This window comes from Electrophorus electricus, chromosome 2 (genome assembly GCF_013358815.1).
Source record: "Electrophorus electricus isolate fEleEle1 chromosome 2, fEleEle1.pri, whole genome shotgun sequence".
NCBI lineage: Eukaryota > Metazoa > Chordata > Actinopteri > Gymnotiformes > Gymnotidae > Electrophorus > Electrophorus electricus.
This window is the reverse complement of record NC_049536.1, coordinates 1,306,321-1,450,499: the sequence shown is the minus strand read 5'-3', so window position 1 is coordinate 1,450,499 and position 144,179 is coordinate 1,306,321. Positions and strand designations below refer to the sequence as shown.

General features: G+C 41.4%; 2 long non-coding RNA genes, 1 pseudogene and 1 gene segment (V, D, J or C); 1 reads left to right on the top strand and 3 right to left on the bottom strand.

Moving 5' to 3' along the window:
- Positions 1-32,183: 32,183 nt before the first annotated feature.
- LOC118240941 lies at positions 32,184-86,090 on the bottom strand (annotated as a pseudogene).
- A 43,123-nt stretch (positions 86,091-129,213) lies between these two features.
- On the bottom strand, positions 129,214-131,620 carry LOC118240937. The gene is made up of 4 exons (XR_004775719.1): positions 131,369-131,620; positions 130,980-131,006; positions 130,604-130,679; positions 129,214-129,357 (listed from the first exon to the last, which is right to left on the bottom strand). It is a non-coding gene; the product is annotated as an uncharacterized LOC118240937 (long non-coding RNA).
- Positions 130,801-131,164, top strand: LOC118240939. Its single transcript, XR_004775721.1, has 3 exons — positions 130,801-130,858; positions 130,942-131,031; positions 131,133-131,164. It is a non-coding gene; the product is annotated as an uncharacterized LOC118240939 (long non-coding RNA).
- A 4,665-nt stretch (positions 131,621-136,285) lies between the features above and the next one.
- LOC118240940 lies at positions 136,286-139,245 on the bottom strand. The segment is given in 3 exon segments: positions 136,286-136,605; positions 137,155-137,228; positions 139,208-139,245. Coding segments are annotated over 3 exon segments (432 nt in total).
- Positions 139,246-144,179: the final 4,934 nt, after the last annotated feature.

The window sequence follows — 144,179 nt, the reverse complement described above, 5'->3', positions numbered from 1 at the left end:
CCAGAGTTTGTATCACATAATCCGTCTCACTGATTTTATCCATGATAACATATGGTCCTGAAAATCTTGTTTAGAATGACATGAGGCAACAAAACCAACACCTCATCACCTGGCTAAAACGAACAGACTGTAGCAATTTTATCGTATCTCCTCTTCATTTTTGATTGCACTGCAGCTAACTCCTTTTAACAAGTTAACAAGCAGATTCTAACGATTCTTTAAAATGACTCACATAATTTAGCAATCCTAAATGCGGCTCATCGCTTTATAGCCATCAATCCTTCAAAAGTTTCACAGGTTCTCTAACCGTATGTCCAAACACTAATTGAGCAGGACTGAAACCAAGAGACTCCTGAACAGTCTGTCCAAGCGCAAATAAAACTAAAGGAATTCCAAAGCTCCTTGGGTCTCAGAGTGGTAAGTACTCGATACCCTATAGACAACTGTTCATAGACAACTGTTGTAAAACTTGGGCAAATATTTTGGATAGAAAATTGGATCCTTGGTCGGTCTGAATGTACTGTGGTAAACCAAAAATAGAACAAAAGTTAAATTATGGACTTAACTTTTATGTTGCGTAATGGAATAGCCTCTGGAAACCTTGTAATGGCACACATTCCTGAAAGAAGCCGATGTCCCGTTTTTGTTTTGAGCAGTGGGCCTACGCAGTCTAAAAGAAGTGTATCAAAAGGAACACCCACCACAGGTATAGGCCGAAACAGGGCAGGCGGCATCTTTTGCTTTGGTTTGCCAGTTAGCTGACAGGTGTGACAAGACCGACAATAGTCCCTCACGTCAGACTAACACTGGCCAAAAGAAATGCTGTAAGATGCTGTAAGGACGAAGAAGGGCACAACATAAAAAGAAACACGGAGACACACTCTGTACGGGGTTTTCAGTCAGTGATGTTTGTTTTTTTTATTTTATATGAAAACAAAAACACATTCTCTCTCTCTCTCTCTCTCGCTCGCTCTCTCTCTCTCTCTCTCTCTCTCTATATATATATATATATATATATATATATATATATATATATATATATATATAGTGTTTCTTCAGGGTGGGCTTTACAACAAAACAACAAACAAAAAATCTACTAAAGTGAATTCAATCACTAACCCCCCTAAAACAAAAGAAAATAAAATACAAATCACTCTTACCTCAACTCCTTAATCACAAAAACAGAAATACAACAACAAAGCAAAAAGAGCACAGCATCCATCCCTACAACTCCAAACAATAAGAAAAGAACAACACTTAATGTTTCTGAAAATCAAATATCTGTATATGACTGTATATGACAGATAGAAGGTTAATTATCCCTTTAACCAATCAGGTTGTCCGTTGTTTTGACCGTGTTATTTCTACAGCTCACTGGTTATTAGTGTGCCCTCATGCGGGTAACCTGAAAAACAAATTTTAACACCACAGCACGAGGAAACAACTCAGAAAATCACAAGGACATAACAAGGAGTTACAGAAAAAAAGATATTAGCCTTGGAAGTTTTAGAATATTTCAGCATGAGATTGTGAGGTCATCCACATGTTAAACACTAAAGGTCTGACCATGTGGTGTGGAGGTGGGGGTCAAACACAACCTGTGTTAGTTCATGTCTATGATGAGATAAGATAAGAAAAGACTTTATTATCATTGTACTTGTACAACAAAACTTAGCTCACAGAGGGACCAGCAGCAATAACAATAATAAATAATATAAGAGATATAGAATGGAAATAGAAATATTAGCAGTGCTACATATGTATACATCAGACTTAGATGTGCAAACAATGAAGTGTAAACAGGAAGTGTGAACAGTGAAGTGAGTGTAGGAAAATGGACTGTGTTGTTATGGGGCATAAACATGTTCTCTTTCCTAAGAATGAGGCCTTTTGTTTTTCTTATTTAGTTCATTTAATCAGGGTAATGATACACTCACCACCACAAGAGGAATGAATGTTAGGTGGTGTTGGTGTAGCTGCAGGAAGAGTGAGCCACCAACCTGGACAGCAGGGGGCGACATAGTCCACCTCAGCAGGACTTTCACCAGATGTTCTGCTCTGTTCAGATAAGCTCACTCAGGCACAAGAAACTGTCTGATAACATTAATAAAGATGTTTATCTCTTATAAAAGAGCAGACAATGTCCAAAATGAAGCTTTATTTCAGTGGAAGTAACAGAAATGCCAGGACACAGAACAGAATACAGACAGAGCTGCTGCATTCTGCTCTCCTGCACTGGTCAGAACTCCCTCCTTCACCTCTGAGCCGCCCAGTCCATCTGACCACTCACACTGAGTTTAGTGCCTCATCTACAAGTCAACCATAGTGATACATTCTGATGAAGCTGTCATCCAAAAACCTCTTTCACATTATAGTGACCACACACACACACACATGCACACACACACACACACACACACACACACACACACACACACACACACACACACATGCACAACCCTAAGATTCATATTTCAGAAATGGATCAGTTTTTAAATCTTTAATTACTTTTCCCATCTTTACCCAAAATAAAATTTACATTGTATGGAATTTAGCTGACATTTTTATCTAAAGCAGCTTACAATTTTGAATGAATACAATTTGAGCAACTGAGGATTAAGGGCCTTGTGTAGTCTGTCTAACGTGAGTGTGGACTGTGATGATGGTGTGTAGTCTGTCTAACATGAGTGTATGGACTGTGGTGATGGTGTGTAGTCTGTTTAACGTAAGTGTGGACTGTGATGGTGGTGTGTAGTCTGTCTAACATGAGTGTGTGAACTGTGTTCTTGTAAGGACCCAGGTTGCCATGGCAATGAAGGACTCCATTCTGTGTGATTACAGCCACATTGTGATGTTACCACCACGTTGGCCCTGGACATTCAAAATATCTCTGTGGCCAGTGATGCCTCTCCCTCTTCTTACTTTTGTCAGGTCCATACAACATTGTGCAGAACTACTACAAACGTACATGTAAAAAAGTTGTGTGCAGCAAACGATACTGAAGTGCAGACATCACATGAACACATTACATACCTCCATATATTTATGTCACATAAAGACAGATAAACTCACCTGTTGCATTTTATAGTGCTTATGCCTCAAGGGTGAGTTCACAATTAATCATCCACGTGATCATCCCAATTAATCATCCCAAGTACATTTGACACCTGTGTTTGATCAGTTGGATCACAGGTGGGAGGTTTTGAAAGGCAAAGAAATGACATCATGTTAGGTTTCTCTGTCTAATGTAGAGAAGTGTGTTTAGTAGGAGTGACGTCATGTTAGATTTCTGTATCTAATGTAGAGACTGTGTTTAGTAGAAGTGATGTCATGTTATATTCTGTGTCTAATGAAGAGAAGTGTGTTGAGTAGACATGTCATGTTAAATTTCTGTGTATAATATAGAGAAGTGTGTTGAGTAGAAGTGGTGTACGTGTGTAGTGATTTGAGGCTGAAAATGTGCTTATAGATGTTCAGATCTGGACTGAGGTTTTGCTTCTTGAGTGTCAGATCTCACTAAATTTGAGTTATTTTTAATTATAGTGTGTAATGAATCATGAAAAACTAATATAGAGACACCACAGAGAGTATTTGGTAGACATTAATTAATACAGAGAGGTCACACACAGTATTTGGTAGATGTGTATTAATACAGAGAGGCCACAGAGAGTATTTGGTAGAAGTGTATTAATACAGAGAGGCCACAGAGAGTATTTGGTAGACGTGTATTAATACAGGGAGGTCACTTTGCATGTGCAGCACCTGCTTCAGTGCTCTGGGAGTGTTTATAGTCTTGTGAGTTTAACACTTCATGACTGAGAGCTGCCTGTCCCAGCAACTTCTGCCACAACAATGATGACTTTGATCCCCATCTTCATCTGCACACTGCTCCTCTGGACTCAAGGTAACTCACTGCTTTACCTCTTTGGTGAACTATCCATGTGACACAGGTCTACTACTCTTATTTAAAATTCAATATTCACAATGTTAATACTACTAAATAAAAGCATATGTACAGTTAATTGTTAACTTTTTTGTGTTTTGTATTCATTCTTTAGGATCCAGAGGTCAGGTAACAGTGACTCAGGATTCAGTGAAATCTGCTCTTCCAGGAGACACAGTCACCATCAACTGTAGAACAAACCCTGCGGTGTATACTAATAATAATCTCGCCTGGTACCTGCAGAAACCTGGAGAAGCTCCTAAACTCCTGATCTACTATGCTACTAGCTTACAGTCAGGAATTCCAGCTCGTTTCAGTGGTAGTGGATCTGGATCTGACTTCACTCTGACCATCAGAGGAGTCCAGACTGAAGATGCAGGAGATTATTACTGTCAGAGTAGACACAACATTGGTGGTAACTGGCCGTTCACACAGTGTTAGAGAGTCGTACAAAAACCTCCCTCAGTCAGACTGCACATAGACTGCACTGCTGCAGCTGGGACCTACTGCAGGTGTTGAGGGGGAGGATGTGATACAGCGCAAGACAAGTTTATTTATGTAGCACTTTATACACAATGATAATTTAAAATGCTTCACAAAAGATTATTACATAACAACTTTATTACATCCTTAGATCTATCGTGTTAGGAAGGCTTATGTAAAAAAAAAAAAAAAACTACACAGATAAATAAAATTACTGATGTAAGGGGAAAATATAATACAATGATAAAGTGGTTATTAATTACAACAAACTTCAAATGGAAGGTGCCAAGAAGAAAGCTCTAAATACACTAGGATTTACCAAATGTAGGTAAAAAATTAAAAAACAGAAAACTGACCACTTTAAAAGACATAAAAGTGAATTCCAGTGCTAAAATTAAAAGTGAAAAGTTAAATGTGAAGGATGTTAAAAATCTCTCTAGGCGTGACTAGTTCACTGCTTGCTGATGATCTCAGAGGCTTGTTGGCTTTATACTGCACAAATAGATCACAGATGTATTTCTTTAATGCACCAATCAGTACAATGACACACTCTGTGGAGGACAGGAACCATACCACACTCACTCACTACTGAATACACACATCTGTAAAGAACTATAAAGCCAAAATGCACACAGCACTGCAGGTCCACTTCTGTGTTCCTGCCAGGACATGCCCATGGCACCAGAGCACCCCTTGTGGTGATAAATAAAAATGTCAGATATCAAATCAAAAAGGCAATAAAGGTCTGACCCAACCAGTGTCCTTCCTGTTACATCCCAGCCATTTCACACTAAGAGAGAACTTTCCTACTCCCGTTAACAAAATATTCTGGCAAAATAAATGGACATGAGGCCGTTATCAGTGAAGTCACAGAACCTCTCCTTTAGTGACGTCACAGAGTATAACTGTGGGAACTGTGGGTCATCCCATCAGAATGAAGAAGATTCCAGAATACCAGATGATCTTCCAGACTGAATTATCTTCTGTTTATTTTGAAGGTACATAGATGTGTGCGTGATGTGTATCAGTTTGGTTGAATATTTATTTTGTGTTCTACATGTAGTCATAAGAATACAAATTGCATAATCAGATCATACACAGAAAACAGGCATATTGGCTCCCTGCATTTTATTCAGTTTTTGACAGGCTAAGAAATCTTTACTCACACTATCCCTGAGCTCCTGTCTGTTAAATAGTGTAATACATCTGAAGATATCTTCTGGGATAATAATACAAAATAATAATCAAACATCACTACCACTACAACAGACAACATTCAACTCCCTCAAAACAAGAAGGCTATGTCTCATGGTTTTACTGAGTCTTAAGGCAAGATTTTTGTGCTTAAAGTGCATTTTCAGATAAGATTTGAATATTCCATATATAATATGGGGTCCGTGTGCTGGATTAAGGCTGGTCTGCAGCGTTTTCAGTATGGGGTTATGTGCTGGATTAAAATTGGCCCAAGGATGTATGGGCCATCTTACTATAGTGTAAGTTAGTAGGGAGATGTGTGTTCCTCCCTAATGCTTGAGCAGAGCCTACATTACCACCTTGTGAAAGCAGCTGTTCTTTGAGCATATGAACCAGTGCAGGAAGCAAACAGACAGAATTTTAGATGCTAAAAGAATAACCCCAGGCAGACAATTGTGGAATTTTTCAGAGAAATGTTTTATTAGAGAAGTGGTGTGCTGCTTAACTACCACATTTGACCAAATTAAAGAGCTCATACAGGTTGAAGAATTCAAGAATTGTCTTCCTGATAACATTGTAATGTATTTAAATAAACAAAAAAAGTGTAATCTATCTGCTGCTTCGATGCTTGCAGATGAATTAGTGCTGACTTACAGAAATGTTTTCAATGCACCTGTTTCCCGTAGTGAAGCTCCCAGTCGTTCAACTCGCTCAAGTACTCCTGTGAGCTTCCCGAAATCGGATGCCCCCTTTTGTCTGTTTCTGTGGAAACACGAAAGTGCTTCTACTGCCATGGGCATGGACACATTATAGCTAATTGTCCTGCGCTTAAGCGCAAGAATGCCTTAATAAAAATGGTAAATGCAGTAAGTACTGTATCTACAGATAAGCCTACACTTCTTCCCATAGATGCTGTGTTTCAGCCTTTTCTTTCTGAGCGATCTGGTTCTCTTTGCGAAGCAGATGAAGACAAACAGCCCATCACAGGTTTACGCGATACGGCTGCTGCTGTGTCTCTTATCTTGGATACTGTGTTGTCTTTTTCAAATCAGTATTATTGTGGTAGTGACAGGTTAGTGGAGTACTCAAGTTTCAAGTTTCAAGTTTGGTTTATTTGTCACATACATAGCCATACACAGTATAACTTGCAGTGAAATGGTTGAGAGTGCTCTGTCCAAACTGAGGAAAAAAAGAAAAATAGGGATAAACAGGGAAAAACGGGTGCATACTCCGGCTCCCACTGTAAGACATTTTCCTAAGAACTGACAGAATCACAGGCATGGTTAGAGTAGCTGTTAGTTCAGCTTTTCCAGTGAATTGGGTCTCCTTTATATTAGGAAATGACATTGCTAATGGAATTGTATTCCCCTAACCTGAAGTAGTTCGAAACTACTTCAGGTTAGGGGAATACAATTCCACTAGCAATGCCCTGTTGAAGATAGTCTTGTTGCCATTAAACAGGCAGTATTTCCTGCTTGTGTATTAAAGTGTGCTCAAGAACACAAATTGTGGAATACTCTGTCGTTGGCTGACACATTTATGAGTGATCCCTCTGTCCTTAAGCCTGCTCTTTCAACATCCGACAATGTGTGTGCTGCTATTGATAAGCCTGTTCTGTCTAGCTCCATTTCAACAGAGCCTATAGATTGAGCTGTGTTGATGTCTGCATAAAGGACAGACCAATCCCTTACAAACTGCTTTGAGTTGGCTGAAGGAAAAACATGTACCCTCACTCAGCAACAGCGCTACTCCATTCAAGATGGTGTATTAATGAAGATCTGGTCTCTGTCTACTGTAAGTGAAGGGTGGGAGGCTGTCCACCAAATAGTCCTCCTGACACCATTTAGGTCTCATGTTTTGTATTTGGATTATGAACATCCACTTTCTGGACATGTAGGAGTTAGGAAAACTGTTCAGTGCATTTTGTCATATTTCTTTTGGCCCTCTGTAAATGGCAACATAGCCCATTACTGTCGTTCTTGTCACACTTGTCAAATGGTTGGAAAACTTAACCAAGTGATCCCTTCTGTTCTGCTTTGCCCCATACCAGTTGTTGGTGAGCCTTTTCGAGTGATTGTTAGTAGATTATGTTGGGCCCTTGCCCAAGACCTGCTCTGGAAATAGTGATCTTCTTACGCTTAATTGTGCTGCTACAAGGTTCCCTGAGGCCATTCCCCTGCGTTCCCTTAAATCTAAGGCTATAGTAAAAGTGTTAATTACATTCTGCACCACATTTGGTTTACCTAAATGCATACAGACAGATCATGGTTCTAATTTCATGTCGACCCTGTTTGCACAAGTAGTTGGTGAGAGGTTGTGCGCCATCCATGTTTTAGCTAGCAAAAGCCTATGTTCAGCCAAAGCAGCTAAGAAAACTTGCTTTGATCAGAAAACTGTATCACGTTCTTTTGAAGTAGGAGATTGTGTGCTTGCCTTTTTGCCCATTTCAGGTATACGATTTTCTGGCCCGTATGTTGTGCAATCCAAGATTTCTCCCAATAATTATGTATTAGCTACCCCAGACCGTCGACACAAATCACGTCTATGTCCTATGAACCTGTTAAAGCCATATGTAGACCACCAGCACTCACCTAACTCAGATCACTTTGCTACCGTACAAACTCATTCTCCTGTGTCTGTTCCAGTAGCTACCACCACAGTCACTAGTGAGTATTCACCCAAGCAGGATGACCTGCATCTCAGCTGGAATTGCTTACCTTGTGCCCATCTCCCCAATACCCTCACATTGCAAGCTCTTCTGCAAGTTGTCTGGCCTTCCCCTCTTTGTTTTCTGCTGTCCCCACTCGCACTTTCCTGCTACAACAATATATATATATATAATGTAGGATGCCATCCACCTTTCAGTGGCTAATGACTTTGGTACTGGGTGATGTGCCTAACTGTGAAGCTTAGTTGGATGATGTGGTAGTCTATACTTACATCTGGGCTCATCATGTGCAGGCACTAAAGACTGTTTTTAAGAAAATGCAAGAAGCTTCTCAGGTTCTAAATTTGGAAAAGTGTGAGTTTGTTAAAGGTGAGATCACCGATCTTGTAAAAGTTGTTGGACGTGGTACAGTGCACCCTCTGAATGCCAAAGTGCAAGCCATATGTTCATTTCCTCCTCCCCTAACGAAAAGGCAACTTAGATGCCACCAGGACTGGCGCTGGTTCGGTCCTCCTACAAGAGGATTTCAGTGGAAGAGATCACCCTCTTTGTTATTTCTCGCATAAGTTTAACAAGGACCAGGTAGTGTACAGCACAATAGGGAGAGAGTCCCTTGCACTTCTGTTTGCTCTACAACATTTAGAAGTGAACCTCAGTAGCAGTATTGATCCTGTCCCTGTTTATACTGATCAGCACATGGCTATGTGTGTGTGTGTGTGTGTGTGTGTGTGTGTGTGTGTGTGTGTGTGTGTGTGTGTGTGTGTGTGTGTGTGTGTCATTAATTCCTATGCAACTCTGAAATGTTGGAAATAATCCTTTATAGAATTTCAAAACCCTCTCCATAAAAACCATGTTACAGATGTGTAATAAGGTCTGTTAAATTACATTTGGGGATAAGTTTTATTTGTTTGTGTGTGTGTGTGTGTGTGTGTGTGTGTGTGTGTCATTAATTCCTGTGCAGCTGCAGCCTTCGGTGGCGGCAGATCCGGATGCGCAGCTACAGGAACAGATCTGGTAACAGGACGGACGGGCAGCTTCTCTCATGCCGGGAACAGTCTCAGGACAGGTGGCGTCGCTCAGGCTGGGCGGCATCTCATGCCGGGAACAGGACCAGGATCAGTCTGCGTGGCATCTCTAGTAGCAGATGAGGGGCAGTGAAAATGAAACTAAGGAGCAGAACCAGGGAGTGCAGGAAAACAGATGACAGGGAAACCATGACAACAGGGACGCCAGGAGGGTGGCCATTCATGACAGTCATATACAAATATTTGATTGTCAGAAATATTGAGTACTGTTCTTTTCTTATTTTTTGGAGTTGTAGGTGGATGCTGTGTTTTGGTTTTTTAGTTTTTTGCTTTGTTCAAGTTCAAGTTTGGTTTATTTGTCACGTACATAGTCATACATGGTATAACTCACAGTGAAATGGTTGAGAGTGCTCTGTCCAAAATGAGGAAAAAAAAACACAGGGGTGCATAAGGAAATATATATACATCTATATATATACAAAAAATATATATATAACAATGTATGTACAATATATGTATATGTATATATACACAATGTACAATGTATATATGGATATATAGATGTGTGTATGTACACAATGTGCAATTCTAACTTACAAATTTACAGTCACATGGTGGTGGTGGTCCCCACAGTTTATCAGTTTCCCTGATTCAGGGCCCGAATGGACTGTGGGAAGAAGCTCCTCTTCAGTCTCTCTCTAATGGTCTTCAGGGAGCGAAAGCGCTTCCCTGACCTCAACAGAGAGAAGAGCCTATTGTTGGGATGGGTGGGGTCCACAATCCTCCTGGCCTTGGTCTGGCACCGCTTGTAGTAGCTGGTCTGCAGGTCAGGATGTTCTGTATGAGTGATGCGCTCTGCTGAATGCACCACCCTTTGGAGTGCTTGTCTGTCCGGCTTGGTGCTGTTCCCAAACCAGACTGTGATGTTCCCCTTGAGGATGCTCTCGATAGTGCAGGTGTAGAAATTCCGCAGTACCTTGGATGGCAGTCTGAAGTCTCTTAGGCATCTGAGGTGGTAAAAATGCTGATGAGCCTTCTTTGCTAGGGAGTTGGTGTGGCAGGACCAGGACCAGGACCAGGACAGGTCCTGCGAGATGTGAACTCCAAGGTACCTGAAACTATCTACTCTCTCCCCCGTGGTTCCATTGATCCTCACAGGTTGGTAGTGCCGCTCCTGCTTCTTGCTGCAGTCCACAATCAGCTTCTTTGTCTTGCTGATGTTTAGCAGGAGATTATTTTCCTGGCACCAGTTTTCCAGGTGTTTAATGTATGCAGTCTTAGATTCTCGAACTTAGTAGTAAGTAGGGAGGGAATGATAGTGTTAAATGTGGAACTGTAGTCGACAAACAGCATTTTAACATAATTACCCCTCCCTTTATCCAGGTGTGTCAGTGTGGTGTGGAGCAGATGTGCAATTGCATCCTCAGTGGAGCGGTTGCGGCAGTATGCAAACTGCAGTGGGTCCATGGAGGCTGGTAGTGAAGAGGTGATGAAGTCTCTGATTAGCATTTCATAGCACTTCATCACGATTGATGTGAGGGCAACAGGGCGGTAGTCATTGAGGGTTGAGGTTTCTTTGTGACGGGGACGATGGTGGATCGCTTGAAGCTGGATGGGACGGTACTGAGCGTCAGGGAGAGATTGAACATGTGGGTGAATACTGGGGCTAGCTGGTCTGCGCAGGCTTTGAGGACTCTCCCACAGATACCATCTGGTCCCGCCGCCTTCCTGGTATTCACTCTTTTGAACACTCTCCTCACATCACTCTCCATGATGATGAGGGGGCGCTGTTCTATGGTGGGCTCTGTGCATGTGCCATTGGCTGTGCCGATAGCACCATTCACGTTGTTAGCATTAGCGCTGTTAGCATTAGCACTGCTAGATGTAGCCTCGAAGCAAAGAATGTGTTTAGCTCATTCGCCAGAGACTCATCCCCACTTATCAGTCTTGAGGGTGGGCTCCTGTAGTCCGTGATCATCCGTAATCCCTGCCACAGGGATCTAGAGCCACTCTGCTGGAACTGTGTCTCTAGTTTCCTCCCGTAGCGCTGCTTTGCCTCCCTCACTGCCCTGCGCACTCCGTATCTCACAGACTTGTACATGTCCATGTTCCCGCTTATGATCCCTGCGTTGTAGGCAGCAGCGCAAGAGTTCAGAGCCTTGCAAATGGTTTTGTTCAAGCAGGGCTTCTGGATGGGAAACTTCTTGATGGTGGCTCTTGGAATCGTGTAGTCCACCAGTTTCCTAATAAACCCCACTACTGCCTCCGTAAACTCGCTGACATCATCACTGCTGTGCCAGAACATGTCCTAGTCTGCGTCATCCAGAGCGTCTTGCAGAGAGGCCATTGATTGGTTTGTCCAGCACGCGACCTCTCTCTGAACTGGAGCTTCCTGTTTCAGCCTTTGTTTATATTTTGGTAGGAAGAAGATGGCGGCATGGTCCGACTTGCCAAACGGTGGATGAGCTAGTGCCTTGTAGCTGTCCTTGTACCGGGTGTAGCAGTGGTCGAGTGTTCTATTTCCCCTGGTGGGGAAGGGCACGTGCTGGTAAAGGTTGGGCACTGCATGCTTGAGGTTAGCACTGTTGAAATCCCCCACCACGATAAGTACAGCATCCCAGTGTTGTGCCTGAAACTGTATGAGAGCCTCATGAAGTTCATACAGTGCAATGTCCGATTTGGCCTCAGGTGGAATGTACACAGTGTTGATGATGACCAAAGTGAACTCCCAAGGAAGGTAGAAAGGATGAAACTTTTAGTTGAGCACCTCCAGGTTGGGTGAGCAGGAGCAGGCGAGAGTAACAACATTGGCATTGTTGCACCAGCTGTTGTTTACCATCACACACACTCCACCGCCTCTTGACTTTCCTGAATCTGCCATCCTGTCCATGCGGTGAACCAAAAAGAACTCAGCCGGCTGGATGGTGTGGTTTGGTACCGCTGGGTTCAGCCACGACTCGGTGAAGCAGAGGAGATTGCAGTCCTGAATGTCCCTCTGGAACTTTATCCTGGCCCAGATGTCATCGAGCTTGTTGTCCAGAGACTGGACATTGGCTAGCAGGATGCTAGGTAAGGGAGCTCAGTGTGCCTGAGCCCTCAGCCTGTTCCTGACACTGGCTTGCTTCCCTCGAGGCCTTTTCTTCGTGATTTGTATTTTATTTTATTTTACTTTTGTTTTAGGGAATTTAATGATTGAATTTCCTTTAGTAGACTTTTTGTTTGTTGTGTTGCCATAAAGCCCACGCTGAAGAAATACTCCTATTAAGACAGTTTATGTTGTCTATATATTTTTGGATATGTTTTGTTCCTGTATGTAACAAGAAAACAAAGAATACATCACTGAAAACACTGTACAGAATGTGTCTCTATGTTTCTTTTTTATGTTGCACCCTTTTATGCTCTTGAAAAGGCTTGGGAAAACCCACCCTGAAGCCCATCCAGGGTTGGTAATAGGGTCATAAAATAAATTGGGGGCTCTTCTGCTTGTTTTGGTCTCTGCGTGTTTCTGCTTGGCTGGTTTTTTTTTTTGGTGTGGGGGGTTTTTGCAGTTTCAGTTTTTACCATATTTGATTTAGACGCGTTTACCACTGCACCTTCATTGGAGGAGTTTGACATTTGCTGCAAGGCAGATTTGCTACTCGTTGCTGATTTTTTTCAGTATTCAAGAAAACCATTTTGCTACAAAGGTTGACATCAAGGCTGATCTGCATAGACAGTTGGTGGAAAAATGGGTGTTGCCTGAAAGTGCTTGTGCTGTCTTTAGGAGTGTGGGCAGTGCTGAGGAAGGTCTTTCAGCTGAGGAGGAAGCAGAAGAGGAGGACATGTTGGTGCCCGCCAGTGACGCATATATTAATCCGTTGACTCCTGTTTCCAACCCTGGCTTGATGATATGCTTGAAGGAGCTTGAACGGAGTTTTAACGCAAGCAGGTTCGTGTCCTGGAAGTCCAGGCTGAAAGAGATAAGGCTGCGGCATTTGGAGCTGGAGGTAAGGTTTGCAGAGAGACCCATGCCTGTACCTTGTTTGTCCACATCCAGTTGGTCAGGTGAGTGACTTCTATGTTAGTCCACAGATTAGCCTTGTACCTGTTTCAGGAGTCATAAGTTGATTCCTATTTTGACGCTTTCTAGCCTGTAGCTACCACCTTGAAATGGCCTAGAAGACTATGGAATTATCTGCTCCAGTGCACACTAGTTGCTAAGTCTCAGGAGGTTTTCTCTGCATTGCCTGATGATATAAGCCTAGATTATGATGTGGTCATGGCATCTGGAAGTGTCTCACCAGAATTTCAGAAACAGCCAACAAGACGTATGTTGAGTTTGCACGGGACATTAGTGGCTTGCTCTATAAATGGTGCAAAGTGAGTAAAGTCACTTCCTTCAAACAGCTTAGAAAACTTGTACTTACACTCCCTTACACTCTATAAATTTACACTCTATAAGCTTGCAGTCGGAACTTGTTATGGGAACAGTTGTTGTTGGGATCTGTTATATGTTGCCTATTTTGGGGGTTTCCTTTATAATGGGAATTGATTGTGCAGGGAAAAGTGTTCTTTATGTCCCTAAAGTAACAAGGCATCCAGATGGTAATACTGTTGTACAGACTATGGAGGATAAAGAGTTACTATCTATTTTTCCTGCATGTGTAGTTACCCATGCTCAGAGTCATAAATTTGAGGATGTTGTGGACATGCATGAGTCAAATTGGTTCCATACAGAGCCTAGAGATGTATCCGTTAAGCCTGATGAGCTTGATGTTGAGCAGTGTACTGAGTCGAGTAGGCCTTGTAAATCACTTGAGGTGTTTGCAAACATGGATTTCTGTGCCACTAAAGAATAGCTTACTCATGCTCAGCTTAAAGATCCTTCACTGCAACATTGCAGAGAGAGCATGGATAGAGTGCACAATGTCGATTCTACAGTACCCACATATCTGTGGGATGATGGCATATTGAGGTGGATTCCGTCTTCATACTGAGAAAAGAAGAAGTGTAATTGGATTGTTCAAATAGTTGTGTCAGGAGTACCGATCCCAGGTTTTAGCTTTAGCACATAATCACTTGCTAGCAGGTTATTTGGGGGTGAACAAAACATACAAACATATCTTGCAGCATTTCTTTGGGCCAGCATTAAAGTCTGACATAAAAGACTCTTGTAACACCTGTCAGTTCACTGAGCAAACCAATTCTAAAGATACCGCCTCCCCCGCATCAACCTATACCTGTGGTGGGTTTTCCTATTGATACACTTATTCTAGACTGTGTAGGACCATTGCCCAAAACCAAAACAGAACATCAATATGTTCTGACAGTGTTGTGTGCCATTACAAGGTTTCCAGAGGCTATTCCATTATGCACCATAAAAGTGAAGTCCCTAATTAAAGCTTTAATAAACTTTTGTTCTATTTTTTGTTTACCACAGTACATTCAGACAGACCACGGATCCAATATTTTATCCAAAATATTTGCCCAAGTTTTACAACAGTTGTCTATCAAGCATAGGGTATCGAGTACTTACCACTCTGAGACCAAAGGAGCTTTGGAGCAATTTCATCAGACCCTAAAATCAATGTTACGAAAAGACTGTCTACAGATGGGATGAGATTGGGAGGAAGGGATTCCTTTAGTTTTTGTCATGGTATGGCCCCTCCTTGCAAATGTCTCCCCATGTGTGTTTAAGTGTGTGTGTATGTTCATCTGTGTTGCCACACCCCCCGTGTGTCACACCTGTTTGTAATTGTTTTTCATTTACGTGTGTATATAAACCCCTATGGTTCTGTTGTCTGGTGTCGGTGTTTGATGTTATACTAACTTAATTGCTACGTATTCTTTGTTCTCTGTGGTTTTCTTCAACGTAACTCATCCCTGCATCCTGCTTAGTCTCCTGATGTTACAGAAACACCGTCCGACGAAGGATGCCTGGGAAAGGGAAAAAGAGGAAGGGTAAGAAGGGACATAAATGCCCTCCCACAACCCTCACAGGGAAGCCCTCCTTATTCTTGGGCACACTCCTGACTCCCACAGCAGGGGAGAGTGGCACTGGGGGAGTTGGTGAGTGTGGTCTGGGTCGGGACTCGGTGAAGTCGTACGGGACCCACAGACCTGGGCTACTGGGACTGGTACAATGATGTCCAGTACTCAGAGTTGGACTCTGTAGAGTCCTACTACCCTGTGGAGTGACCCTCCATCATCCTAGCCTCACTTCACACTACCACAACAGGGGAGGAGGCCACTGGACGATTTTGAGGAGGCCCTGAATATGGTCCAGGGTCGAACTTTCCAGATTCCGCTGGGTCCTACAACCCCTACATGGACTATTCTGAGGGCTATGCTGAGTATGGAGAGAGAGGGTACAGCGACGTCACTATGCAGTCTGACTTTTAGTCCGATTATGTGGAGGATCCATCGATGGAGGTAGAGGAAGTCCTCCATGGAGATTCTCTTGCAGACAGTAATGTTCACTGGACGTTCACGGGAACGACAAGCCTCCAGCACGTATGATACTGCACAACGCTCCGCCCAGGAGGTTTCACCAAGGCGCAATCTAGCTAGTCCTAGAGGTGACCTCCTCCTCCGAGGAAACTCCCTCTACTAGGGCATACAGTCCCGGGACGCGTGCACCTCTACCTAAGCCTCATAGAGGAAAGAGGGAGGCCACACTAGTGCCCACCCCAGAGACAGGCAAAATATCTGCTGAAATGAGTACGCGGAAGTCACCGCCCCCCAAATCAGCGAGGGGCGATTCCCCACAGCTGGGTAGGACTCCAGCCCCACTGATGACTGGGGGACAAGCTGGGGCTCCTGCCAGCTTACCTGGACTCTAATAGTCCTTTATGTAGTTTTGTACTCATCCCTGTCACTGTGTCCGTCCCCATCACATTGTCTGTCCCAGTCACTTTGTTCCCCTTTGTGTCTGTGCCTGTGCCTGTCAGTGTGTTGTCATCCTGGTCCCTGTCCTACTCCCCTCAGTGCTGCTTACGCCGGCCCGTGTTGGGTTGCTCAGATCTATGGCTTCGCCATTTGGCGTTGGATTTGGGGCTGTAGCTGGATAGGCTGGCGCTCCATTGAGGAGGTTGCTTATTTGTGGTTCGAGAGACAGTTGAAGACAGTTGAATTAATGTTTGGACATATGGTTAGAGGATATGAAAGATAGTACAATTGAACAGATAGATCACGGTACAATTGAAAATTAAGAAATTATGTGATAGAACTGCTACATTCCGTTCATTTCAGTCAGGTGACGATTTCTTGGTTTTTTTGCCTCATGTAGGGTCTTTATTACCAATGAGATTTTCAGGGCCATAAATTATCATGAATAAGATCAGTGAGATGGATTATGTGATAGAAACTCCAGACTGAAAACATAAAACTCATGTTTGCAATATGAATAGGCTTAAGCAGTATATTCCACGGTCATGTTTAAAACCTGATGTTGTGCCTTCTGCTGTGGCTACGTTGGTACCTGTAAAGGATGAGGATGATGTGTTAGTTCCTTCTGTGCCAGTGATGGCTGTGTGCTTGCAACTCCACTATGTTACAGGATTTATCGCATCTACAGCCAAAAGAGTGTTCTGATGTTAAGTTTTTAACCCCCTTTATGCACCAACGCCCCCTAGTGGGCCAGCCGGCGGGCCCAAACTGGCATACTCAAATAAATTACTTGATAACATTGAATATTCTTAAAGTACAGTACATTTATCAACATAACATTTCTTAGGCCTAATACAAGTACGTGCTTCAGATAATTCTGCTTTTGTTACGCAGGATGATTGTTTTCAAAATAATGTTATGGCTTTCAGCCATATGCCTATTTTGGTCCTAGATTTTAACCTCTTGAAAAGGTTAGGTAATAGGGTCGTAACAAACACATAAATAAAAATGAGTTTATTGCTATCTTATATGGTTTGAATTGTAAAATCAAATTGAGGAAGAACATTTTGTGAGAGGAACTTCATAGATATATATGATATTCATAGATATTATATTCATGATTGAGATAAAATTATTATAATTGCATGGGGCACTAGTATCAGAGAGACGTGTGGCGTGGGGCACTGATATCAGGTAGACGTGTGGAATGGGGCAATAGTATCATGGAGACATGTAGTGTACTAATATCAGGGCTGCTGGTCTGATGCTAAGCTTTCACGTGAGCTGATGTAACCACAGTGAAGGAGCCACAGAAGTGCTGAATGTTGAACAAAACACAGTGTGTGCAGTACACAGTACACAGTCCAGAGGACTTGGTTTGTAAACACACCATCTGGGGGCTGAAAGAGACCCTTCCTTATGCTTCAGGCCTTCCTGATATATCACTGGCTGAAAATGTCCTTGATGGCAGGATAATGTGACCCAGTAATGTGCTGTGTCTGCTTAACCTGTCTCTACAACCATGGACCATGCTAGTGTTGTTGATAACGAGTTTGCGCGGGAGATTAATGGCTTGTTCGATAAATGGTGCAAATTGAGTAAAGTAACTTCATTCAAACAGCTTAGAGAACTTGTACTTTGAAAGAATTTTAAGAGTGTTTTGCTGGAAAAACTTGTCTTGCATTTAAGTTGCCAATGTTGGGCCCCTGAGCAAGGCCCTTAAGCCTCAGTTGCTCAAGTTATACTCAGTCATAATTGTAAGTTGCTTTGGATAAAAGCATTAGCTAAATGCTGTAAATGTAAATGAGCAAAAACTTGTATGTCTCTCTGATGCTGCAGATGAGTGAGTGTTAACTCAAAATAAAATCCAAATAAAATAAATATAACAATAGGTACAGTTGCTCACATTAATGCTGTTGACCTGCAGGTGAAGAGCATGAGACAGTAGTTACGTCCTGTGTGCCACCACCACCTTGTAACATGTAACAATACGTAAATATGTTCAATTGTAAGATGGAACTGTACATCATTGTGTACATACATATATACATATCCATATATACATTGTACATTGTGTACAAGATTATCACAACATTTACCTTTACATTAATATATTAAAGTGGCGACAGTCACATTAATGCTGTTGACCTGCAGGTGAAGAGCATGAGACAGTAGTTACGTCCTGTGTCCCACTGTATCATATGTATGTGTGTGTGGAGCTCTGTTCTCTCCAGTTCCAGTTACCCCAGACCCAGTCCAGAGTTCCTCTACAGATCTTCATACTCACTGTCCAGTCCTAAAACAAGGCCCTGCCCAGAGGAGGGATATAAGGAAGTGTTTTGGAGGAAGAAGAAAGAGAAAGATAATATTTTGGACACCTGTTTGTGTCTTGTGACAGTTTTGATATTTGATTCAATGCTTGGCCTCTTTCCCCCTTACTCTGATTCTGAGCTTGTTTGATCCCTCAAACTTGGCCACTGTTGTAAATTTGTATATATTAACTATCGATCTTTATATTTTATGTATCTATTTATATATATAAATGATAGATTTGTACATAACATATCTATTTGTATCTATTTGTATCTATATTGTATGTATCTGTATATTTCTGTATCTATTTGTATGTTGTATGTATATATTTGTATATTGTATGTATCTATTTGTATATATTATATATCTATTTGTGTGCTCTGGTAAGTAGGGAGTGACTGCTCTTGTGTTTGGGTCCTGGGTTAGTTTGTCTGTGTTTTCACTAAGGGAGGTATTGTAGTCTTATGTGTTTATTTTGTCCTGTGCAGGTTTAGTCAGCATCTTTGTTTTCTAGTGTGGGTTTGTTTGTTGTTTTGTCCTGTGTACCTCCTGCTGTAACACCAGTCTTACACTTTGAACTGTGTGTATTAGATGTTGGATATTTGTTTGTATAATACACTGGCAGACCTTAAACTACGATGGTCTTCTCTGAGGTTTCTTTAACTTACATTCTTAACACAAAACTCTTGTTACAGCCTTAAGCCTAGACGAGGTCATAATGTTGAAGTAGTGAAATTTACATTTACAGCATTTAGGTGAAGCTTTTTATCCAAAACAATATATAATTATAACTGTACACAACTAGAGCAATTGGTCAGAAGCATTAATTTATATGATTGCTTATTCATTAATTTCTTTATTTGCTAAATACATTTTTATTCATTATCTAAATTTAATTTAGTTGAGAACATAATTTTGATCCAATCTTCATACTGTATTATTGGTAATTATTTCCTTTTCCTGTGTACCTAATGTTCAGATATAAAATGAAGAACTGAAACTAGTCTCTAGTAATGTCAATACCAGTCAGAGTGAAAGAGAGCGAGAGCAGTGGGATGAAACAGTTTTGCATTTACAACCCTGAGAAACCTGCTCCTTCCCAGAATAGAACAACACTTTTGGCAGATGTTCAACTTTCATTAACCCAACTTATTCAAGCACAACACACCCCAGAACAACACACTCCAGTACAAATAATCTTACAGTGCAGATAATGAATATTAAAATGATACAAGAACAGTTCAAAATGAAGCTTATTTGCAATGATAACAAAACCCAAGAATCAAAACCAGCTGAGTGTTGAATTAAGAAAAAAAGAGCATTCTTCAGACTGTAAAATCCATTGTACAGGGCTGTACACTGGTCAGAACACTCTCCTTCACATCTTAGATATCCAGTGTACAACTCACCAGGGCCCCTTGTGGAACGTATGTAGACAGCAGGCAAAACAGAGATTTGTACAGAGAAGCGATTTAGAGCACTACACCACACACACGTTTGGAAATACATAAAATATACTAGATACTTCTAATTTATCATTCTCTCTTAATCTGTTCTTCAATTCCAGTTACCCAATAATCAGCACACTGTACCATAGTTTTCTGACACTGTTGATAGTAAACATCTATATATTGCATTATATTATAAAGTTCATAGTTATCAAGTATGGTTGGTTCTGTTAAATATGGTTATGGTATTCAGTGGAGTCATTACTTCAGACAGAGAGGCCACAGAGAGTATTTGGTAGATGTGTATTAATACAAAGAGGCCACAGAGAGTGTTTGGTAGACGTGTGTTAATGTAGAGAGGTCACAGAGAGTATTTGGTAGATGTGTATTATACAGAGAGGTCACAGAGAGTATTTGGTAAAGGTGTATTAATACAGAGAGGTCACTTTGCATGTGCAGCACCTGCTTCAGTGCTCTGGGAGTGTTTATAGTCCTGTGAGTTTAACACTTCATGACTGAGAGCTGCCTGCCCCAGCAACTTCACCCACAGCAACCATGACTTTGATCCCCATCTTCATCTGCACACTGGTCCTCTGGACTCAAGGTAACTCACTGCTTTACCTCTGTGGTGAACTATCCATGTGACACAGGCCTACTACTCTTATTTAAAATGCAATATTAACTGATTTAGAGTAACTAAACAAAAGTATCTGTACAGATAAACTTTGCCTTTTTATGATTTTATTTATTTCTTCCCCAGGATCCAGAGGTCAGGTAACAGTGACTCAGGATTCAGTGAAATCTGCTCTTCCAGGAGACACAGTCACCATCAGCTGTAGAACAAACCCTGCAGTGTATTATGACAGCAGCTATGGTCATCGTTTAGCCTGGTACCTGCAGAAACCTGGAGAAGCTCCTAAACTCCTGATCTACAGGGCTACTAACTTACAGTCAGGAACTCCAGCTCGTTTCAGTGGTAGTGGATCTGGATCTGACTTCACTCTGACCATCAGAGGAGTCCAGACTGAAGATGCAGGAGATTATTACTGTCAGAGTGAACACAACATTGGTGGTAACTGGCCGTTCACACAGTGTTAGAGAGTCATACAAAAACCTCCCTCAGTCAGACTGCACAGAGACTGCACTGCTGCAGCTGGGACCTACTGCAGGTGCTGAGGGGGAGGATGTGATACAAAGCAACACAAGTTTATTTATCTAGCACTTTATACACAATGGTAATTTAAAATACTTCACAAAACATAACAAGCTTGTTACATAACAAGCTTATAACATAACAGGACAGGAACCACGCCACACTCTCTCACTACTCACTACTGAACACACACATCTGTAAAGAACCATAAAGCCAAAATGCACACAGCACTGCAGATCCACTTCTGTGTTCCTGCCAGGACATGCTCATGTCAGCAGAGCTCCCCTTGAGGTGATAAATAAAAATGTCAGATATCAAATCAAAAAGGCAATAAAGGTCTGACCCAACCAGTGTCCTTCCTGTTACATCCCATCCATTTCACAGTAAGAGAGAACTTTCCTACTCCCGTTAACAAAATATTCTGGCAAAATAAATGGATATGAGGCCTTTATCAGTGAAGTCACAGAACCTCTCCTTTAGTGACATTATGGAGCATGTTACGGAGATGTCACGATGTCACGATGTCACGGAGATGTCACGATGTCACGGAGATGTCACGATGTCACGGAGTATAACTGTGGGAACTGTGGGTCATCCCATCAGCATTAACAAAATTCCAGAATACCAGATGATCTTCCAGACTGAGTTATCTTCTGTTTATTTTGATGGTACATAGATGTGTGTGTGTGTGTGTGTGTGTGTGTGTGTGTGTGTGTGTGTGTGTGTGTGTGTGTGTGTGTGTGTGTGTGTGATGTGTATCAGTTTGGTTGAATATTTATTTTGTGTTTTATGTGTAGTTCTAAGAAAACAAATTGCATAATCAGATCATACACAGACAACAGGCATATTGGCTCCCTGCATTTTATTCAGTCTTTGACATGCTGAGAAATCTCTACTCACACTGTCCCTGAACTGCTGTTTGTTAAATAGTGTAATACTTCTGAAGCATTCTTCAGGATTAAAATAAAAAAAATAATATCCAAACAGTACCACCACCAATAATCACCACCACTAGTCTGCCAAACAGCAGACTTCATGAACTGCTTCAAAACAAGAAGGCTATGTCTCAATGTTATATGTTTCATGATTTTACTGAGGCTTAATGTAGCAAAGGAGTAGATTTACATTATTTATACAGCACAAGGAGTAGATCTACATTATTAATGTAGCAGAAAGTGTAGATTTACATTATTATTGCAGGAAAAGGAGTAGATCTGCATTATTAATACAGCAGAAGGAGTAGATCTACATTATTACTACAGCAGGAGTAGATGTAGATTATTAATGTAGCAGAAGGAGTAGAGCTACATTATTTATGCAGAGGGAGGAGTAGATCTACATTATTAATGTAGCAGAAGGATTAGATATACAGAGGGAGTAGATATACATTATTAAAACATCAGAAGGAGCAGATATATATTATTAATACAGCAGAAGATGTAGGTCTACATTAGTTATTCAGTAGAAGGAGTAGATCTATTGTAAGGGTTGGCACCAGGCCGAGGCCCCCTCCGGCCACCAGAGGGAGGCCTTGAGTCAACCAGCTACTAATCAGGGTTGATGCCCAACAGCTGGGCTAGATATATAAAAGCCCAGTGACCCAGTTATTCAGTGCTGGGTCTCTGCTAAAGTTTTGCATGCAGCTCCTAGCTGGTAAATCTTGGAATTGAAGTCTGTGAGCTGTTGTGCTATGCCTCTTTTCTGCTCTGGGTGGATGTCTGTGTTGTTACACGCCCCTTCCCTTCTCCAGTTTTTCCCTCTGGAGTCTGTCTCTCTCTCCCAAGGCTCCCCTTGGCCATTACAGTTCTTCCCTGTTTTCTGGTTTTGTTTGGGAAATTTTAGTTTGGTTTTCCCCAGTGCATTGGGGCTGCCATTCTTCCCATGGCGTCCTTTGTTCTCCCTTTTTCCACACTTGGTGTGGTGTTTAGTTTTTCCTCTTGTTTTACCTGATCCAAGATCTGTTCTGCACACGGCCCCACCATGGTTGCTCATCCAGTAAGCTGTTGGCGTCATCACCCATCTGACCTGGGTTGGAGCCCACATTACAGATACATTATTAACGTAACAGTGTGACAATGGCAACACAGAGCAAGAGATGAGTTTGCTAGAAAGCACTCTTTATTTTCCATGAGTGAAGGCACGAACGTCTAGCAACATAAATTTAACAAAGGGTAAATGCTTGTCATAGTTTCTCTTTGTAGGTTCCTCAATAGGTAATCTATCAGTGTTTAGCACCATCCTTGCCAACCTGCAGGTTGAAATAGTTGACAAGTGCACGTGGTAAGTAGGCTGGTGATTGGGAGCGGGGTAGGTGTTTACCGTGGTTCTCACAGCAAGTGGGCGTGGTCCCCCTGTGGCGGGCCGGCCCTCCGTGACAAGCAGAAGGAGTAGATCTACATTATTAATACAGCAGAAGGAATATATCTACATTAATACAGCAGAAAATTTATTATTAATTAGTTATGTCTGTCTTGCACAGTACTATAGAAAAGTATTAGGCCAAAATACTGTTTGTCAATACAAGAACAATAAACAGGCCTGTTTATTTGAACTTCTCCTGATGTAACGGCCCGAGCACCACAGGGCATTGAGCAGAATGCACAGACTCCCTTGACTTTGTGAAACATTTAATAACATAAAACATAAAGGACACTCGTTACACTCACACAACACTATTGGACAAGAATACACAAACAGTATAAACAACAACATAAATTGATACAAATGCTGGGTTATACTAACAGTAGCTAAACACACATTGATAATAACATTCTACACCGACAATAACAGTGAGCAACAATGAGGCACACACTGACAGGGGTTTAAATAACATTAACCCCATGGAGGTGCGTGCCATCATGGAGGGCGTGGCAACAAATGTAAATTCCACTGCACACGACGGGCTGTACCACGTAACTCGTGGGGAGCATTCCATGACACCCAAGCTGCTTCTTCAGACTCTGATTTCAGATTTCGATCTCATATAACCTGTTCTGATGAGGATCAGACTGGTCTGTACATGCTGTAAGGAAACAGATCTGGGCATTATTCTTAATGTTTTAGTGATTCACTGAAGTCATTGCTGTGCTGAAAGATGTTCATGAGTCAGAAGGGCACAGTTGGAGGTGGTGCAGGAAGAAACGCCCACCAGGAAACACCATCTTTCTGTACCGCCAACAAAACACCATGTACCCGTACCTCCATCAAACACACCATTTACCCGTACCCCCATCAAACAGCATCTGCATTAATGTATTGTAGTAGTGTTGATTTATGTGTTATATTGTGATGTACATATAAATAAACACTTACTGCCATTTTAAATATTTCATAATTTATTGGGTGTCTTTGGTGCCTACAGTGTGTAAACAGACTTTTACAAAGTACTATACAGAAATTAGTTGATTTACTGTTCCATGTTTTATATTCCATTCCAAGTTATTCCAGTCTGCACAAGCTGAACAAGCTGCTGTATATATTTAAAGTCAACCTAAAATAGTCATTGTATCTAGTTATGCCTAGCAAATGCTGACATCCTTTAATGTGAGTATTTACAAACCTGCATTTTGCTAAATTTTGGAAGGAGATCATGTATTTATAGTTGTGATTGCTAGTGTCTTAGTGCTTAAAAGGTGCAGCTTGGTTTAAAGTGAGCTTGGAGGGAGGTGATGCTGGGACGCTGATGAAGGGAGGTGCCTACCTGATGACCCCTGTGAGGTGCCTACCTGATGACTGTTAAGAGCTCAATTAGTGTTTGCTATGGGGTGCAGGACCTAAAAACTGATCTTTTACTTGAAATAGCACATGCTGAGACACCCCGTTACCTCTGAAAGTGTAGTTTTCATTCTACAGTCATTTGCATTCTAGGTGTCACACCGGTTACCTGCAATGCCGTTCCTAGATGGCAGAGGCTAGCCTTCACAAGATCTAACATCTAGTTATTAACACATTCCTTTCACCTGTCCACATGTGTATAAACACTTTTTGGTTTTGTATGTTGTGCGACGATGCCCTCCACCACCAGCTGCCTCCATCAGGTAGTGGAAGTGTCTACATGGCTGTTTGTTTACATTTTGTTCTTGTTAGGTGGTGATCAAAATCAGACGCTTGCAGAACTGAAATAGTAGGTGTTTTTATTCTTAATCCAAGAGTAGAAGAATGTAATGGGAGAATCCAAATCATAAAGAATCAACAGTCCGAGTCAAAAAACCAGAAGAGCGAACACAAACAATCCGGGCAGAATATCCAAAAAAGGGGGCAGGTAAAAATACAGTATCAGAAAAACAAAGTCAAGGTACGATACATAATATTCCAATGAAGAAATAATGCTCAGTATGCTTTCAGAAAACTTACGGAAATACTTTGCAGTGAGTGGTAATTCTAAACAGTATTATATACACTGATACTAATGACGTACAGGTGAGTTCAATACTCCGGTGATGCTGATCTGATTAAGTGTCTCTGATTGGTGGAGTTGTTGATAGGGAGAAGAACGGTTTACTGGGTGTTGTAGTCTGCGAGGGGATCTGGTGTTATTACAGTACCCTCCCTCAAAGAGTCCGGAACGACCAAGGCACAAGGACAGCCATGTCGATCTCTTGCAGGCACTGTGGAGTCTGACCTATTACGAGTCCCCACTGCAAGAACGCGACAGGGATGCCTGCAAGGATGAGGAGCAAGTCTTTCAGTGTTTCTAGAGTGAAAGTCTGCTAGTAGACTGGGATCCAATATATTATCACGAGGAACCCAGCACTGTTCCTCAGGACCAAACCCTTCCCAGTCCACCAAGTATTGTATTGAACCTCCCCTCCTCCTGGAATCCAGAATGCGGCATACTGTGTATATCAGAGTGCCATCATAGTCTATGGGTTGTGGAGGGGTATTGTCCGGGGAGACCTCATCCAAAGGACCTAAAACAACAGGCTTGAGGAGAGAGACATGCAAGGACCTTGAAACACAGAAATGTGCAGGTAAGTTTAATTGATTGGTCCCCATTTTAAATTAAACCATTTTCGGATCTTGAAGAGACCTATATACTTGGACGATACATAATTTGGAAGTTAAATCTGGAAAAGAACAAGGACCAACGGTCTTGTCGGGGGTTCGGTTGTCTTGGCGTACACATATTATAGATTCCTATGATATGTGACACTAAGAAAGTCACTCCCCCATAACTTACTACATACCACAGAAATGTGGTGGTGGTTGTGTGAAATTCACATTTCTCCCCTTTCACATACAGTCCATTATCCAGGAGAATATTCAGTACAGATCTAACATGTTGAATGTGTGCCTGAAGATCGGGTGAGTAAATAAGGATATCATCTATATATGCGATAACATACCTCCCTATGACTGCTCAAAGAACACCGTTAATGAAAGCCTGGAACAAAGATGGTGCGACGCTGAGACTGAATGACATCACCTTGTATTTATAGTGTCCCTTGGTGGTGATGAAGGCAGTCTTCCACTCATCTCCCTTCTTGCTCCTTATAAGGTTATAAGCACTATGAAGGTCTAATTTCATGAAGAATTTTGCCTCTTGTAGCTTTTCCAGGGCGACAGGGATGAGCGGTAACAGGTAAGCCTACTTTTTGGATATCTGGATTAGATTGTGGTAATCGATGCATGGACGAAGACCAACGTCCTTCTTCTTTACAAAAAAGAAGCCTGACGCCAGAGGGGAAGTGGAGGTCTGGATGAACCCTTGTTTCAGTGCCTCTTCTATTTACTGATCCATAGCTCTCCTCTTGACTTCTTGAGGGAGGAGGGTATTTCCATGCCTTGGGCAAGGTGGCACCCTCCAGGTGTTCTATAGCACAATCACAGGAATGGTGAGGGGGTAACTGGGTTGCTTTCTGTTTGCTAAATACACTGGCTAAATCCTGGTATTCTTTAGGAAGGAAAAAATGTTGGTCGTTAGCAGGACTCTCTATAGTTGTGGAACAGAGTGTAAGTGTGGGTAAGGACAAACAGGTCTTCTGACAATAATCCGACCTCTGTGTTATCTCCCTCTGAGGCCAGGCTATACTTGGGTCCTGCTGCTCCAGCCAAGGAAGGCCTAGAATAACTGAGAAGGAGGATGCTGGTACCAAGAACTAGATGAGTTTTGAGTGGAGTGCACTGGCGGTGAGGTTTATCAGTGTGATACGGAGAGATATGGTCCCAGCTCCTATGGATGATCTGTCCAAAACAACCAATCTAAGGGGCTTGGGTAATGGTTCGACCAGGATGTGTTACTCCTGTATCACATGAGCGTGAAGGAAGTTACCCTCTTCCCCATAATCAACTAGGGCCGTGAAAAAGATGAAATTCAGGACTGCAATCTCCTCTGCTTCACCGAGTCGTGGCTGAACCCAGCGGTATCAAACCACGCTATCCAGCCGGCCGAGTTCTTCTCGGTTCACTGCATGGACAGGACGGCAGATTCGGGGAAGTCGAGAGGCGGCGGAGTGTGTGTGATGGTAAACAACAGCTGGTGTAACAATGCCAATGTTGTTACTCTCACCCGCTCCTGCTCACCCAACCTGGAGCTGCTCGCCCTCAAGCTTCGTCCTTTCTACCTTCCCCGGAAGTTCACTTCGGTCATCATCAACACCGTGTACATCCCACCTCAGGCTAACACGGACACTGCACTGTGTGAACTTCATGAGGCTCTCACACAGTTTCAGACACAGCACCGGGACGCTGCACTTATTGTGGTTGGGGATTTCAACAGCGCTAACCTCAAGTGTGCAGTGCCCAACCTTTACCAGCACGTAACCTTCTCCACCAGGGGAAATAGGACACTAGACCACTGCTACACCCCATACAAGGCACAAGCTCATCCACCGTTTGGTAAGTCGGACCACGCCGCCATCTTTCTCCTACCAAAATATAAACAAAGGCTGAAATGGGAAGCTCCAGTTCAGAGGGAGGTCGCGCGCTGGACAGACCAATTGGTGGACGCTCTGCAGGATGCTCTGGATGACGCGGACTGGGACATGTTCTGGCGCAGCACTGATGATGTCAGCGAGTTTACGGAGGCAGTAGTGGGGTTTATTGGGAAACTGGTGGACGACAGGATTCCAAGAATCACCATCAAGAAGTTTCCCATCCAGAAGCCCTGCTTGAACAAAACCATTTGCGAGGCTCTGAACTCTTGCGCTGCTGCCTACAACGCAGGGATCATCAGCGGGAACATGGACGAGTACAAGTCTGCAGCATACGGAGTGCGCAGGGCGGTGAGTGAGGCGAAGCGGCGCTACGGGAAGAAACTAGAGACACAGTTCCAGCAGAGTGGCTCTACATCCCTGTGGCAGGAACTACGGACGATCACGGACTACAGGAGCCCACCCTCCAGACTGATGAGTGCGGGTGAGTCTCTGGCGAACGAGCTGAATACATTCTTTGCTCGCTTCGAGGCTACATCTAGCAGCCCTAATGCTAACAGCACTAATGCTAACAACGCCAATGCTAACGGCGCTAGTGCTAACAGCGCTAGTGCTAACAGCGCTAGTCCAAATGGCACTATCGGCGCAGCCAATGGCACATGCGCGGGGCCCAACATAGAACAGCGCCCTCTGATCATCCAGAGAGTGACGTGAGGAGAGTGTTTAAAAGGGTGAATACCAGGAAGGCGATGTGTTGCCAGGGAGAAGAACGAGTTGCTTGGTGTTGAAGTCTGCGAGGGGATCTGGCATTATGACAATTCTTTCATTACACATGCTTGTCTGTTTAGGTTTTGTGCCATGCCCAACTCTGCTGGTGTGCATCCTGCCCTGTTGTCAACACCACTTCTGTGTTACATCTTTATGTTGTTATGTCTTTATGTTGCCTTATAAACCCTTTCTGTTTGATGGTCATTGATGTTACATTGACTTCTTCTGTTATTGTTAGTGCACATTTATGGTTGGTTTTGTTTTGATTGTTTCGTTCAGTACTTCAGCTGGAGATTCACATTTGCTTAAGCTTTTTTTCCTGCATGATCTTCACCTCTGACATTTTGATTGTGAAATGTTCCTGTTCCTCGTGTTCTGAGCATCCTACATCTATTCTGAATATAAATATTTTCCTTTAGCTGTAATTATGAGCTTGTTAATGAAGAGAGGCTTGGCAATATAGCAGTTTTTGCACAAATATGCAAATTCAAGATCAAGTGATCCAGATGAAATAATCAGAAAGGTATAGCCTAGAACAGTTTCTAAGGTGTGTGTGTGTGTGTGTGTGTGTGTGTGTGTGTGTGTGTGTGTGTGTGTATGTGTGAGTGTGTGTGTGTGTGTGGATTGTCACACTGGGGCAAAGGCAGTATTAGAGGCATTTCCTCAGAGATCAGCCACTTTGCATGTGCAGCACCTGCTTCAGTGCTCTGGGAGTGTTTATAGTCCTGTGAGTTTAACACTTCATGACTGAGAGCTGCCTGCCCCAGCAACTTCACCCACAGCAACCATGACTTTGATCCCCATCTTCATCTGCACACTGGCCCTCTGGACTCAAGGTAAAAGATCATTTTATGCTTTGCTTTTGAGGTGAATAACCTAAAAACAGATGTCTTGTTTAATAAAATATTCTAAACCTTCTATTAACAGATATAAGCAACATAAGAAATGGAAAATAAAATATGATTTAATTTGGATTTACTTTGTTTTGTTTTGTTTTTCCCCCCAGAATCCATGTGTCAGGTGACTGTGACTCAGACTCCTGCAGTGAAATCTGCTCTTCCAGGAGACACAGTCACCATCAGCTGTAGAACAAACCCTGCAGTGTATGGTAATAACTATCTACACTGGTACCTGCAGAAACCTGGAGAAGCTCCTAAACTCCTGATCTACAGGGCTACTAACTTACAGTCAGGAACTCCAGCTCGTTTCAGTGGTAGTGGATCTGGATCTGACTTCACTCTGACCATCAGAGGAGTCCAGACTGAAGATGCAGGAGATTATTACTGTCAGAGTGAACACAACATTGGTGGTAACTGGCTGTTCACACAGTGTTAGAGAGTCGTACAAAAACCTCCCTCAGTCAGACTGCACAGAGACTGCACTGCTGCAGCTGGGACCTACTGCAGGTGCTGAGGGGGAGGATGTGATACAGCACAATGACACTCTGTGCAGGAGAGATGCCCCATCACACTCACTCACTACTGAACAACACACATCTATAGAAAATCATTCTTCTAGGAACCACAACACACTCACTCAAGTCAACAAAAAAATCTATAATGAATCACAAAGAGACAATACAGACAACACTGTTGCACTTCTGTTAGAGGAGAGTTTTGTAGATATATATGTCCTTCTTCTCCTGCTGTCTATGAGTTAGAAATGGAAGTTGTGAACATTAGTATGATCCATCAAGAAGAAACCCACCATTAAACACAATGCTAATGTTGCTGTTGACACTGACAGTGATAACAGCTCAGACTGAGCTGCATCACCAGAAACCTGGAGAAGCTCCTAAACTTCTCCTGTCTCTCTTTTCTTTGAGAAGATGATCTCTCTGTTTCTGCTGGAGCAGGTGAAGACAAAACACTACACTTATAACAATATTAACAACACATGGAATTTATCTAGTGCTTATCAAGACCCCACAGAGGCACATTTACACACACCCAGTGCATGGAGCATCAGAAACCAGTCACACCACTGCAGTACTGAGACCTTTGGTCTCTTGGGGCAGTTGTTCTTATAATAGAGCAGGTAGTTATTAGAGAAGAGAAATCTCTACTAGTAGTATGACTGCTAAATCAGTATCAGTCATCTTCAGGAGATTCTGTCCTATTTAGAGGTGAAGTAAGCACACACTAAAGCACTAATCACGATGTCTGTGCCTTCCTCTGATTATTCTCAGCCATTGTGAAACATTTCTACCAACACATACTTTTCATGTCCATTCTAAATCTTTATTAACAAGTAAAAGTGAAAAATTTAAGCTCTTTAGGGGGTAAAGTTAAATAACCTCACTATACTTGCTTAAATAAACTTATTATACAATAAGATGAAATAATGACACCAAATGAAACAATGACTTTTTGAAAAACTGACTGAAATCTTTCAGTAAAATTCTCTCTCTCACACACAAGCGCATGGCCCGCTCTATGCCCTCAGCTGCCCCCACAACACACACACACACACACACACACACACACACACACTGAGTTGGGCTGTGTATAAGGTGAGTGGGGTGTATGTATGTTAAACCTGTACAGGCAATGCAGATTTCTGACACCCAGAACAGAGCAGCACTGTGTCCAGGTTTCCACTGTCTTAGAGCAGCAAACCTTTAGCTCAGTAACACACACACATGCACTCACACACACAGAGTCAGGGTGGATATCAGCTGAATGGGGTGTATGTATGTTAAACCTGTACAGGGTAACTTAGAGCAACACATATTTAGTTCAGTAACACTGTGTGATAAACCAGGCTGTGTCATAATAGCACTGTGTGACTCAATTAATAAAAAAAAAAATGTACCAAATATTAAGCAGTTCTTTGTTATTACACTTAATACATTAGGTCAAAGCTTTATTTTAAACAGACAAGTGCTAAAGGGGGTTAGTGTCAGGCAGAAATATTTTAATGAGAGTATTTTATTGAAAAACAGCCCAGCTTGCGCTACAAAGTGATATAAAGCATTATGGGATTAGTTTCAGGCAGAAATAAATTAAAAATTATAATATTGTGATATACTGAAATGGCCAAAGATGGTTTGTCCTCCAGCCCCTGATGTTCCAAAAATACACCGACTTACTCATGTTACAGTTTGTAGTGAATAAAACGTGGAAATATCTTACTTTTTGCTTCCATAATATCTGGCTTCCTGCTTCCTTCTTTATTATGATTGATGAAATGGCAGCTTTATCAAAGTTTAATCCTATACCTCATCACACATTAGTGTTTCTACTGTATAGAAATGTAGACTTGAAAGATATTTATTGTTATGAGTAATGTTGTGGGAAATGTTCTAATTAAGAGACTATAATATTTATTCAACATTTTTTATTTCATTTTGAACAATAAACAGGAACATTTGAGTAATAAACAGAGTAATCTAAAAGACAGCACATTAATGAGTGAGAGGAGAACACTTCAGTACACATGTGGGAGTTTCACGCCTCAGCACACTGCTCTCTACTCAGTGTCTGTGTGACAGGAGACTGGGAGTCCTTGGTGGCCTCACAGGTCACTGTCTTCTTCAGCCACTCCTCCTTCTGGAGGGTCAGGGTGCTGCTCCAGCTGTAGAGGCCGTCCTTCTGCAGAAGCCCGGAGCTCTGGCTCACCCCCGAGCTCCAGCTGCTACCAGCCACCTTCCAGCTCAGCTTCCAGTCTGAGGGGAAGCCCTTGTTGGCCAGACGAGTGTGACCTTCTCCTGCTGCAGCTGTACACTGGAGGGGGGCAGGACCGTGAGGGTGGGCGGGGCGTCACCTAGGAGACACAACACGGTCTACAGCTCAGACACGCAGGAACCGTTGTGTTGTGAAAATCAGTTGTGTTTCACTTCCTCTTTTATTATTTATATTATTCTATTTTATTTTATTCATTTATTCTTTTTTTTGTGGAACTGAAGTCAAAAATGTATTACATCAGCAAGCTTTATTTTCCATGTGATTATTAAATATTTGTTTAGAGATTTATTTCAGAGATTCCTCTTTCTACCACTAAAGGGAACACGTGCATCATAGTTTGAGAACCAGTGCTCTATACATTCACATGTATTGATTAGAATTTTTAAGTTATATTTTATCTTATCACTGAGAAATGTTACTACACACTTCAAGAGGTTGGGTTATGAGTTATGCTCCAGTATTCTTTGGTTTATTACTGCAGAATTTATCTGCAGTTGCAGTAAACCATCTCACAAAAAGGACTGTATACAGGTGTATGCACAATGAAGGATGACAACAGTCTTCACCCTTCACCAAAGACAGTGGTCACACCCATCCCACTCAAAATACACTACAGTTAACAGTTTTAATAAAGGTTTAATTGAGGACAAACCTGGAGAGACCTGTAGCTCATCTTAGTGCAGGTAGTGTTAGATTCTCTCTTGGTTGGATTTGATTAGCCTGACTAATGATTTAAATGTACTGAAAAGCTACTAAAAGTCTTTATGTTTTTATATATCCGCTGTTCCTGGGAAAAGTATGATGAGGTTTCTTTGACCCTTTAAGAGGGAATTTAATTTACTGAAAAGTGTAGGACATCAGTAAAAATCAAATTCACATTCACAAATCCAAAGACATAACATGGATTGAGATTGGTGGGGGACAATTAGGTGTGTAAGGTCATAGTCAAGGTCAAAGTAAATGACAGTGTTAGGTGGACAGTTAGGTGTGTAAGGTCAGAGTCAGTCTCAGAGTTAATGACAGTATTAGGTGGACAGATTGTATCAGGCAGACATGTGGCAAGGGGCACTAATATCATGGAGACGTGGCATGGGGCACTAGTATCAGGGAGACGTGTGGCATGGGGCACTAGTATCAGGGAGACGTGTGGCATGGGGCACTAGTATCAGGGAGACGTGTGGCATGGGGCACTAGTATCAGGGAGACGTGGCATGGGGCACTGGTATCAGGGAGACGTGTGGCATGGGGCACTAGTATCAGGGAGACGTGGCATGGGGCACTGGTATCAGGGAGACGTGTGGCATGGGGCACTGGTATCAGGGAGACGTGTGGCATGGGGCACTAGTATCAGGGAGACGTGTGGCATGGGGCACTGGTATCAGGGAGACGTGTGGCATGGGGCACTAGTATCAGGGAGACGTGTGGCATGGGGCACTGGTATCAGGGAGATGTGTGGCATGGGGCACTAGTATCAGGGAGACATGTAGAACAGACCGACTGCCATGCCCTCAATGCATGTAGGCTTGGATACTGTCAGGCAGCCCAAACCTAGACAGGAGCAACTGAGGGTTAAGGGCCTTGCTCAGGAGCTCAACAGCAGCAACTCGGCAGTGGCAGGGCTTGAACCAGCAACCTCCCAACCACAAGCCAAATACCCTAAGCACCAAGCAACCAGAATTAAAACATTAAGTACACATGCTATTGCTGAACTGTTGATCTGATCACTTTTCAGTTGAGTTGCAGACATTTCATCACCAAACATTTACATTTGCATTTATGGCATTTAGTAGATGCTCTTATCCAGAGTGACTTACAAAGTGCTTTGTCATTCACTCATAGATTATATCCAAGTACAGCATAGTAGATTAGAATTAAACATACCAATGAACTAGAATACTGTAGAATACAGGGATGAACACTGATACCTAGAAGTGCAAAATACATAAGGTCTATCTTAATGATAAGTGCTATAAACAATAACTGCTAGAGTTTGTTAAAAACCATAAACAGTGCCCTACAATAAGAGTTAAACTAGTCAGTCAATAAGGCAGCAATGTCAGTTGTCCTTTAAATATTCTGCAAATAGATGGGTCTTCAGTCTGCATTTGAAGACTGCAAGGGACTCTGCTGTCCAGACAGCAAGCGAGAGTTCATTTCACCATCTTGGAGCCAGGACAGAAAATAGTCTTAATGCTTGTCATCCATAAAACCTGAAGCAAGGTATTTCAAGCCGAGCCATACTTGAGGTTCGAAGTACTCGAGGTACGGATGGGGCTTTGACCATTGACCTCATGTATGAAGGGGCTGGTCCATTTTTGGCTTTGTAGGCAAGCATCAAGGTTTTAAATCTGATGTGTGCAGCTACAGGGAGCCAATGAAGGGAGCGCAGCAGTGGAGTAACATGTTTGAACTTCGGAAGATTGAAGACCAGTCGTGCTGCTGGATTCTGGACAAGTTGTAGAAGTTTGATGGCTCTTAGAAGAAGACCAGCAAGTAGTGAGTTGCAGTAGTCTAGCTTTGAGATCACAAGAGACTGCACAAGCACAAGGGTAGCTTCCTGCGAAAGAAAGGATTTAATCCTTCGTATGTTACAAAGGAGGAATCTGCAAGACCAGGTTAGATTAGAAAAACATGAGTTGAGAAGAACAACTGGTTGTCCAAAGTTACGCCCAGGCTACAGGCAGCTTCGGAGGGTGATACCAGGGAGTTCTCTACAGAAACAGTGAGGTCATGGTAAGGGTTGGGAGTACCTGGGCTGATCAGAAGCTTGGTTTTACATGGGTTAAGCTTCAAGTGGTGGGCTGTCATCCATGATGCAATGCCAGTCAAGCATGCCAAGATACGTCTGGAGACCTGCGTGTCAGAGGGTGGAAAAGAAAGCAATAATTGAGTGTAATCGGCACAGCAGTGGTAGGAGAAACCATGAGAAGATATTACATCACCAAGAGAATGAGTATACAAAGAGAAGAGAAGGGGGTCCAATACTGAGCCCTGTGGAACACCAGTGGAGAGTCTACACGGTTTGGATGTGGATCCTCTCCATGTCACCTGATAGGACTGTTCCTCCAGATAGGACTGAAACCATCTCCAAGCAGAGCCAGTCACACCAAGCCTGGAAAGAACAGAGAGAAGAATGTTGTGGTTCATTGTGTCAAAGGCTGCTGAAAGGTCTAGAAGAATCAAACAGATGACTGTTTGGCAGCTTTAGCAGCATGAAGTTTCTCAGTCACCGCTATGAGGGCCATTTCTGTAGAATGTGCCAGTTTGTAGCCAGACTGATTGGGATCATGCAGCTGGTTTTGGGTGAGGAAAAGAAACAATTGATTATAAACTGCTTGTTTGAGGGCTTTTGAGAGGAAAGAGAGAAGTGATACCAGTCTGTATTTGGAGCTGTCAAGTGTGGCCTTCTTGAGGATTGGTATCACCCTATGTGACATCATTCTGAAAGAATGTGCAGCCAGTTATCCACAGCAGTTTTTCATAGAGATCTGGCTTTTGATTGTTTGATTGATTGATTTGGTTAGTTGTTTGTTTATACAGGTTTTCTCTTTCTCTCTCTTTCTCTCTCTCTCTCTCTCTCTCTCTCTCTCTCTCTATCTCTCTCGCTCCACCAGTTGTTTATACATTTGAGAAGAAAATGTGACTGACCCAGGCAAACTGACCCTGCCCTGCTTGACCACAGGCTTCTACCCTAAATATGTGATGATGAGTGTGAAGAAGTACCGCACCTCCCTGCATGAAGAGCTGATAACATCCTCAGTAGTCAGACCCAATGATGAAGACACCTACCAGCTGAGGAAGAGTGTGGACATCCTGGAAAATGATGAAGCAGATTATGACTGTTATGTGACTCACTGCAGTCTCACAGCACCAGTAATTAAAAAATGGGGTAAATATATTTGTCACACTGAAAACTGTATTCATGAGTTTGAGAAGATGTTGGATTGTTAAAGTATTTCACTTTTGCAAACTGCATAAATCATATCAGACATACTGAGCTCCAGTGAGAAATACTGATGATGAGATGAGACAATACATTACATTCAGAACATTTCACTTGCATCACTGTTCATGAAATGTTGTTGTATTATAATAAGATCATATATTACTTTACTAACTACAGATGGAAAACACAATGACTCCACAATGAAAAACACTCTGATCAGAGCTGTGATGTGTGGAGTTGTGATTATGGCAGTTGTGGCCACTATTGTGATTGTCCATAAAAAGAAAAGGATGATTGGTGAGTGGCTATAAACTGCTTCTGCTGAAGGTAAAATTGCTCACGTCTCTAAGATGCTGCTGACACTGCTGCTGTGTCCAGTTAATCATAAAACCCTGTGAGGTTAAATGTGTGGGTGTCTGCTCTCCTGTTTTGTATGAGAGCTCCAGTGTACAAGTTACAGTAATTCATGACTAAGGTTTTAATTCTCTTGAGATAAGGTAAAGTGTGTAATGTAACATGGGGAGGCTTGGCAGGATGCAGAAGAGGAGCCATGAGACATACGACGAGTTTTATTTTTGAGACATGGAAGGCAACAAAGCACTAAAGCTATTGTGGGATCAAACACTGACAATGCTAACGTTTACACAAAGGACTTATATACACTCACATTAACAGCACAACAAGGATCAGGTGTGGAACATGGGGGCATGGCCAAACGGAGGAACACACACACGGGTAGATGTTTGGGGGGAGGGGCTGTACCGTGACAGAGCCCCTCCCCAACGGTGCGACTCCCGGCGAGCCAGCCTATCAGGCTATGGCCCCTAAACCAACGCCGACTGAGCTAACCAACATGGGCCAGTGCGAGCAGGACAGCGGGGGTGAAGGACAGGGACCAGAATAATAACAGACACAGAGACGCTCACACTGATGGGCACAGGCACAGACACAAAGGGAGACAAAGCGATGGATACATTAAATGTGACTGGGACTGACACAGTGACTGGGACAGGTACGCGCTCATAATTAAACAACAGGTTATGAATAAGTCCAGGAAGCTGGCAGGAGCGCCTGCTTGTCTCCCATTCATCGGCTGGCTCAGAGTCTGATTCTGCTGTGGGTGTTCGCGCTTCGCTGAGTTGGGTGGCGGTGGCTTTTCTGGCTTTGGGGTACATGCCTTAGGAAGCGCACCAGTGGTTTTGCCTGTCTCTGGGGTGGGCACTGGTGATGCCTCCTTTTTGCCTCCTTGAGGCTTGTGCGCAGGCACACGAGCCCTGGGGCTGTGTTGCCCAGGTGAAGGAGTGTCCTCAGATGATGATGGCACCATCTCTTTTTGAGTCACGCGGGGCAGCTTGCTGATACTAGTGTGATGTGCCTTGGGAGCTGGAGGCTCTTTGCTCTCTGAATCTGCTGACCATGTGTCCATCACAGACAGGGAATCCTCTACCTCCATTATGGAATTCTCCAAACAGTCGACCTCTGAGTCTAACACATGGGTAAATTTTGGGCGGAGGGGCCATACCGTGACATGTAATGGTACTTATGGGAGTGATGTGTAGATCCATTAGTTTGTTCCTTTAATTAATAAAAATATATCCTCGTATATTTTTACTGTGCAACTGCAGGGGCTCAACACCTAACTGACCAAGTTATTGTATAAAATAAATTTATTTATATAATAAATAAGTTGCATTATTTATATAGTAAAAAAGTTTATTTATGTAATCAACTAATCTAGCTTAAAGGACATTTAGACATTTAGAAAATGTTCAGTGGCTGTAACTTTGGACTTTTGGGGCTGAATCTCACTCTTTTCTGGTTAATTGTATAGTTTGAAAAGGACAAATTTTCCTCTGTTTTTTTTCCCCCATCCTTATTTTAATTCTTAACAAACTTAACAAATTCTCCCCCACATTCTGTGGCTACTCTTTCTGACTAGTAATGTTTTTCAACATTTAAAACATTTTGGACTTTTATTTTGAATAAATGTTGTGCACTGTAGCTTACCTGTGGTCACACATGTCTGGCAATGTATCTCATGAGTAACAATCTGAGCACAGTTTCATATAGAAGATATTTAATTCAAGTCTGGGTATTTTCTCCCATATGTGGAAACATTCGTGGGTCCTAAGAGAAACCCTCTCCCTTCACAGTCAAGAATGAACAAGATTGAATGAAGACCCCTTAATTTAATCAGGGAGAACATTCAGTAAATACAAAACAATAAATAACTATATACAGGAAAAAAACATTTAATTTTAATTTGTGTGAGTACATAAGTAAATCTTTAATTATATAAAGTAGTAATTTTCTAGAACAAGTGTCAAACTGCGTGACAAAATGCTTAGTGATTGTATTGCCTGAGTTTTGCTCCGTTGTGTGTATTGTGGGTTTTGTGCATGTTCCTCTAGTATCTCTGGCTGCTGTTGTTCACTTGCACTTGTACTCCTGCTCACATCTCTGCATGGTCTCACATCCCCTACATATCTGACCTTTAACACCCTCACTGCCCTGCCTGTGCGCTTATGTCCTCTGACGCTGGTCGTCTCTCCATTCCTAAATTCAGACTGGTCTCTGCAGTGGGCAGATCTTTCAGTGTCTTGTCCCGGAAACTAATGATTACCGTAATCACTCCGTCTCTGCGCTGCACTTTACTGGAGGAAAGTGATAAAATGCTGAGAAAAAAAGATTAAACTTTTTTAAAGGAGTAAACAGTTGCTAAAACCTTTTCCCCCTCAATTTCTGATTGTGTTTCTGATTGATCCTGTAGTTTTTTTGATTTGTTGACTGTCCTATGGTGTACATTTTATACTTGGATTATGTAAAGTGACTTTGAGTATAAGGAAGGTGTTATGTAAATTAAATGTTACTATTATTTTTATTTTCTGGCTTCTAATAATGTCTTTAAACATTTTTTAATAACATGAACCAAAGTGAATATCTGATATGAAATGGGAAGATTATTACAGTTTTGATTTTGAAAGAGTTTGTCTGTTTCTGGACATTTGTCTTCAACTTCATCAGGTTGCACAATATAATAAATAAATAAAGATATAACATAAGAGATCTACATACAAATCCGACATAAAATCACATAGGATCTCATATCAGATCCAAATATAAATACAGTCAGAATAGTTGTCATGCTCCCTTGCCTGAACTCCAACTCCCAGCATTCATCTGTTGTCAGCTCTCCTGTCACTCAGTCTGGTTCTGCCAGTCATCACACCCTCATCAAACCTGCATTCCCGGATTACTGATTATTCTCACCTGTTTCTAATTAGTTCTGTCTAATTATACTCATCTGTTTCCCTTTGTTCTTTGTGAAGCATTGCCATGACATGTATGTGTGTACTGAATGTTAGCTCTGCTTGTCTTTCCAGTTTATAGCTTGTTCTGTTTTTGGAATTATCGTATCAGCTTTGTCCCTATCTGCTGGTTTGCTCTATAAGACTGCTAACTGGTACTGTGAACTCAGGACTGATTATCGATTTGTTCTATTGTTGACTCCTCGAGTTTTGGATAACTATATTGTGGCTACAGACCTCTGACTGTTACATTACCAAACCTGAATTGTGCTTTTAAATAAAAACAACTCTACATTTGCAAACGTCTGTCTCAGACGTTTGCTACATTTTCCTCAGAAAAAGTCCTTAAGGGATAAGCAAATTCTTAGAAATATTTTTTTGTGACTCATGGTACTCTAGAACACTCCAGAAAGGAGCAGATCAAATTCAACACACAGGATCAGTAGGGTCCCCTATGATTTGCTGGGCTTTCTTCCTACTAGACAAATATATATCTCACATTGCTCTTTTTGTTGTTTACATATAATTTTCCCAGCCATATTCACAATCCTTGGTCTGTGCAAAAAGGCTTGAGGGAAGAGGCATGAAATGCTCAGGAAACTCAAACCACATAGAGGTTGACCAAACAGGTGACCTCAATGATCCGTTCCCAGAGAGTGGAAGGGCCAACATCCCTAGGAAACACTCATACAGGATAAGCCTGTGATGTGGGGAGTGATGTGGGTAATTCTGAGCATATTTTGTGCTGTGTAGGGAGGTGCTCCATGTCTCTGGATGTTCTTGACATTACATATGTAGTAACTTTCCTAATTTCTGGTTCACCCGCTCCACTTGGGCACGCTGGAGTATTAGGCTGTGGCTGATAACTAGAGTTCATGCTCACCATCATGTTGAGGTGTCCAGGAGTTCTTGCTAGATCTGCTATATAAATTGTACCTCTTGGTCCAAGATGATGTCCTCTGGCAGTCCAAACTGGTGAAAGAGCTGCAGGAAGACAACAGTGCATTGGTAATTGATGCTGGCGCAAACAGTGCAGGAGGCCATGTGGTTGATTACATCTCAATGGAGAGCCACCAATACTGAGCTGTAAGCCGCTGGCCTGGGCAGTGTCGGTGAGATCTGGCCCGTGTGATGGCCTGGTCCAGATCCCACCTGATGGCTTGCAGGAAGGAGGCAGGATGGCCTCCCTGCTGGTGGGTCCAGCCTCCAGGTCAAAGTGCATGAACAGGGCATCCGCCTTGGTGTTTTTGTATCCTGGCTGATAAGTGATGGAATAGATGAAGCGAGAAAAGAAGACAGAGCACCTGGCCTGGTGAAAGTTGAGATATTTGGCGATTTGGAACTATTGGAGGTTTTTATGGTCAGTCAAAGGGGTGTTGAGCACTCTCTAACCAACGCCTCCACTCCTTGAATGCTAGCTTTATGGCCAGCAGCTCTCTGTCTCCCACTCTCTTGGTCCTCTCCACAGGGATCAGTTTCTTAGAATAGTAGACCAACGGCTTAAATGGCTTAAGTTTGGGGTGTTTCCAGAACACTGAGACAGCACCACTGAGACTCCAACATCAAAACGACAAAGGGCCTATCAGGGTCAGGATGATGGAGGACCGAGACAGTTGCCAAAGGCCTCTTCTGCCACTGGACTCCACTCCAGCTAGTTGTTTCCTCCATGGAGTTGGTTTGTAAGAGAATGGGCCTTAGTGCTAAATCCCCTAATTAAACACCGGTGGAAGTTGGCAAATCGCAGTAAGTGCTGTAGATCACTTTAGCTGCCTGTATCCATACACTGGTTGCATTTATGAGGTAGCTTATGGAGATGACCTCACACAGATGGAACTCTCCTTTGCCCAGAGTACCTGGCAAATTTCGCAAACATCTTGGTCTAGGGAAAAGGAATATACCAGTATGTTGTCAAGGTAAACAACGATGGATATACCCAGATCTCATTAATCTTCTGAAGTCTCAGGGCATTTTCTCTGTTTTTGCATACTTTCTTAAATTTACTTTAAAGGTTCTTACTTGTGATACCCATATGTTTCATGTGAAAATGTTCAGACAAATCTCAGCTCTATTCCTAATGAGGTACCATTTGACCTAGAGCACTATATAAAGAAATATCAACTGTTTTGATGTTGGAAATAAAATCAAACTGTGACCCAAACTTTTTGGGCCACAAATGTAGTGAAATATATGAATAAAGTAGTATAGAAATGTGTAATAAATGTTTAAAATGATATTTTGTACAATCATTTATTGAGTAAAAGTGTGGTCTGTCACATTACTTTCACCAAATCTTAGCAGGACTGACATAAAATATGACTGAACAATGACGTTAAATTAGATATCAAGCCTTACAGAATATCAAAATATAAAGCTTCATGTGTACAAGTGAAAAATGAACATTATAACTATAACCAAAATATGCCAAAAAACAGAAAAGTCTCATCTGCACAGTACAGTATTCAGCATAGCCAAAACATGTCAGTCCATCCATATACTAAACTACCTTTCACACTAAAACGTCTACAATGTAAACCTTTGCTATTTGACATTTAAGTTTCTCAAACAAAAGTCATGACTATTGTATTACAAATCAATTTCACGAATTATGCAAAAAAGCAGCAATGAGGATATTTCACCAGGAGGGCATTAGGAAATCTGTGGTCCCTTCAAGCCTTCAGCCTGCTGTCCTTCTATACGTAGAAGACACTGAGGTGGAGGTGGAGGGGTAAATGTACTCCTGCTCTAAGGCCTGCTGAATATACTGCTCCATCACTCGGTTTTCCTACTGAGATAAAGGGTAAACCTTACACTGAGGGCAGGTTTTATCCAGTAGTTTGACGGAGCAGTCGGTTTTTCTGTGTGGAGGAAGCTGTGTGGCCTTTACTGGGCTGAATACCTCAGTGAGGTCTTGATAGGGAGCTGGGATGGAGATGTCAGACTCAGTGCTGGACTCTTGATGGAGGTGAACTGGGAGGGCAGGACCACTGAGGTGAGGCAGTGATGTGGCAATGGGGTGAACATTCAAGAATGTTGTTGCTCTGCCAGTAAATGAGGGGGTGGTGAGTGTGTAACCAGGGTAGTCCTCAACTGATGGGATGAGAGGTGTGTAGTGAGTAGTGTAGTGTAGTGTGTGTAGTGTAGTGTAGTGTAGTGTGTAGTGTAGTGTAGTGTAGTGTAGTGTGTAGTGTAGTGTAGTGTAATGTAGTGTGTAGTGTAGTGTGTAGTGTAGTGTAGTGTAGTGCGGTCCTGGGCAGGAGTAGGTGTGTCCCTCCTGCTGGACAACCAGCCTACCGTGACAAGAGGGGGAATCGATAACTAATAAAGAAACGTGTTCTGTATGGAGGGCGCTGGTCTATGATATGATAAGATCAGAAAAGACTTTATTATCATTGTACTTGTACAAGAAAACAGGTAGCTCACAGCATCAATAAAAATAATAAAATAATATAATAGGAATAGAATGGCAATTTAAAAATAAACATTTGCAGGGCTTCATATGTATACAGCAGACATGGAAAGTGCAAAAATGATGTGTGAACAAGAAGTGTAAACAGTGAGGTGAGTGTAGGAATATGGAGGGTGTTGTTAAACATGTTCTCTTTACTAAGAATAAGGTTTTTCTTATTTAGTTCATTTAATCAGGCTAATGATACACTCACCAGCACAAGAGGAATGAATGTTAGGTGGTGTTAGTGTAGCTGCAGGGAGAGTGAGCCACCAACCTGGACAGCAGGGGGCGACATAGTCCACCTCAGCAGGACTAGAGAGAGAGAGAGAGAGAGAGAGAGAGAGAGAGAGAGAGAGAGAGAGAGAGATCGAGCGAGTGAGAGAGAGAGAGAGAGAGAGAGTGTGAGGCCAGGGGGTGTGAGAGAGAGAGAGAGAGAGAGAGAGAGAGAGACAGTGGGGTGTAACTCAGATTTGCATTACCAGGGCTGAGTGATTCTCTTTCTCCCAGAATAGAGCCACAATTTCACCAGATGTTCTGGTCTGTTCAGATAAGCTCACTCAGGCACAAGAAACTGTCTGGTAACATTAATAAAGATGTTTGTCTCTTACAAAAGAGCAGACAATGTCCAAAATGAAGCTTTATTTCAGTGGAAGTAACAGAAATGCCAGGACACAAACAGAGCTGCTGCATTCTGTTCTCCTGCACTGGTCAGAACTCCCTCCTGCACCTCTGAGACGTCCACAGTCCAGCTTACCACTCACCGAGTTTAGTGCCTCATCCACAAGTCAACCATAGAGATACATTCTAATGAAGCTGTCATTCAAAAACCGCTTTGACTTTATAGTGACCACACACACACACACACACACACACACACACAACTAAGCTTCATATTTTATCTTTAATCTTTAATTATTTTTCCCATCTCCACCTAAACTAATATTTAATGAATGTTAATAATCTAGTATGTTTTGTATTGTCAAAAAGGTGCAGAATACCTCAGTTGATTTGCAAAATAATTTATCCAATAACATGACAATGACAATGTGTTTCATCTGCTCTGCATCCACTTGGTCTCCTGCTGTGATGATGGTGTGTAGTCTGTCTAACGTGAGTGTGGACTCTGAAGATGGTGTGTATTCTGTCTAATGTGTGTGTTTAGACTGTGATGTTGTAAGGACCCAAGTTGCCATGGCGATGGAGGACTCCATTCTGTGTGATCACAGCTACATTGTGATGTTACCACCACGTTGGCCCTGGACATTCAAAAATATTTCTATGGCCAGTGATGTTTCTCCCACTTCTTACATTTGTCAGGTTAAGTCCAGATAACAATGCGTTGACCTGATAGAAACGTACATGTAAAAAGGTTGCGTGCAGCAAGCAATACTGAGGAGAACACATCACATGAATACATTACATACTTTGGTATATTTATGCTGCAGGTCTTTTACTTAAAGACAGATAAAGTCACCAGTTGCATTTTATAGTGCTTAGACCTGATTGGTGAGTTCACAATTAATCACTCAAGTAATCATCCCAGTTAATCATCCCAAGTACATTTGACAGCTGTGTTTGATCAGTTGGTTCACAGGTGGGAGGTTTTGAAATGAAGTCATGTTAGATTTATATGTCTAATGTAGAGAAGTGTGTTGAATAGAAGGTGTGTGTGTGTGTGTGTGTGTGTGTGTGTGTGTGTGTGTGTGTGTGTGTGTGGTTTACAAAACCACCGTGCATACTGACGCAACGTTACATGTGTGGATAGTTGTGAAGAAAATTTAAAGTCTACTTACGTCCAACTGATAGTTTTGTTCCACCACCGAAAGTCCACCACAGAGCTACAATCTCGTTTACTGTCTGTACAAAAACCTCCTGATCTAAACATGCCGCTCTCGCCACTATTTACCGCGTAATATGTAGCTTCGATATTAATGCTTTGGAAAACTCATAAAGGACTTACCCAAAAGCTTTTTAGATTTTTAAAATAATAAAATAAAATACACACATATATTTTATTATTAGATAAATTACGTCGTAATAGCTGTTGCCCCGTAAACCACATTAAATGCAACCGCAACAAGTTTTTAAGTCTGCATTATTATCAAACATCAAACATGTCGATTATGATTTCAGAAAATACCAACTTTTGTATAAGCAGTGAAAGTTACTTACGTCCAATTGAGAGTTTTGTGCCGCCACCAAAAGTGTACCACAGTGATATGAAGTCGTTCAGTGGTCGTACAAAAACCTCCTGCACTAAAGAAGCCGCTCTCCCTCTTTGCGTTTTAGAAAGCCTTTTTCAAAACAATAGTGAACTGCTACAATTTTTACTTTTTAAAATATGCAAGAAAATATCTAGGCATTAAAAATAAATTAACTAATTTTCTTGCAGCTCATATTTTTCCGTTTGCTCGTTTTTCGAATGTTAAAATTAATCTTAATTGGTATTATCGAAATAACTGTACATTAAAAAGTTTATGGAAAATTAATATAAAATAACCTTTTGATACAATTTTTTTTGGACGTATCAATATAACTTTACAGAATCAATGATCAATGCTGAGAAAAGTAGGAGGACTAATGAAAGCATTCTATCTGAACATTGTAAATGTACTGTGAATTTCTGCTAAACAACCGAATAATGATCCAATAAAATCTTTGTATATTTAATACCTTGTTTTTGTTTGGCAGCATCTTCAGTACAATCAAATATGAAACCAGACAAAAAATCAACAAAACAGTCACAGAGAGTGACACTGTAAACAAAAAAAATTAAGATGCATTGAATAATGTGAGACTGCCCTCCACTGGTTCTTGACAAAACACTACAACGATCTGAACGTCCAGACTGCCTGAGTCATTGTATTAAGAACTTGATCAGGAAAAGTAGCATACATTGAAAATACTCAATTTTGCTCTAATATAAGTAAATGAAAATATAATTAAGAAGCTTAAAACTGAATTTAAGAAAATATGCAAAAACAGAGGCAATGCCCTGAGATTTCAGTGGGTTAAACATATTATCCAAGTATACAAGCTGATCCAGGATCAATGTATCTGGTTGTAAATGCAGTCCCGTTACCTCACAGAAAACCAGTGAAGTCCCCGGGAAACAGGAGTGTTTTTACTGTCACGAAAGAGCGCACTTGATAGCTGCATGTCCAGCTTTGATGCATAAAAATATACGAAATGTAAATGTGGTCAATGTGTTTTTGTTTATTGTTTAATTGTTGTCATTTAATTAATCATTTAATCATTTCTGTCACTGACCCTACTTAGACTGGGTCGTAACATCTGTTTCAGCAACACAGAACTCCATGTGCTTCAGAACCCTGGACAGCTCCCACAACAGAGCTGATGAGACCCAGGTGAAGCTCATCACAGAGACACTCCTGAACTCACCCAATCCACTGATCTCCAATCAGCCCAGAGCCAGATGAAGAGCCAGCTGTACTGAGGGAGGAACTGCAGTTGTCTCACACATTGCTCATCTTCTTCTCAGAGGCAGAGAGCCAGTGATCTCCAAATGTGCAGAGAACTGAATGAAGAGCCACATTTACAAAACACATCAGACTCTTACCCACACCTGGCCAAATATATAGAGTTTTCCTGATATATTCTTCTGTGTTTACTGTTTGTCCTACAATGTATTGAACAGAAATAGCAAAGGTCACATTGCACTACAGAAACCAATAGAAAGAAACAATAAATACTGTTACGACCCCGTCTAGGCTGGGAGGGTTTTGAGTATTACTACAGTAGAAATGAGTAATGGAATGAATAACCAGACAAAGATGACAGCAAACATCTAGTGTATTTAAATGTTTTTGGTGTTTAAAGACAAGAAACTGGTGCAATCGCATCAGGAGTGACCAAGGCCAACACAACAAACAAAACCACACTAGAAACAAAACGACGACCGACTAAGCTAACAAAAAGAAACTGACACTGACTACACTGTTAGAACAAAGATAAAGCCACACCCAAACACAATGGCAGCCCTCCCTGCCACCAGTGTGTAACTATGGACAGGACAAGACATACATACAAGATACAAGAAACTATATTATCCAGCAATCAACCAAAGGGGCAAAACCAACCGTAAATCAAGGAGAAAATCCAAAGTCATACACAAACACAAGCTCAAAAATGTAGCGACAAGTCAAAACCAACAACACCAAACTCTTCTCCCATGAGCCCTCAAGCCAAGCCCTTTGTCTCTTCCTCGTCCTTTTATTTTGATCCTCTGCTCACTGGAAAACCGGGTGTGGATCAGGATGGGTGTGGATCAGGATGGGTGTGGATCAGGATGGGGGACACCAGAGAGGAAGAGGCAAAACCTGGAACACAGAAGGCAGATATACAGGCGGACATAACAATACCTTATTACAAGAGCCTGCTGATCATGTAATTAAAACAGAGGTAAACTTCCCTCCTTGCACTGTTTGGCTTATCATTCATGTTGGTCTCATTTTGTAATAAACTGTAGTTGGATCTTCACAGTGACTCTGGGCCAACATTGTTACAGGGATGTAACCTGCTATGGGTAGAGAAGATCTCACCATGGAAGAGCAGATGAGTAGCAGCCTGTGTAGAGTACAGACGCTTGTTGTCTACTATGCACAGTCTTATACAATGGAAAAAGTCATTCATCTAAGTTGAATAAGTAGTGTTTGGTACATCGAACTGACATACTGTGAATCTCAAACACTGTTTACTCCTCTTTCAAATACAAATCGCATATAAGCAAAACAAGGTCGTAAAATGAGCCAATTCCAAAATCTTAGAATATTGCACAACAGTCTTGACTCATGAATATTTATGCTCCTAAAATTTGCATACACCAGCCCACATTCTAGCCCAGGTGACATTACCATCGACCTGCACAGTCAAAGCTTCAGCAGTTCTGCAGGTGTTGTGAAGAACAAAACAATGACAACAGACCAACAATGAAAATGGCAGATTACATACAAAAATGTACCATTCCAGGCTCTGATGATGATGTCACACCCTTCTCAAGGAACCACACTGTTAATGGGCTTTGTTGTTTTCATATTTAACAGGATTCCAGACAACTTTCATTCAAATTTGTTCGTTTACTCTGCAGATTTTACTCCAGAGAATTTTCCAAGCATTTAAGTATTATATTTACATTTTTGTCATTTAAAAACATAAATGTGTGAGTGATTTACAAAAGTGCCAGTACAATATGGAGCAGCGTCACTCGGTGTATGACACTGAAGAGAGAGGCAGTTCCAGTTTTTTTGGCATCATGATCTCAACCACAACCTGTAAGCAGCCAGCCCTGCTGTGTGATTCTTTTACACATTTTGTTGCTTTAAGTCAGATCATCTTAAATAGACAGTTTCATAGTGAGCTGACAACGTTAATTTACTTCATGTTGTTGTCGAGATCAAAAGCGAGTAGCTAATATTAGTAATGTTAAAATAGTAAAAAATAGCAGTTAAATAGTAATGTCCATCTATCTTATTTACACAGAAGTTCAATTTATTTTCCTGCCATTTAAAGCTGTCATTTAAATCCACAATAGAAGATGATTCTTTGTCAATTCCTGTCAGGTAAATTTTAATTCATATTTCATCAACAAGACAACTCAGAAGATAACTAATTTGGTTGTTAAAAATATCAACTCTGTAGCTAACTACAGCCAATCAGAGCAGAGCTCTTTAAAATATTCATGAGCCCATCAGTAAAGGGAAAACAGAATGTCTCATTCTTGTGCCACAGTGTGAGAGGGGGCACTTAGAGCTGTAATGTTCATCCTGGGAGGGAGGACTCAAGGTAACTCACTGCTTTACCTCTGTGGTGAACTATCACTGTGACACAGATCTACTATTCTTATTTAAAAAACTATTCACAGGGTTAGTACTACTATATAATAGCATATGTACAGTTAATTGTTAACTTTTTTGTGTTTTGTATTCATTTTTTTAGGATCCAGAGGTCAGGTAACAGTGACTCAGGATTCAGTGAAATCTGCTCTTCCAGGAGACACAGTCACCATCAGCTGTAGAACAAGCCCTGCAGTGTATTATCACAGCAGCTATGGTCATATTTTAGCCTGGTACCTGCAGAAACCTGGAGAAGTTCCTAAACGCCTGATCTACAGGGCTACTAGCTTACAGTCAGGAACTCCAGCTCGTTTCAGTGGTAGTGGATCTGGATCTGACTTCACTCTGACCATCAGAGGAGTCCAGACTGAAGATGCAGGAGATTATTACTGTCAGAGTTTACACAGCATTGGTGGTAACTGGCTGTTCACACAGTGTTAGAGAGTCGTACAAAAACCTCCCTCAGTCAGACTGCACAGAGACTGCACTGCTGCAGCTGGGACCTACTGCAGGTGTAGAGGGGGAGGATGTGATACAGCACAATAACACACTCTGTGGAGGAGAGGAACCACAACACACTGACTCACTACTGAACACACTGACTCAGTACTGAACACACTTAACTCTGAAGAATCATAAAGCCATAATATTCACAGTTTTCCAGGTACCATTATCAGCACATTACTTGTAGCTAAGATGCTTTGTTAATAATAATTGAAGAATTATCCATTTGTAGAATATTTAAATGACCATTGATTCTGAACCTGTTGGGTAACTGAAACTCTAACACGTATAGCTTGATATTGTTTGTTATTGTTTGTTTCACATTTCTAGGTATCAGCACTGATACCTGTATTCTACCGCATTCTAGTTCATTGGTATATTGGACTCTACTGTACTGTACTAGGATGTGCTCTATGAGTAAATTACAAAGCACTTTTGTAAGTTGCTCTGGATAAGAGCGTCTGCCAACTGTCAGACATGTAAATGTAAATGTCTGTGTGTGTGTCTGTGTATGTGTGTGTGTGTGCGCGCACACATGTGAGTGCTAGAGTACTGAAAACACTGAACAACATAAAACACATAACCTCAAGGACTGAAGAATACTGGTATAGCGGATCCCATTTTACACTGCCTGTCACTACACAGTCTGGCCACAGGAGGGAGAGAAATCAGCACATCTGCTCTCCTCATCCTAGAAACACACACTAATTGTTATTCTCCAGTAGCTCTCTCAAAGCCAACAAAAAAGTCCCACTAGCAGCACCCCCAGCCATCTGAGCACTGTGGTCCAGTCCAAGAGCTCCACTAGCAGCACCCCTGACTGCCTGAGCACTGTGGTACATTCCTAGAGCTGTGCAGTAGAGCTTCCTTCCCTCTGTCCACTGTGCTGGAACAACCTGAGAGCTGACAGAAACAATGACAACTCTAGCAGATGCATGAGACCATGATGCTTACACCAAAGTCAGTTTGATCCTGAACTGTGTGTGAAGCACCTGGTTATAGAACTCTCTCACATGTGTGTGTGTGTGTGTGTGTGTGTGTGTGTGTGTGTGTGCAAATCACCTTGTTGAAGAACTCTTAAATAGCATGTGTATGTGTGTGTATCACCTGGTTAAACAGCTCTACTAGCATGTGTGTGTGTGTGTGTGTGTGTGTGTGTGTATCACCTGGTTAAAGAGCTCGCACAAACATGTATGTGTGTGTTTCAGCAGTGTGTGTGCTTTAAAACCTGATTAAAGAGCTCTCACTAGCATATACATCTGTAAAGCACATTTATGGCATGTACTTACAGAAAGGTGTTGGTTGTAATATCTACATTACTTGTAAAAGCCTCAAAGCAAAACTAAAAAAGTAACTGTCAGACAACAAACATGTCTGAATTGGATGTGTTTGGGGGAAGTGGCAGATATGGAAAATTATGCAAATTTAGTGTGTAGTGTAGTGTAGTGTGTAGTGTAGTGTAGTGTAGTGTGTAGTGTAGTGTAGTGTGTAGTGTATTGTGTAGTGTAGTGTAGTGTAGTGTAGTGTAGCGTAGTGTAGTGCGGTCCTGGGCAGGAGTAGGTGTGTCCCTCCTGCTGGACAACCAGCCTACCGTGACAAGAGGGGGAATCGATAACTAATAAAGAAACGTGTTCTGTTTGGAGGGCGCTGGTCTATGATATGATAAGATCAGAAAAGACTTTATTATCATTGTACTTCTACAACAAAACAGGTAGCTCACAGCATCAATAAAAATAATAAAATAATATAATAGAAATAGAATGGAAATAGAAATATAAACATTTGGAGAGATACACATGTATACAGCTGACTTGAAAAAATGAAGTGTAAACAGGAAGTGTAAACAGTGAGGTGAGTGTAGGAATATGGAGTGTGCCATTATGGGGGCATAAACTTGTTCTCTTTGCTAGGAATGAGACGTTTGCTTTTTCTTATTTGTTCATTTAATCAGGGTAATGATACACTCACCACCACAAGAGGAATGAATGTTAGGTAGTGTTGGTGTAGCTGCAGGGAGAGTAATCCATCAAACTGGACAGCAGGGAGCCACACAATCCACCTCAGCAGGAATAGAGAGAGAGAGAGAGAGAGAGAGAGAGAGAGAGAGAGAGAGAGAGAGAGAGAGAGAGAGAGAGAGAGAGAGAGCAGTGGGGTGTAACTCAGATTTGCATTACCATGGCTGGGTGATTCTCTTTCTCCCAGAATAGAGCCACACTTTCAACAGAGGTTCTGATCTGTTTAGATAAGCTCAGGCACAAGAAACTGTCTGATGACATTAATAAAGATGTTTATCTCTTATAAAAGAGCAGACAATGTCCAAAATGAAGCTTTATTTCAGTGGAAGTAACAGAAATGCCAGGACACCGAACAGAATACAGGCAGAGCTGCTGCATTCTGCTCTCCTGCACTGGTCAGAACTCCCTCCTTCACCTCTGAGACATCCACAGTCCAGTTTACCACTCACACTGAGTTTAGTGCCTCATCCACAAGTCACCCATAGTGATACATTCTAATGAAGCTGTCATTCAAAAACCTCTTTGACTTTATAGCGACTACATACACACACACACACACACACACACACACACACACACAACCCTAAGCTTCATATTTCAGAAATGGATCATTTTTAAATCTTTAATTACTTTTCCAAGACTGTGTTGTTGTAAGGACCCAGGTTGCCATGGCAATGGACTCCATTCTGTGTGATTGTAGCCACATTGTGATGTTACCACCACGCTGGCCCTGGACATTCAAAATAGCTCTGTGGCCAGTGATGTTTTTCACTCTTCTTACATTTGTCAGGTTAAGTCCAGAGAACACTGTGTTGACCTGATAGAAACGTACTTGTAAAAAGGTTGCGTGCAGCAAATAATACTGAGGTGAACACATGAATACATTACATACTTCCGTATATTTATACTGCAGGTCTTTTACTTAAAGACAGATAAACTAGTAGAAGTGACATCGTGTTAGATTTCTGTGTCTAATGTAGAGAAGTGTGTTTAGTAGAAGTGGTTTGTGTGTGTGTAGTGATTTGATTAAAGTCTGAGGCTGAGACGTTTGCTTATAGTTCTGCTTTGCTTTCTGAGTGTCAGGTTTCACTAACTGTAAGTTATTTTTAATCATAGTGTGTAAAGAAACATAAAAAACTAATACAGAGACGCCACAGAGAGTATTTGGTAGACATATATTAATACAGAGAAGCCACAGAGAGTATTTGGTAGATGTGTAATAATACAGAGAGGCCACAGAGAGTATTTGGTAGATGTGTATTAATACAGGGAGGTAACTTTGCATGTACAGAACCTGCAGTGCTCTGGGAGTGTTTATAGTCCTGTGAGTTTAACACTTCATGACTGAGAGCTGCCTGCCCCAGCAACTTCACCCACAGCAACCATGACTTTGATCCCCATCTTCATCTGCACACTGGTCCTCTGGACTCAAGGTAGGATTTAAATAAGTTGAACGAATTAAATCAGATAAAATCACTTAAAGTCAGTGAATGATTAAATATTTTAATCGTAGATGGACATATTCCCTTTCTTATTCCTGCATTTTTTTTGTCATCCTGAATCCAAATGTCAGGCCATTGTAATTCTCTGATGTTCTGTCATGATTCATAATGACTTCATATTCATTGTTTTTTTCTCCAGAATCCATGTGTCAGGTGACTGTGACTCAGACTCCTGCAGTGAAATCTGCTCTTCCAGGAGACACAGTCACCATCAGCTGTAGAACAAACCCTGCAGTGTATGATGATGACTGTCTAAACTGGTACCTGCAGAAACCTGGAGAAGCTCCTAAACTCCTGATCTACGGGGCTACTAGCTTAGAGTCAGGAATTCCAGATCGTTTCAGTGGTAGTGGATCTGGATCTGACTTCACTCTGAGCATCAGAGGAGTCCAGACTGAAGATGCAGGAGATTATTACTGTCAGAGTTGCCATGAGATCAGTGATAGCTGGGTGTTCACACAGTGTTAGAGAGTCGTACAAAAACCTCCCTCAGTCAGACTGCACAGAGACTGCACTGCTGCAGGTGTTGAGGGGGAGGATGTGATACAGCACAATGACACACTCTATGGAGAAGAGGAACCACAATAGACTTTCAACTAAACACACAAACTGACAAATGAAGATAGAATGTATCCAGTGTTATGCGAAGACTAATTACATGGCGCTGAATCTCACCGCTGTGCTGCTGCCCATGTGTTAGCGGCACATTTGCTGAACTGGAGACTGGTGCAGTCTGTTAAACATATTATGGGTACATATTCTCTATTGCAGAACCCCAAAGTATTTACCATCTTTTCACAAAACCTTTTCATGACATATTTTATGTTGATATCACCTCTAAGAATGATGCACATATCAGGATTCATGGATACACACAGAACCACAGCAATAGTGTCTCTGCTCCTGCCAGTGTCTCTCAGTCTCCTGGTTAAACTCCTGATAACAGGAGCAGGTAACAGTTAACCAGCTGGAGATTTGCTAAAAGGACATTACTGATGCAGCAGCTTCACTCTCACAACTACAGGAAGGACAGGAGTGTGTGTGTGTGTGTGTGTGCGTGTGTGTGTGTGTGTGTGTGTGTGTGTGTGTGTGTGTGTGTGTGTGTGTGTGAGAGAGAGAGAGAGAGAGAAAGAGAGAGAGAGAGAGCAGTGGGGTGAAGCAGATTTGCATTAACAGGCTTGAGTAGTTAGTTCCTTCCTAAAATAAAACAAAACTTTACCAGATGTTCATCTTTTATTAGCCAAACTCACTCAAGCACAACAAACTGCAGATCAGTGTTTCCTCATAAGAGGTGTAATGAATTTATACGTTGTAAAGTCATTGTAACAAAATGACGATGAAAACTCCATATAGACTGTTGACTTAGTTTATGTAACAACCTTGAGAGAGAACATGTGAGCACCCCCAGTCAAGTCTTACAGATACGTGCTATATCTGGACACAGGCAGATTCCTGCATGCTGATTGGTCCAGCCACCAAAACTCTTGCAGCTATTATAGCGCATGGCAGACAAACAGGACATTTCTTCAAATGATCTACTTACGTTATTCATACAGTTTTTTCACTTAAAGCCACCAACTGATTTTGAGATCGTACAGCTCCACTCCTCCTCCACTTCTTCCCAGGATTCTTTGCTAAGGGCAAGGGTGCTGCTGGGACCATCATAGCAGGTCTTGTCTTCTTCTACACTGATAGGAGCCTCAAAGCGCTTTTATGGCTTATTCTTATCTAGAATATGTACTGCACAGTTTAACAGAATAAGTGTCAATGCAACTGCTGCAGTCAACTACAGAATAATGGTACTGTAGCCATAGACTCTAAATATGTATGATTTCCCATTGATAAAACAACAACATAAAAATCATGTTTCACATTAAAATCTATGATACATTTTACCAATACAGGTAAACAGCACTATAAAAGAAATACTTTAGTTACTTTACCAGAATTACATTTACATTTAGGTAAATTGCATTTACTTAAAACATCACTCGGATTTTCACTATCTGGTCAGTGTGTCAAGTGTCTGGGTCAGGGATAAAAACTTTAAAAATGTGCACATTCACTATGTTAGATTCAAATTCATTAAGGTGCATTTAAATGTCATGCACTTTCTGGTAAATTCCAAACTGCATTTCATTGCACTGTAATTACATTTCTGCTCTTATCCAGAGCGACTTACAAAAGTATTTTCTCATCTATTCAGAAAGTGCAACCTAACCAGTACAGTAGGTTATAGTCCAAGGTACCATTGAACTAAGATATCGCTAGATACAGTCAGTGCTGAAACCTTGAGAGAGTTACAGAATGAGCACAAGTACTATACCGATTATTAACATTAAATGCAATAAACTATGTGTTACAACAATTAGTAGGTTTACTGTGCACAATGACAATAAATGTCTATCTATCTATCTATCTATCTATCTATCTATCTATCTATCTATCTATCTATCTATCTATCTATCTATCTATGAGAATAATGTAATTAATGCATTGAATTTCAGAATAATTATTTGACAATGTTTAATATTAAAAGTCCTCTACAGCGATTCCAATAAAGTCACTGCACATAAACCTCTTTCATGCTACAGTAATTGTACATAACACACAGGCTCACAATTCTAACTGCATTAAAATTAGTAAGTTTGTTCTGCACGTCTGATGGTCAGATATAGAGTACCCGTGTCTGATCTTTGCTTCTGATTTGTATGCAACCTAACAATAATAAAACAATCCCTCTGAGAATTTCAAAAATACCAAACCCACAAATAAAAATTAGTTTACTGTTATTGTAATGCTGAGCGGTAGTGAAGCGGACACCAGTGCGGGGAAGAGCGAGATTTATTAAGGGCAAATCCAAAATCAGAGTCGTTGTAGTAGTCCAGGGTCATAGAGTCAACACGAAGAGCATGAGAATACATGACAAAACAAACACACACAAAGGCAAACAGGGGAAGCAGGCTAGAACAGAGGCTAGGAAACACGAAGGCTGGAATCTGCTCTTCCAGGTGACACAGTCACCATCAGCTGTAGAACCAACCCTGCAGTGTATTATCACAGCAGCTATGGACATTATTTACACTGGTACCTGCAGAAATCTGGAGAAGCTCCTAAACTCCTGATCTACTTGGCTACTAGCTTACAATCAGGAACTCCAGCTCATTTCAGTGGTAGTGAATCTGGATCTGACTTCACTCTGACAATCAGAGGAGTCCAGACTGAAGATGCAGGAGATTTTTACTGTCAGAGTTACCATAGTGGTCCTGTGTTCACACAGTGTTAGAGAGTCATACAAAAACCTCCCTCAGTCAGACTGCACAGAGACTGCACTGCTGCAGCTGGGACCTACTGCAGGTGTTGAGGGGGAGGATGTGATACAGAACAATGACACACTCTGTGGAGGAGAGATGCCCCATCACACTCACTCACTACTGAACAACACACATCTATAGAAAATCATTCTTCTAGGAACCACAACACACTGACTCACGACAGTACAATGTTAGAATTGACTTTTATTTTGTATGTGTTTGGTATTACATCTGAAAAACTGTACAAGCTGTATGTAGAGGGTTGAACATATTATCTATGTCCATGAGCTGATCCAGGATCAGTGTATCTGGTTCCTCTTCAGGCCTTCAAGATCTGACTGAGTCTTTAATCCGTTCAGACAGCTGCAGCTGAAAAAAATTATACACCATTTTTATTATTCCTCTGGAGAAGTCATCAATCTGCTGATGGAGCTCCTTCCAGTTTCCTCTGTTGTGTCCAGTTTACCCCTGTGTCTCTCTCCAGTTTACCCATGTGTCTCTCTCCAGTTTACCCCTGTCTCTCTCCAGTTTACCCCTGTGTCTCTCTCCAATTTACCCCTGCCTCACTCCAGTTTACCCCTGTGTCTCTCTCCAGTTTACTCCTGCCTCTCTCCAGTTTACTCCTGTCTCACTCTCCAGTTTACCCCTGTGTCTCTCTCCAGTTTACTCCTGTCTCACTCCAGTTTACTCCTGCCTCACTCCAGTTTTCTGGTGCCTGTCCCCAGTTTATAATATAATAATTTACTATACTAACATTAGTAACACCTATTGTCATGAAACCTATAGAAACATACAACAGTACTAATAATTAGACTGTGATCTTCTGGATGGAGATCTCAGTGGTGTAACCCACTGACTTCCAAGTGTCAGAGTGTAAACTACCCAAACATCTGCATGGTAGTGATAGTTGTGCACAGAAACCTCCTTCAGTTGTAGACACAGAAACTGGTCTGGTATCTGCTAATTAGCTGATAATAGCTGCTATATAGCTGCTAATTCTGCACTCAGTTCAATTAATCAACTACAAACCATTACAGTGCTGGGCAGGTTTCACTTTTTGTTAAATATCCCTTTTGTTTAATTTCATTAAAAGGCGGGGCAGTGGTAGCTCAGTAGTTAAGGTGCTTAACTTGTAATTGGAAGGTTGTTGATTCAAGCCCCACCACTGCCAAGTTGCTCTCAATTGCTTAAGTTGTAGTCAGTCATAATTCACTTTGGATAAAACCATCAGGTAAATGTAGGCAGCAAACCTCACTTGCTTTCTTCCAAATATTAACACAAACAGACTAAAACTGCACAGGAGAACATAAAACTAGTTTTCCCAAGATGAATCTCACCTCTTTGGCATAATAATAAGAATTTTCCTGCGTAATGAAATAACATAATAATACAGTAAGAAATGTCTCAGCAAACATGCAGAGATCTATAGTCATGCTAAAACTTGAAAAAATGAAAATGAAGGGAATATGTAGTTGCCCAATATAACACACACACACACACACACACACACACACACACACACACACACACACACACACACACACACACAGATTAATCATATTCCAGGACCACAAATTCACAGTATGGTTCAGACCTCACCTGGAGTTATACAACATGTACAAGGATTTATGCAGCTAGTGGTCAAAACCTTGCTGTAACACACTGGAAATACAGTCAGTGATCCCAAAGCTAACAGAAGCAAAGTAAACAAAAGAAACATAAACAAACAACAAAAACCTTCAGCATGAGAAATCCACAGTAGTTAAAGACCCAAAAGCTCATAACCACAGCAACCATAAACTACACACAAAAGATACATAAAGATTAAAACACAGGATACATGGAAATGGAGGCAAAACACAAACTCCTTAAAGGAGAAAAAACACCTACACACAGGCACACACACACACACACGCATGCACACACAGGTGTGTGTGTGAGATGCATAATGATAATGTGATAATGAAAAGGATACATATCAAGTTTCAAGTTTGGTTTATTTGTCACATACATAGTCATACACGATATAACTCGTAGTAAAATGGTGGAGAGTGCTCTGTCCAAACTGAGGAAAAGAAAACAGGGGTGCGTAGAGAAATATAGATATTCTCTATATGTGAAATATATATATATGCAAAGATAAATATATATATTCTATGTATGTACAAAATATATTAACAATGTATGTACAATATATGTATATTATGATTATATACACAATGTACAATGTATATGGTTGTGTATATATGTACACAATCTACAGAATGTACAGATCCATTTTGTATAATAACATATCTACAGTTGTTGTGTAACAAGGTAATTGAATATAAATATATAGTTATACAGATATACAGTTATGTTACATGGTGGTGGTGGTCCCCACAGTTTATCAGTTTCCCTGATTCAGGGCCCAAATGGCCTGTGGGAAGAAACTCCTCTTCAGCCTCTCTGTCTTGGTCTTCAGGGAGCGAAAGCGCCTCCCTGACCTCAACAGAGAGAAGAGTCTATTGTTGGGATGGGTGGGGTCCTTCACAATCCTCCTGGCCTTGGTCTGGCACCGCTTGTAGTAGATGGTCTGCAGGTCAGGAAGTTCCATGTGAGTGATGCGCTCTGCTGAACGCACTACCCTTTGGAGTGCTTGTCTGTCCTGCTTGGTGCTATTCCCAAACCAGACTGTGATGTTCCCCGTGAGGATGCTCTCCATAGTGCAGGTGTAGAAGTTCCGCAGTACTTTGGAGGGCAGTCTGAAGTCTCTTAGGCGTTTGAGGTGGTAAAGACGCTGACGAGCCTTCTTTGCCAGGGAGTTGGTATGGCGGGACCAGGACAGGTCCTGCGAGATGTGAACACCAAGGTACCTGAAACTATCTACTCTCTCCACCGTGGTTCCACTGATCCTCACAGGTTGGTAGTGCCGCTCCTGCTTCTTGCTGCAATCCACGATCAGCTCCTTTGTCTTACTGACGTTTAGGAGGAGATTATTTTCCTGGCACCAGTTTTCAAGGTGTTTAATCTCCTCCAGGTAGGCCCTCTCGTCGTTGTCCGAGATCAGACCCATGACAACGGTGTCGTCAGCAAACTTGAGAATGATGGTGGAGCTGGAAGTGGCTGCGCAGTTGTAGGTGTACAGTGAGTAGAACAGGGGTTTAGGACACAACCCTGAGGAGCTCCAATGCTGAGGGTGAGGGTGGATGAGGCGCAGTTGCCCACCCGTACTGATTGTGGTCTGTCTGTTAAGAAGTTGGAGAACCAGTAGCACAGGGATGTATGCAGTCCTAGATCCCCCAACTTAGTAGTGAGTAGGGAGGGGATGATAGTGTTAAATGCTGAACTGTAGTCGACAAACAGCATTTTAACATAATTTCCCCTCCCTTTGTCCAGGTGAGTCAATGTAGTGTGGAGCAGATGTGCAATTGCATCGTCAGTGGAGCCGTTGTGGTGGTATTCAAACTGCAGTGGGTCCATGGAGGTTGGCAGTGAAGATGTGATGAAGTCTCTGACTAGCTTTTCAAAGCACTTCATCACTGATGTGAGGGCGACAGGGCGGTAGTCATTGAGGTCGGAGGGTCGAGGTTTCTTCGGGACGGGGACGATGGTGGATCGCTTGAGGCGTTTTCGCTACAGATATATCACAGTCTGAATACCTGTAGCAGCTCAACCACACAAACCACAGAGAAGGAGGAAGTCCTTTCTCCTAAGGAGTCCCCAGGTCAGGAATCCTTTCTCCTAAAGAGTCCCCACATCAGGAATTCCTTCCTCCTAAAGAGTCCCCACATCAGGAGGTACTTTCTCCCAAAGAGTCCCCACATCAGGAAGTCCTTCCTCCTAAAGAGTCCCCATATGAGGAAGTCTTTCCTCCTAAAGAGTCCCCACATCAGGAGGTCCTTTCTCCTAAAGAGTCCCCACATCTACCAGACCACTGGAGTGCTGTCTGTTCATGTACTTCCACACATCCACTGATATAAATCACCATTACAGAACAGAGACTGAAGGGCTGCTTCTGAACTGTACTGGATACACCTGCACCTCCACACTGAGGAACACAAGATTATCACAACATTTACATTTAACTCATTATGATGTAAAAGTGGGGACAGTTGCTCACATTAATGCTGTTGACCTGCAGGTGAAGAGCATGAGACAGTAGTTACGTCCTGTGTCCCCCTGTGTCATATGTATGTGTGTGTGGAGCTCTGTTCTCTCCAGTTAGTTTCCCCAGACCCAGTCCAGAGTTCCTCTACAGATCTTCATACTCACTGTCCAGTCCTGAAGCAAGGCCCTGCCCAGAGGAGGGATATAAGGAAGTGTTTTGGAGGAAGAAGAAAGAGAAAGATGATATTTTGCACATCTGGTTGTTCTAGTGACAGTTTTGATATTTGATTCAGTGCTTGGTCTCTTTCTCCCCTTACTCTGATTCTGAGCTTGTTTGATCCCTCTAACTTAGCCACTGTTGTAAATTTGTATATATTATTTATCTATTTGTATATAGTAGGTATGTATTTGTATATATTATGTATCTATTTGTATATAGTAGGTATGTATTTGTATATATTATTTACCTATTTGTATATAGTAGGTATGTATTTGTATATATTATGTATCTATTTGTATATAGTAGGTATGTATTTGTATATATTATGTATCTATTTGTATATAGTAGGTATGTATTTGTATATATTATTTATCTATTTGTATATAGTAGGTATGTATTTGTATATATTATGTATCTATTTGTATATAGTATGTATGTATTTGTATATATTATGTATCTATTTGTATATAGTAGGTATGTATTTGTATATATTATGTATCTATTTGTATATAGTATGTATGTATTTGTATATATTATGTATCTATTTGTGTGCTCTGGTAAGTAGGGAGTGGATGCCGTTGTGTTTGGGCCCTGGGTTTTATTGTCTGTGTTTTCACTTACGGGGTTACTGTAGTCTTATCTTAGTATAGGATCTTAGTATAGAATGCTATACTGCTAATAGAGAAATAATAAAATACCTACAATCTCACACTGAAATGGACAGAAGCATTCAAGTATGTGATTGTTCATTCATTCATTCATTTGCTGTCACGGCCCGAGTGCCGCAGGGCGTTGAGCAGGACGCACAGACTCCCTTGACGATGTGAAACATTTAATGAAATAAAACATAAACTACATGCGTGGCACTCACACATAATAACACTAATAGACAGGAACACACAAACAACAACGACAACATAAAATGGTACAAACGTTGGGTTATACTAACAGCGGCTACACACTCATGGACACTAACATTACACTAACACTAACAATGACCAACCATGAGGCCCACACTGACAGGGCTTTAAATAAACAGACATACACTCAACGTGAACCCCGTACAGGTGCGTGCCATCATGTAGGGGGCGTGACAACAAACGTAATTCCCCCCCAAACCACATGACTCGTGAAGGGGGAGCATTCTGTGACATTTGCTAAATACATTTTTTATTCATTATCTAATCTTACTTACTAAAGAAAATAATTTTTATTCAATCTTGATACTGTGTTATTGGCAATTATTTCGTTTTCCTTTCTAGATAATGTTCAGATATTAAATGAAGAACTGAAACTATTATCTAGTAATGTCAATACCAGTCAGAGTGAAAGAGAGCGAGAGCAGTGGGGTGAAACAGATTTGTGTTTACAGCCCTGAGAAACCTGCTCCTTCCCAGAATAGAACAACACTTTTTGCAGATGTTCAACTTACATTAGCCAAACTTACTCAAGCACAACATACCCCAGAACAACACACTCCAGTACAAAGAATCTTACAGTACAGATAGTGAATAATAAAATAATACAAGAACAGACCATGTTCAAATTGAAGCTTATTGCAGTGATAGCAAAACCCAAGAATCAAAACCAGCAGAGTGGTGAATTAAGAAAAAAGAGCATTCTTCAGACTATAAGCTCCATTGTTCAGGGCTGTATAAGTGTGTTACATCACATTACAGCTGACTGAGGTCATCATGGAAGATGGTAGAGCTCCTCCTCCTCTTCCCTAAATGCAGCACTAAGAGTCAGTGAGCTGCTGTGGCTGTAACTGCAGTTCTGTTCTTCTACTCTGGTCAGAACACTCTGCTTCACATCTTAGAAATCCACTGTACAACTCACCAGCGCCCCTTGTGGAAAGTATGTAGACCGCAGGCACAACAGAGATCCTGTACAGAGGAGCGATTGAGAGCACTGCACCACACACACGTTTAGAAATACTTACCTAAAATGTACTAAATACTTCTTATCATTCTCTCTAAATCTGTTAATCAGTTCCAGCAATAATCAGCACATTGTACCATAGTTTTTTGACATTGTTTATATTCAATAGAAATACTATTTGATGTTTAAGAGCATCTATATATTACATTGTATTATAAAGTTTATAGTTCTCTAGTATGGTTAGTTCTGTTCAATATGGTTATGTAAGAGGTATTCAGTGGAGGCATTACTTCAGAGAGAGACCACAGAGAGTATTTGGTAGACGTGTATTAATACAGAGAGACCGCAGAGAGTATTTACTAGACGTGCATTAATACAGAGAGACCACAGAGAGTATTTGGTAGACATGTATTAATACAAAGAGGCCACAGAGAGTATTTGGTAGACGTGTATTAATACAGAGAGGCCACACAGTATTTGGTAGATGTGTATTAATACAGAAAGGTCACAGAGAGTATTTGGTAGAAATGTATTAATACAGAGAGGCCACACAGTATTTGGTAGACGTGTATTAATACAGAGAGGTCACTTTGCATGTGCAGCACCTGCTTCAGTGCTCTGGGAGTGTTTATAGTTCTGTGAGTTTAACACTTCATGACTGAGAGCTGCCTGCCCCAGCAACTTCACCCACAGCAACCATGACTTTGATCCCCATCTTCATCTGCACACTGGCCCTCTGGACTCAAGGTAAAAGATCATTTTATGCTTTGCTTTTGAGGTGAATAACCTAAAAAAACAGATGTCTTGTTTAGTAAAATATTCTAAACCTTCTATTAACAGATATAAGCAACATAAGAAATGGAAAATAAAATATGATTTAAATTGGATTTACTTTGTTTTGTTTTGTTTTTTCCCCCAGAATCCATGTGTCAGGTGACTGTGACTCAGACTCCTGCAGTGAAATCTGCTCTTCCAGGAGACACAGTCACCATCAGCTGTAGAACAAACCCTGCAGTGTATTATTACAGCAGCTATGGACATTATCTAAACTGGTACCTGCAGAAACCTGGAGAAGCTCCTAAACTCCTGATCTACAGGGCTATTAACTTACAGTCAGGAACTCCAGCTCGTTTCAGTGGTAGTGGATCTGGATCTGACTTCACTCTGACCATCAGAGGAGTTTAGACTGAAGATGCAGGAGATTATTACTGTCAGAGTTACCATGAGATCAGTAGTACATACCTGTTCACACAGTGTTAGATAGTTGTACAAAAACCTCCCTCAGTCAGACTGCACAGAGACTGCACTGCTGCAGCTGGGACCTACTGCAGGTGTTGAGGGGGAGGATGTGATACAGCACAATAACACACTCTGTGGAGGAGAGATGCCCCATCACACTCACTCACTACTGAACAACACAAATCTACAGAAAATAATTCTTCTAGGAACCACAACACACTCACTCAAGTCAACAAAAAAATCTATAATGAATCACAAAGACACAATACAGACAACACTGTTGCACTTCTGTTGGAGGAGAGTTTTGTAGATCTATATGTCCTTCTACTCCTGCTGTCTATGAGTTAGAAATGGAAGGTGTGAACATTAGTATGATCCATCAAGAAGAAACCCACCATTAAACACAATGCTAATGTTGCTGTTGACACTGACAGTGATAACAGCTCAGACTGAGCTGCATCACCAGAAACCTGGAGAAGCTCCTAAACTTCTCCTGTCTCTCTTTTCTTTGAGCAGATGATCTCTCTGTTTCTGCTGGAGCAGGATGAAGACAAAACACTACAGTTATAACAATAATAACAACACATGGAATTTATCTAGTGCTTATCAAGAGCCCACAGAGGCACATTTACACACTTCCAGTGCATGGAGCATCAGAAACCAGTCACAGCACTGCAGTACTGAGTCCTTTGGTCTCTTGGGGCAGTTGTTCTTATAATAGAGCAGGTAGTTATTAGTGGAGAGAAATCTCTACTAGTAGTATGACTGCTAAATCAGTATCAGTCATCTTCAGGAGATTCTGTCCTGTTTAGAGGTGATGTAAGCACACACTAAAGCACTAATCACCATGTCTGTGCCTTCATCTGATTATTCTCAGCTACTGTGAAACATTTCTACCAACACATACTTTTCATGTCCATTCTAAATCTTTATTAACAAGTAAAGGTAAAGAGTGAAGATCTTTAGGGGGTGAAGTTAAATAACCTCACTGCACTTACTTAAATAAACTTACTACACAACAAGATGACATAATGCCACCAACTGAAACAATGACTTTTTGAAAAACTGACTGAAATCTTTCAGTAAAATTCTCTCTCTCACACACAAGCGCATGGCCCGCTCTATGCCCTCTGCCGCCCTCACAACACACACACACACACACACACACACACACACACACACACACACACACACACACACACACACACACACACACACACACACACACACTGAGTTGGGCTGTGTATAAGGTGAGTGGGGTGTATGTATGTTAAACCTGTACAGGCAATGCAGATTTCTGACACCCAGAACAGAGCAGCACTGTGTCCAGGTTTCCAGTGTCTTAGAGCAGCAAACCTTTAGTTCAGTAACACACACACACACACACACACACACACGCACTCACACACACAGAGTCGGGGTGGATATCAGGCGAGTGGGGTGTATGTATGTTAAACCTGTACAGGGTAACTTAGAGCAATACACATTTAGTTCAGTACCACTGTGTGATAAACCAGGCTGTGTCATAATAGCACTGTGTGACTCAATTAATAAAAAAAAAAAACCATGTACCAAATATTAAGGAGTTCTTTGTTATTACACTTAATACATTAGGTCAAAGCTTTATTTTAAACAGACAAGTGCTAAAGGGGGTTAGTTTCAGGCAGAAATATTTTAATGAGAGTATTTTATTGAAAAACAGCCCAGCTTGTGCTACAAAGTGATATAAAGCATTATGGTATTAGTTTCAGGCAGAAATGATCTAAAAATGATAATATTGTGATATAGTGATAGGGCTACAGATGGTTTGTCCCCCAGCCCCTGATGTTCCTAAAATACACCAACTTACTCGTGTTACAGTTTGTAGTGAATGAAACATGTTGAAATGTCTTATTTTTTGCTTCATTCATTACCGTGATTAATGAAATGTCAGCTGTATCAAAGTTTAATCCTATACCTCATCACACCTTAGTATTTCTGCAGAACAGAAATTTAGGACTAAAGGTATTTATTGTTATGAGTAATGTTGTGGGAAATGTTTTAAATAAGAGACTATAATATTTATTCAAAATTTTTTATTTCATTTTGAACAATAAACAGGAACATTTGAGTAATAAACAGACTATCTAAAAGACAGCACATTAATGAGTGAGAGGAGAACACTTCAGTACACATGTGGGAGTTTCACGCCTCAGCACACTGCTCTCTACTCAGTGTCTGTGTGACAGGAGACTGGGAGTCCTTGGTGGCCTCACAGGTCACTGTCTTCTTCAGCCACTCCTCCTTCTGGAGGGTCAGGGTGCTGCTCCAGCTGTAGAGGCCGTCCTTCTGCAGAAGCCTGGAGCTCTGGCTCACCCCCGAGCTCCAGCTGCTACCAGCCACCTTCCAGCTCAGCTTCCAGTCTGAGGGGAAGCCCTTGTTGGCCAGACACACGAGTGTGACCTTCTCCTGCTGCAGCTGTACACTGGAGGGGGGCAGGACCGTGAGGGTGGGCGGGGCGTCACCTAGGAGACACAACACGGTCTACAGCTCAGACAGGCAGGAACCGTTAGCAGGAAAATCAGTTGTGTTTCACTTCCTCTTTTTGTGGAACTGAAATCACAAATATATTATATAATTTTCAATAGGCATTAAAACCCTGGACAGTATATTTAATTCATGAACCATTTAAATCAATATAATTTATAGTCATACATAGATTAAAATGGAAGTATATTTAACAGACGGTGATTGTTCAGTATGCGAGTATGACGGTTAAAGTGCTTTGCATCGACAACCTCCAGTCAGGGACAAACACTTATACTAATGAAAATTAATCCAGTAGGCAGAATAAAGGTTTGCTGGCGGATATTGCTGAAACATTTATGCTTTTACTAAAAAACCGCTAATAATGTGGGTCGGTTTACACTAAAAGCTGCAACACCACTGTAACGGCTAGGATAAATGCGCTAATAAATTCACCTTTAATGCGCTTTAATAAAGAGACATTTATTACAAACTATACCTACTTAAAATTGTGATTTACTGGGAATAAAAAGTGAAGTTCTTCTTACGTCCAGTGTCCTCCACACTAACTTCGTTTAAGGTCCGTACATAAACCTGCTCTAAACACACTGCCGTCTCCTCTCTTTACAGCGCCGTAGTTTAGCTTCAGAGTTAGTGAACGATACAACCCCAAAGACGCTTGTTTTTCTTTCTTTTTTGTAATAAAAAATAAAGACAGAAACTAAATTAATTTTGAAAAAGGGCTGATAGTTTTGTGCCTCTAAAAGTGTGCGTGTATGAACCTGTGTTTCGCAGAACTATTTCAGACTTATATCGTTAATGTTTATGCGTTAGATATATGTAGACTCTGTAGAATCATAGCAATTGGTTACAAGATTTTTAGAGATATTTTTCATATTTTTGTACACTAATAACAACATTTAATGCAACATCCAAATACATAATTGTGTACTAGATGTATAATACAGGAATATTTGTAACAGCCAACGTTTTGATCTTCATTATGCGAGTATTGTGGTAAAAGTGAACTGCACCGATAAGTTCCAGTCAGGCACCGATATTTCTGTCTTTTAAAATAAACCCAGAAATATCGATTTGAGATGTAGATAAGTCATTTGAATTTGTCTACGTGATGTGTATAATTTCAGTTCTGATTTCCAGTACTTCCAGTGCAATAAGACCAATGAAGGGAGCACAGCAGTGGAGTTAACGTGTGAACTTCGGAAGATTGAAGACCAGTCGTGCTGCTGGATTCTGGACAAGTTGTAAAGGTTTGATGGCTCTTAGAAGAAGACCAGCAAGTAGTGAGTTGCAGTAATCTAGCTTTGAGATCACAAGAGACTGCACAAGCACAAGGGTAGCTTCCTGTGAAGGAAAGGCTTGAATCCTTCGTATGGTACAAAGGAGGAATCTGCAAGACCAGGTTAGATTAGAAACATGAGTTGAGAACAACTGGTTGTCCAAAGTCACGCCCAGGCTACGGGCAGCTTCGGAGGGTGATACCAGGGAGTTCTCTACAGAAACAGTGAGGTCATGGTAAGGGTTGGGAGTACATTGGATGAACAGAAGCTTGGTTTTACCTGGGTTGAGCTTTAAGTGGTGGGCTGTCATCCATGATGCAATGTCAGTCAAGCATGCCAAGATACGTCTGGAGACATGCGTGTCAGAGGGTGGAAAAGAAATAAATAATTGAGTGTTATCGGCACAGCAGTGGTAGGAGAAGCCATGAGAAGATATTACATCACCAAGAGAACGAGTATACAAAGAGAAGAGAAGGGGGTCCAATACTGAGCCTTGTGGAACACCAATGGAGAGTCTACACGGTTTGGATGTGGATCCTCTCCATGTCACCTGATAGGACTGTCCCTCCAGATAGGACTGAAACCATCTCCAAGCAGAGCCAGTCACACCAAGCCTGGAAAGAACAGAGAGGAGAATGTTGTGGTTCACTGTGTCAGAGGCTGCTGAAAGGTCTAGAAGAATCAAACAGATGACTGTTTGGCAGCTTTAGCAGAATGAAGTTTCTCAGTCACCGCTATGAGGGCCATTTCTGTAGAATGTGCCAGTTTGTAGCCAGACTGATTGGAATCATGCAGCTGGTTTTGGGTGAGAAAAAGAAACAATTGATTATAAACTGCTTGTTCGAGGGCTTTTGAGAGGAAAGAGAGAAGTGATAGCAGTCTGTAGTTGGTAACGCTGGAGCTGTCAAGTGGCCTTCTTGAGGATTGATATCACCCAATGTGGCATCATTCTGAAAGAATGTGCAGTCAGTCATCCACAGCAGTTTTTCATAGAGATCTGGCTTTTGATTGTTTGATTGATTGATTTGGTAAGTTGTTTGTTTTTACAGGTTCTCTCTTTCTCTCTCTCTCTCTCTCTCTCTCTCTCTCTCTCTCTCTCTCTCTCTCTCTCTCTCTCTCTCTCTTGCTCCACCAGTTGTTTATACATTTGAGAAGAAAATGTGACTGACCTAGGCAAACTGACCCTGCCCTGTCTGGCCACAGGCTTCTACCCTAAATATGTGATGATGAGTGTGAAGAAGTACCGCACCTCCCTACATGAAGAGCTGATAACATCCTCAGTAGTCAGACCCAATGATGAAGACACCTACCAGCTGAGGAAGAGTGTGGACATCCTGGAAAATGATGAAGCAGATTATGACTGTTATGTGACTCACTGCAGTCTCACAGCACCAGTAATTAAAAAATGGGGTAAATATATTTGTCACACTGAAAACTACAGTCATAAGTTTGAGAAGATGGTCTGTTAAAGTATTGCACCTTTGCATAGTGCACAAATCAACAAGCTGTATAATCACATCAGACTTATTAACTAGAGCTTAGTGGGAGACTTTGTTAAGAAGACCTACATTCAGAACATTCGACTTATATCACTGTTCATGAATGTTTTGTTGTTTTATAATAAGAGAATTTATTACTTTACCGACTACAGATGGAAAACACAGTGACTCCACAATGAAAAACACTCTGATCAGAGCTGTGATCTGTGGAGTTGTGATTATGGCAGTTGTGGCCACTATTGTGATTGTCCATAAAAATAAAAGGATGATTGGTGAGTAGCTATAAACTGCTTCTGCTGAAGGTAAAATTGCTCAGGTCTCTAAGATGCTGTGGATACTGCTGCTGTGTCCAGTTATTCATAAAACCCTGTGAGGTTAAATGTGTGGGTGTCTGCTCTCCTGTTTTGTATGAGAGCTCCAGTGTACAAGTTACAGTGTTTCTTGACTAAGGTTTGAATTATCTTGAGATAAGGTAAAGTGTGTAATGTAACATGGGGAGGCTTGGCAGGATGCAGAAGAGGAGCCATGATACATACGACGAGTTTTATTTTTGAGACATGGAAGGCAACAAAGCACTAAAGCTATTGTGGGATCAAACACTGACAATGCTAACGTTTACACAAAGGACTTATATACACTCACATTAACAGCACAACAAGGATCAGGTGTGGAACATGGGGGCATGGCCAAACGGAGGAACACACACACGGGTAGATGTTTGGGGGGAGGGGCTGTACCGTGACAGAGCCCCTCCCCAACGGTGCGACTCCCGGCGAGCCAGCCTATCAGGCTATGGCCCCTAAACCAACGCCGACTGAACTAACCAACATGGGCCAGTGTGAGCAGGACAGCGGGGGTGAAGGACAGGGACCAGAATAATAACAGACACAGAGACGGACACACTGACGGGCACAGGCACAGACACAAAGGGAGACAAAGCGATGGATACATTAAATGTGACTGGGACTGACACAGTGACTGGGACAGGTATGCGCTCATAATTAAACAACAGGTTATGAATAAGTCCTGCTTGTCTCCCATTCATCGGCTGGCTTGGAGTCTGATTCTGCTGTGGGCGTTCGCGCTTCGCTGAGTTGGGTGGAGGTGGCTTCTCTGGCTTTGGGGCGCATGCCTTAGGAAGCGCACTAGCGGTTTTGCCTGTCTCTGGGGTGGGCACTGGTGATGCCTCCTTTTTGCCTCCTTGAGGCTTGTGCGCAGGCACATGAGCCCTGGGGCTGTGTTGCCCAGGTGAAGGAGTGTCCTCAGATGATGATGGCACCACCTCTTTTTGAGTCACGCGGGGCAGCTTGCTGATACTAGTGCGACATGCCTTGGGAGCTGGAGGCTCTTTGCTCTCTGAATCTGCTGACCATGTGTCCATCACAGACAGGGAATCCTCTACCTCCATTATGGAATTCTCCAAACAGTCGACCTCTGAGTCTAACACACGGGTAAACTTTTGGGCGGAGGGGCCATACCGTGACATGTAATGGTAGTACCAGCCCATTTGACTTATTGGAGTGATGTGTAGCTCCATTAGTTTGTTCCTTTAATTAATAAAAATATATCCTCGTATATTTTTACTGTGCAAGTGCAGGGGCTCAACACCTAACTGACCAAGTTATTGTATAAAATTAATTTATTTATATAATAAATAAGTTGCATTATTTATATAGTAAAAAAGTTTATTTATGTAATCAACTAATTTAGCTTAAAGGACAGTCATTTAGAAAATGTTCAGTGGCTGTAACTTTGGACTTTTGGGGCTGAATCTCACTCCTTTCTGGTTAATTGTATAGTTTGAAAAGGACAAATTTTCCTCTGTTTTTTTTCCCCCATCCTTATTTTAATTCTTAACAAACTTAACAAATTCTCCCAGACATTCTGTGGCTACTCTTTCTGACTAGTAATATTTTTCAACATTTAAAACATTTTGGACTTTTATTTTGAATAAATGTTGTGCACTGTAGCTTCCCTGTGGTCACACATGTCTGGCAATGTATCTCATGAGTAACAATCTGAGCACAGTTTCATATAGAAGATATTTAATTCAAGTCTGGGTATTTTCTCCCATATGTGGGAACATTTGTGGGTCCTAAGAGAAACCCTCTCCCTTCACAGTCAAGAATGAACAAGATTGAATGAAGACCCCTTAATTTAATCAGGGAGAACATTCAGTAAATACAAAACAATAAATAACTATATACAGGAAAAAACATTTAATTTTAATTTGTGTGAGTACATAAGTAAATCTTTAATTATATAAAGTAGTAATTTTCTAGAACAAGTGTCAAACTGCGTGACAAATTGCTTAGTGATTGTATTGCCTGAGTTTTGCTCCGTTGTGTGTATTGTGGGTTTTGTGCATGTTCCTCTAGTATCTCTGGCTGCTGTTGTTCACTTGCACTTGTACTCCTGCTCACATCTCTGCATGGTCTCACATCCCCTACATATCTGACCTTTAACACCCTCACTGCCCTGCCTGTGCGCTTATGTCCTCTGACGCTGGTCGTCTCTCCATTCCTAAATTCAGACTGGTCTCTGCAGTGGGCAGATCTTTCAGTGTCTTGTCCCGGAAACTAATGATTACCGTAATCACTCCGTCTCTGCGCTGCACTTTACTGGAGGAAAGTGATGAAATGCTGAGAAAAAAAGATTAAACTTTTTTAAAGGAGTAAACAGTTGCTAAAACCTTTTCCCCCTCAATTTCTGATTGTGTTTCTGATTGATCCTGTAGTTTTTTTGATTTGTTGACTGTCCTATGGTGTACATTTTATACTTGGATTATGTAAAGTGACTTTGAGTATAAGGAAGGTGTTATGTAAATTAAATGTTACTATTATTTTTATTTTCTGGCTTCTAATAATGTCTTTAAACATTTTTTAATAACATGAACCAAAGTGAATATCTGATATGAAATGGGAAGATTATTACAGTTTTGATTTTGAAAGAGTTTGTCTGTTTCTGGACATTTGTCTTCAACTTCATCAGGTTGCACAATATAATAAATAAATAAAGATATAACATAAGAGATCTACATACAAATCCGACATAAAATCACATAGGATCTCATATCAGATCCAAATATAAATACAGTCAGAATAGTTGTCATGCTCCCTTGCCTGAACTCCAACTCCCAGCATTCATCTGTTGTCAGCTCTCCTGTCACTCAGTCTGGTTCTGCCAGTCATCACACCCTCATCAAACCTGCATTCCCGGATTACTGATTATTCTCACCTGTTTCTAATTAGTTCTGTCTAATTATACTCATCTGTTTCCCTTTGTTCTTTGTGAAGCATTGCCATGACATGTATGTGTGTACTGAATGTTAGCTCTGCTTGTCTTTCCAGTTTATAGCTTGTTCTGTTTTTGGAATTATCGTATCAGCTTTGTCACCAATCTGCTGGTTTGCTCTATAAGACTGCTAACTGGTACTGTGAACTCAGGACTGATTATCGATTTGTTCTATTGTTGACTCCTCGAGTTTTGGATAACTATATTGTGGGTACAGACCTCTGACTGTTACATTACCAAACCTGAATTGTGCTTTTAAATAAAAACAACTCTACATTTGCAAACGTCTGTCTCAGACGTTTGCTACATTTTCCTCAGAAAAAGTCCTTAAGGGATAAGCAAATGCTTAGAAATATTTTTTTGTGACTCATGGTACTCTAGAACACTCCAGAAAGGAGCAGATCAAATTCAACACACAGGATCAGTAGGGTCCCCTGTGATTTGCTGGGCTTTCTTCCTACTAGACAAATATATATCTCACATTGCTCTTTTTGTTGTTTACATATAATTTTCCCAGCCATATTCACAATCCTTGGTCTGTGCTAAAAGGCTTGAGGGAAGAGGCATGAAATGCTGAGGAAACTCAAACCACATAGAGGTTGACCAAACAGGTGACCTCAATGATCTGTTCCCAGAGAGTGGAAGGGCCAACATCCCTAGGAAACACTCATACAGGATAAGCCTGTGATGTGGGGAGTGATGTGGGTAATTCTGAGCATATTTTGTGCTGTGTAGGGAGGTGCTCCATGTCTCTGGATGTTCTTGACATTACATATGTAGTAACTTTCCTAATTTCTGGTTCACCCGCTCCACTTGGGCACGCTGGAGTATTAGGCTGTGGCTGATAACTAGAGTTCATGCTCACCATCATGTTGAGGTGTCCAGGAGTTCTTGCTAGATCTGCTATATAAATTGTACCTCTTGGTCCAAGATGATGTCCTCTGGCAGTCCAAACTGGTGAAAGAGCTGTAGGAAGACAACAGTGCATTGGTAATTGATGCTGGCGCAAACAGTGCAGGAGGCCATGTGGTTGATTACATCTCAATGGAGAGCCACCAATACTGAGCTGTAAGCCGCTGGCCTGGGCAGTGTCGGTGAGATCTGGCCTGTGTGATGGCCTGGTCCAGATCCCACCTGATGGCTTGCAGGAAGGAGGCAGGATGGCCTCCCTGCTGGTGGGTCCAGCCTCCAGGTCAAAATGCATGAACAGGGCATCCGCCTTGGTGTTTTTGTATCCTGGCTGATAAGTGATGGAATAGATGAAGCGAGAAAAGAAGACAGAGCACCTGGCCTGGTGAAAGTTGAGATATTTGGCGATTTGGAACTATTGGAGGTTTTTATGGTCATTCAAAGGGGTGTTGAGCACTCTCTAACCAACGCCTCCACTCCTTGAATGCTAGCTATATGGCCAGCAGCTCTCTGTCTCCCACTCTCTTGGTCCTCTCCACAGGGATCAGTTTCTTAGAATAGTAGACCACCGGCTTAAATGGCTTAAGTTTGGGGTGTTTCCTGAACACTGAGACAGCACCACTGAGACTCCAACATCAAAACGACAAAGGGCCTATCAGGGTCAGGATGATGGAGGACCGAGACAGTTGCCAAAGGCCTCTTCTGCCACTGGACTCCACTCCAGCTAGTTGTTTCCTCCATGGAGTAGGTTGGTAAGAGAATGGGCCTTAGTGCTAATTCCCCTAATTAAACACCGGTGGAAGTTGGCAAATCGCAGTAAGTGCTGTAGATCACTTTAGCTGCCTGTATCCATACACTGGTTGCATTTATGAGGTAGCTTAGGTAGATGACCTCACACAGGTGGAACTCTCCTTTGCCCAGAGTACCTGGCAAATTTCGCAAACATCTTGGTCTAGGGAAAAGGAATATACCAGTATGTTGTCAAGGTAAACAACGATGGATATACCCAGATCTCATTAATCTTCTGAAGTCTCAGGGCATTTTCTCTGTTTTTGCATACTTTCTTAAATTCACTTTAAAGGTTCTTACTTGTGATACCCATATGTTTCATGTGAAAATGTTCAGACAAATCTTAGCTCTATTCCTAATGAGGTACCATTTGACCTAGAGCACTATATAAAGAAATATCAACTGTTTTGATGTTGGAAATAAAATCAAATTGTGACCCAAACTTTTTGGGCCACAAATGTAGTGAAATATATGAATAAAGTAGTATAGAAATGTGTAATAAATGTTTAAAATGATATTTTGTACAATCATTTATTGAGTAAAAGTGTGGTCTGTCACATTACTTTCAACAAATCTTAACAGGACTGACATAAAATATGACTGAACAATGACGTTAAATTAGATATCAAGCCTTACAGAATATCAAAATATAAAGCTTCATGTGTATAAGTGAAAAATGAGCATTATAACTATAACCAAAATATGCCAAAAACCAGAAAAGTCTCATCTGCACAGTACAGTATTCAGCATAGCCAAAACATGTCAGTCCATCCATATACTAAACTACCTTTCACACTAAAACGTCTACAATGTAAACCTTTGCTATTTGACATTTAAGTTTCTCAAACAAAAGTCATGACTATTGTATTACAAATCAATTTCACGAATTATGCACAAAAGCAGCAATGAGGATATTTCACCAGGAGGTCATTAGGAACTCTGTGGTCCCTTCAAGCCTTCAGCCTGCTGTCCTTCTATACGTAGAAGACACTGAGGTGGAGGTGGAGGGGTAAATGTACTCCTGCTCTAAGGCCTGCTGAATATACTGCTCCATCACTCGGTTTTCCTACTGAGATAAAGGGTAAACCTTACACTGAGGGCAGGTGTTATCCAGTAGTTTGACGGAGCAGTCGGTTTTTCTGTGTGGAGGAAGCTGTGTGGCCTTTACTGGGCTGAATACCTCAGTGAGGTCTTGATAGGGAGCTGGGATGGAGATGTCAGACTCAGCGCTGTACTCTTGATGGAGGTGAACTGGGAGGGCAGGACCACTGAGGTGAGGCAGTGATGTGGCAATGGGGTGAACATTCAAGAATGTTGTTGTCTGCCAGTAAATGAGGGGGTGGTGAGTGTGTAACCAGGGTAGTCCTCAACTGATGGGATGAGAGGTGTGTAGTGAGTAGTGTGTTTAGTGTAGTGTTTAGTGTAGTGTAGTGTAGTGTAGTGTAGTGTTTAGTGTAGTGTAGTGTAGTGTAGTGTGTAGTGTAGTGTGTAGTGTAGTGTAGTGTAGTGTGTAGTGTAGTGTGTAGTGTAGTGTGTGTGTAGTGTAGTGTAGTGTAGTGTAGTGTGTAGTGTAGTGTAGTGTAGTGTAGTGTGTAGTGTAGTGTAGTGTGTAGTGTAGTGTAGTGTAATGTAGTGTAGTGTAGTGTAGTGTAGTGTAGTGTAGTGCAGTCCTGGGCAGGAGTAGGTGTGTCCCTCCTGCTGGACAACCAGCCTACCGTGACAAGAGGGGGAATCGATAACTAATAAAGAAACGTGTTCTGTATGGAAGGTGCTGGTCTATGATATAATAAGATCAGAAAAGACTTTATTATCATTGTACATGTACAACAAAACAGGTAGATCACAGCATCAATAAAAATAATAAAATGATATAATAGGAATAGAATGGCAATTTAAAAATAAACATTTGCAGGGCTTCATATGTATACAGCAGACATGGAAAGTGCAAAAATGATGTGTGAACAAGAAGTGTAAACAGTGAGGTGAGTGTAGGAATATGGAGGGTGTTGTTAAACATGTTCTCTTTACTAAGAATAAGGTTTTTCTTATTTAGTTCATTTAATCAGGCTAATGATACACTCACCAGCACAAGAGGAATGAATGTTAGGTGGTGTTGGTGTAGCTGCAGGGAGAGTGAGCCACCAACCTGGACAGCAGGGGGCGACACAGTCCACCTCAGCAGGACTAAAGAGAGAGAGAGAGAGAGAGAGAGAGAGAGATAGAGAGAGATCGAGCGAGTGAGAGAGAGAGAGAGATCGAGCGAGTGAGAGAGAGAGAGAGAGAGATCGAGCGAGTGAGAGAGAGAGAGAGAGAGAGAGAGAGAGAGAGAGAGAGAGAGAGAGCGAGCAGTGGGGTGTAACTCAGATTTGCATTACCAGGGCTGAGTGATTCTCTTTCTCCCAGAATAGAGCCACACTTTCACCAGATGTTCTGCTCTGTTCAGATAAGCTCACTCAGGCACAAGAAACTGTCTGATAACATTAATAAAGATGTTTGTCTCTTACAAAAGAGCAGACAATGTCCAAAATGAAGCTTTATTTCAGTGGAAGTAACAGAAATGCCAGGACACAGAACAGAATACAAACAGAGCTGCTGCATTCTGTTCTCCTGCACTGGTCAGAACTCCCTCCTGCACCTCTGAGACGTCCACAGTCCAGTTTACCACTCACTGAGTTTAGTGCCTCATCCACAAGTCAACCATAGAGATACATTCTAATGAAGCTGTCATTCAAAAACCGCTTTGACTTTATAGTGACCACACACACACACACACACACACACACACACACACACAACCCTAAGCTTCATATTTTATCTTTAATCTTTAATTATTTTTCCCATCTCCACCTAAACTAATATTTAATGAATGTTAATAATCTAGTATATTTTGTATTGTCAAAAAGGTGCAGAATACCTCAGTTCATTTGCAAAATAATTTATCCAATAACATGACAATGACAATGTGTTTCATCTGCTCTGCATCCACTTGGTCTCCTGCTGTGATGATGGTGTGTAGTCTGTCTAACGTGAGTGTGGACTCTGAAGATGGTGTGTATTCTGTCTAATGTGTTTGTTTAGACTGGTATATTTATGCTACAGGTCTTTTACTTAAAGACAGATAAAGTCACCAGTTGCATTTTATAGTGCTTAGACCTGATTGGTGAATTCACAATTAATCACTCAAGTAATCATCCCAGTTAATCATCCCAAGTACATTTGACAGCTGTGTTTGATCAGTTGGTTCACAGGTGGGAGGTTTTGAAATGAAGTCATGTTAGATTTCTATGTCTAATGTAGAGAAGTGTGTTGAATAGATGGGGTGTGTGTGTGTGTGTGTGTGTGTGTGTGTGTGTGTGTGTGTGTGTGTGTGTGTGTGTGTGTGTGTGTGTGGTGATTTGATTAATGTCTAGAGCAGAAAATGTGTTTATAGTTGTGCAATTCAGGACTGAGGTTTTGCTAAGTGTCAGATTTCACTAACTATATTTTTAATTATAGTGTGTAATGAAAACAAATACAGGGAAGCCACAGAGAGTATTTGAAAACGTGTATTAATACACAGCGAGGCCACAGAGAGTATTTGGTAGGTGAGTATTAATACAGAGAAGCCACAGAGAGTATTTGGTAGACAAGTATTAATACAGAGAGGTCACAGAGAGTATTTGGTAGACATCTATTAATACAGAGAGGCCACAGAGAGTATTTGGTAGAAGTGTATTGATACAGAGAGGCCACAGAGAGTATTTGGTAGAAGTGTATTGATACAGAGAAGCCACAGAGAGTATTTGGTAGACGTGTATTAATACACAGCGAGGCCACAGAGAGTATTTGGTAGACATCTATTAATACAGAGAGGCCACAGAGAGTATTTGGTAGAAGTGTATTGATACAGAGAGGCCACAGAGAGTATTTGGTAGACGTGTATTAATACAGAGAGGCCACAGAGAGGATTTGGTAGACATCTATTAATACAGAGAGGCCACAGAGAGTATTTGGTAGACGTGTATTAATACAGAGAGGCCACAGAGAGTATTTGGTAGACGTGTATTGATACAGAGAAGTCACTTTGCATGTGCTGCACCTGCTTCAGTGCTCTGGGAGTGTTTATAGTCCTGTGAGTTTAACACTTCATGACTGAGAGCTGCCTGCCCCAGCAACTTCACCCACAGCAACCATGACTTTGATCCCCATCTTCATCTGCACACTGCTCCTCTGGGCTCAAGGTAACTCACTGTTTTACCTCTGTGGTGAACTATCCATGTGACACAGATCTACTATTCTTTTTTAAAATGAACTATTCACAGGGTTAGTACTACTAAATAATAGCATATGTACAGAGAATTGTTAACTTTTTTGTGTTTTGTATTCATTTTTTAGGATCCAGAGGTCAGGTAACAGTGACTCAGGATTCAGTGAAATCTGCTCTTCCAGGAGACACTGTCACCATCAGCTGTAGAACCAACCCTGCAGTGTATGGTAATGATCGTTTAGCCTGGTACCTGCAGAAACCTGGAGAAGCTCCTAAACTCCTGATCTACAGGGCTACTAGCTTACAGTCAGGAACTCCTGCTCGTTTCAGTGGTAGTGGATCTGGATCTGACTTCACTCTGACCATCAGAGGAGTCCAGACTGAAGATGCAGGAGATTACTACTGTCAGAGTGCACATTACATTAGTAGTAGCTGGGTGTTCACACAGTGTTAGAGAGTCGTACAAAAACCTCCCTCAGTCAGACTGCACAGAGACTGCACTGCTGCAGCTGGGACCTACTGCAGGTGTTGAGGGGGAGGATGTGATACAGCACAATGACACACTCTGTGGAGGAGAGATGCCCCATCACACTCACTCACTACTGAACAACACACATCTACAAAAAATAATTCTTCTAGGAACCACAACACACTCACTCAAGTCAACAAAAAAAATCTATAATGAATCACAAAGACACAATACAGACAACACTGTTGCACTTCTGTTAGAGGAGAGTTTTGGAAATCTATATGTCATTCTACTCCTGCTGTCTATGTGTTAGAAATGGAAGGTGTGAACATTAGTATGATCCATCAAGAAGAAACCCACCATTAAACACAATGCTAATGTTGCTGTTGACACTGACAGTGATAACAGCTCAGACTGAGCTGCATCACCAGAAACCTGGAGAAGCTCCTAAACTTCTCCTGTCTCTCTTTTCTTTGATCAGATGATCTCTCTGTTTCTGCTGGAGCAGGTGAAGACAAAACACTACAGTTATAACAATAATAACAACACATGGAATTTATCTAGTGCTTATCAAGACCCCACAGAGGCACATTTACACAAACCCAGTGCATGGAATCAGAAACCAGTCACAGCACTGCAGTACTGAGACCTTTGGTCTCTTGGGGCAGTTGTTCTTATAATAGAGCAGGTAGTTATTAGTGGAGAGAAATCTATACTAGTAGCATGACTGCTAAATCAGTGTCAGTCATCTTCAGGAGATTCTGTCCTGTTTAGAGGTGATGTAAGCACACACTAAAGCACTAATCACCATGTCTGTGCCTTCATCTGATTATTCTCAGCCATTTTGCAACATTTCTACCATCACATACGTTTCATGTCCATTCTAAATCTTTATTAACAAGTAAAAGTGAAAAATTTAAGGTCTTTAGGGGGTAAAGTTAAATAACCTCACTATACTTGCTTAAATAAACTTACTACACAATAAGATGAAATAATGCCACCAACTGAAACAATGACTTTTTACTAAATTGTCTGAAAACTTAAAATTAAATTTAACTTTCAGTAAAATTCTCTCTCACACACACAAACATGCAATGCTCTCTAGCACACTAGCACACACACACACACACACACACACACACACACACACACACACAGAGTCGGGGTGGATATCAGGTGAGTGGGGTGTATGTATGTTAAACCTGTACAGGTAGGGAAGATTTCTTTTTCATGATACATTTGTAAATGTTTAGTCTTTTTTGGATAGAACAACTTTCTGCCTTCATACGTGACCCATGACAGTATTGTATTGAAACAGCCCATCTTGTGCTACAAATGATATAAAGCATGATGGGATTATTTTCTGGCAGAAATAAACTAAAAATGATAATATTGTGATATACTGAAAGGGCCAAAGATGGTTTGTCCTCCAGCCCCTGATGTTCCAAAAATACACCAACTTACTCATGTTACAGTTTCTACTGAATAAAATGTGGAAATATCTTACTTTTTGCTTCCATAATATCTGGCTTCCTGCTTCCTTCTTTATTATGAGTAATGAAATGGCAGTGCTATCAAAGTTTAACCCTATACCACATCACACATTAGCATTTCTGTTGTATAGAAATGTAGGACTTTAAAGATATTTATTGTTAGGAGTAATGTTGTGGGAAATGTTTTAAATAAGAGACTATAATATTTATTCAAATTTTTTTATTTCATTTTGACCAATAAACAGAGGAACATTTGAGTAATAAACACAGACTATCTAAAAGGCAGCACATTAATGAATGAGAGGAGAACATGTCAGTACACAATTAGTCTGTAAAAGATTACAGGTGGTTTACAGAACCACCGGGCATATTGACGTGCTCAGATAACGTGGATTAATTGTGAAGAAAACCTAAAGTCTACTCACGTCCAACTGATAGTTTTGTTCCGCCACTGAAAATCCACCACAGAGCTACAATCTCGTTTGCTGTCCATACAAAAACCTCATGATCTAAACATGCTGCTCTCTCCACTATTTACCATGTAATATGCAGCTTCGACATTAATGCTTTAGAAAACTCATAAGACTTACCCAAATGCTTTTCAGATTTTTAAAGTAATTAAGCAAAATACAAACATACATTATATTATTAGATAAATTACCCCGTAATAGCTGTTGCACCGTAAACCACAAGAAATGCAACCGCAACATGTTTTAAGTCTCCATCATTATCAAACATCAAACATATTGATTATTATTTCAGAAAATACCAACATTTCGATAAGCAGTGAAAGTTACTTACGTCCAACTGAGAGTTTTGTGCCGCCACCAAAAGTCCTCCACAGTGATACAAACTCGCTCAGTGGTTGTACAAAAAGCTCCTGCTGCTCATTTTGTTTTCGTTAGGTTATGTAGTTCCACTTTGGTCAGTCAGTTTCTTTATTTGTGTTTGCTGATTTACCATTTTCAGTGTCGACCCACCTGAAGTCTGTCTGGTGTTATTTGTGCCTATTGTATTACACTCTTATATCATGTATCAATATACAACAGTCACTGTTTCATCTCTGATTTGCTCCATTTAGTTTACTCACATATCCATCATTCACACTCAGTTGCATTTGCCATTTAAGTCCAGCTAATCATTTACTCATTTCTGTCACAGACCCTACCTGGACTGGGTCATAACAAAAATTAAGAGCTCGTCCCTTTTTTCTTTGTGTGCTTTGTCTGGCATTTTTTCACTTTGTCCGGGGGGGGTGTAAGTTTATTGTTGGCTGTTGTGTTAGGATGGATGCTTTCACAATAGTGGACTTCTCACTCTGAACTAATTTGGAGGTGTTTGATAGGTGTTGTAAAGATGGTCTTCACACTACAGAGGATTTCTTTGATGTTATTTAATAATACTTTTTTTAACGATAACTGGTCCAACATATTACAACTGGATTAATTTTATGTGAAGAATATATATCCATCCAGTCTATCCTACCTGTGGAACAATTTATATATATATATATATATATATATATATATATATATATATATATATATATAGATAGATAGATAGATAGATAGATAGATAGATAGATAGATAGATAGATAGATAGATAGATAGATGTGATCTGGGAGCACCAGACCCTGTGGGAGAAACTGCTCAGAATACCCAGTAGGGGTCTGAGCCATCTGAATGTTGGGAGAAGTCATAAATATGAGCAGTGAGTATGATCATTATCTGACCTTCAGTTCTATATTATTCATTATGATATGGTACACGAGAATGGGGTTTAAGCATATATGTGCTAAACATGGGTAACATGTTTCCTGGGAATGGATGACTTTGATGAAGTATACGCCAATGTTACGACCCTGTCTAGGCTGTGAGGCCGTATCAAGCTAAAAGAAGTGCAAATGGCTAATGTAATAGAATTTGTGAAAAAAAGGAACAACAACAAAACAAACAGAAACACAAATGGAAGCTTTTTTTAGTGTATTGTACAGAGGTTATCATTTACAAATAATCTTATTGGTGCAATTCCCTCAGGAGTGACCCAGGCCAAAATAATAACCAAAACCGACACTAATGAAATAAAACGACACACTAACTAATCCTAATAATAGGAGAAACATACAAAAGACTTTCCTAACTCTCTGATACATAAACAGAGAGAAAACCCACACCCAACAAAAATGGCAGTCACTCCCTACCACCAGTGTCCAGCACAAAAGTACCAAACAAACAATATTTACACTATTTACACAATCTACATATATGTATATATACACAGCTAACGAAGCAGGAGGGGTGAAGCCAAAGATAAAGTTCAAACACATATTGAACACATATACACACACATCCATCTTTCCCTAATAGCCAAATACAACGACCAGAGTTTGGGATTTTGTGCGCAACCATTGTGATCAGTCACAAAATCTGCTATCTCGCTGTGCCCAACAGTTGTTATTGCACGTGGGATAGAAGCAGGTCTCAGTGAAGAAGAAAAGCTGAAGAAGGAAACTGAAGGTGTTTCATAGAGTTCAGCTGCCATGTCTGAGAATGCTAGCACTGTAATTGGACCAAGCCCAAAACAAAAGGGTTCCTTCTCTGCTCCCCTGAGTATTTACAGAGCCATGCAGAAGAAGGTTTTGGGGTTGCTCCATGGGATACAGGAATCATTTTCAAAAGAGGGACAGGCTTCCTCACCTGTTAAACTCATTGAATCTGTGAGTGTGCTCTGCTGTGTGCAGTACTTCCAACCATCAGAGAGGATGGTACTGTTTGTGAGAGGCCAATTTCAGCGTCAGATATATTTGTAGAGGAGTCTGTTAAATCCTTGCTGAGCCACAGTGCAGCCTCATTTGTAGCTGGTCAGTTGGTTTCACATACTTTCTTTGGCCGAGACACTGCAGCCTCCTCTGAACATCTTCAGGACTGTATGTCTATCAGTCAAAATGATTCCAGTAGTAAGTGTGCCAATGATGGAGATTTATTCAAAAAGTCCAGTGAGAGGGGCATGATGCCATAAGCAGACAAAAAAATAAATAAATTCCAAAAAAAACATAGAGAAAAAAAAAATAATTCAGTCATCAAGGCCAACAAAGAATTATACCCAAATAAGGCAACTTAACGTACATCCAATTATGGCATTCAATCAACGCGTCTCTCCCTTGCATTCCAACACCACTCCTTATATTTAATCTTTGCCCCTTACAACGAACAATTCTAGATACTTCATAATCTAGAATTCATAATATCTCTCCCCTATGGTTCAAAACAAAGGCTAAAATTTAAAACATTTTCCCATTATCCAAATATTCTCTTATTAAAATAAATATACCCATATCCAAACAGAGCCAGTAGTCACAATTTTATCTTCCTCCTTTCTATTTAGAAAATTACCTGCTCCAATAACGTGAACCAAAACTACAACTCCCCCTCACTACGCTTGACTTGTCCCCTTACAACCACTGAACTTGTCCCTTTACAACCGCTGAACTTGTCCCCTTACAACCGCTGTACATGCTTTTAAGCCAAACTCCCATTACCTTATTATAGTAAATATATCTACATCTACACATATGCATTAACGCTAGTAGTTATCTACACATATGCATTAACTCTAGTAGTTACCTACACATATGCATTAACTCTAGTAGTTACCTACACAGTCAGTTGGCCACTGTGAATAATGTAAAACAATTACACTTATTACTTTACAGAACTTCAGCAAGTTTGTTCCCTCTAATAACGGTGTAATTACTATAAAAGTATTTCAACCCCTTGTACTGTCCACGTTATCCCTCTAATATTCGGCCCTGCTGTTTGTCCACATGGAACAGACCGGAGTGCCATTACATCTGCATAAAAATCATGGTCTCCTTGAAAGATGCAGACTTTTCCCTTTACCACTGCTTGTAGAAAGTGTCTTCGAAAGGCTGGCAGTAGGTTTGGGAGATGATTTTGCGTCCATCTTCAACCAGAAATGGTCCAGCTAGCTCATCTTTAATAATACCAGCCCATAGCAGTACCTCGCCTCCACAATGCTGGGGTCTGAGTCGAAGTCGAGCTCTGTGCCCAATACTAATCCAGCCAGGGGCCCATCCAACTGATCTGTCAAGAGTCACTCCCATCTTATCAGTCCATAAAACCTTTAAAAAATCTGTCTTCAGATATTTCTTGGCCCAGTCTTGACATCTCACCTTATGTGTCTTGTTTAGTGGTGGTAGGGTTTCAACCTTCCTTAACTTAAACATGAAGTTTACAACAAAGCACCTGAAGTTGAATCACAGGGTAAAAGTGTCACATTTGTTTAAAGTAGTAAACATTCCTGCTTGTTCCATTACCATGTCTGATATAAATCCCTCTGATAATCTGTGGCATGTGGTAAAACACTCGCTGAGGTCTGGTCACAGAACATCAGAGGAATAAAGCACAATTCCCCAAGTCAGTGTGCAACATGTTTTTAAATGCCATTGAGGGGATGGTATTTCACTAAACTAGACCTACACAGTGCTTACAACCTCAAAGGATTAGGGAGGGAGACGAATGGAAGACAGCCTTCAGTACATCCTCAGGTCACTATAAGTATTTAGCTCTGCCATATGGTTTAGCCACAGCTCCCTCAATATTTCAAGTGTACATAAATGAGGTCCTAAGGGAGTTTCAGGGTAGATCCGTCATTGCTTATATCGATGACATCCTGATCTATTCCTCCTACTTCGACCAACATGTGCCGTGATGTCTGTGCTGTTCTTGGTACCCTTTTATGGCACCACGTCTACTGCAAGTTGGAGAAATATGAATTCCACTGCAGAGAGGTAAGTTTTCTGGGATACATTATACGAGAGGGTAGTGTACACATGCAACCATGCAAGGTAGAAGCAGTAACAAGCTGGCTGAGACCCCGGACTCAATGGGAGTTGCAACGATTCTTAGGATTTGCTCATTTTTACAGGAGGTTTATTAAATCTTTTATCACCCTGTCCAGACCCATCAGACTTGCTTCGGGGACAAGCTAAATGCCTTAAATGGAATTCCGCAGCAGAGAGTGCTATCAAGGACATAAAAATTGCCTTCTCTACTGCTCCTGTGTTACAGCATCCCGACCCAGAGAAGCCTTTTGTCGTGGAGGTAGATGCCTTGGATGTGGGAGTTGGAGCAGTACTATCCCTAGAAAAAGGGAGGGAAGGAAAGTTAGGGCCCATAGCCTACTTCTCTCAGAAGCTAAGCTCATCTGAGCAGAATTAAGGGGTTGGGGATAGAGAGCTCTTGGTGATGAAACTTGCTTTTGAAGAATGGAGACATTGGCTGGAGGGAGTGAGACACCCCTTCACTGTGGTAACCAACCATAAAAATCTAGAATACCTCCAAACTACTAAGAGGATGAACTCCAGGCAGGCTCGTTGGTTACTCTTCTTCTCCCGGTTTGTTTTTCATGTCACCTACAGACCAGGAGAGAAGAATGTAAGGATGGACCCGCTCTCCCAGCAACATAACACCAAAGCCCGTCGACCAATCAGGAGCCAGTTCTTTCTCCTTCATGCTTCTTGGTAACATGGGATATAGACTGCAGCATAAAGGCAGCTAACCCACATCCTTACTGTCCATTGAACTGGCTCTATGTTCCTCCCAAACACCGTGGAGCTCTCATCATATGGGCGCACACATCGGTTGGAACCAGACATCTGGGATCAACATGCATGGCGCAATTGTTGGGTGCACACTACTGGAGGCCGGCCATGCACAAAGACGTGGTCAAGTACGTAGCTTGGTACATAGACTGTGCTATCCGCAAGACGCCACACAGTCCACCTGCAGGTAAGCTGCATCCTCTTCCCTCTCCCCTATGTCCATGGTCCCACATCTGCATAGACTTTGTTATGGATCTACCTGCCTCTGAGGGGAATACTGTGGTGATTGTCGACAGCTTTTCTTAGATGGTTAGGTTTATTCCTTCGAAGGGATTACCTACGGCAATTGGAGACAGTGGATCTGCTCTTCTGCCATGTGTGTAGGCAGTTTTACTTGGCAGGTGTGGAAGGCGTTACTTGGGAAACTAAATATTACTGTTAGCCTAACATCTAGTTACCACCCCCAAGCTAACGAACAAGTGGAGAGAGTTAATCAGGAGCTGGACAAGTTTCTTCATTTGTACTGTCAACAGCATCGGGAGACATGGAGAACATACCTTGCCTTGGCTGGGTATGTGCAAAATTCTCTTTGCCATGCCGGGAATCCACCTGGGAATGCCATGCCGGGAATCCACCGGGAATCCACTTGCTTTACCCCTGGAATCCACCTACATCTGACCAAACGGCTGTTGAAATGTGGTGTCGACACAGCAAACAGGTTTGGGAGGAGGCTCACCAGAGGTTGCGTTCAGCTATCGCGGCCTACAAGAAAAAGATGGACAGGAGGGGCAGGGTGACTGCTCAGTTTGAACATGAACAAAAGGTTTGGGTGGCTACTAAGGACGGCCGGGCTGACCCTTCAGGCAAGCTAAAAGCCAAGTATGAGGGTCCGTACATCATAACCGGTCAGGTAAATGAGGTAACCCATCGCATAGGCTTACCAGGGAACAGCCATGCCTCAACTGTCTTCCATGTGTCAGCCCTGCAGCCTGTGGTGGAGGGTCCCCTCTCAGAGGAGGAAAATCCTTCAGGGGCCATACCTCCACCGGAGGTAGAGGGAGAACCAGCTTACTGGATACATGCCTTACTCGATTCAAGGAGGACGGGTTCTTGATTGCAATATCTAACGAACTGGGATGGGTACGGTCTGTATACCGGCCTCCCAAGTATTGGACCCCAACCTCACCACCTCCTTTCACAGGGAACACCCACTGAAGCCTGCTCCTCGTTGGCTGGGCCGGCCATGCTCTAGGAGAATGGCGGGGCTTTCTGTCACCTTCCTATTAATCCTGCTCACCTGTTCCTTGTTTCGTTCCTTCACTATTTACACCTGCAGGTTCCTGAAGGCAGTGCTCCATATTAGTGGACTTATCAGCCAAGTGTCATGTCTTTATTTGTCCTTTTGTCACTGCTTTGCAGTTGTTTAATAATGGACAATAAAGAGCACTTCCTTTCAGCCTCATCTATCGCTCCCTGTGTCGCTACCATCACAACTATACATTCACATATATTGAATAGAGTTTTTAACCTAGATTTTATCGGATCACTGAGAAATGTTACTACAGACTTCAAAAGGTTGGTTTATGAGTTATGCCCCAGTATTCTTTGATTTATTACTGCAAAGCTTATATGCATTTGTAGAAAACAGTCTCCCAAAAAGGACTGTATACAGGTGTATGCAGGCACAATAAAGGTAGATAACAGTCTTCATCCTTTCACCACAGACATTGGTTACACCCATCACAATTAAAATATACTGCAGTTAACAGTTTTAAAAGCTTTAATTGAGGACAAAATTGGAGAAACCTATAGCTCATCTTTGACCCTTTAAGAGGGAATTGTAGGACATCAGTAAACAAAAATAAAATTCACATTCACAAATCCAAAGACGTAACATGGACTGGGATTGGTGGTGTGTTAGGTGTGTTGTATCATGTAGATGTGTGGCATGCGGCACTAGCATCAGGCAGACTTGTGTCATGGGGCACTAGTATGAAGAAGATGTGTGGCGTGGGGCACTAGTATGAAGAAGATGTGTGGCGTGGGGCACTAGTATGAAGAAGATGTGTGGCGTGGGGCACTAGTATGAAGAAGATGTGTGGCATGGGGCACTAGTATCAGGCAGACTTGTGTCATGGGGCACTAGTATGAAGAAGATGTGTGGCGTGGGGCACTAGTATCAGGCAGACTTGTGTCATGGAGCACTAGTATGAAGAAGATGTGTGGTGTGGGGCACTAGTATCAGGCAGACTTGTGTCATGGGGCATTAGTATGAAGAAGATGTGTGGCGTGGGGCACTAGTATCAGGCAGACTTGTGTCATGGGGCACTAATATGAAGAAGATGTGTGGCGTGGGGCACTAGTATGAAGAAGATGTGTGGCGTGGGGCACTAGTATGAAGAAGATGTGTGGCGTGGGGCACTAGTATGAAGAAGATGTGTGGCATGGGGCACTAGTATCAGGCAGACTTGTGTCATGGGGCACTAGTATGAAGAAGATGTGTGCCGTGGGGCACTAGTATCAGGCAGACTTGTGTCATGGAGCACTAGTATGAAGAAGATGTGTGGTGTGGGGCACTAGTATCAGGCAGACTTGTGTCATGGGGCACTAGTATGAAGAAGATGTGTGGTGTGGGGCACTAGTATCAGGCAGACTTGTGTCATGGGGCACTAGTATGAAGAAGATGTGTGGCATGGGGCACTAGTATCAGACAGACTTGTGTCATGGGGCACTAGTATGAAGAAGATGTGTGGCGTGGGGCACTAGTATCAGGCAGACTTGTGTCATGGGGCACTAGTATGAAGAAGATGTGTGGCGTGGGGCACTAGTATGAAGAAGATGTGTCACGTGGGGCACTAGTATCAGGCAGACTTGTGTCATGGGGCACTAGTATGAAGAAGATGTGTGGCGTGGGGCACTAGTATCAGGCAGACTTGTGTCATGGGGCACTAGTATGAAGAAGATGTGTGGCGTGGGGCACTAGTATCAGGGCTGCTGCTCTGATGCGGAGCTACATGTGAGATGCTGTGGGCAGAGCAGTGAGAGTGGGTGGAGACTGGTAGGGGTCTCTAGTTCTCCGGCTGGGTAATTTTGCTCCTGTAGCTGGATGGAGGTCCAGCTCTGGGTTCCAGCCGCCTCTACGCTGCTGCCCACTATAGAAACCTCACGGGCCTTCCAGTCTCTTGTTGCTGCCTGGTGGGCCTTCCTATGTTCTGTGCCTGGTCTTGTCCCAGTCCCTGTTGTGTCTGTTCCACTGTCTTCATGTGGTCTTCTCAGAGAGGCTTATAGAAGGACTTTGTTGTCTCCTTGGAACTTCTTATGTTATGGATATACAAGATTCTCTGGCATTCACCAATCAGGGACTTAATGCTTGGTGAGACCCATGGCTTCTGTGTTGGGTAGTCCTCTACTCTTTGAGAAGGTGTTCTTGTAAGAGTGTTATGACCCTATTACTTGCACCAGTCGGGAGACGATGTCATCACTACAGCTCACTGGTTCATAGTGCGCCCTCGTGTGGGTAACCTGAAGAACAAATTTTAACACCACAGCATGAAGAAACACCTCCGAAAGTCCAGAGGACTTTCATTTATTGATGTGGCAAACAAGTTTTACGTTTTCGGAGCAGAGTTTCTATCACAAAATCTCTCACTGATTTTATTCACAATAACGATAAGGAATCGCTTCATCCCAATCTTATCCCATCTGGAGACAGTATTTTTGTAACATTGATTTTAGGGTCTGATGAAATCGTTCCAAAGCCCCTTGGGACTCAGGGTGGTAAGCACTTGATACACTATGCTTAATAGACAACTGTTTTAAAACTTATTTTATTTTGGCAAATATTTTGGATAAAAAAAAAGGATCCTCGGTCTGTCTGAATGTGCTGTGGTAAACCAAAAAGAGAATAGAAATTTATCAAGGCTTTAATGATGGACTTCATTTTTATGGTGCGTAATGGAATAGCCTCTGGAAACCTTGTAATGCCACACATTACTGTCAGAAGATGCTGCTGTCCCATTTTGTTTTGGGCAGGGGTCCTACACAGTCTAAAAGAAGTGTATCAAAATGAACACCAACCACAGGTATAGGCTAAAGCAGGGCAGGCAGTATCTTTTGATTTGGTTTGCTGACAGGTATGGCAAGAGTGACAATAGTCTCTAACATCAGACTAACACTGGCCAAAGGAAATGCTGTCAGATACATTTTCTTCACCCCCAAATTACCTGCTCGTAAATGTTTATGTGCTGAAGCTAAAACCTGGGATCTGTACTCCTGAGGCACAACTATTTGAACAACCCTATTCCACTTCTGATTTTCTCTGTGTGTAGGCAGAGTCCACCTCCATATAAATATACCGTCATCCCACATATATGTGGGTACTGTAGAATCGACATTGTGAGCTCTGTCCACGCTCTCTCTGCAATGTTGCAAAGAAAGATCTTTAAGCGGAGCATAACTAAGCTGTTCTTTATTGGCACAGGAATCCATGTTGGCAAACTCCCCGATTAATTTAGAAGGTCTACTCAATTCAGTATACTTCTCAATATCAAGCTCATCAGGCTTAACAGATACCTCTCTAGGCTCTGTATGGAACTAATCTGACTCATGCATGTCCACAACTTCCTCAAATTTACGACTGTCAACATGGGTAACTACACATGCAGGAAAGATAGATAACTCCTTATACTCCATGGTCTGTATGACAGTAGTACTATCTGGATGCCTTGTTACTTCAGGAACAGAAAGAACTCTTTTTCCTGCTAAGTCATTTCCCATTATAAAGGTAACTCGAGAATAGACAACGTAGCACAGATTCCAACAACAACTGTTCCTGTAACAAGTTCTGACTGCAAATTGATAGAGTAAGGGAACAGAAATGTAACCAGCTCCCATGCCCTGAACCAAGCGAGCAACACCACAATATGAGTCGTCTGACAACAGTAAAAATTCCCACCAAAACAAAGGACTGGCAGTGCCTGTATCTCTTAAGATGGTTACAAATCATTCTGTTCCTTTTTTTTCCTGGCATTGACACTATTCCATCCATTAAAAAGGGACAAATGTGTTGTCCACACCCTTTTCGTCAATGCTACTACCCAAAAGCTGACTCACAGATTTAATCAGGGCGACTTCTTTAGGAGAGAATCACATATTCTTCCATTTCAAAACTCGACAGTCAGCAATAAGATGACTGGGTTTGCGACAGTAAAAACATACCTGAGTCTCAGAGTCCTTTGTGCTTCCTGAATCATTACCACGTTTCTCACACATATCACAGTGATTATCCTTGGAGATTAATCGGCTAACTCAATCTCATACAGCAGATGGAAAAACGACTTTATGAATTAACACATACTCATCTGCAGCAAAAGCAGCATCTGAGAGACCTAGAAGTTTTTTGCTCATTTAAATGATGAAAGGTTTTTCCAGCAAACCACTCTTAAAGGTGATGTACTGATGTACTGAAACTGATGAACACTAACAACGACCATCCATGAGGCCCACACTGACAGGGCTTTAAATAAACAGACATACACTCAACGTGAACCCCGTACAGGTGCGTGCCATCATGTAGGGGGCGTGACAACAAATGTAATTCCCCCCAAACCACATGACTCGTGAGGGGGGAGCATTCCATGACATTTGCTAAATAATTTTTTTTTTCATTATCTAAACTTACTTACTAGAGAACATAATTTTTATTCAAGCTTGATACTGTGCTATTGGTAATTATTTCCTTTGCCTGTGTATGTAATGTTCAGATATAAAATGAAGAACTGAAACTAGTCTCTAGTAAAGTCAATACCAGTCAGAGTGAAAGAGAGCGAGAGCAGTGGGGTGAAACAGATTTGTGTTTACAGCCCTGAGAAACCTGCTCCTTCCCAGAATAGAACAACACTTTTTGCAGATGTTCAGCTTTCATTAGCCCAACTTACTCAAGCACAACACACTCCAGTGCAAAGAATCTTACAGTACAGATAGTGAATAATAAAATAATACAAGAACAGACCAAGTTCAAAATGAAGCTTTATTGAAGTGAAAACAAAACTCAATAATTAAAACCAGCTGAGTGGTGAATTAAGAAAAAAGAGCATTCTTCAGACTATAAACTCCATTGTTCAGGGCTGTATAAGCATGTTACATTACATTACAACTGACTGAGGTCATCATGGAAGAAGATCCTCCTCTTCCCTAAATGCAGCACTAAGAGTCAGTGAGCTGCTGTGGCTGTAACTGCAGTTCTGTTCTTCTACTCTGGTCAGAACACTCTGCTTCACATCTTAGATATCCACTGTACAACTCACCAGCGCCCCTTGTGGAAAGTATGTAGACAGCAGGCACAACGGAGATCCTGTACAGAGGAGCGATTGAGAGCACTACACCACACACACTTTTAGAAATATTTACATAAAATATACTAGATATTTCTTATTTATCATTCTCTATAAATCTGTTCATCAGTTCCAGTTATCCAATAATCAGCACACTGTAGCATAGTTTTATGACATTGTTCATACTGAATAGAAATATTATTTCTATTCATCTATATATTACATTGTATTATAAGGTTTATAGTTCTCTAGTATGGTTGGTTCTGTTAAATATGGTTATGTAAGAGGTATTCAGTGGAGGCATTACTTCAGAGAGAGACCACAGAGAGTATTTGGTAGATGCGTATTAATACAGAGAGGCCACAGAGAGTATTTGGTAGACGTGCATTAATACAGAGAGACCACAGAGAGTATTTGGTAGACGTGTATTAATACAGAGAGGCCACAGAGAGTATTTGGTAGACATGTATTAATACAGAGAGGTCACTTTGCATGTGCAGCACCTGCTTCAGTGCTCTGGGAGTGTTTATAGTCCTGTGAGTTTAACACTTCATGACTGAGAGCTGCCTGCCCCAGCAACTTCACCCACAGCAACCATGACTTTGATCCCCATCTTCATCTGCACACTGCTCCTCTGGAATCAAGGTAAAATATCATTTTATGCTTTGCTTTTGAGGTGAATAACCTAAAAAAACAGATGTCTTGTTTAGTTAAATATTCTAAACCTTCTATTAATAGATATAAGCAACATAAGAAATGGAAAATAAAATGTGATTTAAATTGGATTTACTTTGTTTTGTTTTGTTTTTTCCCCCAGAATCCATGTGTCAGGTGACTGTGACTCAGACTCCTGCAGTGAAATCTGCTCTTCCAGGAGACACAGTCACCATCAGCTGTAGAACAAACCCTGCAGTGTATAATGATGACTTTCTACACTGGTACCTGCAGAAACCTGGAGAAGCTCCTAAACTCCTGATCTACAGGGCTACTAACTTACAGTCAGGAACTCCAGCTCGTTTCAGTGGTAGTGGATCTGGATCTGACTTCACTCTGAGCATCAGAGGAGTCCAGACTGAAGATGCAGGAGATTATTACTGTCAGAGTTACCATTATATCAGTAGTACACCCCTGTTCACACAGTGTTAGAGAGTTGTACAAAAACCTCCCTCAGTCAGACTGCACAGAGGCTGCACTGCTGCAGCTGGGACCTACTGCAGGTGCTGAGGGGGAGGATGTGATACAGCACAATGACACACTCTGTTCAGGAGAGATGCCCCATCACACTCACTCACTACTGAACAACACACATCTATAGAAAATCATTCTTCTAGGAACCACAACACATTCACTCAAGTCATCAAAAAAATCTATAATGAATCACAAAGAGACAGTACAGACAACACTGTTGCACTTCTGTTAGAGGAGAGTTTTGTAGATCTATATGTCATTCTACTCCTGCTGTCTATGAGTTAGAAATGGAAGGTGTGAACATTAGTATGATCCATCAAGAAGAAACCCACCATTAAACACAATGCTAATGTTGCTGTTGACATTGACAGTGATAACAGCTCAGACTGAGCTGCATCACCAGAAACCTGGAGAAGCTCCTAAACTTCTCCTGTCTCTCTTTTCTTTGAGCAGATGATCTCTCTGTTTCTGCTGGAGCAGGTGAAGGCAAAACACTACACTTATAACAATATTAACAACACATGGAATTTATCTAGTGCTTATCAAGACCCCACAGAGGCACATTTACACACACCCAGTGCATGGAATCAGAAACCAGTCACAGCACTGCAGTACTGAGACCTTTGGTATCTTGGGGCAGTTGTTCTTATAATAGAGCAGGTAGTTATTAATGGAGAGAAATCTCTACTAGTAGTATGACTGATAAATCAGTATCAGTCATCTTCAGGAGATTCTGTCCTGTTTAGAGGTGATGTAAGCACACACTAAAGCACTAATCACCATGTCTGTGCCTTCATCTGATTATTCTCTGCTACTGTGAAACATTTCTACCAACACATACTTTTCATGTCCATTCTAAATCTTTGTTAACAAGTAAAAGTGAAAAATTTAAGATCTTTTGGGTGTAAAGTTAAATAACCTCACTATACTTGCTTAAATAAACTTACTACACAACAAGATGAAATAATGCCACCAACTGAAACAATGACTTTTTACTAAACTGTCTGAAAACTTAAAATAAAATTTAACTTTCAGTAAAATTCTCACATACACACACAAACATGCAATGCTGTCTAGCACACACACACACACACACACACACACACACACACACACACACACACACACACAGAGTCAGTGTGGATATCATGTAAATGGGGGTTTATGTATGTTAAACCTGTACAGGTAGGGCAGATTTCTTTTTCATGATACATTTGTAAATGTTTAGTCTTTTTTGGATAGAACAGCTTTCTGCCTTCATAAGTGACCCATGAGAGTATTGTATTGAAACAGCCCAATTTGTGCTACAAAGAGATATAAAGCATGATGGGATTATTTTCTGGCAGAAATAAACTAAAAATGATGATATTGTGATATACTGAAAGGGCCGAAGATGGTTTGTCCTCCAGCCCCTGATGTTCCAAAAATACACCGACTTACTCATGTTACAGTTTCTACTGAATGAAACGTGGAAATATCATATTTTTTATGATAAATGAAATGGCAGCTTTATCAAAATTTAATCCTATACCTCATCACACATTAGCATTTCTGCTGTATAGAAATGTAGAACTTTAAAGGTATTTGTAGTTATGAGTATTGTTGTGGGCAATTAAGAGACTATAATGTTTATTCAAAATCTTTATTCCATTTTGATCAAATAACCGAGGAGCATTTGAGTAATAAACACAGACTATCTAAAAGACAGCACATTAATCAGTGAGAGGAGAACACATCAGTACACATCAGTCTCCTAATATCAATGTTTACTGGAAGGTAGGTATAACTTTTTATATACCTCACACCAGTCATGTGACATCACATTATATACTGCTGTTCCACAGCTCACTGGAACAAAAAATTATTTGGAAGGAGCACTTTTAGCTACTTTTGTGAATGCTGATTGTTCCGTTTGCGTTGTTTAATTCTTGCTCTTCAAGAAGTCAAATAAAGTGAACCCTGTTGACCTGGTAGCTGATGGCCACAAGGCCAGCTCCTCTTCTGGACATCTTCAGGACTGTAAGTCTATCAGTCAGAATGCCTGTATTTCATAAGTATTTTTATTTTGGTGACAGATGCTGCAGTTCTGATTAATCTCATCTTTTGCAGCTTCACACAAAGAACCAAACGCTTTTACATCCTCTAGAAAAAAAGGCCGTAAACTTCTGCCTAAAAAGTGTTCAGCGATCTTCAAAACCATGCGAACCTCATTCAGACGCATGGCTAAACCATCATAAACACTGATTCATTGATATTGATGAATAAAGGCTTTCTGTTGCTCAATCCTGGATTAGTGTTTATTTAATAATATGGGGATTTTTCTTAGTTAGTCTGTCATTAGGAGCAAAACCCTTGAAACCTGATGTTCTGTGTCCCTCAGAAATTTCAAACCTTTTTTTAGGTTTGATTGAGTTTTAAATGTTTTAATATACTATCTAAATAATTCTGTGATTACTTGTATTTGTCTATGTGATGTGAATGCTTGAGACCCTAGGCTACAAATTACAAGACTCAGGCCACTCCCACTGTCCTGCTTGGAAATAGAGACCAAGATAAAGGACAACTCAGAAGTAAGTAAAATTTTCAAAGCTCCAGAAGGGCATTTCTGCTGTATAGAAATGTAGGACTTTAAAGATATTTGTAGTTATGAGTATTGTTGTGGGCAATTAAGAGAGGCCACAGAGAGTATTTGGTAGACGTGCATTAATACAGAGAGACCACAGAGAGTATTTGGTAGACGTGTATTAATACAGAGAGGCCACAGAGAGTATTTGGTAGACATGTATTAATACAGAGAGGTCACTTTGCATGTGCAGCACCTGCTTCAGTGCTCTGGGAGTGTTTATAGTCCTGTGAGTTTAACACTTCATGACTGAGAGCTGCCTGCCCCAGCAACTTCACCCACAGCAACCATGACTTTGATCCCCATCTTCATCTGCACACTGCTCCTCTGGAATCAAGGTAAAATATCATTTTATGCTTTGCTTTTGAGGTGAATAACCTAAAAAAACAGATGTCTTGTTTAGTAAAATATTCTAAACCTTCTATTAATAGATATAAGCAACATAATAATATGGGGATTTTTCTTAGTTAGTCTGTCATTAGGAGCAAAACCCTTGAAACCTGATGTTCTGTGTCCCTCAGAAATTTCAAACCTTTTTTTAGGTTTGATTGAGTTTTAAATGTTTTAATATACTATCTAAATAATTCTGTGATTACTTGTATTTGTCTATGTGATGTGAATGCTTGAGACCCTAGGCTACAAATTACAAGACTCAGGCCACTCCCACTGTCCTGCTTGGAAATAGAGACCAAGATAAAGGACAACTCAGAAGTAAGTAAAATTTACAAAGCTCCAGAAGGGCATTTCTGCTGTATAGAAATGTAGGACTTTAAAGGTATTTGTAGTTATGAGTATTGTTGTGGGCAATTAAGAGAGGCCACAGAGAGTATTTGGTAGACGTGCATTAATACAGAGAGACCACAGAGAGTATTTGGTAGACGTGTATTAATACAGAGAGGCCACAGAGAGTATTTGGTAGACATGTATTAATACAGAGAGGTCACTTTGCATGTGCAGCACCTGCTTCAGTGCTCTGGGAGTGTTTATAGTCCTGTGAGTTTAACACTTCATGACTGAGAGCTGCCTGCCCCAGCAACTTCACCCACAGCAACCATGACTTTGATCCCCATCTTCATCTGCACACTGCTCCTCTGGAATCAAGGTAAAATATCATTTTATGCTTTGCTTTTGAGGTGAATAACCTAAAAAAACAGATGTCTTGTTTAGTAAAATATTCTAAACCTTCTATTAATAGATATAAGCAACATAATAATATGGGGATTTTTCTTAGTTAGTCTGTCATTAGGAGCAAAACCCTTGAAACCTGATGTTCTGTGTCCCTCAGAAATTTCAAACCTTTTTTTAGGTTTGATTGAGTTTTAAATGTTTTAATATACTATCTAAATAATTCTGTGATTACTTGTATTTGTCTATGTGATGTGAATGCTTGAGACCCTAGGCTACAAATTACAAGACTCAGGCCACTCCCACTGTCCTGCTTGGAAATAGAGACCAAGATAAAGGACAACTCAGAAGTAAGTAAAATTTACAAAGCTCCAGAAGGGCATTTCTGCTATCTGATTCCTCCCCACTGAGACCTTCCGGTTCCTCACTGAGTCCTTAATCCTCTCAGACAGCTGAAGACCCTGACGTCCACATACCTGGCGATGACGTCACCCACGTGCCACGTCTTCCCTTCCTACGGGTATAAAAGGGTCCTGCAGACGGTATTAGGAAGTTTCATGCTCAATCTTGTGCTTTCACTTGTGTGTTTGTTCTTTGCTGTTCTGAGTGTTCTGTGCTCTGACCCTGTTAGTCTACTTCCACATTGAGATTCGCTTTGGCCTTCTGCTTGTTCTGTTGCCCTTATATCTAGTGTATATAGTGTATACAGTGTCTATATTCTAGTGCATATAGTTTGTGTTCACTTGTGTCACTTCACACCAGGTGTAGTGTGGGCTGCTGTTTGTTTTGCAGTTTTAGGTTTGTCTCTGTTTTGTGTATATATATATATAGATAGATAGATAGATAGATAGATAGATAGATATAGATGTGATCTGGGAGCACCAGACCCTGTGGGACAAACTGCTCAGAAGACCCACTAGGGGTCTGAGCCATCTGAACGTTGGGAGAAGTAAAAGTATGGAACTATACGAGCTAAATGCTACCCACCACAATACACCACTGCAAAAATAACAGAAGCACCGTTACTCACTCAAATCGATTATTTTGAGGAGTAGATTTTTAAGAATGAAATACGTTTGAAAACCATGGATTGTTTGAATTTAAAAGTATTTTTCCAATAATGTCCTTGTTTACATCAACGCTAATACATATACAAATGAGGAATGCTTAAAACTCCATATACACTGCCTGGACAAAAAAAAAAAAGGTCACCACCTGTATTTAACTAAGCAAATAGGTAAGAGCCTCCCATTGGCTAATTACTGTGTGGGTGATTATGGTTCAGCTGGCAACAAGTTATTTAACCCTAACTGATGCAGTGAGTAGCTTCTCATTTGTTAAACAACCATGTCAAAAGACACATCCTGTGGTCGTGGAAAAATTGTTAATCTGTTTCAGAAGGGTCTCACATTTAAAACTGTTCTCTCGACTATTGGGAAGATCATAACACCATAAATGTTCAGGATGCTGCACATATCTGGTAAGCTGGGCCTATAGAATGGACATTTATTGGGTGCATTGCACATTATTAAATGGGTTTTACTGAGAATACAGACAAACTCGTATCTGAATTACAGGCTTGATGCAAGAATGTCTGAACATGAATGAGAATATAAAGATCAGTTGTTGTATAAAGAAGCTTGTTAATGTGTTATTTAATAATACTTTTTTTTAACGATAACTGGTCCAACATATTACAACCGAATTAATTTTATGTGAAGAATATATATCCATCTAGTCTATCCTACCTATGGAACAATTTATATATATATATATATATATATATATATATGACAGACAGACAGACAGACAGACAGACAGACAGACAGACAGACAGACAGACAGACAGATATATATATATATATATATATATATATATATATATATATATATATATATATATATATATATATATATATATATATATATATATATATATATATATATATATATATATATATATAATCTGGGAGTACCAGACCCTGTGGGACAAACTGCTCAGAAGACCCAGTAGAGGTCTGAGCCGTCTGAACGTTGGGAGAAGTCATAAATATGAGCAGTGAGTATGATCATTATCTGACCTTCAGTTCTATATTATTCATTATGATATGGTACACGAGAATGGGGTTTAAGCATATATGTGCTAAACATGGGTAACATGTTTCCTGGGAATGGATGACTTTGATGAAGTATACGCCAATGTTACGCCCCCATCTAGGCTGTGAGGCCGTATCAAGCTAAAAGAAGTGCAAATGGCTAATGTAATAGAATTTGTGAAAAAAAGGAACAGCAACAAAACAAACAGAAACACAAATGGAAGCTTTTTTTAGTGTATTGTACAGAGGTTATCATTTACAAATAATCTTATTGGTGCAATTCCCTCAGGAGTGACCCAGGCCAAAATAATAACCAAAACCGACACTAATCAAATAAAACTACACACTAACTAATCCTAATAATAGCAGAAACATGCAAAAGACTTTCCTAACTCTCTGATACATAAACAGAGAGAAAACCCACACCCAACAAAAATGGCAGTCACTCCCTACCACCAGTGTCCAGCACAAAAGTACCAAACAAACAATATTTACACTATTTACACAATCTACATATATGTATATATATATACAGCTAACGAAGCAGGAGGGGTGAAGCCAAAGATAAAGTTCAAAAATGGAGAAAAACAAGGTCATACACAAAACATACAAATTTTCATTCACAGCCAAACAAACTCCAAACTAACACACAGTCTCCTCTCTCTCTCTTCCTCTATTGTGGGAGGGACTTTTAAATAGCTGATACAGTTGGCTGGAAACCCGGCAAGGAACGGGGCAGAGTCTCAAACAGGGTGGAAATCCTGGCAGTGTACCTGGAACACATATACACACACATCCATCTTTCCCTCATAGCCAAATACAATGACCAGAGTTTGGGATTTTGTGCTCAACCATTGTGATCAGTCACAAAATCGGCTATCTCGCTGTACCCAACAGTTGTTATTGCACATGGGATAGAAGCAGGTCTCAGTGAAGAAGAAAAGCTGAAGAAGGAAACTGAAGGTGTTTCATACAGTTCAGCTGCCATGTCTGAGAATGCTAGCACTGTGATTGGACCAAGCCCAAAACAAAAGGGTTCCTTCTCTGCTCCCCTGAGTATTTACAGAGCCATGCAGAAGAAGGTTTTGGGGTTGCTCCATGGGATACAGGAATCATTTTCAAGAGAGGGACAGGCTTCCTCACCTGTTAAACTCATTGAATCTGTGAGTGTGCTCTGCTGTGTGCAGTACTTCCAACCATCAGAGAGGATGGTACTGTTTGTGAGAGGCCAATTTCAGCGTCAGATATATTTGTAGAGGAGTCTGTTAAACCCTTGCTGAGCCACAGTGCAGCCTCATTTGTAGCTAGTCAGTTGGTTTCACCTACTTTCTTTGGCCGAGACACTGCAGCCTCCTCTGAACATCTTCAGGACTGTAAGTCTATCAGTCAGAATGATTCTGGTAGTAAGTATGCCAATGATGGAGATTTATTCAAAAAGTCCAGTGAGAGGGGCATGATGCCATAAGCAGACAAAAAAAAAAAAAAAAAAAAAAAAATCCAAAAAAACATAGAGAAAAAAAAAAAATTCAGTCATCCAGGCCAACAAATAATTATTCCCAAATAAGGCAACTTAACGTACATCCAATTATGGCATTCAATCTCTCCCTTGCATTCCAACGCCACTCCTTATATTTAATCTTTGCCCCTTAGACTGAACCATTCTAGATACTTCATAATCTAGAATTCATAATATCTCTCCCCTATGGTTCAAAACAAAGGCTAAAATTTAAAACGTTTTCCCATTATCCAAAAATTCTATTATTAAAATAAAGTATACCCATATCCAAACAGAGCCAGTAGTCACAATTTTATCTTCCTCCTTTCCATTTAGAAAATTACCTGCTCCAATAACGTGAACCAAAACTACAACTCCCCCTCAATTCGGGGCACTACGCTTGACTTGTCCCCTTACAACCGCTGAACAAAACAAGTACATGCTTTGAAGCCAAACTCCTGTTACCTTATTATAGTAAATATATCTACATCTACACATATACATTAACTCTAGTAGTTACCTACACATATACATTAACTCTAGTAGTTATCTACACATATACATTATCTCTAGTAGTTACCTACACATATACATTAACTCTAGTAGTTATCTACACATATACATTAACTCTAGTAGTTATCTGCACATATGCATTAACTCTATTAGTTATCTACACATATACATTAACTCTAGTAGTTATCTACACATATGCATTAACTCTAGTAATTACCTACACAGTCAGTTGGCCACCCTGAGCAATGTAAGACAATTACAATTATTATTTTACAGAACTCCAGCAAGTTTGTTCCCTCTAATAATAGTGTAATTACTATAAAAGTCTTTCAACCCCTTGTACTGTCCACGTTATCCCTCTAATATTTGGCTCTCCTGTTTGTCCACATGGAACAGACCGGAGTGCCGTTACATCTGCATGAAAATCATGGTCTCCTTGAAAGATGCAGACTTTTCCCTTTACCACTGCTTGTAGAAAGTGTCTTCTAAAGGCTGGCAGTAGGTTTGGGAGATGATTTTGCTTCCATCTTCAACCCAAAATGGTCCAACTAGCTCATCTTTAATAATACCGGCCCACAGAAGTACCCCAACTCCACAATGCTGGGGTCTGAGTCTAAGTGGAGCTCTGTGCTCGTTACTAATCCAGCCAGGGGCCCATCCAACTGGTCTGTCAAGAGTCACTCCCATCTTATCAGTCCATAAAACCTTTGAAAAATCAGATATCAGATATCTTCAGATATTTCTTGGCCCAGTCTTGACATTTCACCTTATGTGACATTTCACTTGGTCATATCTCTGAGTATTGAACATTTTGTACTTCTGGGCACTCCAGGTAGGTTGCAGGTCTGGAATATGACAGTACTGGATGATAATGGGTTGCTGGTCGCTTCACATTTGATTCTTCTCTAATCTTTAATTTGAGTCTTTTTTCTCAACACGTTTCTTGTGAACCTGTTGACTATTTGCAACAAAATGTTTGACAGTTCTGTGATCATGCCACAATATCTTAGCAAGTTTAAGAGTGCTGCATCCCTCTTGAATACTTTTTACAATTTTTGATGTTTCAGAGTCAGATAAATCTCTTTTTTGTCCCCTTTTTGCATGAGGAAAAGAAGCTGCCTAATAATTATGCACAGCTTTTTATAGGGTGTTGATCTCCTTAGCTCCCACCCTCCCTCATTACACAAATACACATCACCTGATATGCTTAAAATCATTAACCATTCAACTTGAAGTTGGAAAATATGCATAAAAATGAAGTTTACAACAAAGCACCGAAAATTGAATCACAGGGTAAAAGGGTCATATTTGTTTAAATTAGTAATCATTCCTGCTTGTCCCATTACCAATAAACTGTCTGGTAACATTATTAAAGATGTTTATCTCTTATAAAAGAGCAGACAATGTCCAAAATGAAGCTTTATTTCAGTGGAAGTAACAGAAATGCCAGGACACAGAACAGAATACAGACAGAGCTGCTGCATTCTGTTCTCCTGCACTGGTCAGAACTCCCTCCTGCACCTCTGAGACGTCCACAGTCCAGCTTACCACTCACTGAGTTTAGTGCCTCATCCACAAGTCACCCATAGTGATACATTCTAATGAAGCTGTCATTCGAAAACCTCTGACATTATAGTGACCACACACATACACACACACATATGTACACAAGTTCAAGTTCAAGTTTGGTTTATTTGTCACATACATAGTCATACACAGTATAACTCGCAGTGAAATGGTTGAGAGTGCTCTGCCCAAACTGAGGAAAGAAAACAGGGGTGCATAGATATTCTATATACGTGAACTATATATATGCAAAGAGAAATATATATATATATTCTATGTATGTACAAAATATATTAACAATGTATGTACAATATATGTATATTATGATTATATACACAATGTACAAAGTATATGGTTGTGTATATATGTACACAATGTACAGAATGTACAGATCCGTTTTGTATAATAACATAACATATTTACAGTTGTGTTACAAGGTAATTGAATATATATATATATACAGTTATGTTACATGGTGGTGGTGGTCCCCACAGTTTATCAGTTTCCCTGTTTCAGGGCCCGAATGGCCTGTGGGAAGAAGCTCCTCTTCAGTCTCTCTGTATTGGTCTTCAGGGAGCGAAAGCACCTCCCTGACCTCAACAGAGAGAAGATCCTATTGTTCGCATGGGTGGGGTCCTTCACAATCCTCCTGGCCTTGGTCTGGCACCGTTTGTAGTAGATGGCCTGCAGGTCAGGAAGTTCCATGTGAGTGATGCGCTCTGCTGAACGAACTACCCTTTGGAGTGCTTGTCTGTCCTGCTTGGTGCTATTCCCAAACCAGACTGTGATGTTCCCCGTGAGGATGCTCTCGATAGTGCAGGTGTAGAAGTTCCACAGTACCTTGGAGGGCAGTCTGAAGTCTCTTAGGCATCTGAGGTGGTAAAGATGCTGACGAGCCTTCTTTGCCAGGGAGTTGGTATGGCGGGACCAGGACAGGTCCTGCGAGATGTGAACACCAAGGTACCTGAAACTATCTACTCTCTCCACCGTGGTTCCACTGATCCTCACAGGTTGGTAGTGCCGCTCCTGCTTCTTGCTGCAATCCACGATCAGCTCCTTTGTCTTACTGACGTTTAGGAGGAGATTATTTTCCTGGCACCAGTTTTCCAGGTGTTTAATCTCCTCCAGGTAGGCCCTCTCGTCTGTATATATGAACAAATGCAAGATTGTGCCGGTGAGGTCGACTGCCGTCACGACTGCTCCGTCCACACCTGGCACTTTTTTCACTCTTTTCGCTCTTCCCGCTACCCCTGATTTCTCCGCAGCCCTTCTCTACACACCACGGAGCTTATCTCATACAGCAGAGATGCCCTTATTTCTCTTAATCTACATAGCACTCACCTCAAGCCGTATCTAACCCCAGACCTAAGATGGCCGACGGAGATCCTGAGGGAAAATAAAGGACGTGGTGTGAGGAAAAGGCCTCAAGGGAAGCGAGCCGGCATCAGGAACAGGCTGAGGGCTCGCGTACACCGAGCTCCCTTACCCAGCATCCTACTAGCCAATGTCCAGTCTCTGGACAACAAGCTAGACGACCTCCGGGCCAGGATAAATTTCCAAAGGGACATTTGGGTCTGCAATCTCCTCTGCTTCACCGAGTCATGGCTGAAACCAGCGGTACCAAACCATGCTATCCAGCCAGCCGAGTTCTTCTCGGTTCACCGCATGGACAGGACGGTGAATTCAGGGAAGTCGAGAGGCGGTGGAGTGTGTGTGATGGTAAACAACAGCTGGTGTAACAATGCCAATGTTGTTACTCTCACCCGCTCCTGCTCACCCAACCTGGAGCTGCTCGCCCTCAAGCTTCGTCCTTTCTACCTTCCCCGGGAGTTCACTTCGGTCATCATCAACACCGTGTACATCCCACCTCAGGCCAACATGGACACTGCCCTGTGTGAACTTCATGAGGCTCTCACACAGTTTCAGACACAGCACCAGGACACTGCACTTATCGTAGTTGAGGATTTCAACAGCGCTAACCTCAAGCGTGCAGTGCCCAACCTTTACCAGCACATAACCTTCCCCACCAGGGGAAGGGACATTAGACCACTGCTACACCCCATACAAGGACAGTTACAAGGCACTAGCTCATCCACCGTTTGGTAAGTCGGACCACGCCGCCATCTTCCTCCTACCAAAATATAAACAACAGCTGAAATGGGAAGCTCCGGTTTCCGCTGCTAACAACAACCCTAAGATTCATATTTCAGAAATTAATCATTTTTTAAAAAAATATTTAATTACTTTTCCCATCTCCACCTAAACTAATATTTAATGAATATTAATAATATAGTATATTTTGTATTGTCATGTCAGCTAAGAGAGGAGGAATTTGGTATATTGCAGTTTTTGTTATGATTGTTTAAAGACTTTGAAAACAGGGCTCATTTTGTCAAACACTACACACAGTTCACACAGTCACACAAAAGTAGCAGAACACCTGTTTATTTGCAAAATCAAACACTTCAATCAAAGCTGTACAATAAATTATACAATAACAATGACAATGTGTCTCATCTGCTCTGCATCCACCTGGTCTTCTGATGTGATGTTGGTGTGTAGTCTGTCTAACGTCAATGTGTGGACTGTGATGATGGTGTGTAGTCTGTCTAACGTGAATGTGTGGACTGTGATCATGGTGTGTAGTCTGTCTAAAGTGAGTGTCTAGACTGTGTTGTTGTAAGGACCCAGGTTGCCATGGCGATGGAGGACTCCATTCTGTGTGATTACAGCCACATTGTGATGATACCACCACGTTGGCCCTCGACATTCTAAATAGCTTTGTGACCAGTGATGCCTCTCCCTCTTCTTAGTTTGTCAGGTGAAGTCCAGATAACATTGCATCAACCTACTAGAAACGTACATGTAAAAAGGTTGTGTGCAGCAAACAATATTGAAGTGAACACATCACATGAATACATTACATACCTGCATATGTTTATGCCACAGGTCTTTTACTTAAAGACAGATAAACTCACCTGTTTCATTTTATAGTGCTTACACTTCAGTTGTGAGTTTGCAATTAATCACCCACGTGATCATCACAATTAATCATCCCAAGTTCATTTGACAGCTGTGTTTGTTCAGTTGGTTCACAGGTGGGAGGTTTTCAAAGGCAAAGTGACATTGTATTTGATTTCTGTGTCTAATGTAGAGAAGATTGTTTAGTAGAAGTGATGTCATGTTACATTTCTGTCTAATGTAGAGAAGTGTGTTTAGTAGAAGTGATGTCATGTTAGATTTCTGTCTAATGTAGAGAAGTGTGTTTAGTAGAAGTGTGTGTAATGCTTTGATTAAAATCTGAGGCTGAGAATATGCTTATAGTAGTGCAGATCTGGGATGAGGTTTTGCTATCTGACTGTCAGATTTCACTAAATGTGAGTTATTTTTTATTATAGTGTGAAACAAATAATAAGAAACTGTAATACAGAGAATTTGGTAGATGTGTATTAATACAGAGAGGCCACAGAGAGTATTTGGTAGATGTGTATTAATACAGAGAATCCACAGAGAGTATTTGGTAGACGTGTATTAATACAGAGAGGCCACAGAGAGTATTTGGTAGATGTTAATTTGTGTAGAGAGGAAACTTTGCATGTGCAGCACCTGCTTCAGTGCTCTGGGAGTGTTTATAGTTCTGTGAGTTTAACACTTCATGACTGAGAGCTGCCTGCCCCAGCAACTTCACCCACAGCAACCATGACTTTGATCCCCATCTTCATCTGCACACTGGTCCTCTGGACTCAAGGTAACAAAACTTTATATTTTACATGGCATCTGAATAAGAAGAAACCAGCCACAGAAAACACAACATATCAGGTAAATGTGGATGAGGAATATATTTATCTCATTAAATTAGTGATTATTTTTTTCAGACTGCCGTGGTCAGGTTACTGTGACTCAGACTCCAGCAGTGAAATCTGCTCTTCCAGGAGACACAGTCACCATCAGCTGTAGAACAAACCCTGCAGTGTATTACAGCAGCAGCTATGGTCATCGTTTAGCCTGGTACCTGCAGAAACCTGGAGAAGCTCCTAAACTCCTGATCTACAGAGCTACTAACTTACAGTCAGGAACTCCAGCTCGTGTCAGTGGTAGTGGATCTGGATCTGACTTCACTCTGACCATCAGAGGAGTCCAGACTGAAGATGCAGGAGATTATTACTGTCAGAGTGAACACAACATTGGTGGTAACTGGCTGTTCACACAGTGTTAGAGAGTCATACAAAAACCTCCCTCAGTCAGACTGCCCAGAGACTGCACTGCTGCAGCTGGGACCTACTGCAGGTGTTGAGGGGGAGGATGTGATACAGCACAATGACGCACTCTGTGGAGGAGAGGAACCACAGCACAACACACTCACTACTGAACAACACACATCTAAAGAAAATCATTCTTCTAGGAACCACAACACACTGACTCACAACAGTATAATGTCAGAATTGACTTTTATTTTGTATTTGTTTGGTATTACATCTGAAAAACCTTACAAACAGTATGTGGATGGTTAAACATATTATCTATGCCCATGAGCTGATCCAGGATCAGTGTATCTGGCTCCTCTTCACTGAATCCTTAATCCCTTCAGACAGCTGCAGCTGAAAAAAAATACACCCCATTTTTATTATTCCTCTGGAGAAGTCATCAATCTGCTGATGGAGCTCCTTCCAGTTTCCTCTGTTGTGCCCAGTTTACCCCTGTGTCTCTCTCCAGTTTACCCCTGTGTCTCTCCAGTTTACCCCTGTGTCTCTCCAGTTTACCCCTGTGGCTCTCCAGTTTACCCGTGTCTCTCTCCAGTTTACCACTGTGTCTCTCCAGTTTACCCCTCCTGTCTCCAGTTTACCACTGTGTCTCTCTTCAGTTAACCTTTGTCTCTCTCCAGTTTACCCCTGCTTCTATCCAGTTTACCCCGTCTCTCTCCAGTTTACCCCTGCTTCTATCCAGTTTACCCCTCCTCTCTCCAGTTTACCCCTGCCTCTACCTAGTTTATTCCTGCCTACCCCCAGTTTATAACTCAATAATTGACTATACTAACATTAGTAACACCTATTGTCATGAATCCTATAGAAACATACAACAGAACTAATAATTAGACTGTGATCTTCTGGATGGAGATCTCCTGGGATCTGCTGGAGCCGTTCTCCCAGTATGGGGCTCACAGCCCGTAGTGCTCTGCTTACTAAGGGACACAGTTCCCACTGCTCCTGCTATTTAATGGCCCCTCCCACAAGGGAGGAAGGGAAGAGGGAAGACACACAGTTTTGTTGGTTTGTTTGGCTTTTGGTTGCAATTTTGTATGACTTGTGTATGACCTTGTTTTCCCCATTTTTGGACTTTGTGCTTTGGCTTCGCCTCTTCTGCTTCAGTAGCTGTTGCACATATACCTGTAGATATTGGACAGAGAGTGTAAATATTGTTTTGTTTGCTGCTTTGGTGTTGGATACTGGTGGTAGGGAGTGACTGCCATTTTTGTTGGGTGTGGGTTTTGCTTCTGTTTATCTGTCAGGTAGTTAAGAAAGTCTGTTGTATGTTTCTTTTGTTTGTTGGGATTATTTAGTGTGTATTTTTCTTCCATTAGTGTGGATTTTGTTTATTGTTTTGGCCTGGGTCACTGCTGAAGACATTGCACCAGAAAGATTGTTTGTAAATAATATCCTCTGTGAAATACACCAAAAGGAGACTTCCATTTGTGCTTTTGTTTGTTTTATTGCTATTCACTTTTTACAGCTTACATTCTCTTAGCCGTTTACATTTCATTTTCCTTGTTATGGCATCACAGCCTGGACGGGGTCGTAACAAATGTTTGGGTCACATTCACATTCTTCCTGGCCTTAATTCTGCTGAGGTGCTCTTCATACACAGCCTCGATGACTGAACTGTGGAGCTCTTCAGGCAGGTCCATCCTATCCTCCACACGCACTCCAGTTGCACTGGATAAAAGTCCAATTACTCATTCTAACACTGAAGTCATAGCAGAGATCTTTTTTTTGCTGTTTTGTTGCAAGGGAAGGCTGGTCTTGCAAAAAGTGTTGCAGTGTTTCAGTCCACCAAGAGTGCAGGGTGATGGTGATTCCTGCACTGATGAGGACATCTGCAAAATCCTGGATTTATATAAGAATGAGATGCAGCCTGTTAAGTCCAGTTCATCTGAAATATGTCAGGCAAGCCAGACTGAGCCAGAGTTTGCAAGGGTTCGGAGTGACGAGGTCAGCAGCTGCACTTCTTTCGCAGTACTGAAATCAGTCTGAAATCAGCACAGCAACAACGACGTCTGCGAGATTCCTTACCACAGTCAGGTAGTGAGTGCACAAATGCATCACTGCAGATGGCACGAGGTACAGCCACCCAAACTGATTTGAACCTTAGCACACGACAAAGCTCTCCATCAGTGTCATCAACAGACTTGAAGTGTGCTGCTGCTAATATTACAGTTGTTGATGCTTTGGATAAGCTTGTTGAATCAAGTGTGATAGGAAGTGAAACTGACTCTCCTACTATATTTAGTGCTCTTGATTCATTTTCTTGTAGCCTAAGTGGATCTGATATTTCAGAAGTTCCAACAAACTCTGGCTTGTTTAAGAAGGTGCATAAGTATCTTCAGGCCATATTTATGAGTTCTTTTAAAGAGCAGTCCTCTATCAAATGTGAGAGCCAGCCAACCTCCCACCACTCTGCTTTGCAGCTCTCTAATGACCATGGTGTTTCCCTGGTTGATGATCTTATTGTAACCTACACAAACAATATAATCAATGAGATTATAAATGTTTATTACTCAGAAATATAATCTGAGTTTTAAGAACCTGTGAGACCTAAAGGTTCAAAAGAGATTCTAGTCTCCCACCATGAAGTGCATGGTATAATGGAGAGTTTGGAAAAACTCACAAGTAGCAGAGCTTCATCCAGGAGCAGTGTGAAGAACTGAGATCTAGGAGGAAGGAAGGACATTTCATTCTCTAAGATAAAAATGGTTTTTAATGAAGATATTCCTGTAGGTTGCTCTTCAAATCAGGTTGAGGGATTTTTCAGCAAGAAGTTCCAAAGTAAAGCAACACAGGTAATGAGATGGACGGAAACATTCAAGTACCTCTGTAGGGTAAGGCAAGTCCTCAAGTTGACTGGGAACAATAAGATCATGACCATAACACATATGACCTGCCAGTTATCAGCTAACCAGCAGGCATGATAAGCTGGCAAAGAGAAGAACTGCAAGCTGCCAACATCAAGGCCAGGAAACAATGTATGGAGCACTCCACCCAAAAGCTGCAAATAGCAAAAGGAATGAGGGTGAAGTTGTCTAACAAATCCACTGTCCAGGGTGAGACATGAAACGTTCATGAATACATCTAAGCAATGGCCCCCAAGGATGAGCTGATGGAGTGCCTCAGTGAGATGTCAGATGGGCTCACCATGGAAGTAGAGGAGGTTCCATGGAAAGAGATGCCCCTCAATGAAACAAAGCGCCAAGTGATAGCGGAAGTTGTCGACTAAAGACAATCCTTCCAATGAATGGAAAAGGCAGAACTGAAGGACAGCACAGAGTAGGTAATCATGGCAGCACAAGATCAAGCACTAAGCCCTAGGTAGATGAAGCAGAGGTGTATAGCACCAGAAAAGACCCAAGATGTAGTCTGTGCAAATGAACATCTGAGGTGATCTAGCACCTAGTACCAGGATGAAAGATGCTGGCAAAGAAAGCAAACATGGAAATAGACATGCAAGTGGCAGATCATATACAGAAGCATATGCATGGCATATGAGCTGGAGACCAAATGTGAAGAACCACAGAGTGATGGAGAACAACAAGACTAATACCCCGTGAGACCATGAAATCTAGACAGACATAAACAAGGAGTAGTAAAGCAACCAGATATTGTGATAGTGAGCAAGATGCAGAGAACAGCAGTGGTAATAGATGTCGCAGTCCCAAGTGATGGAAACATCTAATAGAAGGAATATGATAAGTTGGATTAATAGCAGGGAAACAAAGAATCAATAAAGAGATTGTGGAAATTAACACCAAGGTTGTGCCAGTGGAGATATCAGCAGTTGGGGCTGTGACCCCTAAGCTGTAGAACAACCTCCATGCAGATCCCAGACAGGACATCCTCAACCTCAGTGCAGAAGAGCACAACAGGAACAGCAAAATACTGCACTACATCTTCAAACTCCCAGGCCTCCAGTAGCAGGCCTGAGTATGAGGAACAAGATATAACCACAATCTGGAAGGGTTATTTCAAACATATTTTCCATTCCATTACTCCAAATTCCTGCAGTAAAGACACTTTAAATTTACAAAATCATGAGCATATAAGGAAGTGTTCTTAAAGAATATACTAGAGTGTCTTAATAACAATTTGATTAGTTAATTTTACAAGTTGTATATAAGGAAATGAATGCACATTTAACAGGAGTTTGCAATCCCATTTCTCAGAATTCCTACAGTGAATAAAATTGAAAGCCATAGAATGGGTACATGAGAAAGTGTTCTTCAAGAATTTAGTGGTCTGATCGTAATGTGATTGGCGTATTTTATAGGGTTTATAAAGCTTAATAGACATTTTACATGAGTTTGCTGCCAAACTTTTGCTGCTGGCAAACAGGCACAGATGAACTACAGGAGTATAGACATTGGTTAAATGACCATCTACATTTAATTATTAAGGACTTTGGACACAATAAATCAGATGAGAAAATGTTTTTGTCAGTTTCTACAAATATTTATTTTTTGATGGTAATGTAGCAGAGGGAGTAGATCTACATTATTAATGCTGCAGAAGGAGTAGATCTACATTATTAATGCAGCAGAAAGAGTAGATCTACATTAATTATTAATTAGTTATGTCTGATATGTATAGTAAAGTTATGTCTGCCATACATAGTACTGTGTAAAAGTCTTAGGCCAAAATACTGTGTTTGTGGAGTTATGGAAATCTGCTGAAATAGTCAATACAAGAACAATAAACAGGCCTGTTTATTTGCTTAAAGAAAAACGGCGTCACTGTGTTAAATTCTCCTGAGTTGCTTCAGATTTTACCTGATTTTAGATTTTGATCTCATATGACCCCAGTTCTGATGAGGATCAGACTGGTCTGTACATGTAGCAAGGAAACAGATCTGGAGCTTATTAATGTTTTAGTGTTTCATTTAAGTCAGTGCTGTGCTGAAAGATGTTTGAGTCAGAAGGGCACAGTTGGAGATGGTGCAGGAAGAAACACCCACCAGGAAACACCGTACCTCCATTAAACACCATTTACCCATACCTCCATTAAACACCATCTACTCGTACCTCCATCAAAAACACCATCTATCCATAAATCCTTTTAACACCATCTACCCATACCGCAATCAAAAACACCATATACCATCTACCCATACCTCCATCAAAAACCCAATCTACCTGTACCTCCATTAAAAAAAGATATACCTGTACCTCCAACAAAAACACCATCTACCCGTACCTCCATCAAAAACACTTTGCACAAATCCATAAAAAACAGCATCTATCCATACCTCCATTAAACACCATCTACCTGTACCTCCATCAAAAGCACTATCTACCTGTACCTCCATCAAAAACACCATTTACACATACCTCCATCAAAACACCATCTTCCTGTACCTCCATCAAAAACACACCCTTAATTGTGTTCTTTTTTTTTTTGCCTTAATGATGTATTGTAGTAGTATTGATTTATGTGTTATATTGTGATGTACATGTAAATAAACAATCACTGCCATTTTAAATAGTTTATAATGTCTTGGGTGTCTGTTCATACCATAGGTGCCTACAGTGTGTAAACAGACTTTTACACCTACTATACAGAAATGAGTTGATTTACTGTTCCATATTTTATATTCCATTCCAAGATATTCTAGTCTGCACTGGTCTGTGTCCTGAACAATCTGCTGTACATATTTAAGACAAATTTCTAAAACATCATATAGTCAAGAAAGCACAGTTTGTATACCATTTTGGATGTTGCATTCATTTAGTCCTCTGAATATGTACACTAGGTATAAGTTCTAGTGTGTTACTGTTTACTCTTGGGGATGTTTGCACTGTAGAAAGACTTGTGGGAGAGTGGACAACTCATGAGAAATGTTTGTGTACTAAACGTGTCTGTGTCTCAACTCAATTTCAGATGTTCACATCCTTCCGTGAAGGTGAAATTAATGTAATGTTTAATATTTTAAGTTGCATTAATGAATACAGTTATGATGGAGAAGATCTCATCTTGTTACGAGCCCCAGGAACAACCCTCAGCCCTGCACAGCCATGCCCACTCGCACACACCCTCGATCTGACTCACCAGAATTCTAGCACACACCTGATTCCCATTCCCTTCATTACCAACCCCTTTATAAACTTCCCTTCCCTGTGCACACGTTGCAAAGTATTGTTCCCATGTGCCATACCGAGCGTTTCCTCATCCTGTGTGCTTTCCTGACTCCTGCTTGGCTTCTAGACTTTCTCTCCTGCCTGACCCCCGGACACCTCCTGAACGCTACCCTGTATATCGACCTCAGACCAACCTGACTATGCTTACCCATGTTACTAAACGTATCTGTTTGTTTGCATAAATAAACCTCCACAACTGGATCCACTTCAGGGTTTGTGCAATCATTACAGAATACTTCACCATTTTCATGGATCCAGCGGAGGTACAAAACAGACTGGTCCAGCATAAGGTTTTCATGGCCGAGGACACGAAACCGTTCAGAGACTTTCACAGGTCATACTTACTGTGACTTCAGTGACTCCTTCGCTCATTGCATTCCCATGGCCACCCAGAACGATTAGATGGCTCTCTAGATCGATGCAAGAACTTCCTGTTGCAGTGTTCCATGTATTTCTCCCATTATTTCATGTACTTAATCACCGACAAGGACCCTGTACAGTTTGTGCTGTTGCTACTAACTAGTGAGGCAAGGGCTTGGGTAACCGCCCTCTGAGATAGCCAGGACCCTACGTTACAGTCTGAAACAGAATTCTACAATCTTTTCAAGGCTGTGTTCAATCATTCCGTGAGTGGTCGGGATCCCGGAACTATTTTATGCGAGATACATCAAGGGAGGCACATGGCAGCTGACTACGCCGGGGAATTCCGTACGATCGCTGCCGGCAGTGGCTGGAGCAAGATGGCGTTGAAACCCATGTATTGTTGCGGACTTTCTCCGGGACTCCAGGCGGAACTCGCATGCTGAGGGGAGTCAACTACACTGTCCGATTTGATCAAACTTGCTATTGAATAACCTACGACAGACCCATCAGCAATTACAACGCGTACCCCGGGCTTTCATATCAGAAGATTCTGACGATAGATCCGGTGGAGTCCCTGAGCCTATGCAAGTGAGTTGCTCATGCCTCACCCCTCAAGAACGTGCCAGACGATTCGCCGGTGGATTATGCCTGTACTGCAGTGCTAATGGCCACTTCCGCTACAGCTGTCCTGTATGTCCCCATCCCCGTCGAGAGAATGGGAGGTCTCCTACGTTCAACACACACATAAGAACATCACTACTGTATCTGACTTGTCAGCTTACACTCCCTGTAGTCCTTAGGGCTGATGGTAACAGTGTTTCTCTATCTACCTTAGTGGATTCCGGTGTAGCAGGGAATTTTTTAGATGTTGGGTTAGCTACATCACTGGGAATCCCTAGAGTCACCTTATATCCTCCATTATGTATTCATTCTCTTAATGACAAACCCAAAGGTGAGGGTATTGTCTGACACAAAACTGTCCCAGTCACACTAAAGATTGGGTTGTTCCATTGCGAGTCGATTCACTTATTGCTTCTGCCCATGTCCCGTGACTCTGTCATCCTGGGCTTTCCCTGGCTGTGGATCCATGACCCTTGTATCTCTTGGTCCTTGGCTGAACTAACATGGAGTGCACACTGCTTCCAAAACTGCATGTCTTTGCCTATTTTCTCCACTACAGTCATGAGCCCTGAGCCACTAGCACTCCAGTCTGTCCCTGAGTTCTATAGAGCCTTTGCTGATGTGTTCTCTAAGGTTAAAGTGACTAAACTCCCACCTCATTGATCTTGTGATTGTGCTGTAGAGCTCCTTCCTGGGGCTCCCCTACCTCGCAGAACTAAGCCTCACCCGCTTTCCTGACCTGAAGCGGAAGCAATGGAGGCCTATGTCAGTGAGGCACTGCAGCTCGGGTTCATACGGCCCTCTGCTTCACCAGTCGCTGCTGGATTCCTCTTTGTGGAGAAGAAAGGAGGGGGTTTAAGGCTGTGCATCCATTATCGGGCCCTTAACGAGGTGACAATGAAGTATTCCTATCCTCTTCCCCTCATCTCTTTAACCCATGAATGACTATTAGGGGCTACCATCTTCACAAAATTAGACTTGTGTAATGCCTACAACCACATATGCATATGTGAGGGTGATGAATGGAAGACAGCCTTCACCATGACACGAGGCCATTATGAATACCTCGTAATGCCACATGGCTTATCTAATAGTCCCTCTGTTTTCCAGGCATTTATGGATGATATATTTCAGGACATGATAGACAAGTTCCTGATTGACTACATAGACGACATCCTCGTGTTTTCCCAATCAGAAATGGAGCATGTGGATCATGTAACGGCCGTCCTGACGCATCTCCCGCAAAATCAACTGTAAGCCAAGGCTGAGAAGTGAGTTCCACAGTAAATGTATCACCTTTTTAGGGTGTAGTCTCAAACCGGGAGCCCTCTCCATGGACCCTGATAAGGTAACTGCTATAGATAGTTGGCTTAAACCCACCACTGTCAAGGAGTTGCAACGTTTCTTGGGTTTTGCCAACTTCTACAGAAGGTTCATTCAGGGGTTTGGCACCATAGCTGCTCCCCTTTCAGACCTCCTAAAAAATAAGCAGGGCAGAAAGCAGCTGCAGTGGACCTCGGCCATGGATCAGGCTTTCTTAACCTTGAAGGGGGCCTTTGTTTCAGCACCCGTTCTCCAACAGCCCGACCCTTCTCTTCTTTTCATTGTGGAAGTGTATGCTTCTGTGGTAGGAGTGGGGCAGTTCTGTCCCAAAGTCATGACAGCCCACCTCAACTGCACCCTTGTGCTTTCTACTCCAAGAATCTACAGCCCGCCGAGAGGAAATATGATGAACTGAACCGGGAACTTCTCGCGGTCAAACTTGCACTTGAGCAATGGAGACACTGGTTAGAAGGGGCTGAACATCCCTTCTTGGTATACACAGACCATCGAACCTCTAGTACCTACAGTCAGCTCGACGACTGAACCCGAGGCAAGCTAGGTGGTCATTGTTCTTCTCCAGGTTTAACTTCACTGTGTCTTATAGACCTGGTTCCAAGAGTCAAAAGGCAGAGGCCTTGTCGCGCATCCATGATAAGGGGGCAACCCCTTAGTACTGTATGCCGTAATCTGGCACAAATTCCTCCCTTGGGTGGAATACGCCCGTAATTCACTCACGCACTCCTCCACTCAGCTCACCCACTTTAAATGCGTCTACGGTTATCAACCGGCTCTCTTCCCATGGGATGACTCCCCCACGGACATACAAGCATTGGACCAATGGTTTCAGCAGAGCTCTTGGACTTGGGAGGTCACTCATGTCCACTTGCACAGGGCTTTGTGCACCCGTCAAATGTTTGCCAATTGTCACCGTAACCCCAACCTACAACGGCATCCTGGTCAGAGGGTCTGGGTCTCAACTCTCCACATGAGACTTGAACTACCCAGCAAGAAATGCCAGTAAGACAAAGAAGCTGATTGTGGACTGCAGCAAAAAGCAAGAGCAGCACTACCAACCTGAGAGGATCAATGGAACCACGGTGGAGAGAGTAGACAGTTTCAGGTACCTTGGCGTTCACATCTCGCAGGACCTGTCCTGGTCCCACCACACCAAATCCCTAGCAAAGAAGGCTCGTCAGCATCTTCACCACCTCAGACGCCTAAGAGACTTCAGACTGCCCTCCAAGGTACTGCGGAACTTCTACACCTGCACTATCGAGAGCATCCTCACAGGGAATATCACAGTCTGGTTTGGGAACAGCACCAAGCAGGACAGACAAGCACTCCAGAAGGTGGTGCGTTCAGCAGAGCGCATCACTCATACAGAACTTCCTGACCTGTAGACCATCTTTTACAAGTGGTGCCAGACCAAGGCCAGGAGGATTGTGAAGGACCCCACCCATCCCAACAACAGGATCTTTTCTCTGTTGAGGTCAGGGAGGCGCTTTTGCTCCCTGAAGACCAATACAGAGAGACTGAAGAGGAGCTTCTTCCCACAGGCCATTTGGGCCCTGAATCAGAGCAACTGATAAAGTGTGGGGACCACCACCACCATGTGACTGTAAATCTGTAAATTTGCAAACTGGAATTGTACATTGTGTACATACACATACATCCATATATACATTGTACATTGTGTATATATACATATTATACATATATTTTATATACATTGTTATATATTTTTTGTGTATATATATAATTATTTATTTATTTATTTAATTTCCTTATGCACCTGTTTCTTTCTTCAGTTTGGAGAGAGCACTCACAAAACCATTTCACGGCAAGTTATACTGTGAATGACTATGTATGTGACAAATAAACCAAATTTCAAACTTGAAACTTGAAACATTTACTCAGCTGCACCCCATCCATCTGAAAGGTTTTGCAAGTTTGCACTGAGAACCTCCAAGTCCTCCTCCACCACTGTCCAGTAGAGGTTAGACACATTTTTGCTGACCTACTGTAATACTCCAGATCAGGACCAGCAGTTTTGTACTCATCTTGATACTCTGAGACCCAGAGTACTGTCTGCTATAGGGGCCTGTTCTGTTATGGGGCAGAATATTCCCCTAAACTGGCTCAGGGTCAGATGCCGTCTACCCTCTACCTCTAGAAAAACTGTAATTACTAAGACTTTCTTAATAAGGTGGGAGGAAATGTGTATTGCTTAAACTTGCTGCTATCTATATTCACCACTAGGTGGCAGTGTTATTCACATAGCTTGGGTGAATGACCTAGTAAAAAGGAGAGTTCCAATGCAACTTCCACATGTCCATAGTGTTATTGAATGTAGACATTACATACTGTCTTTTCTAAATGTTCTACTGATGCAGACATAACGCAGGTGTCATCAATACCAACATGATCTTCAATGTCAGGAAAACCAAGTGTAGAAAAATCATGACTGAATGTGAGAGTGCAGCACATAAGGGAGCATTACTGAGAGCTCTAAGAGGAGAGAGAGAAGAGGAGATAAGAGGAGTGATTCTATCATTTATTTGATAAAGTGAATCAGACGTACAAACTAGTGCTGTGAGGTGAAATGTCAGTTGTCCTGTTTGCATATGTGAGCTGCTTCACTGCTCCACACACTTTAAGAGCTGTAGTGGTGATCAGAGAGTGTTCAGTCCTTTAACACACACTGACACACAGCACAATCATGATGTCACTCATTCTACTGCTGGGGACACTGGGACTCCTCACTCAGGGTGAGACAAACTGAAATAAGTTTAGTTTTCATTTTTACTTGGCTTTGGATGGTCATGTTTATTTGCTGCAATTTTAATTTTCACAGTTACAATATTTTTAATTTGGATTTTATTTATTTCAAATTCATCCAAATTGAAATGTTATTATGTATGTGATCATTTTTTTAGAATCCTTTGGGGAGATAATCCTGACTCAATCTCCAGGATCTCAGTCTCTTACAGCAGGACAGACTGTTACTATCAGCTGCAGGGCCAGTGAGAGTGTTAGCAGTTACCTCCACTGGTACCTACAGAAACCTGGAGAAGCTCCTAAACTCCTGATCTATGCTGCATCACACCGTCAGTCTGGAGTTCCAGATCGATTCAGTGGTAGTGGATCTGGTACAGAATTTACTCTAAAAATCACTGGAGTGCAGGCTGAAGATGCAGGAGATTACTACTGTCAGCAGGGTTACAGCACTCCATTCACACAGTGTTAGAGCTCTGTACAAAAACCTCCCTCAGCTGTAGAGGAACTGCTCTGACACAAACACAGACTGATCTGAGATCAGCTGCAGATCTTGCTAAATCTGCACTCAACTCAAATCATCAACTCCAAAACACTACAGTACTGAACCGTTTGCTCTTTTAAATGGTCATCATTGTGTAATGGATACTTACATCACTACATATGTAGCAGGTTAATGTCTTTCCTTTAAACCAACCCCTGATAATGTCCTGCTTCCACACTCAGGTTCTGGACAAAGGCAGTAATATATGAACACTGTGGTGTATAAGGACAGGTGAACACTACCTAGTGAACTGGTCTGAGTTACTCCTGATTATTATAATCATTTTACTGCTGTTTTTAGCCTGCAGATCCTGGATAAGCTGCTGAGGAAATACTGTGTTAAACTGTCTAGACAGCAACTGGTATGTGAAGTTAATTCTTCCTTCTTTTTAGAATAAAAGAGATATTTTAAAGTCCTGCTATGTTAATTTCTGGATAATTTCAGGTGATGATGGGACAAAGGGTGACAATCTAGAATTACTGTGTAGTGTAAATGAGTCCATCATCCTGGGAATTTCTCTCCAGGGAAAAAGTCACAATATTTACCATTTACACAAACTAAAGTTTTGCTATGCTAACACAAATAATGTATTATTAGTTTCATATGATTAATATTTTACTGTCGTTGAAATAAATAAATGAATTTTATTTGATCTGCATAAATACCTGCATAAATATATTACAAACAGTACTTTTATTACACATTTTTTAAGCAGCATTAATACAATTATTATGTGAGAATGTGAGAAGATTGTGTGTGTGAGTAATGATAATGGTAATTAAAAGGACACATATCACAGTCTAAATACCTGCAGCAGCTCAACCACACAAACCACAGAGAAGGACGAAGCCCAGGAGGACCAAAACACCAGCAGACAGGAAATCCTTCCTCCTAAAGAGTCCCCACATCTACCAGACAACCAGAGTGCTGTCTGTTCATGTACTTCCACACATCCACTGATATAAATCACCATTACAGAACAGAGACTGAAGGGCTGCTTCTGAACTGTACTGGATACACCTGCACCGCCACACTGAGAGACACAAGATTATCACAACATTTACATTTACATTTAACTCATTAAGATGTAAAAGTGGGGACAGTCACATTAATGCTCGTGACCTGCAGGTGAAGAGCATGAGACAGTAGTTACGTCCTGTGTCCCCCTGTGTCATATGTATGTGTGTGAAGCTCTGTTCTCTCCAGTTCCAGTTACCCCAGACCCAGTCCAGAGTTCCTCTACAGATCTTCATACTCACTGTCCAGTCCTGAAACAAGGCCCTGCCTGGAGGTGGGATATAAGGAAGTGTTTTGGAGGAAGAAGAAAGAGAAAGATAATATTTTGGACATCTGGTTGTTTGAGTGATAGTTTTGATATTTGATTCAGTGCTTGGCTTATTTTCCCACTTACTCTGATTCTGAGCTTGTTTGATCCCTCTAACTTGGCCACTGTTGTAAATTTGTATATAGTGTGTATGTATTTGTGTGTGCTCTGGAAAGCAGGGAAGGCCTGCCCTTATGTTTGGGCCCTGGGTTATTTTGTCTGTGTTATCACTTAGGGAGTTAATGTAGTCTTATCTTAGTATAGGATATTATCAGAGGATGGTTGTGATCCATCAGCCTCTGGGTTATGGTCCCAGCACACTTCCACTGCACCACTCTGCTCTCCTGCTAATAGAGAAATAATAAAATACCTACAAACTCACTGAAATGGACAGAAGTGTTCTAGTATGTGACTGTTCGTTCATTCATTCATTCATTCATTCATTCATTCATTCATTTATTAATTCATGTATTTGCTATCATGGCGTTGAGCAGGACGCACAGACTCCCTTGACGATGTGAAACATTTAATGACATGAAACATAAAGCACATGCTTGGCACTCATACATAATAACACTAATAGACAGGAACACACAAACAACAACGACAACATAAAATAGTACAAACGTTGGGTTATACTAACAGCGGCTACACACTCATTGACACTAACATTACACTAACACTAACAATGACCAACCATGAGGCCCACTCTGACAGGGCTTTAAATAAACAGACATACACTCAACGTGAACCCCGTACAGGTGCGTGCCATCATGTAGGGGGCGTGACAACAAACGTAATTCCCCTGCATGCGGTGGGCCAAACCACGTGACTCATGGGGGGAGAAGTATTCCATTACATTTTTCAATACATTTTATATTCATTATCTAAACTTACTTACTAGAGAACATAATTTTTATTCAATCTTGAGACTGTGTTATTGGTAATTATTTGCTTTGCCTGTGTATGTAATGTTCAGATATAAAATGAAGTACTGAAACTAGTCTCTAGTAATGTCAATACCAGTCAGAGTGAAAGAGAGCGAGAGCAGTGGGGTGAAACAGATTTATGTTTACAGCCCTGAGAAACCTGCTCCTTCCCAGAATAGAACAACACTTTTTGCAGATGTTCAGCTTTCATTAGGCCAACTTAGTCAAGCACAACACACCCCAGTGCAAAGAATCTTACAGTGCAGATAGTGAATAATAAAATAATACAAGAACAGACCAAGTTCAAAATGAAGCTTTATTGAAGTGAAAACAAAACTCAATAATTAAACCCACCTGAGTAGTGAATCAAGAAAAAAGAGCATTTTTCAGACAGTAAACTCCATTTATCAGGACTGTATAAGTGTGTTACATTACATTACAACTAACTGAGGTCATCATGGAAGATGGTAGAGCTCCTCCTCCTCTTCCCTAAATGCAGCACTAACAGTCAGTGAGCTGCTGTGGCTGTAACTGCAGTTCTGTTCTTCTACTCTGGTCAGAACACTCTCTTAGACATCCACTGTGCAACTCACCAGCGCCCCTTGTGGAAAGTATGTAGACCGCAGGCACAACAGAGATCCTGTACAGAGGAGCGATTGAGAGCACGGCACCACACACACGTTTAGAAATACTTACCTAAAATGTACTAGATACTTCTTATCATTCTCTCTAAATCTGTTCATCAGTTCCAGTTATCCAATAATCATCACACTGTAGCATAGTTTTATGACATTGTTCATACTGAATAGAAATATTATTTCTATTCATCTATATATTACATTGTATTATAAGGTTTATAGTTCTCTAGTATGGTTGGTTCTGTAAAATATGGTTATGTAAGAGGTATTCAGTGGAGGCATTACTTCAGAGAGAGACCACAGAGAGTATTTGGTATACATGTATTAATACAGAGAGGCCACAGAGAGTATTTGGTAGACGTATATTAATACAGAGAGACCGCAGAGAGTATTTGGTAGATGTGTATTAAAACAGAGCAGTAACAGAGAGTATTTGGTAGACGTGTATTAATACAGAGAGGTCACTTTGCATGTGCAGCACCTGCTTCAGTGCTCTGGGAGTGTTTATAGTTCTGTGAGTTTAACACTTCATGACTGAGAGCTGCCTGCCCCAGCAACTTCACCCACAGCAACCATGACTTTGATCCCCATCTTCATCTGTACACTGGCCCTCTGGACTCAAGGTAAAAGATCATTTTATGCTTTGCTTTTTAGGTGAATAACCTAAAAAAAACAGATGTCTTGTTTAATAAAATATTCTAAACCTTCTATTAACAGATATAAGCAACTTAAGAAATGGAAAATAAAATGTGATTTAAATGGGATTTGCTTTGTTTTCTTTTGTTTTTTTCCCCCAGAATCCATGTGTCAGGTGACTGTGACTCAGACTCCCGCAGTGAAATCTGCTCTTCCAGGAGACACAGTCACCATCAGCTGTAGAACAAACCCTGCAGTGTATGATAATAACTATCTACACTGGTACCTGCAGAAACCTGGAGAAGCTCCTAAACTCCTGATCTACAGGGCTACTAGCTTACAGTCAGGAATTCCAGCTCGTTTCAGTGGTAGTGGATCTGGATCTGACTTCACTCTGACCATCAGAGGAGTCCAGACTGAAGATGCAGGAGATTATTACTGTCAGAGTTACCATAGTGGTGGTGTGTTCACACAGTGTTAGAGAGTCGTACAAAAACCTCCCTCAGTCAGACTGCACAGAGACTGCACTGCTGCAGCTGGGACCTACTGCAGGTGTTGAGGGGAGGATGTGATACAGCACAATGACACACTCTGTGGAGGACAAATGCCCCATCACACTCACTCACTACTGAACAACACACATCTAAAGAAAATCATTCTTCTAGGAACCACAACACACTGACTCACAACAGTACAATGTTAGAATTGACTTTTATTTTGTATGTGTTTGGTATTACATCTGAAAAACTGTACAAACTGTATGTGGATGGTTAAACATATTATCTATGCCCATGAGCTGATCCAGGATCAGTGTATCTGGTTCTTCTTCACTGAGTCCTTAATCCCTTCAGACAGCTGCATCCGAAAAAAATGACACCCCATTTTTATTATTCCTCTGGAGAAGTCATCAATCTGCTGATGGAGCTCCTTCCAGTTTCCTCTGTTGTGTCCAGTTTACCCCTGTGTCACTCCAGTTTACCCCTGTGTCTCTCCAGTTTACCCCTGTCTCTCTCCAGTTTACCCCTGTATCTAGTTTGTTCCTGCCTACCCCCAGTTTATAACTCAATAATGTACTATACTAACATTAGTAAGACCTATTGTCATGAAACCTATAGAAACATACAACAGTACTAATAATTAGACTGTGATCTTCTGGATGGAGATCTCAGAGGTTGCTCCTGGGATCTGCTGGAGCCGTTCTCCCAGTATGGGGGTCACAGCCTGTAGTGCTCTGCTTACTAGGGGACACAGTTCCCACATCCTTTGCATAGAGTGTCTCTCACTGGGGTTGCCTGTGTAGTAGCATTCCAACAGTCCTCTGTTCTCCTTTCTTGTCCATGAGTGTCCTGTAGTTGTTCCAGTACCCAGATTGTCTTGGTCCCCCAACATTTGACACGGACCTTGTTGACCCGGGCAACGTCCAAGCTGGTGTGACTCTCTTGTTTCGTTCTCTCATTCTCTCATTATTAGTGAGGTCGTCAGGTAGCATTAATGACCTTACCTAAGGGACCACACTAGAGACCCCCCGTACTGATGTCAGTGGTGTAACCCACTGACTTCCAAGTGTCATAATGTACCCAAACATCTGCATGATAGTGATAGTTGTGCTCAGAAACCTCCTCCAGCTGTAGACTCAGAAACTGATCTGCTAATTAGCTGTTAATAGCTGCTATATAGCTGCTAATTCTGCACTCAGCTCAATTCATCAACTACAAACCATTACAGCACTGGGCAGGTTTCTCTTTTTGTTTAATATCCCCTTTGTTTAATTTCATCAAAAGATGAGAAATATCATATTAGTAGGATGTTTGGGTTTAGGCAGCAAACTTCACTTACTTTCTTCCAAATATTAACACAAACAGAAACAGATGAGAACTGCACAGGTGAATATAAAACTAATTTTCCCAAGATGAATCTCACCTCTTTGGCATAATAATAATAATACTTTTTTTTCCCTGTGTAATTAAATAACAGAATAATGCAGTAAGAAATGTCTCAGCAAACATGCAGATCTCCATAGTCATGCTAAAACCTACTGAAATGCAAATAAAAGGAAAATATAGTTGCCCAATATAACACACACACACACACACACACACACACACACACACACACACACACACACACACACACACACACACACACACACGCACACCTGCTCCAGTCTGTACTGTTAGTCAGATTTACATGGGCAGGGTGGCCTTCCAGAATAGAGCAGCACTGTGTCCAGATGTTCAGCATCCCCAGGGTGTGTGCCAATGACTTTGTTATGTGTTATTACTGTTATTATTTAGTGTTTATGTCCTTGGTTATTGCTTTTTATATTTTTAGTTTTTAAATAAATTCTTTAAAGATATATTATAAAAATAATGGAAACATGTAAATCTGAAAATCATTAACTCAAAATGAAAATTCTGCCTTGAAAATGTCCCTGTTGTTCCATGAACTTTTACTAATCTCTTCATATGGGGAAAATAACTGAAAAGACAATATTATATTCCAAATCTTTTTATTTCTGAAACAAATTAAAACAGTTAAGCCCAAACATGTGCTCTACAATCCCAGTGAAGCAGAAGAGTGTGTAGAGTAAAGCAGAAGATTGTGTTTCATGCCTCAGCACACTTCTCTCTACTCAGTGTCTGTGTGACAGGAGACTGGGAGTCCTTGGTGGCCTCACAGGTCACTGTGTTCTTCAGCCACTCCTCCTTCTGGAGGGTCAGGGTGCTGCTCCAGCTGTAGAGGCCGTCCTTCTGCAGTAGCCCGGAGCTCTGGCTCACCCCCGAGCTCCAGCTGCTACCAGCCACCTTCCAGCTCAGCTTCCAGTCTGAGGGGAAGCCCTTGTTGGCCAGACACACGAGTGTGACCTTCTCCTGCTGCAGCTGTACACTGGAGGGGGGCAGGACCGTGAGGGTGGGCGGGGCGTCACCTAGGAGATACAACACGGTCTACAGCTCAGACAGGCAGGAACCGTTAGCAGGAAAATCAGTTGTGTTTCACTTCCTCTTTCTGTGGAACTGAAATCACAAATATATTATAGAATTTTCAATGGGCATTAAAACCCTGGACAGTATATTTAATTTATGAACCATTTAAATAAATATAATGAATAGTCATACATAGATTAAAATGGAAGTATATTTAAGAGACGTTGATTGTTCAGTATGTGAGTATTACGGTTAAAGTGCTTTGCATCGACAACCTCCAGTCAGGGACAAACACTGGGACAAAGAGGAGGTGCGAGAACTGGTGAGCTGATGCAAAGTCAACAACCTATATCTGAATATTGACAAAACAAAAGAGATGGTTGTTGACTTCAATAGAGCAAGGCGAAATCACTCCCAGCTTACCATCAATGGCTTCTCAGTGGGAATCATCAAGAACACCAAGTTCCTTGGTGTTCACTTAGCGGATAACCTCACCTGGACCCTGAACACCAGTTCCATTACCAAGAGAGCCCAGCAACATCTTTACTTCCTTTGGAAGCTGAGAAAAGCCCATCTCCCACACCCATCCTCACTACCTTCTATAGAGGTACTATAGAGAACATCCTGAGCAGCTGCATCACTATCTGGTATGAGAACTGCACCGTCTTTGACCGCAAGAACCTGCAGAGAATAGTGGGAACAGCTGAGAAGATCATTGGGGTCTTTCTTCCCCCATCATGGACATCTACACAACACGATGCCTCTGTAAAGCCACCAGCATTGTGGGAGAACCCACACACCCCTCACACAAACTGTTCACCCTTTTACCATCTGGAAAAAGTTACCACAGCATCTGGTCCCTCACCTTTAGACTGTGCAACAGCTTCTTCCCAGAAGCCATTAGACTCCTGAACTCTGGCTAATTCCAATTCCAATTCCAGCAAACGGATACTACACACACACATACACACATGCTTATACACTGTCATGAATGTGCGCACACACACACACACACACATATATACATACATACACACATATCCATACACACACACATACACACACACATTGTTTTTGTATCAGAGTAGTTGCTGAAGTCAAACTTCACACACATATAAGATACACTCCTGTTGCAGTCTTGCACATTATTCCTACTTGCTGCTAGAATACTGTACTAAATAAGCACTGGACTCTGAACTGTTCTGGCTGCTACCGGAGACTGCTATGTTCAGTATAGCATGTCACTGACTCCTAGGCACAACCCACTTTCCATATCCCCAGTACTGCATACTGGTCAAAATTAATGCACTGTCTGTTCTTTGTGTATTGGTCCTGTCCTGTATTTATTTATTGTATGACATTGCACTGTATTGTATTGTTCGCACTCGTGTAGAATGTTGTCTGTTAGACTTGTTTTGTTTTATGTTGCACCATGGTCCAGGTGGAACATTGTTTTGTTTTTGTTGTGTACATTTATATAGCTGAAATGACAATAAAAGCCTTTTGAAACTTTGAACCATTCAAAGTGGCCTAAAGTGGAGCTCATGGACTCCACATCCATAGACAGGACCATGTGAGTACTGAAGAATCTATTCAGCTGTGATGGAATACCTGAGGTCCTTGTCAGTGATAATAGACCACAATGCATTGCACAGGAGTTCGCTGCATTCCTAAAGGCCAACCATGTCAAGCACATTCAGCCACGACTCGGAGAAGCAGAGGAGGTTGCAGTCCCGAATGTCCCTCTGGAACTTTATCCTGGCCCAGAGGTTGTCAAGCTTGTTGTCCAGAGACTGGACATTGGCTAGCAGGATGCTAGGAAAGGGAGCTCAGTGTGCCTGAGCCCTCAGCCTGTTCCTGACGCCGACTAGCTTTCCTCGAGGGATGCTGCACTTATCGTGGTTTGGGATTTCAACAGCACTAACTTCAAACGTGCAGTGCACAACCTTTATCAGCACATGACCTTCCCCACCAGGGGAAATAGGACACTCGACCACTGCTACACCCCATACAAGGACAGCTTTGAGGCACTAACTCATCCACTGTTTGGTAAGTCGGACCACGCTGCCATCTTCCTCATACCAAAATATAAACAAAGGCTGAAACGGGAAGCTCCAGTTCAGAGGGAGGTCGCGTGCTGGACATACCAATCAGTGGCCGCTCTGCAGGATGCTCTGGATGATGCAGACTGGGACATGTTCTGACACAGCACTAATGTTGTCAGCGAGTTTACGGAGGCAGTAGTAGGGTTTCTTGGGAAACTGGTGGACGATATGATTCCAAGAGCCACCATCATAAAGTTTCCCAACCAGAAGCCCCGGGTGGACAAAACCATCCACGAGGCTCTGAACTCTCGCACTGCTGCCTACAATGCGGGGATCATCAGTGGGAACATGGACTAGTACAAGTCTGCGAGGAGAGTGTTTAAAAGAGTGAATACCAGGAAGGCGGCAGGACCAGACAGTATCTGCGGGAGAGTCCTCAAAGCCTGCGCAGACCAGCTAGCCCCGGTATTCACCAACATCTTCAATATCGGTACCGTCCCATCCAGCTTCAAGCGATCCCTGTCCCAAAGAAACCTTGAACCTCCAGCCTCAATGACTATCGCCCTGTTGCCCTCACATCAGTCGTGATGAAGTGCTTTGAAAAGCTAGTCAGAGACTTCATCACCTCTTCACTGCCAGCCTCCATGGACCCACTGCAGTTTGCATACTGCCACAACCGCTCCACTGATGACGCAATTGCACATCTGCTCCACACCACAATGACCCACCTGGAGGGGTAATTATGTTAAAATGTTGTTTGTCGACTACAGTTCAGCATTTAACACTATGATCCCCTCTCTACTCACTACTAAGTTGGGGGATCTAGGACTGCATACATCCCTGTGTGACTGGATCGCCAACTTCCTAATAGACAGACCACAGTCAGTAAAGGTGGGCAACTGCACCTCATCCACCCTCACCCTCAGCACTGGAGCTCCTCAGGGTTGTGTCCTAAGCCCACTGCTCTACTCACTGTACACCTACGACTGCGCAGCCACTTCCAGCTCCACCATCATTGTCAAGTTTGCTAACGATACCGTCGTCATGGGCCTGATCTTGGACAACGATGAGAGGGCCTACCTGGAGGAGATTAAACACCTGGAAAACTGTTGCCAGGGAAATAATCTCCTCCTAAATGTCAGCAAGACAAAGGAGCTGATCGTGGATTGCAGCAAGAAGCAGGAGCGGCACTGCCAACCTGTGAGGATCAATAGAACCATGGTGGAGAGAGTACACAGTTTCAGGTACCTTGGCGTTCACATCTCGCAGGACCTGTCCTGGTCCCGCCACACCAACTCCCTGGCAAAGAAGGCTCGTCAGCGTCTTCACCACCACAGACGCCTAATAGACTTCAGACTGCCCTCCAAGGTACTGTGGAACTTCTACACCTGCACTATCGAGAGCATCCTCACGGGGAACATCGCAGTTTGGGAACAGCACCAAGCAGGACAGACAAGCACTGCAGAGGGTGGTGCGTTCAGCAGAGCGCATCACTCATACAGAACTTCCTGACCTGTAGACCATCTTTTACAAGCGGTACCAGACCAAGGCCAGGAGTATTGTGAAGGACCCCACCCATCCCAACAACAGGCTCTTTTCTCTGTTGAGGTCAGGGAATATATATATTAAATATATATATATATTTAATTTCCTTATGCACCTGTTTCTTTCCTCAGTTTGGACAGAGCACTCACAAAACCATTTCACTGCGAGTTATACTGTGTATGACTATGTACGTGACAAATAAACTAAACTTGAAACTTGAAACATTCACTCAGCTGCAGACCATCCATCTGAAATGTTTGTGCGAGTTTGCACTGAGATCCTCCAAGTCTCACTCCATCACTGTCCAGTAGAGGTTAGACACATATTTGCTGACCTACCGTAACACTCCACATCAGGGCTGCAGTTGCGTACTCGTCTTGATGCTCTGAGACCCAGTGTACTCTCTGCTGTAGGAGGCCTGTTCTGTTATGGGGCAGAATATTCCCCTGAACTGGCTCGAGGTCAGATGCAGTCTACCCTCTACCTCTAGAAAAAAAGATAGAGAATTGTAATTACTAAGACTTTCTTAGTAGGGTGGGAGGAAATGTGTATTGCTGCTGTCTATGTTCACCACTTCGTGGCAGTGTTATTCACATAGCTTGGGTGAATGACCTAGTAAAAAGGAGAGTTCCAAATCCACTTCCCCATGTCCATAGTGTTATTGAATGTAGACATTAGATACTGTCTTTTCTAAATGTTCTGCTGATGCAGACATAACGCAGGTGTCATCAATACCAACATGATCTTCAATGTCAGGAAAACCAAGTGTATAAAAATCATGACTGAATGTGAGAGTGCAGCACATAAGAGAGGATTACTGAGAGTTCTAAGAGGAGAGAGAGAAGAGGAGAGAAGAGGAGTGATTCTATCATTTATTTGATAAAGTGAATCAGACATACAAACTAGTGCTGTGAGGTGAAATGTCAGTTGTCCTGTTTGCATATGTGAGCTGCTTCACTGCTCCACACACTTTAAGAGCTGTAGTGGTGATCAGAGAGTGTTCAGTCCTTTAACACACACTGACACACAGCACAATGATGATGTCACTCATTCTACTGCTGGGGACCCTGGGACTCCTCACTCAGGGTGAGACAAACTGAAATAAGTTTAGTTTTCATTTTTACTTGGCTTTGGATGGTCATGTTTATTTGCTGCAATTTTAATTTTCAAAGTTACAATATGTTTAATTTGGATTTTATTTATTTAAAATTCTTCCAAATTTAAATGTTATTTTGTATGTGATTATTTTTAGAATCCTTTGGGGAGATAATCCTCACTCAGACTCCAGGATCTCAGTCTTTTCAACCAGGACAGACTGTTACTATCAGCTGCAGGGCCAGTGAGAGTGTTAGCAGTTACCTCCACTGGTACCTACAGAAACCTGGAGAAGCTCCTAAACTCCTGATCTATGCTGCATCACACCGTCAGTCTGGGATTCCAGATCGTTTCAGTGGTAGTGGATCTGGTACAGAATTCACTCTAAAAATCACTAGAGTCCAGGCTGAAGATGCAGGAGATTACTACTGTCAGCAGAGTTACAGTGGGTTCACACAGTGTTAGAGTGCTGTACAAAAACCTCCCTCAGCTGTAGAGGAACTGCTCTGAATCAAACACAGACTGATCTGAGATCAGCTGCAGAGCTGCTAAATCTGGAATCACATCAACTCCAAAATACTACAGTACTGAACTGTTTGATCTTTTAAATTGTCATCATTGTGTAATGGATACTTACATCACTACATATGTAGCAGGTTAATGTCTTTCCTTTAAACCAACCCCTGATAACGTCCTGCTTCCACACTCAGGTTCTGGAAAAAGGCAGTAATATATGAACATCACTGTGGTGTATAAGGACAGGTGAACACTACCTAGTGAACTGGTCTGAGTTACTCCTGATTCTTTTAATTATTTTACTGCTGTTTTTATCCTGGAGATCCTGGAAAAGCTGCTGAGGAAATACTGTGTTAAACTGTCCAGACAGCAACTGGTATGTGGAGTTAATTCTTCCTTCTTTTTAGACTAAAAGAGTTATTTTAATGTCCTGATAACTGAATTTCTGTATCATGTTAGGTGATGATGGGATAGACATGGTGAAAAAGTAGAATTACCGTTGAAGTGTAGCTGAATACATCATCCTGGGAATTTCACCACAGGGAAAAAGTGAGTTTTTACCATTCACACACAAACTAAATTTTTGCAATGTTAAGAAGAAAGGAATATAATTCCAACTTTTATTTAGTCAAAATTATTGTCTGCCACAGGATAAGGAAACTTAAAAATGCAAGGCAGGATGCAATATTGAGGCTGACCATGTGGGGGCAGACTAATCACATTTCAGGACCACACATGCACATCCAGAACAGCAAACATCAAGTGATCTACAAGAGTGAAGGGATTCCACCATCCAGACTAGACTCAGCTTATACTGTAATGATGGACAGTAGTACAGTAATACATTACAATAATTTATAGAAAAAAAGGAGAAAACTTTGTATACCAGCAGATGTCTGTGCTGAGTAATGAGAGAACCACATGATGGTAATCACAGAAATGGATGAATTGATCACAGTGTGGATCAGACCTCACCTGAAGTTATACAACATGTACAAGGATTGATGCAGCTAGTGGTCAAAACCTTGCTGTAACACACTGGAAATACAGTCAGTGATTCCAAAGGTAACAAGCAACGTAAATAAACATAAACAAACAACAAAAACCTTCAGTAGGAGAAATCCACAGTAGTTAAACACCAAAAAGATTATAACCACAGCAAACAAAAACTAAACACAAAAGATATAAAGATTAAAACACAGGTTACATAGAAAAGGAGGCAAAACACAAACTCCTTAAAGGAGACAAACACACTCAATACAGACAGAGTAAAAGTGACCAGACTGCTGGGAACCAAGAACCAGCAGAGTCAGTTTAATCAGCTGGTCTACACACACACACACACACACACACACACACACACACACACACACACACACACACACACACACACACACACACACACACACACACACACACACACACAAGTCCACCACTACTGGCATTAAAATAAGTGTTTTGAATCAAGTTGAGACTTTGTTAGACCAGCTATACAGAAGTATGGCTATACAGTCATATTCTAGTATTTAGCAGCTACGCTTATAGCATACATGAACACAGCAGTCACTGAGGTAGCAGCCAGTACAATAATGTAATGATACAATACTTGAAGAATTCAACACGATAATTGATAAATGCAGTACATGCAGAACATATTTCTAAGGAATGTGAGAATGTGAGAACAGTGTGTGTATGTCTGTGTGTGTGTGTGTGTGTGTGTGTGTGTGTGTGTGTGTGTGTGTGTGTGTGTGTGTGTGTGTGTGTGTATTTCTGTGTGTGTGTGTGTGTGTGTGTGTGTGTGTGTCTGGTGAATGATGATAATGTGATAATGAATGGGACACATATCTGAGCCTGAATACCTGCTGCAGCTCAACCACACAAACCACAGAGAAGGAGGAAACCAGGGGGACCAGAACACAAGCAGACAGGAAGTCCTTCCTCCTAAAGAGTCCCCACATCAGGAAGTCCTTTCTCCTAAAGAGTGCTGTCTGCTCATGTGCTTCCACACATCCACTGATATAATTCACCATTACAGAACAGAGAGTGAAGGGCTGCTTCTGAACTGCACTGACTGCACCTGCACCGCACCTATACACTGGCACACCTTGAAATACAATGATCTCCTCTGAGGTTTCTTCCATTTACATTCTTAACACAAAACTCTTGTTACAGCCTTAAGCCTAGATGAGGTCATAATATTTAAATAATAAAATACCCTGCAAACTCATTCATTCATTTATTTCTTTATTTGCTTTATTTCTTAAATTTTTTATTCATTATCTAAATGTACTTAGTTGAGAACATAATTTTTATTCAATCTTGATACTGTTTTATTGGTAATTATTTCCTTTGCTTGTGTATGTAATGTTCAGATAAAAATGAAGAACTGAAACTAGTCTCTAGTAAAGTCAATACCAGTCAGAGTGAAAGAGAGCGAGAGCAGTGGGGTGAAACAGATTTGCGTTTACAGCCCTGAAAAACCTGCTCCTTCCCAGAATAGAACAACACTTTTTGCAGATGTTCAACTTACATTAGCCAAACTTATTCAAGCACAACACACCCCAGTGCAAAGAATCTTACAGTACAGATAGTGAATAATAAAATAATACAAGAACAGACCAAGTTCAAAAAGAAGCTTTACTGAACTGAAAACAAAACTCAATAATTAAAACCAGCTGAGAGGTGAATTAAGAAAAAAGAGCATTCTTCAGACTATAAGCTCCATTGTTCAGGGCTGTGTAAGTGTGTTACATCACATTACAACTGACTGAGGTCATCATGGAAGATGGTAGAGCTCCTCCTCCTCTTCCCTAAATGCAGCACTAACAGTCAGTGAGCTGCTGTGGCTGTAACAGAAGTTCTGTTCTTCTACTCTGGTCAACACACTCTCTTAGACATCCACTGTGCAACTCACCAGCGCCCCTTGTGGAAAGTATGTAGACCGCAGGCACAACAAAGATCCTGTACAGAGCAGGGACTAGGCGCACTACAGCACACACACGTTTAGAAATCTTTACATAACATTTACTAGATACTTCTTATTTATCATTCTCTCTTGATCTGATCTTTAGCTCGAGTTCTCCAATAATCAGCACACTGTACCATAGTTTTCTGACATTGTTTATATTAAATAGAAATACTACTTGACCTTTAAGAGCTTCTATATATTACATTGTATTATAAAGTTTATAGTTATCTAGTATGGTTTGTTCTGTTAAATACGGTTCTGTAAGAGGTATTCAGTGGGGTCAATACATCAGACAGAGGCCACAGAGAGTATTTGGTGTTTGGGTATTAATACAGAGAGGCCACAAAGAGTATTTGGTAGACATGTATTGATATAGAGAGGCCACAGAGAGTATTTGGTAGATGTGTATTAGTACAGAGAGGCCACAGAGAGTATTTGGTAGACATGTATTAACACAGAGAGGCCACAGAGAGCATTTGGTAGGCGAGTATTAATACAGAGAGGCCACAGAGAGTATTTGGTAGATGTGTATTAATACAGAGAGGCCACAGAGAGTATTTGGTAGACATGTATTAACACAGAGAGGTCACAGAGAGTATTTGGTAGGTGAGTATTAATACAGAGAGGCCACAGAGAGTATTTGGTAGATGTGCATTAATAAAGAGAGACCACAGAGAGTATTTGGTAGACGTGTATTAATACAGAGAGGTCACTTTGCATGTGCAGTACCTGCTTCAGTGCTCTGGGAGTGTTTATAGTCCTGTGAGTTTAACACTTCATGACTGAGAGCTGCCTGCCCCAGCAACTTCACCCACAGCAACCATGACTTTGATCCCCATCTTCATCTGCACACTGGCCCTCTGGACTCAAGGTAAAAGATCTTTTGATCTTTGCTTTTGAGGTGAATAACCAAAAAAAACAGATGTCTTGTTTAATAAAATATTCTAAACCTTCTATTAACAGATAAAAGCAACATAAGAAAGGGAAAATAAAATATGATTTAAATTGGATTTACTTTGTTTTGTTTTGTTTTTTCCCCCAGAATCCATGTGTCAGGTGACTGTGACTCAGACTCCTGCAGTGAAATCTGCTGTTCCAGGAGACACAGTCACCATCAGCTGTAGAACAAACCCTGCAGTGTATTATCACAGCAGCTATGGACATTATCTACAATGGTACCTGCAGAAACCTGGAGAAGCTCCTAAACTCCTGATCTACAGAGCTACTAACTTACAGTCAGGAATTCCATCTCGTTTCAGTGGTAGTGGATCTGGATCTGACTTCACTCTGACCATCAGAGGAGTCCAGACTGAAGATGCAGGAGATTATTACTGTCAGAGTTACCATTATATCAGTAGTACACCCCTGTTCACACAGTGTTAGAGAGTTGTACAAAAACCTCCCTCAGTCAGACTGCACAGAGACTGCACTGCTGCAGCTGGGACCTACTGCAGGTGTTGAGGGGGAGGATGTGATACAGCACAATGACACACTATGTGGAGGAGAGGAACCACAACACAACACACTCACTACTGAACAACACAAATCTACAAAAAATCATTCTTCTAGGAACCACAACACATTCACTCTAGTCAACAAAAAAATCTATAATGAATCACAAAGACACAATACAGACAACACTGTTGCACTTCTGTTAGAGGAGAGTTTTGTAGATCTATATGTCATTCTACTCCTGCTGTCTATGTGTTAGAAATGGAAGGTGTGAACATTAGTATGATCCATCAAGAAGAAACCCACCATTAAACACAATGCTAATGTTGCTGTTGACACTGACAGTGATAACAGCTCAGACTGAGCTGCATCACCAGAAACCTGGAGAAGATCCTAAACTTCACCTGTCTCTCTTTTCTTTGATCAGATGATCTCTCTGTTTCTGCTGGAGCAGGTGAAGACAAAACACTACAGTTATAACAATAATAACAACACGTGGAATTTATCTAGTGCTTATCAATACCCCACAAAGGCACATTTACACACTTCCAGTGCATGGAGCATCAGAAACCAATCACAGCACTGCAGTACTGAGACCTTTGGTATCTTGGGACAGTTGTTCTTATAATAGAGCAGGTAGTTATTAATGGAGAGAAATCTCTACTGGTAGCATTATTGCTAAATCAGTGTCAGTCATCTTCAGGAGATTCTGTCCTGTTTAGAGGTGATGTAAGCACACACTAAAGCACTAATCACCATGTCTGTGCCTTCATCTGATTATTCTCAGCCATTGTGAAACATTTCTACCAACACATACTTTTCATGTCCATTCTAAATCTTTATTAACAAGTAAAAGTGAAAAATCTAAGATCTTTAGGAGGTAAAGTTAAATAACCTCACTATACTTGCTTAAATAAACTTACTACACAATAAGATAAAATAATGCCACCAACTGAAACAATGACTTTTTGAAAAACTGACTGAAATCTTTCAGTAAAATTCTCTCTCTCACACACAAGCGCATCGCTCGCTCTATGCCCTCTGCCGCCCCCACAACACACACACACACACACACACACACACACACACACACACACACACACACACACACATAAATGAAATGGCAGCTTTATCAAAGTTTAATCCTATACCTCATCACACATTAGCATTTCTGCTGTATAGAAATGTAGGACTTTAAAGATATTTATTGTTATGATTATTGTTGTGGGAAATGTTTTAATTAAGAGTCTATAATGTTTATTCAAAATTTTTATTCCATTTTGATCAAATAACCAAGGAACATTTGAGTAATAAACACAGACTATCTAAAAGACAGCACATTAATGAATGAGAGGAGAACACATCAGTACACATGTGGGAGTTTCACGCCTCAGCACACTGCTCTCTACTCAGTGTCTGTGTGACAGGAGACTGGGAGTCCTTGGTGGCCTCACAGGTCACTGTGTTCTTCAGCCACTCCTCCTTCTGGAGGGTCAGGGTGCTGCTCCAGCTGTAGAGGCCGTCCTTCTGCAGTAGCCCGGAGCTCTGGCTCACCCCCGAGCTCCAGCTGCTACCTGCCACCTTCCAGCTCAGCTTCCAGTCTGAGGGGAAGCCCTTGTTGGCCAGACACACGAGTGTGACCTTCTCCTGCTGCAGCTGTACACTGGAGGGGGGCAGGACCGTGAGGGTGGGCGGGGCGTCACCTAGGAGACACAACACGGTCTACAGCTCAGACAGGCAGGAACCGTTAGCAGGAAAATCAGTTGTGTTTCACTTCCTCTTTCTGTGGAACTGAAATCACAAATATATTATAGAATTTTCAATGGGCATTAAAACCCTGGACAGTATATTTAATTTATGAACCTTTTAAATAAATATAATGAATAGTCATACATAGATTAAAATGGAAGTATATTTAACAGACGTTGATTGTTCAGTATGCGAGTATTACGGTTAAAGTGCTTTGCATCGACAACCTCCAGTCAGGGACAAACACTTATACTAATGAAAATTAACCCAGTAGGCAGAATAAAGGTTTGCTGGCGGATATTGCTGAAACATTTATGCTTTTACTAAAAAAACGCTAATAATGTGAGTCGATTTACACTAAAAGCTGCAATGACACTGCCACGGTTAGGATAAATGCGCTAATAAAATCACCTTTAATGCGCTTTAATAAAGAGACCTTTATTACAAACAATACCTACTTAAAACTGTGATTTACTGAGAATAAAAAGTGAAGTTCTTCTTACGTCCAGTGTCCTCCACACTAACTTCGTTTAAGGTCCGTACATAAACCTGCTCTAAACACACTGCCGTATCCTCTCTTTACAGCGCGTAGTTTAGCTTCAGAGTTAGTGAACGATACAACCCCAAAGACGCTTGTTTTTCTTTTCTTTTTGTGTAATGAAAGAAGTTATCAAAGATACTATATACATACAATATACAATTTGAAATAAAGATAAATAAATATAGAAAAATAAAGACAGAAACTACATTAATTTTGAATAAAGAGTGCAAGTTACTTAAATCCAAATGAGAGTTTTGTGCCGCTAAAAGTGTGCGTGTGTGCATGAACCTGTGTTTCGCAGAACTGAATTCGGTGATCCCTTTAAACTATTTCAGACTTATATCGTTAATGTTTATGCGTTAGATACATGTAGACTTTGCAGAATCATAGCAACTGATTATAAGAATTGTGTTTTTAGATATATTTATGTACACTAAAAACAATGTTTAATGCAACATCCAAATCAAGATAATTTATCTAATGACATAAATAAATGTGTTCTAGATGTATAATTTAGGAATTTGAGTATTTGTAACAATGTTTTGATCCTGCAGTATGTGAGTATTACAGTAAAAGTGAACTGCACCGATAAAGCTGCAGTCAGGTACCGATATTTCTGACTTTTAAAATAAACCCAGCATGCAGATGAAGTCTTGTTGAGAGATATTCCTGATACATGTATGTTTTTACTACTGAACGACACTTAAGAAACTCTCCATCGGTATAAATTAAAAGGTCTATAAGGACATATCAATGGTTATGATATAGGAAGATACTTAACAAAGTCACAATTAGTCTATAAAAGAGTACTGGGTAGTTTACAAAACCACCGTGCGTTCTGATGCAACGTTACCTAATGTGGATTAATAGTGTCACCTAATGTGGATTAAAAGTTAAAGTCTACTTATGTCTAACTGACATGTTTTGTTCCGCCACCGAAAGTCAACCACAGTGCTACAATCTCATTTCCAGGTATAAAAGGGTCCTGAAGACACTATTAGGAAGCTTTATGCTCAACCTTGTGTTTTCATTTGTGTGTTTGTTCTTTGCTGTTTTGATTGTTCTGTGCTCTGACCCTGTTAGTCTACTTCCACAGTGAGATTCGCTTTGGCCTTCTGCTTGTTCTGTTGCCCTTGTATCTAGTGTATATAGTGTATACAGTGTCTATATTTTAGTTTGTATAGTCTGTATTCACTTGTGTCACTTCACACCAGGTGTAGGGTGGGCTGCTGTTTGTTTTGCAGTTTTGGGGTTTGTCTCTGTTTTGTGTTTGGTGAGGGAGATAGGAAAGTGTTTTGGTTTTCTCATTTTGTTTTGTTAGGTTTTGTAGCCCCACTTATGGTCAGTGTCACAAAGGTCCACCCTCCTCACGTCCCTGATGTCTTGGTTTCCCTTTCTTCCTGCACTCCCTTGTTCCAAGCCTTAGTTTCATTTTCTCCACACCCGTCTGTTCCTCTATTCCACTCCTTGTTTTAGTTTCCACTCTTCCCATGTTCACCTGTATCTGTTTAGTGTCTGCTTGTCTTGCTTATCTAAGCCCTGTGGATTTGTCTTCTGGTTGTTTGTTATGGTGGTAAGTTATGTCTCTCTGTCAGGTTTGCCTTATGCCTATTTTACTGTTGTTGTCATTGCTTTTCTGTGTATTCCAACCATGTGTTATTACCCTCAGCAGCCCTTAGCCTGTTTGTTTTACCCTTCGTGTCATGTTTCCTACATTTAATAAACCACCTCCTGCAATTGCATTCTACCTCTGCCTGTTCCTGTCAGAAGCATTAGTCAGTTTCATTATTCTTGTTTGGTGATTTACCATTTTCAGTGTTGACCCATCTGAAGTCTTTCTGGTGTGATTTGTGCCTATTGTATTACACTATTATATAATTGATCATAATACAACAGTCACTGTTTCATCTCTGATTTGTTCCATTTTGTTTACTCACATATCCATCATTCATACTCACTTTCACTTGCCAATTAACCTCAATTTATCATTTACTAATTTCTGTCACAGACCCTACCTGGACTGGGTCATAACAGAAATTAGGGGCTCATCCATTTTTGGTTGTGTGCATTTGTTGGGCATTTTTTTTTCCCTTTGGTGGGGAGTGTGAGATTGTTGCTGGCTGTTGGGTTAGGATGGTTCCTTTCAGAATAGTGGATTTCTCACTCTGCCCTACTATGGACGTATTTGATAGGTGTTGTAAAGACGGTCTTCATGCTACAGCAGATTTCTTTGACATAATGATACATTGGCCTCAAGGTGGAGATGAAGGCCATTTTGTAGGAAGTCTTGGTATTGGAGAATATCCTCCCATAAAGAAACAAGGTCCCTGGGGTTTCGCCTCAACCTCTTGGGTTAATCCCAGAGGCCTACCAGCAGAACTTCAGGCAACTAGACAAACACCCCTCTAAACTTATGTAGAATTTGTATGGGAAATCTGTGTAATTTGATAAATGGTGTGCTGCCAGTCAGTCAGAGCTTTCATGAGCTAAAGGAGCTCATGTTAGAAGAATTCAAAATCTACTCTCCCACACAGTTTAAATAAGCAGAAGTATCGACTCTCTCAGACAGCTTTTGCTGCCAATGAATTCATGTTAATACACAAAACTGTCTTTGCTTCTCTGCCAGTGCCAAAAAGAGAAACCCATCCTTGCAAGACTGTCCCCTTACCCCACAGAAAAAGTGAAGTCCCTGAGAAACGGGCATGTTTTTACTGTCACAAAAGAGGGCACTTGATAGCCGCTTGTCCAGCTTTGATGCGTACAAAGACATGATAGGTAAATGCGGTCGGTCAGTTTTGTCGGTCCATTTTTGTTTATTGTTTGTGTTAAATTCATCCTATTCATCATTTAATAATTTCTGTCACTGCTCCTATCTAGACTGGGTCATAACATCTGTTTCAGCAACATGGAACTCAATGTGTGTCAGAGCCCTGGACAGATCCCAGAACAGAGCTAATGAGACCCAGGTGAAGCTCATCAGAGAGACACTCCTGAACTCACCCAATCCACTGATCTCCAATCAGCCCAGAGCCAGATGAAGAGCCAGCTGTGCTGAGGGAGGAACTGCTGTTGTCTCACACATTGCTCATCTTCTTCTCAGAGGCAGAGAGCCAGTGATCCCCAAAAGTCGAGAGAACTGAATGAACATGCAGATTTACAAAACACATCAGATTCTTACCCACACCTGGCCAAATATAAAGAAATTTCCTGATATATTCTTCTGTGTTTACTGTTTGTCCTACAATGAATTGAACAGAAATAGCACAGGTCACATTGCACAACAGAAACCAACAGAAATAAACAATAAATACCTTATTACAACAGCCTGCTGATCATGTAATTAAAACAAAGGTAAGCTTCTCTCCTTGCACTGTCTGGCTTATCATTCATGTTGCGTTCATTTTGTAATAAACTGCAGTTGGATTCTCACAGTGACTCTGGGTCAGTGTTGTTATAGAGATGTAACCTGCTATGGGTAGAGAAGATCTCACCATGGAAGAGCAGGTGAGTAGCAGCCTGTGTAGAGTAGAGAGGCTCACTGTCTACTATGGACAGTCTTATAAAAAGAAAAAATGGCATTTTCTTTCACAAAGTTGAATAAGGAGAGTTTGATACATGGAACTGACATACTGTGAACCTCAAACACTGTTTACTCCTCTTTCAAATACAAATACCACATAAGCCAAACAAGGCAGTAAAATGAGCCAGTTCCAAAATCTTAGAATATTACACAACAGTCTTGACTCATTGATATTCATGCTCCTAAAATTTGCATATGTCACATTCTAGCCCAGGTGATATTACCAGGGACCTGCACAGTTAAAGCTTCAGCAGTTCTGCAGGTGTTGTGAAGAACAAAACAATGACAACAGACCAACAATGAAAATGGCAGATTACACACAGAAATGTACCACTCCAAGCTGTGAAGATGATGCCACACCCTTCCCAAGGAACCACACTTTTAACTGGCTTTCTTTGTATTAATATTTACAAGATTGCAGACAACTTTAAGTCACATAAGCTAGTTTACCCTGCAGATTTGACTCCAAAGAATTTTTCAAACACTTACATTTTACATTTACATTTTTGGCATTTAGCAGGAGTTCTTATCTAGAGTGATTTACAAAAGTATTTTGTCATCTTGTAATGTTCTGAGCACGTACAGAGATGGAGTCACTCACAGTAAGTCAGTTTCAGCTTTATTAGAGAACACATTTAGTTCACAAACAGAATCCAAAGTACATAAGCCAAGTTCATAATTCAGAAAAGCAATGCACAATGTAAACCAAAACAAATATGGATCAGGCAAAGAGAGTAATCCAAAACACAGACAGAGATTCAACAAACCAGAAGCAACACACAAAACAACAAACATAACACGGTTTGACAAGACTTCACAAACACAAACACAAACAGCTTCACTCAGTGTTTGACACTTATCATTTAAATCACTATGTAATAGATACTTACATAACTGGACTGCCACCTGTTTGGGTCTGGGTCTTTTTTCTATTGGGTATAATGGAGGTCAAATTTGAACATATCCAGTAAGATCAAATTTGGAGAATTGTATAAATGCATTTAGGTGTTGCTTTAAAATAAACATTATACTGGAAGAGTTGAATATTTAACTGGTCCTCATACTGTTTCAGCCTAACTTGTGCTTTCTCTGCATGATTATTGTTTCGTGTTTCTCATCTTGCTCTTGTTTGTTCACCCTATTTTATTTTCTTCATCATGTCTGTCATTTATTGCCGATCTGCCCGTCTCCATGTTTCATCCCTGGGATGTTCTATCTGCCTTCCAAAAAGGCCATACAGTTCACTGACCTGCTGCCAGGGTAATGAGTACAGTTAAGAATCAGTTACAGGAGTTTTACAATAAGCTGGTTGAGGCACATATCAATCATCCTTACGCTACTGACATCAGTAGAGCGGCTGTAGTGGTAAAATCATTATAACTTTTAGAGAGAGCACACAGACTCATACTCTGTAGTACTGAAGTACTGTAGTGCATCTGGAAAATCTGGCTCTTGTCTGCTTTAAAGCAGAGTGTCACCAAATCAGACCTGTGTTCTCTATGTAAAGTAAATAAAGATTTACATCATTGTGTTATATATTCAGTATATTCTCAGTTTGTGCTGCGATTAGTAATCTAGAGACACTTGCTGAAGTTATGGAGATATGTGGGTTTGGACCACCCCAGCCCTGATATGGTATAGGTAAAAGAAACCATGGAAAAATAAACCAGTCAGACCAGATAGAAACTTCTGTTTTAAGCACAATAATTTTGTTCTCATCAAAATTTCCTACTAAACATGAAATGGCTTAATATGTAAACCTGTATTCCTGCTTGGTTTATTGTAGAACAAAAACATGAAAGGCTTTATTGCCAGCATGCACTATATAAAGGCTTGTGTGACTCAGCAGTTACTGCCAGTAGAGGTCATTTTTGAAATCTGATCATTTAATCCGACTAAATTCACGTCTATCAGTGGATAAGAATTTATTTAATGTTCTACTGTGTGAAACAACTTTTGATTAATAAAAGTATGGAACTATACTAGCTAAATGCTACAGTCTATACACAACTGCAAAAATACACTGCCTGGCTGCACTAGTATCAGGGAGACGTGCGGCATGGGGCACTATTTTCAGGGAGATGTGTGTAGTGTGGGGCACTAGTATCAGGGCAGCTTCTCTGATGCTGAGCAGCATGTGAGCTTCTGTGGGTGGAGCAGTGAGAGTGGGTGGGGACTGCTAGCGGGTCCTATTTCTCTGGCTGGGTCCTTTTGCTCCTGTAGCTGGATGGAGGTCAAGCCCCGGGTCCCGCACACCTCTAAACTGCTTCCAGTCTCCTGTGGCTGCCTTGTGGGCCTTCCTATGTTCTGTGCCTGGTCTTGTCCCAGTTCCTGTTGTGTCTTTTCCACTATCCTCATGTGGTCTTCTCAGAATGGCTTATAGAAGGACTTTGTTGTCTCCTTGGGATTTTTCCTTATGTTATGGATCTAGAAGATTCTCTGGCATTCAACAGTCAGAGACTTAATGCTTGATGAGACCCATGGTTTATGGGTTGGATAGTCCTCTACTATTTGAGAAGAAGTTCTTCTTGCAGGAGTGTTACGACCCTATGACCTGCACCTTTGTGAGACAACAAGAAACAACTCAGAAAGTACCAAGGACATAACACCCCCTCCCATATCGAAAAGGAAAAGAGTCAAAGATCAGTGCATTTGAGATAAAGCATCAGCCAAGGCATTCTCGGATCCTCTCTTGTGCTGTACATCCAAATCCAAATCATATTCCTGTAAGAACAGTGCCCTTCTCATAAGCCATTGATTTGTGTTGTACATATGGTTCAACATATGGATCATAGTCGTTTTATGATCTGTAAAGACTATGGTTGTAAACTAGAACCAACATACACCTTGAAATGTTTCAACAAACAACAGAGGTTTCTTTTTAAATCGTGGAGTAATTTAACTGTCATCTAGAGGTATTTCTCGAGAAGTAACAGACCGGATGGTCTATTTCTGAAACATCCTCTTGTACCAACACAGCACCTGCACCGATGTTACTAGCATCCACCTCTAATTTAAAAGGGCACTCAAAATTTGGAGCAGCAAACACAGGAGAGCAACAAAGCAATGCCTTTACAGACTCAAATGCATGTTGACATTTTGGAGACTAAACAAATTCAGAGAATTTCTGTAACAAATTTGTAAGGGGAGACACCAATGAAGCAAAATTGTGACAAAAACCTTTATAGTACCCAATCATACCTATAAATCAACGTCATTCGTGTCTAGTAGTGGGGACTGGAAACTTCACTATGACGACAATTTTGGCGTCAACAGGGCGTCCACATCCTAGTCCTACCTCCTTACCCAGATACACATCCATGGCTTTTCCAAACTGACACTTGGCTAAATTAAGTGTAAGAGAAGCAGTCTGCAAGTGAACAAAAACAGTCTCAAGTGTTCAGACC